Consider the following 104892-nt stretch of genomic DNA (forward strand, 5'->3'; position numbering starts at 1 on the left):
CCTTCCTCATGTATCTCAGGCTACATTCAAGGGCACCTTCCCCCAGTAGAAGTTCCAGACAAGGCCGGCCCTATCTATCTATCTGATAAAGCAGTCCTATTGCAATAGCTAAAACCAAACCAACCTACAAAGAGCTCAAGCCAGTTTGAAGAATTTAGTGGGTCAGTACAGAACAAAACAGATTGGGACTTAGCCCTAGGGTAATGGGTATTGCTCTAGCTGCAGTCCTACAGGCAGCAATCTTTGGCTAACAGGGTAAGCCACAAGCTCAAAAAGTACTACTATGGCCGCCCTCACGCGATCTTAGAGTAGGGAGGAAAGGTGCCCTATGAAATAGATATGCTTAGCAACAGTAAATACACCCTGTTTTTCACATTTTCCATCATCTTAAAGATTTTATTCTTAAGGACATCCTAAGCCCCCAAGAGTTGTATAACCCCTTTGGCAAATCATACAATGCGAACAAGCAGCTGCTGCTACTTCCATTAGCCATCTTGAACGACAAACAGCCAGTCCAATAAAATAGGTTGGTACAGCACACACTTGTGTGTGCAATGCATGGGATGGGAAGGTTTGCCTCCAGAAAAGGCCACTTAGAGGGATTTGTACCAGTAGTTCTCAAGAAAAAACAAAACCACCCCTACTCTCAATCTTATTGAGGATGAGGAAGAGGAAGGTTTTGTTTCTGAAGAAAGCCTTAACCCTATTGCATTGTGTCGTCATGCCAAACTTAGGCATATCATCATGCAGAGAACTGGGGCCGAATGCAGCAGCAGCCAGCCAGCTGAGCCAACAAACATTAATGTCCACTGCGAGGATTATGTCAGATTCAGATTCAGATAGGTTGCGGAGAAATGGCACCTGTTAGGGGGGGGACCTAAAAATAGTCCCTTTTTCATTCCTTACAACTGTGTTAGCTTGCTGGGAAAAATACAAAAATTTCAAGAATCCTTTCTATCTTCCACAATTCTCGTTTCTAAGCTGCTGATCACTAGTTCACATTCATTCACCCTAGTTGATCAATTGGCATAAAGAAGCAAAAAAAAAAAAAAAAAAAGACTTAGAGATGGAAAGTGTGTGCAACCTAGTATAATTGACGCAGCGTGTATGAAAAAAAACACATCATAATAAACTTTTGGAAAAACAAACTTTAATGGCCAAAACTTAGCTTTTAAGAAGACGCAAAAATAAGAATGTTTTACTAAAAGAACCCAAATAGGTTATCGAAATTTGTATTGAGAAAAACTTGATTACAAACTCTAAGTTCTAGACATATTTATAGTGTTTGGCTAATCCATCTAATACTTGTAAATAAAATCTAACTAGAATGCTAATAGAAATAAATTCTAATCAAATATGAAGTAGAATCCTAAAACTTATGAAACATTAAAATGATATTCCGACGTTATTATTCCGATATGGTCCGGTCGGCCTTGGGCCGGGTCTTGATTAATGACTGCATCATTTGCCTCTACTTGAGAAGAATTTGTTCTTGAATTATGATCTGAATATGACAACTTAACATTCGACAAATGCAAAGAAATATCAGTAATATTAAAGGTTTTGGAAATACTCATATGATTAGGCAAATCCACGACATAAGCATTATCATTGATTTTTTTTGTAATCTTGTAAGGACCATACTTCTTTGACTTGAGCTTGTTCTGCTTTCCTTATGGAATCCGTTCATTTTTCAAAAATATCATAACTTTATACCCAATCTCAAATACCTTGTACTTTCTATGCTTGTCAGCTGTCGCTTTATACTTCTTATTTGTGCAACTTTTGCTTAATATATTCCTGATTCGCTTGAACTTTTCTACTAAGCGAACATGAGCAAAGACATTCCTCCCCCTCTTAGCCCTATCTTCATTGGCATGGGTCCAACCATTGCTATGTTTGTTGCTCTCTGCCTCCACTGTATTATTACTGTTAGATTGAGGACGTTGAGCATTCCATCTTGAGCGCTTCTCTAATCTGGTAGATCTTGTCATAGGTCATTCTTCTCTCATAAGCTTTCTTGATTTTGACTCCTCAACAGTTTTTGAATTCATCCGTAGATTTTTCTTGCCTGAAGGGTTATTCTTTTGCAATTGTTTCAAATAGAGGTTGATTCCATGACTACCATCAGTCTCTCCATCCCTTAAAATATTGATGCTTGAATTCTCTTTTGGTCCAAACACTTGATCAGCTATAGCAGCAGTTGCTACATTATTTTTAGTTTTGGAATCTAATTTCAAATTAATATAGAAAGTAGTTGCACTACTCGAGTTAACTAGCTTGGGAGATCCAACACCCCTATCCACAAAGAGACCTCTATGACCATCTTATTTTTGCAATTGTAAAGATGAATATGTTCCTATTATCTTCGATTCAATCATGTCAGAGCCTAAATAAACTATAGAAGGATCTACTACCATAGCCTTCATCTCATTTAAAATTAGAAGCCGATCAGAAGAAACATCATTATCCTTGGATTGTGAAGCAATGCTTGAGCCCTCGGGGTTGAAAATACTCCAGTATGAGTCAACAATCTTGGAGTTTCTGTCATGTTAGCAGCATAAACCAGATATGAGTTTGCAAATGTTGAGGTTGTTGGGATAACATAATGTTTGAGATCAAGCTCCAAACTTACCGAAAAGTTATTCTTTAGTTTATACTCATCGTTTCCGCAATGGTTGTGTTGTTGCGCATTCCTCCTAACCCCTTTACTACTATGGTTGGCTATCATACGACCAAGATCATCCTCATCGTTGCTATCATCCATCATTGGTCTTCTAGAATTAACGAGGACAGGATTAATGGTTGGTCTTTCTGGTTTAACGTAACCGGTTTGATTCACGCCATTAGTCCGGTTCTGATTATCATTAACTCGTTGTAAAACACCCAATTGGTTGCGGATTCACTCCAATTGCTGCTACATTGTATGAGTTATTTCTCGTTGTTCTTCGATTGCTCTCCAAACTACGAGCAACCCCTGATCACCGTTACGAGGCTGGTTGCTATCATTACTTTCAAAATTGACCATCTGATTGGTTGGTTAATTGCTCTGATATCACTTGACGCAATGTGCAGTGCGCGTGTGAAAAAAACACACCAAAATAAACCTTCAAAAAAATAAATTTCAATGGTCGAAGCTTGCATTTCAAGAAAACGTAAAAATAACACTGTTTTGCTAAGAAAATCCAAATAAGTTGTCGAATTTTGTATTGCGAAAAACTTGATTACAAACTTTAGGTTCTAGACATATTTATAGTGTTTGGTTAATCCATCTAATATTTGTAAATAAAATCTAACTAGAATTTTAATATAAATAAATCTTAAATAAAATTCATATAAAATTCTAATAGAAATAAATTCTAAGTAAAATTTAATTAAAAATTTAATAGAAATAAATTCTAATCAAATATGAAATAAAATTTTAAATTAAGTAAAATTTTAAAATTTATAAAGTATTAAAATATTATTTTGGTGTTATTATTTCGACCTAGACGAGTCGGTCTTGGACTAAAACTTGATAGTCACGGCATCAATAATAGAAAGGCAAGTTTGTGATCCGAATCAAGATTTGGTCAATTTATGTGAGTAGCCTAGCTAGGCTAGGCTGGCATAATGAGAACCCGTGGATTGAAGAAGTCTTTGATTGATCAAAGCCATGGATTAGGTGCATGTGGATTCTTCTAATGACATCATTAGCGAAGCAGTACCTATGTTTAAGAGTCAAAAGAGCATCAAATTTGCCGAGTGCGCTCTGTATTCTAGTAGTACTCTTGGGTCTTGCTTGGTCCTCACGAGTGTGCCATCAAAAACGGCGTCATTTTGAGTATTGATTCCTCGACGACTGACTGATGTATAATACTCATGAATTCCTAATTAATTTCTACACCAAATGCATTTGAAAAATTAAGCTAAATGTGTGGGTCTGTAAAAATCTCAAAATAGGCCCTTTTCTTAAGTATGATATGATGAAGTTGTTGACAATGATGAGTTAGCCACACCCACCCCTGGACCTTTGACTCCACCCCCCTCCCCCATATATATATATATGTATATATATATATGATTGATTTTTATATTTAACTGAGATTATTGCGTTCGCTCGTATTCTCAATTTTATCAAAAAAGATAAATCATAGGTGAAGATTTTATTTTACTATACAAGATAAAAAATCGAACTTACGATCTACTGATGCGAATTTTAGTTTATCGTGACTCAACCACTTAATTTGTGATCGAAGATGATGTCTACATCCTATTCATATTGGTTATGATGGGAGATTTAAGACCTTCTTTTGAAGCATGCTTTTTGGCAACTGTAGGTGTTAGAAGCATATTTAAAAATAATGGCTTTCAGCTGAAAAGAAATGTCTCACCCACTTCTCAATTAATCCTCACTGGAAAACATTTCTTAAGTTTGATCATCTATTGCAGATTGCGATGTTTTTTTGTTTGTTAGTTCACATGGTGTACTTTGTGTAGAATAGGAAAAGGAATATATATATAACAACTGAGCTATCTTGTAGATAATGAATTTTTACAACACAATTTGTTATACAAAAAATGCCACTGTAATAGCTGATGATGACATTTTTGTAAATGTAAGTCATTGTGATTATTTTTTTTATACAAGTAGGGTAATTATGCTACCTATTAAGGAATCTGAATGTATTATGATCTTTTTTTATAAAACACTTTTTTGAAAAAAAAATTATTGCTAAAATATATATTACCCAAGGAAGAAAATGTTGCTTGATTATGTTTTTGGTTTGTTGGTGAAACCAAGTCAAGGCAGGGAGATGTATGCATTTTTGCTAATATGCTTAGAACTAGTATTTGTGAAAGAAAGATAAAAGAAAATAAATATTTTAAAGGGTAGGTGGTGATGGGCCCAGTGAGTGAGTAGATGATTTAGGACAATTTTTGCAGTAATAAGTGGAGTGGATGGGCTGGGGCTGGGAAGGGAGCAGCAATTATGGTTGAATATAATTGAGAAGTGGTGGCAGAACAGAACAAATTAAGCACATGCAATGGACTGCAAATACTTGGTAAAAAGCAGGATGCCACCACACCACCTCAAAGATAAAGGAGAACCCTTAATGAGTGAAGTCTTACTTGGTGCAATGTAGAAAAAACAACAATAATCTAGTGGGCAGGCAACACATTTTTAGTTGTAAAATGGAGACAAGGGTATGTACGTATGCATGGTCCAATTTAGGGGCAGATCTAGGAGAGCAGCACGGGCTGCAGCCCGTGCTCGCTCTATTTCTCTCCCAAATCTGTCATGGAATCTTGACCATTAGAGATTGAAATGACTTCTAAATTTGGGGGCTAGCCTTCCCCAGATTCATCAAAGGATTCGCCCCTGGTCCTATTTTTGCCACTTCAACTCTTTTCTCTAGAATCAATCTATGAATCATATTGTACATCTAACTTCATATATATATATATATATATCTAGTCTAACCTCACTGTATAGTTATGCTATACCAACCTCATTCAATATTGTATATATATATATATATCTAGTCTAACTAACTGTATAGTTATGCTATACCAACCTCATTCAATATTGTGTATATATATATATATATTTGCAGGGGGGATATACGTATTTGGAGATACTTCTGCTGCTGATCAGTTTTATGATATTAAACATTATTGTGCTAAAAATGGCTTAGAATGACGAAGAAAGAGGTGTGTGTCTATATATATATGTGTGTGTGTGTATGTGTGCAGCTTAAAGAAAGAAAGCTGCAAGATAGAGATAGAGGGAGGGACGGGACAGGGGAGGGTGGGTGTCAAAGTATGAACAGGAGGAGTAAAAAGAAGAAGAAAAAAAGAAAAGGGGAAGCCTTTTTGGATCTTTTTATCATTATGACTTTTATTGTAAACTAGCTCTTTTCCAGTTTGCTTTTTTCTCTGTTTGGATCAATCGTTCACCATCTCTCTAGATCTGTCTCTTCAACCCCTCTCCTCTCTTGACGAGTTCACCATTTCCCTCCTCTCCAGCTTCCAACCCCAATTAACCTCTAAGATTAACAATTCGAGGCACACAGCCAATCCAAACCAACCCACTTATAAGTCAAAACTAATCCAACCAACCAACCAACCAACAAACATGTTCTCACCCAACGTCGACACCGCCATCGCCATCATTATCTCATATGACTTTTATATATATATATATATATATGTATCTTTTTTTCTTGGAAACTAAGGATACACCCAACATACTCTCCATTTCAAGACATCATTTTTATTCTTTTCTTTTCTCCACTAAACGAAAGAGTTGGGGTTATAAATATAGCAATCTTAATTGTTGTTTTATAAATATGCTATATTTGAATTTTGTGACGTTTTATCCTTTAATATTGTTTTATGTATTTATTAACTCTTTTAGACACTTTAATAGTAAGTAACATTTATAATGAACTAGTGATAAATATTAAGGAAATTTTATTCGCAGTCCATAAAATTGCTCTTCATAGCCCGCACCTTGTCAAATTTTTCATTAATTTTAAAATTCATATTTTACCCCCTACAACCCACTATTTTCTTCGACCACCCCCGACCGTCGCCTCACTTCTCTCTTTTCCGCACCATATACACACATACACACACAAACACATACATACATATATATATATACACACACGGGTAGCTGTCATGGTTGTCAATCCATCGCCATTAGTCGACCCCCCCCCCCCACACACTCTCTCTGTGTAATGGCCGCGAGGTGGGTCGGCACCACTTGTTGACCCACCGGGGGACCCCCACATCGAGGGGTTCGGGGGTTTCTCGAACCCCCGAACCCAGCGATGTGAAGGTCCCCCTCGATGGGTCGGCCATTACTGACCCACCTTGGCAATGGTGGTGAGTCGCCGACCCACCTTGTGGCCGTTGCAGAGAGAAAGAATGTGGGTCGGTCGCCATGGTTGACCCCCCCAACATATATATATATATATATATACAGACACACAAACACACGATTCCATGGTTGCGACCATGAAAGTTGACCCACATGGCAGCCGTCGCAGATAGAGAGAGTGGTTCATTTCGTGTGTGTGTGTATATATATATCTACATGTGTTGGGTTCCATGGTCGTGATCATGTTGTGTGTGTATATATATATATATCTGCATGTGTTGGGTTCCATGGTCGCGATCATGTTGTGTGTGTATATATATATTTATATAAGTGTGTGAGTGTATATATATATATATATGTAGGGGGGGTCGGCCATGGCCGACCAGACAAACGTGTACATATATGTGTGTATGTGTCTTGCTGTATATATATATATATATGTGTGTGTGTGTGTATGTATTTATGTGTGTATATGGTGCGGGAGAAAAAGAGAAATGCGAGGCGACGACCGAAGATTAGGAGTGATTGGAGAAGAGAGTTGGCTGTGGGGGTAAAATATATATTTTAAAATTATTAAAAAAATTGGTAGGATAGGAGTTATAAAGAATAATTCTGCGGACTACGGATAGAATTTTCCTAAATATTATTAAGCAAGCAAATGCATAACAATTATTGGGTAAATCACACCAAAGATCATTAAACTTTAGTGTGTTTTTCATTTTGCTCTTTAAATTTTAATTCTTTTCAATGTGATTACAAAAGTTTAAAAAGTTTTGCAATGTGGTTATATATAAGATTTTTTGGCTAATGTGGAAAATAATAAAATTATTGTGTAATGACAACCAATCAGAATGTGTCACGTGTCAATATATAATAATATTATATTAAAATATTTTTATATAATATTTTTATTATTTGTCACATCAATGCCACGTCACCCACTCTAACTAGAAAGTGGTTGAAAAATTTTATATTTGATAACATTATAAAATTTTTTAAACTTCTGTAATCACATTAAAAAGAATTAAAATTTAGTGATCAAAATAAAAAATACACTAAAATTTAGTGATATAGTGTGATTTACCCATAATTATTATAAGTTTACGGTTGTATAGATTTTTTTACAAGTTTAGAAAGGGAGAATACATATAAAATAAAAGTCAGATTATACAACAGCCTTCATACTTGGATTCATATAAAATAACAATTATAGGGGATGCTGGGGTCCGCTGTGAAAGATGCCAGCCTTATTCCCTCTTTGGTACGGATGCAGTAGGCAAGGTATGGACATAAGAAAGAAGTTTAAGAGTCCGAAAAAATGATTGACGGGCTTATTAAATGAGATAAAAAGATGAATTTGTTCCTAAGTCATGCTGTCATGCTCTCTCCTCTCTTCTTCTATGGATTATCTTGCCCCTCTTCTCTCATCTCCCTTCCTAGGCCGCCCCCTCGTCACTACTCTCAGCTCATTTCCGTGTCTCGATACATTGACTATTAATGAGGTGAGGCGACGATGGTAGAGAGGCGATGAAAGTGAGACAAAGCGACGGTAAGGAAATGCGGCGGCAGATATGGAAAGGGAGAGAAGAGGGCAGGAGCGGTGGGAGTAGGCCATTTTACAAATTTACAAAGTGGACAGAAATAATTTTATTTTTTTTATCCAATCCATAAACCCCTTCGTGATTAGAGCCAATAAAATGGACGGGATAATTTTGTTTTTTTTACCCAATCTGTAAACCCCTCCGTGATTAGGGCCAGTAAACTGGACCGGGATAATTTTATTTTTTTTACCCAATCTATAAACCCCCTTGTGTTTTTCTCTGGTTCTGTAGAAGGACTCTGGACATAATGCTGCTCCCACAGTCCCACAATCAATCCAACCATCCGACTGATGACTAATCTCAACACAACAGCCTCTTCTCAACATCCGTCCATCCATCCATTCCTCTCTGGCTTTGGCAGCTTTGCAAATTCACTGTCATTCATATACATGCATTCAAATTTCAAACAGCCAGCAGCAGCTTAGTATCGAGGAGAAAGAAATCTCTCTCTCTCCCTCAAAAAGTCAAGTGTCAAGTCACCAATGACCGACTCCTCCATTTTCTCTACTTTCCACACAAAAAAAAAAAATACACAAACAGCGACAGAACCCTACAACATTAGCACCACGCCCCTCTCCATCTTTCCGTTGATTTCGCTCTTTTTTGTTCCCACCCATCCTCATTCATTCCGTTTCTGATATTATTCCACTCTCCACCATCCGCAATTTCCGCACACCTCCACAAAGAAAAGGTGGATCAGTCACTATGGGGAGACCAGAGTTTAGAGTTGCTTTCTTTTCTTGGAGGGTTTTGGCCCCCTGTGCTGTGGACATCATATAAAACCATTTTATTGGATCCTCAGGGTTTGAGCAGCCGATACTCAAAATTATGCTGCATTGGACCATTTCTTAAACCTGGTCGGTCTTCGTTTGCGTGGAAATTCGTCCAATGCTTCTGAGTCGGTGACGGGTGAAGGTACGTACGGTCTTCGTCTTCTTCTTCTCCTTCATGGGCTGTGTGACGTCGAAGCAGGCGGTGTCAGTGACGCCGGCTGTCGACCACTCCGGGGCGTTCCGTGACATTGGGGTGGGGAGCTCAGGGCGGAGCAGGGGGAGTGGGTTGCCGGAATTGGAGAAGAAGAAGAGGAGGACTGAGTCGGGCTTGAGCGAGAACGAGTTGGGCGGGTCGGGCAGGGTGAGTTCCAATGGAGGAGCTGAATCGTTGAGCTTCAGGCTGGGCAACCTACACAAGTACGTGGAAGGAGAACAGGTCGCTGCCGGTTGGCCAGCGTGGCTCAGTGCCGTCGCCGGCGAAGCCATTCACGGTTGGGTGCCTCTTAGTTCTGACTCATTTGAGAAGCTGGAAAAGGTTGATATTTAGATAAATAAATATATATATATATATATATCTGTTTTCATTCATGGCTTGCGAAACATTGAAAATTTTTAGGCTTTAGTATAAGTTTGAATTTAATTGCATGGTCAGTTTTCAATTTTAGTTTTTTTTTTTTGTGGGGGGTGGATGGGTTCTGTACATGGATGCAACTCCCCTTTTGGCTAATTTCAGCAGTGTTACCTATTTCCATACATTTTCCTTTTCCGACTTTAGTTCAGTCTCTGCAACTTTGAGAACCTCGGAACGTTCATGTCTTTGAAATTTTCAATAAAATTGAAAGGTATACGAGGTTACATTATAATCCTAAAGCCACCGTGTAATTACTTATTTGAAGATGATTATAACTTTTTTCATTAGAAGTGCTTCTCCTTCTATTTGACTAACTTCAGTTGGAGTTTTATTTTTTCTTATATCAAGGTCTCTGCTATTGCCTGTTGGTATAATAAAACACTTCATATTTGTTGGATTGGATTGTTCTTCTTAGCTCGTATATTTCTTTTATGTTTGTTTGCTGCTGAAAGAGTTTTAATCTGTTTTCTTTCGCTGAAATTTCAATTGTTCTGGCCGGCAGATAGGACAGGGCACTTATAGTAGCGTATTCCGAGCCCGAGATCTGGGGACTGGGAGGATAGTTGCTCTGAAGAAGGTTCGATTTGATAATTTTGAGCCTGAAAGTGTCCGGTTTATGGCACGGGAAATATTGATTTTACGCAGGCTTGACCATCCTAATATCATCAAACTCGAGGGTTTAATTACCTCGCGCTTATCATGTAGCATATACCTTGTATTCGAGTACATGGAACATGACATTTCTGGACTATCATCTTGCCCCGGCGTCAACTTCAGCCAAGCACAGGTTTGCTTATCTTGCATTTGCTTGCATAACCATGACATAAAAATTAATGAAATTAACAATAAGATCAAACAGCTAATTGCTATTCAAAATGCATACAAGGATATGCACTTATTTTGAGTATCTTTTCAATTCATAGCTCCATGCCCCTGTCTTGGAGGAGTTGCATTTTGGTTAGCCCACATGATAAAATTCGAGTGATTATGTTTTCTAGGTTAAGTGCTACATGAAGCAGCTGTTATCAGGACTTGAACACTGCCACTCTCGGGGTGTAATGCATAGGGACATTAAGGGTGCAAACCTTCTTGTGAACAATGAAGGAGTTTTGAAAATGGCTGACTTTGGATTGGCAAACTTCTGTATTTCTGGCCCCAGTGGGAACAAACAACCTCTGACAAGTCGAGTTGTCACTTTATGGTACCGACCTCCTGAACTTCTTTTGGGTTCCACAGATTATGGAGCCGCTGTGGATCTTTGGAGTGTTGGTTGTGTATTTGCGGAACTTCTTGTAGGAAGACCCGTACTTCAGGGCAGAACAGAGGTGATCACCTTTGATCTTCCTGCATGATTTTCTGATTCTCAAGTCTGATTCTTAATGAATTGTCTAAATGCCTTGGATGATCTAAAATTTATCTTTGCTTGTTTCAATCCTAGAACAGATCTTCTTGTTTTACTTGCAGGTTGAACAATTACATAAAATTTTCAAGCTTTGTGGTTCTCCACCTGACGATTACTGGAAGAAGTCTAAACTTCCTCATGCTACTCTTTTTAAACCCCAGCATCCTTATGAAAGTAATCTCTGGGAAACTTTCAAAGATTTACCAAAAACTGCTGTGAATCTGATAGAAACTTTACTCTCAGTGGAGCCATACAAGCGTGGAACTGCCTCTTCTGCTCTTGCATCTGAGGTATGCATACACAAACTATTTGCAACTTTTAAACTTCTTAGCTCAAGAGTTTTGAATACACAGAAGCAAATCTTTAGAAATTTATACTTTTTGTTGGATGGAATGGCTGGAAAACTGATATGCGTTTGCATAGAGTTGTTGATATTGGTAAACGAGTTCTTCCCTGGCTAGTTTCTGTATATATTCTTCGTAAACTCTTGCTTGTTTATGCTATCCTTCTTGTTTACCTGTGTCTTAGGCTCTAGGCTTCTAGCTTGAGTTCCATATGTTGGGATTTGATTCATGGTCATCTTTTACTTGCTATCTTCAGTATTTCAGAACCAAGCCCTATGCCTGCGAGCCATCAAGCTTGCCAAAATATCCCCCAAGTAAAGAGATTGATGCCAAACATCGCGAGGAGGTACAGAGGTAAAATTTCTTGCTTTCAGCAGCAATAATTTTTATTTGGATAGCCTTTCAACACCAAGTGCAAATTTGGACTTGGTAATTGTACAGATCCAGTCAAAATTTAGCTTCCATATTAGTGTTCTACTTTAAATTATCATAAGATAGGTGATTATTGAAATAGTCTTAAAAGTTTCTTTAGTAGCATTTTTCATGTGAAATTTGGCTGAGAAACAAGTGCCAAATTCACTCTAGCCTGGCATCTAAAAGAGAGGGAGTGTTTGGTTGCAGTTATCAGTTCTTGCAATCTAAAGATGCAAACTAACCAATATTAAAATTGACAACTTGGGGTTCATAACATGATCATCACCAGCTACTCTAGTGGAATTGAAAATTGTTAGTGCCCTTGTTTCCTATAAATACATGCCTATTGGACTTATTACAAACATGCAGCTAAGATAGTTCTAAGTTTGACTGCTTAGTCAAATTATGTCTTTTATTGTCACCAGTTGAGTGTATCCCGTTGTGCCATTTTTGTGAAACCATGCATTCTGTCTATCAAGAATCATAACTGACTTGAATTTGGTTTCAGGAAAAGGTCTGGTGGGAGAGTCCGAGGACCAGAAACAAGAACTAAGCTGACTAGAAAACTGAATGGAATCAATAAATTGGCACCAGCAGAGGTCTATTTCTCTCTCTCTCTTCCCCCCCCCCCCCCCCCCCCCCCCCAAAGGGTGATATAAATCAATACACTAAACCAAAATACAAGCTTCTTGTATGTGGGTGTGTGTTGTGTTTCAGTTTCAGATAAAAGCCTATTCTCAATAATGAATTGATTACATGCTTGCAGTCTTTGCCTGCGCAAATTAAAGGTGCCCATAAAGGCCACAGTAATAAAGTAAATAATCACAGGGAAGGAGATACCACAATGGAGCCACCTAACCCATCAATTGATGTAACAAAAGACAATTCTCATGTAAAGAATGCATCGCAAGGGGATGTGCCCTATCCAGGTCCATTACAGGTTTCAGGATCAAGTGGATTTGCATGGGCAAAAAGGCGAATAAATGACTCATCAGTGAGATCACGCAGCAGATCCAGTTCGAGAAGCCTCGTTTCTGAACCTTCAGGTCAATTGCACTTGACAAATAATTCTGAGTCAAAAAGGCATGAAAATGTTGAGGTTTTACTTGGCAGCCGCACTAACTCTAGAGGGGAAGATTCCTATGAGACTGTCAAGCATACAGTGCTAAAATACTGGAGCCAACTAGAACGTTCGGATTCTTTTTATGCTTCTGATGAGTACCACTCACAAGAATTGTCACTTGCACTTTATCAAAGAGAGGAGGAGATGGCAACTAAGAGAACCAGCTCGGTAAGTTAACAAATTTTGGAATATTTTTTAAGGTTATTTTGACACCAGTGTCAACTTTAAATTTGATTGTGATGTTGCACACTTGGAGAAGTTAGAAATTCCATTTTAAATCTTTGCAACTATTGAGTCAAAACAAAGAAAAAAAAGGGGAGAGACTTTCTGAGTTGTAGACAAATTCTCTAACCTTGTTCAGATTGGACTTGGGACATGCAGGTTTTTCAGGATCAAGGAGATAAAGTTGAATTCTCTGGGCCCTTATTATCTCAATCACGGAGAGTTGATGAGCTCCTAGAGAGGCATGAGCGCCACATCCGCCAAGCTGTGCGGAGATCTTGGTTCCAGAGAGGTAAAATGTCACAGCTTGCATCTCTTTTCTTCCTGATTCATGGATCTAGTAATTAAATTCCTAGCTAGGCTTCTAGATTCAGCAATAAAATTAAACTGGACTGAGCTGCCATATTAGAACTTCATCTAAAAATATACAAGTTATTTAACTAAGCTTCCTGCCTTTTATTAACGTTGAAAACTGAAAAGAAAACATGGAGAAGGGGAAAGTTGTGAATTGGCAACCAGTTATCTCTGAGTTCAGCTACCTTACCTATAGGGAAGAAAATGCAGAATGCTATGTCTACTTTCAAATACAGGTCAGGACTGGCAAGTATTTGGCAATGTCGATGATTGTTGTGTAATTTGTTTGCAGGTAAGAAACATGGGAATTGAGTAATCTTGGTGGTCTGCTAAGCTCAGGCAGCAGCACCCTTAATTGGCATAACCTTGAGGACGCAAAATAATCTGTCCGATCCCTTGGAAGGCTTACTCACAAATCGTGGATGGATGGGTTTCAATTAGACTTTTGGCTGAAGACTGAAGCGGAGAAACTAACTACAGTGAGTTTTTAGAGATCAGAGTCAGAGAGACTACCCGACTGCCTGCACATTAGGAGGGAACTGTGAAGGTCCGTCCGTCCTGCATCCACAGAGAGCATTCATTTTTCATTTCAACAGGCAAAGGCAGAGGCAAGCATCGATCGGTTGCCAAACATGCATGTGTTTTCCTATTCATTTTCTTAATTTTATTATTCTAATCATTTTAGGTGTCCCAAATAATAATTAACCTGCTGGCAACTAATTAATGTACAGAACGAAACAATGATATATACATACACATATATAGGTGGTCGGTCGTCAGGATGTCAGTTATTTATATATCTTCATCCATCATGCATGGTTGAGCATGAGGCTTCTAAGCAGCAGCTTCACTTCATCTGGCTGCTCTTCCACCCCACCCTTCCATGGGCCATGGCCATGGTGAAAATGAGGCCTTCGTTCCTTGCTTCCTCCCTTCGCACGATCCATTACAATTCCAATTCCAATTAGAGTTACTACTTTCGTTTGGTTGGCTCTAAACAATGTTCTTAAATCGAATAGGTAGCAGACGGTCATGCACTAAACGGTAGGCATTGAGAGCTACATATTAATTACTTGTATTTTTAACTGGATATAGATAGATAGCCAAGATGAAGGGCCCAATACAACAATACCCATTACCTAAACTATACATTTAGGATTGGCTCATTGGTAATGTTAACTGTCTTTATTTGCTCACCTACAAACTCATTTCACCCAATTTTTCTTAAAAGTTAACTTTTCACAGTTTGTTTAAAAATTTACAATATTACATAAGTGAATTAAGTGGTATGAATGCATTAATCAAATGGTGTGAAATATTAATTATTTATAATATAAATCTATGAATAATGGGGAGAGATTATGGGTGTGAATAAGTGAATTTTAATTTATAAATTTTAAAATGATGTTATTAAAAATTCTCTTATTAAATTATTTATGTTTTAAAGTAACTTTATTTTTTACATTGTAGAAAAATTCAATCCTAAATATATTTATTCAATTTTAAAATGGTATTGTTCTCCTATTTAAATATGTCAACTAAAATTTTAAATTATTTAATTTGAAAATATGACATTTAAAATTGATATATGTAGATATATATAAATGGGGAAAATGTTTTTTTTATAAGCAAATCTAAAATGTGAAAAATGTTTTTTAAGTATACAAATTACAATACTATTCTATTATTCTTTCAAGCTGTGAATAAATATTAAATACAAAAAGGAATAAAAAAAAAAACCCTCTAGTGGGGGTATTTTTAGTAAAGAAGTGAGAACAAATAAACTTCAAACATAAGCAGATAATTTTAAAAATATCTTTGACAATCTCACATAAGTAAAACTTATTTATAAGAGTGCTAATCTTAATTAATTTTAAAATATTATAATTTTAATCACAAATTCATAAACTCTTTTATAAATTAGAAGCTCTCAATCTAAAAAGAGCATGCTTTGAATACTGATTTTACATAGTTTTATGCAATTTTGTGTAATTGAGTTAAACATTGAAATTTTTAAATATAAAATCATGTAATTCATTAATATTTACAATAATTTATCATAAAAAAAGGAAATCAAAATGCAGAGAGCAAATGGGTGGGGGGGGGGGGGGGGGGGGGGGTTGAGATAATAAATTAAGAGCGATGCTATTATTACTCCTAACAAACAGATGATGACACCCTCTCTCTCTCTATCTCTCTCACAGATGCAGCAAGCAAGCAAGCAAATGCAGTGTTTCCTAAACAAACCACCCCAAGATGGCAGGATCCATCCATCAATCAAATCCCACATTGAATTGCTTAATGTGACAGGTACGTACCGTATATATATATATATATAGACTTTTTAGAATAATTGAAGAATTGCGGCCTATTAGACTAATCATGATATTAGATGGTACGTGGTATCCCCTGTCTGTCACCACCTGGTCCCCCCCCCCCCCCCCGGGCCCCTTCTTAATTAATATTTGGCCTCCCTGTCCAATGTCCAATGTCCAATATCCAATATCAATATCCCATTCACCTTTTGCTACGTCAAAAATCTAATCCTCCCATTCATTCATTAGATTAGACGACGACTAATTTCTTTACTTTTAGGTAAGAGCTCCACTCCACTGCATAGTGAAGGAGAGTCACCGGGAGACTTACAAAAAAAGAATAAAAATACAAAATTATCCCTATTTTTATTGCTCTCGTCTTTTTTTGTCATGGTCGCTACTTTAGCATCGTCGCTGCGCCTCCGTCACCTCGATGTCATCATTTTCGTCGCGAGAGTAATGCAGTGACAGAGGTGCAGCGGCGATGAGACTAGGGCAGCAGCCATGGTAAGAGGATAAGAGCAACAGGGGTGCGACAAATTTATGGGAAAAGAAGGAGATAGCAGGACGTGGGGACAAAATTATCTTTTTGCCCCATTTCAATAAGCCTGTCGAGTTTTCTAAGATTTTCCTTAAAATAATAGTATGAGAATATTATTGTAATTGTTATTATCTTCAATTAGAACAATTTTTTTTTAAAAAAATTAATAAAAAAATATGATAGACTATATATAATTCTTCATTCAATTATTAAATTGAACTTCCAATTTTGTTTTTGTTTCGACACTAATGTTGTTAGAAGATAGTGTCTATAGTACTACTTCTTAATCTCTTCTAAACTTTAAATTTTTACTTTTTGATATAAATTTTAACAGTTAAAATAGTATTTATTAATAAAAAGACAAATAATGAAATGTATATTTAATGTTACAAAATTAAGAGTTTTTATAATTAAAAATAAAAAAATTTAATTTATTTTTTATTAAAAAACTCATTTGAAACGTGACTCAAAAAATAAGTATTAAAAAATGATCTCATGAATTTGAGCCATGTTGGCTCAACCATATTCATTAATGGTGATGGCATAAAATCTTATCAGATGATGAGTTCAAGTATTTTTTAAATAATATTTAAATTAATTTATCAAAATCGGTTCAAGTGTTGTCTCATTCCACTTAGGCCACGTGACATTTTTGAATTTGATTTTTTATCAAATTTATTTGATGTAATATTTGTATAATAATAATAATAATTATTATTATTAAAATTTTAAAAAAGGGGCTGAAATTATGTTGACCCATTCATCAATCATGAAATCCATCATCATGTTTGAGGGAGCAGCTAGGTCATACATAGGTGAGGCAGACATCTAGTGGTAGGAGTGTTCAATTTCAATTTGGCATTCAGCATGTACTTATGCAATTGAATTTATCTTTCTTTCTTTTTCTTTTTTTTTTTTTTAAATTCAATCCATCAAAAAACAAAAAGAAAGAATTTTATAATAATAATAATAATAATAATAATAATAATAAAACTCTATTTATATAACCAATTCCATATAGTGACACAGACTTGACATATTGTTATTGTTATTTAATTAATAAAAAACTCTAATTTATTTTTCTGTTTATTATTTTTGGAATTAGTTTTTGACTTTTTCACTTAAAAATGTATAAGGACTAATTTGGACAAAATGAGAGGGGGTTGGATAAAAGAGACATTTTTCACATGTACTCTTTTTTTTTTTTTTTTTTTATCATTAAGAATCGTTTAAATAACTTAAAAAATAAAAATTGCTCGATAATTCCTTACCTCACCTTAGCATTAATTTAATATTTTTTGATTGAAGTTAGGAAAAACTAAAGAACGTAACAATATTTTAATGATGATGTTGTGTGTGTTTGCTCTAAAGTTTCGATTTATCTTTGCTTATAAGTCTGTAAATATAAATATATTATTATTATTATTATTATTATTACGATGGATGATGATAAAGACTGGACCGAGGGAGTTTGTTCTTGACACGGGGGGCGTGCCCTGTGCTGTGCGGTCCCGTCAGAAAGTAAATAATAATAATAATAATAATAATAATCATAGAAATTAGGAATAATAAAAATACAATTACTCTAATAGTAATAATAATATGTGTTGCTGTGTTGTTGTGTTTGCGTTCCTTCTTCTCGCTGTCTGTCTGTCTGGTCTTGACATGTGACGGGGTGCCACGTGTGCAACGAGATCAATCGAGCCAACCCAGAGTTGCAGAGCCAGGACGGGGGAGGAGAGAGAAAGAAAGAAAGAATAGAAGCGTCCTCTCCTCGTGGTCGTGAGGGAGGAAGGAAGAGGATTGAAGAAGGGCATACCATCGTCTTACTCTCTCTCTCTCTCTGCGTTCTCTTACCTTTTTCACTCTCTACTCTCCATGTCCATGTGATTCATTCATTGCAATTCTTCTTCTTCTTCGATTCATTTTTCCCTTCTTTCTTCCTTCTTCCCCTTCCACCACCCATATCCCTCTCCTCTCCCTTCATCAACCAAACCAAACCCAACCCCATCTTCGGACCCTACCACTCTCACACTTCTTTCCTTTTACTCACTATTATTGCTATCCTCATTTCTCAATAACACCCCCCCCCGCCCGCCTTCGTTATTACAGCCATATAAAGAGTTTTTGTCCCCTTTCTTCGATTGGTTCCTCAATTGGATCACCTCTGTGCAATTGGTTCTCCAGTTGGATTGGGGGCGTATTTCGAGATTCGCCCTCTGTCCGATCTTCCAAGCAACCTGCTTTCTCCTTCAATTTAATCGGATTTAACGTTTTGGATCCGATCGGCGGAGCAACAGCGCCATTAGATGGCGCTGTTCAGAAGGTTCTTCTATCGCAAGCCGCCCGATCGCCTTCTCGAGATCTCCGAGCGCGTCTACGGTTTGTCCTGTTCTTTCCTCATTTACCTCCATAACAATTTGTTCCAGGTTTTTATTTTTCAAAACCCATCTCTCAATTCTGTTCCAAAGCAGCTCTTCAATTGCTCAATGGTGCCGAGGTTTCCTGCAATTTTGGTTTTCTCTTCACTTTGCTTCCTATTTGAGCTTTTGATCTTCTCCTTCGGATTCTGCACTAGGGATTTTGTGAATAGGGAGATTAATCCGTGCTTCAATCTCCAATTTGGAGTTGCTTTTTGTGGTTTTCGTATTTCTTCTATCTTTTGCTCTTGTATTCTGAAATGTTGTTGATGCATGCATTCAAAAAGTGATTTTGAGTTCACCATAAAACATGCTTATGGCTCAAATTTGATGAATTTACTCTACTTTCGTCCAAGAAATTGACATTTTGGTGGGTGGGAGCATAGTTGAGACCCGTCTAAGTATTTATAATTTTATTAATACTTAAGTGCAGAAATTTGTCTGGTAAAAGTCTTTATGCTAAGCTGGATTTCGTGGCATTTTCTTCTGGAACTGTGTGTCTCTTTTCACCTTGCAAGTGTTTTATTTTTATTCTTTTCGAACAACTTACGTGCAAAGTTCCCTAGATTTCCGAATTGGGTTTTGATGATGATCGTTTCTTTTTCCTTGTTTACAGTGTTTGATTGTTGCTTCTCCACCGATATACTGGGAGAAGATGAATACAGGGTATACATGGGTGGCATTGTGGCTCAGCTACAGGACCACTATCCCGATGCTTCTTTCATGGTTTTTAACTTCAGAGAAGGGGAGAAGAGGAGCCAAATTTCGGATATACTTACTCAGTATGACATGACGGTCATGGATTATCCTCGGCAATATGAGGGGTGTCCTCTATTACCCTTGGAGATGATTCACCACTTCCTTCGGTCCAGTGAAAGCTGGTTGTCATTGGAGGGGCAACAAAATGTCCTGCTGATGCACTGTGAAAGGGGAGGATGGCCTATGCTTGCTTTCATGCTAGCTGGTCTTCTGTTATACCGAAAACAGTATAGTGGTGAGCTGAAGACTCTTGAAATGGTGTATAAGCAAGCTCCAAGGGAGCTTCTTCATCTTTTGTCTCCTTTAAATCCACAACCTTCCCAGCTGAGATATCTTCAATACATTTCCAGATGGAATTTGGGTTCAGACTGGCCACCTTCAGATACACCCTTAGTATTGGACTGTGTTATACTTAGAGTGCTTCCCTTTCTTGATGGGGAGAAAGGTTGCCGACCAGTTGTTCGCATTTATGGTCAGGGCCCTTCTTCTACTGCAACCAATAGAACTTCTAAACTTTTGTTTTCTACTTCAAAGGCAAAGAAACGTGCTCGTCTTTACCAACAGGTAATGCCAAAGTCACATAGTTCAAAGCTAAAGGATTACTTGATGAGAAATTGTAGTGTACTTATGTTTTCAAACTGCAGGAAGAGTGTGAACTGGTTAAAATAGATATTCGTTGCCGCGTTCAAGGGGATGTTGTTCTTGAGTGTGTCCACTTGGATGATGATTTAGTAAGGGAGGAAATGATGTTTAGAGTTATGTTCCACAGTGCATTTATTCGTTCAAATGTTCTAATATTTACTCGTGAAGAAGTTGATGTTTTGTGGGATGCAAAGGATCAGTTCCCCCGAGAGTTCAGAGCAGAGGTATGTTCCTCTTTTACTCAGGTCTAATTCCATTGTGTGAAAATGAATTAAAGAGGTTGAATGCATGTTCCTATTTGTATCAGGTACTTTTTTTGGACGCTGATGCAATTCCATCAATCATCACATCAGAAGTGGATAGTGAAGATGGGAGTGAAACAGAAGGTGCTTCGCCTGATGAATTTTTTGAAGTCGAGGAGATCTTCAGCAATGTAGTAGACGGGCATGATGGAAAGGCAGACTTGGTTTCCCATATAGTTCAAGAAAGTGTGAGAGATGATGGAAACAATAAAGTAGATTGGAAGGAAGCTTTGGAACCTCATGCATTTCAAGACTGTGCATCTGATGATGGAAACCACAAACAAGATGGGAGGCTTGATTCTAATTTTAATGCAGTTGAATTAGATGATAGGGATGAGTTAAGATCTCCAGTAGCAGTTGCTGACAGTAATTCAGAGACCAAGGTAGTAACTTTAGATGTCAGTAGGGAGTTAGAAGAGACGGATATTAGAGAAGACAAGGATGACTTTGCTATGCAGAAGAACTTAGAAATACAGGCGTTGCAGCAGAAGTTGAATGCTCATATTAGTAGACAAGAATTTAGTAAGTGCATCCCACCTGTACCAAACAAACTGTCATCTTCTAATGCAAAACAGACTGCTACAAAGCAAAAGATTAAACAAGAAATACCACAGGGAACTCTCACAAAACAGGCCAAGCTAAATATGTTATCTCGGTGGGTGCCTCCTAACAAAGACCTACAACATAATTCAAACCATGTGTCATATCCACCATCAAGGTATAATAGTGCTCCGCCTGTATTGGCTTTCTTAAATGATTCTCATGACGATGGTGACCTTTCAAAAGCTTCCACGGCTACTACTGCCTTTGAAGCTGCATTTCCAGCTGCTGATACTCATGATTCTGGAACTGGTGAAGTGGATTGTATGGAAAGTGCATCCTGCCCACCATCTTTAGACCCACCACTTGAAGCAACCTTGACTCTCTCTTCGGCTTCACCACCATTAGATTCAAACGCACTTCCAGTTGTTCCTCCCACTGCCCCTCCCTCTCCCCTTCCATCTATCAATGAGTCTGCAAATTTCTTTTCGCATTCTGATGCTTCAAAGGTCTGGCAACAGGTTTCTCTACCTACTGTGCCAACCTCTCACCAGCCTCCCCCTCCGCCTCCGCCTCCACCTCCATCTTTCAACAAGTCTTCAGTTATCTTTGCCGAACCAGATCCTGCAATAATTCTGCAAGTAACAAAGGCAGCACCTCCACCTTCTTCTGCAACTCCTCCCTCTATCTCCAACTCTCTTACCTTTCCATTTTATACTTCAGCCAAGCCTTCTTCAAATGCCTCCAGTTTGCAGGTACAAGCAAAAAGACTGTCCCCGTCCCCTCCACCTCCACCACCACCACCACCACCACCACCACCACCTCAACCATCTACGCGAAATGCAATTTTTGTGAGCTCTTCACCATTGCCTCCACCTCCACCTCCACCTCCACCCACAAACTTAAGGGCAGCTACCATGGGAATTCCTTCCTCACCTCTTCCACCTCCACCTTCAACTCTACCAAGCCTGCAGAATGTCCAGAAAGTTTTGCCCCCTCCACCACCTCCACCACCTTGGAAGGTTGGGTCTCTTGCAACTTCTACTGCTACTATGACGGAATCAAGTCCTCCACCTCCTCCTCCACTGCCTTTTACCACTTTAAGTGGCACTCCAACCCCACGTCCTCCTTTGCTTCCCTCCTTTCGTGGAGCCCCAAATTATCCTCTTCCACCACCCATACCTTCTAGTCAAGGAGCTCCTCCACCAGCTCCACCTCCACCTCCACCCCTGCCCCATCCATGTGGAGTTGCACCTCCTCCACCTCCACCCTGTCCATGTGGTGCTCGTGCTCCCCCTCCCCCTCCTCCTCCTCCTCCTCCTCCTCCTCAAGGTGCTTCATTGCCACCACCTCCACCTTCTTTCGATGGGGCATCACCTCCACCACCCCCTCCAATGCATGGAGCCCCTCCAACACAAACAACCCCACCTCCGCCCCTTCCTTTATCAATGCATAGAGCCCCACCTCCGCCACCGCCACCTCCACCTCCAAAGCATGGTGCACCACCTATACCACCTCCCCCTCCACCTCGAATGCATGGTGCACCACCTATACCACCTCCCCCTCCAATGTATGGAACCCCACCTCCACCTCCGCCTCCACCTCCGCCTCCAATGCATGGGACCTCACCTCCGCCACCTCCGCCACCTCCACCTCCGATGTGCAGAGCCTCACCTCTGCCACCTCTTCCAAGTTGTGGAGCCCCGCCCCCTCCTCCTCCTCCTCCTCTTGTTTGTGGAAGCTCAACGCCTCCTCGTCCAAGTTGTGTAGCCCCGCCTCCTCCACCACCTCCAACAGCTAGAGGACCACCTCCACCTCCTCCCCCATTGCATGGAGCACCACCTCCGCCTCCTCCCCCATTGCATGGAGCACCACCTCCACCTCCTCCTATTGGAGCTCGTGCACCATGCCCTCCTCCTCCACCTGGGGCTCCACCAGGACCCCCGCCTCCACCTGGTGCACCTAGACCTCCAGGTAGTGGGCCTCCTCCCCCTCCACCATTTGGTTCCAAAGGACCAGGAGTAGGGGGTGCTCCTCCTCCACCTCCCGGAAGAGGGCGTGGCCTTACACGTCCTGTAACACCTGCTTCAGCTCCTCGAAGGTCTACCATGAAGCCATTGCATTGGAGCAAGGTAACTAGAGCATTGCAAGGAAGCTTATGGGAAGAATTGCAAAGACATGGAGAACCTCAAATGTATGGTAACTTCTCCTATGAATGCATGTTACCTTGATATTTCCTTAGTGAAATAATTAGGCTTGGGGAATTGCATTCAAGGTGATTTACTATGATTTATCGCATTGGTATCTCTCTTCTGTTTTTTTCCCTTTTCTTGTCCTTCCCCGACATGCTTAAATACAGACTTGGATACCAATGCATTAGTCATGGCCTCATGTGGTTCTCTAACTATTTAATTATGCTATTACATCTTAAAAACTCACTGATATAGTACCCTCTGATCATTCTAGTGCGCCGGAATTTGATGTGTCAGAGCTGGAGACTCTTTTCTCTGCCATAGTTCCGAAGTCAGATTCAGGAAGTAAATCTGGAGGGCGGCGGAAATCTGTTGAAACTAAACCTGCCAAAGTCCAGCTGGTAATACAGAATGATTTTATAGTTTTTTTCGGAAAAGATTACTATTTTGGAGAACTTCATTATGTAAAAGTTGAAACTGTAGAAATTTGTGGAACCAATTTGTTATACCGCCATTATGGCTTCTCATGATCCATTCTCATTTTTGGGGGATATTTCCTGCAATTATTTAATCTGATCCTTGCGGTTGAATTAGAGGGGTTTTATTCTTTGTACTTCATTTTATAAACAATTATATCTGTTTATCTCACACTCTGGAGAGTAAGGCAGATTCACTTCTACTGCTTTTATGAAATAAGAACAATTGGTATAAATCATAGAATAGCTGAATATGAGCCAGACAATAAGGACTCCTTTAGCTGAATATGAGCCAGACATGTTCACTTTACATCTTTACAAACTTGCATTTGCTTACATGTGGCTAATGTTACAAGTGGCAACTTTAGCCAGTCCATTGAAAGATATGCCACATGGTGTCAATTGCAGTGCTTTAACAACTGGAGTGAGTTGAACTTCTAAATATTTAATTTAAAGCTAGTTTTCACTTTTCTGATGGGAACGTCTTGCTTGATATGCAATGCTTAGGTTATGTGTTGACAATAATAGAGATCTTGGTTATAAGTTGCAGTTGTGTGCTGAGAGTTGATTTCTCATTTTCATTCTGATTCCTATTTTCCGTTCAAGATCATCAGTATATAATTTGCCATGAAATATGGGATCCTGATAACACAAAGCTAGGAGATGCAAGTGATAATTGATATGTCTTGTGAAGCTTTTCATTTGGGTGATATTTAATTGATGTTAATTTGTCACATTAACATTAGCAAGAATGTTATCTCTTCAGTAGCATGCTTTATCTTTCTTTCTTCCTTCCTTCCTTCCTTTCTTTTGTTCATCAAGTGTCATAGTCAGAGCCTTGAAAGTTGAAATATAAACTGGCTAGGATTTATGTGGCTCCTAACTAAGGAAACACACCTATATTCATGATCACGACCTGATTGAACAGTGGTCATAAAAGTAACTCTAATGAGGATAGCATCAAGATGGTTACAACATTTTTACTGTTTTTGCATTTTTTCTTGCTTCTCATGTTCCCTATGAATACACTTATTTAGTAGTTGGCATTGACATTTTTCCACGAACAAGTTGAATTTAGAGGGCAAGCCTATACCAATACTAAGGTTGTTCCTTTGTGACCTAAAGCTCATCGGTTCGAGCTATAGAAACAGTTTCTTTTTGAAAAAAAAGGGCTAGGGATAGGCTGTGTACAAATATGATCCTCCTCAACCCTCACAAAGTGAGGAACCTTGTGTGCAGTAATACCCTTTTTAATGAGTTGCACTTAGTGATAGTGGAGAATTAGTCACAATTTGATCCATAAATCATTGCTAGCTTTGTAATTTGATTTTACAATTTGATGCTCATATTGCTCATTGCTTCTTTAGTTTGTTATTGATGAATGTTCTTCTTACTGCATTATAGATTGATCAGAGGAGGGCGTATAACACTGAAATTATGCTCACAAAAGTCAAGATGCCACTTCCTGACATGACGGTAAGCTTAACCCAAGTGAACCTTATGATCTATTGATTAGAATTTATTTGGCACTAACAAAGTTGGTTAGTGTGGCATTCTTTTGAAACCTTATATATTAGGTTTTTATGGGAACCCAAATTGAGAATGATTGTTATTAATGAAAACAATTTAATATTTTAGCCCTATACGGCAAGCAACAATACTAAGCCTTGGCACTTGAGCATAATCTAGAACTAGTTTATCAATTTTAGGCTAGTATATCCATGTTAATTCCACAATATAAAAATGTACATTAGGACCTATGCTCATAGACTATTGGGCAATAAAGACCAACATGTGCAAAATATGAGCATAACTGAGATGAGAATGCTAAGATGGATGTGAGGCCATACAAGAAAAGATAAAACTAGAAATGAGATTATTTGTAATAAGGTTAGAGTGGCTCTTTATTGAAGATAAGATTTGTGAGAGATGATTAAGATGGTTTGGTCATATGAGAATAAGATCATAGAGGATTTGACGAGGAGAGTGGATGGAATGGAACAAGTATTTAGCAAAAGAGGTAGAGGATGACCAAGAAAAATTTGGTTGGAGACACTTAGCCAAATTATCAATTATTTTGTGCATTGACTTATGTGTAGCATTGCGGATTGGATATTTTTAGAAATTAGAACATGACAAGGTATCTAGAGAGAATATTATTTGTAATTAGACCTCTGAAATTACCACTGTTATGTAGTGATGTTTGTACAACAACTGAGGCGGATTGGTGAGGCTAGAGCCCTGTCCTAGCGTAAGCTGAGGTAGATCACCGTTGTCCCAAGCTCACATTAGGCTTGATGTAATAGCCATATGACCAGTCTAGCTTAACTGGAAACTGTGTTATACTAATATTATGCAAAATCATTAGGCTGATCTTGGTTTGTTCTTGGTCACTCAATTAGTTACAATTTATAACCCGTGTGTGTAAATGAAATTTTGATTCCATGCATAAGATACAATGGTAGAGGAAAGTGTCAAAAAACCAGGAAAAACTTCCAATCAATTATCAACTTAGCCGAACACAACATATATACAGAGAGGTTGCCAAGTTTAGGATATCTCCTAAGTTGGATACCTTCCTAAGTTAGCCTAAATGAGTTAGGCAACTCTCTAACTTAGCAATCTTCCTTAAACAAATTAGGAAGCTGCTTACAAGAAATAGAAGAAAATAAAAGAAACAAATTAGGAAGCTGCTTACAAGAAATAGAAGAAAATAAAAGATTTTAATCTACAATTTACAAGCAATCAACCAAGAAAAGGAAATAATATCAGGACAAATCAACTCATTTGCTAACACTCCCCCTCAAGATGGAGAGTGTATGTCATACATTCCCATCTTGCTGAGGATCTTGTGAAAAACACCACCCGATAAGCTTTTGGTAAAGACATCAGCAAGCTGTCCACCAGTAGGAATGAAATGAGTACAAATTAAGCCATTGTCAAGCTTCTCTTTAATGAAGTGTCGATCCACCTCAACATGTTTAGTCCTATCATGTTGAACCGGGTTGTGAGCAATGTTAATGGCCGATTTGTTGTCACAATATAATCTCATAGGAGCTGTCCGTCGAATCCGTAAGTCATCTAAAATAGTCTTGAGCCATAATAACTCACAAATTCCCAATGCCATAGATCGAAACTCAGCTTCAGCACTAGACCTTGCCACCACATTTTGTTTCTTACTACGCCAAGTAACAAGATTGCCACCTAGAAATGTGCAATAACCGGAGGTGGACCGCCTATCAACAAGGGAACCAGCATAGTCGGCATCCGTGTAGGCTTCCAAAGACATAGGGCCACCCGTCTTAAATAAAATACCTTTACCAGGAGCACTCTTAAGGTAATGAAGAATACGATGCACAGCTTTAAGATGACCCTCCTTTGGACTATGCATAAATTGACTTGCTACTCCCACAGCATATGCAATATTCGGCCGAGTATGAGAGAGATAGATTAGCCTTCCTACTAACCGTTGGTAAGACTCTTTATCAACAGCACCTCCCTCCATGTCTTCACCAATTCGATGATTTTGCTCAATTGGAGTATCAAGAACCCTGCAGCCTAGCATACCGGTTTCTTGCAAGAGATCTAACACATATTTATGTTGAGAAATGAAAATACCTTTCTTAGACCTAGCCACTTCAATGCCCAAAAAATACTTTAGGTTCCCAAGCTCCTTTATTTCAAATTCCTGAGTCAAACACTCCTTCAATGCTACAATTCCATCTTGATCATCAACTGTCACAATTATATCATCCACATACACTAGCAAAGCAGTTAGTTTACCAGTTGGAGAGTGGTGAATAAACAATGTGTGATCCCCTTGACTTTGCTTATAGCTCAAACCAAACATTACTTTGGCAAATCTCCCAAACCAAGCTCTTGATGACTGTTTCAGTCCATAGAGAGCTTTGTTCAAGCGGCATGCTAAGTTTTTTCCTTGATTAGGAAACCCAAATCCAGGAGGAACCTACATATAAATCTCTTCCTCTAAGTCACCATGTAAAAACACATTTTTAACATCATATTGATACAAAGGCCAGTTTAAAGTGGCTGCCAATGATAATAGAACCCGAACAGTGTTCATTTTGGCCATCGGAGCAAATGTTTCAAGATAATCCACACCATATGTTTGGGTATAACCTTTGGCCACCAACCTAGCTTTGTACCTTTCTAAAGAGCCATCTGATTTGTATTTGACAGTGAAAACCCATCTACATCCCACTGGTTTCTTGCCTTTAGGAAGTTCTACCAGATTCCAAGTATGGTTCTTTTCAAGAGCATTCATCTCAACTCTCATGGCTTCCTTCCAATTCTCACTGCTTAAAGCTTCAGATAGGTTTTTTGGAATTGGTATGGAAGAGACATTGGTTAAGAAGGCCTTGTAAGCTGGGGACATATTAGAATAACTGAGAAACAAGTGTAATGGATGCTGGGTGCAGGCTCGGGTTCCCTTCCTTAGGGCAATTGGGACATCTAGATCATCTAAATTGAGTGTAGATGGTTGATGGTCAATTGGAAGAGATGCTGGTGAAGTAGGTTTAGCTTCAGGAGAAGATGGAATAGAATTCTGGTGGGAGTCAGATACTGGACTGCATTGATCAGGACTTAAGTTAGATAATTCAGCATGCTTAGATGGAAGTTCTGGGGCTCTCTTTCTTGTATACACTTTCAGAGGTTTAGAATGTGACTGAATAGTTTCTCTTACATCGGTATTAGCACAATCCTGAGGATTAGGACAAGCTGAAAGAGTGGAGGAACATCTAGGACAAGCTGAAGAGGAACATGGAAGGTAGGAAGATATAACTCCTTTGCATTTCCACCTAAGAAATCAGTCTCCCCATGAGTGTAGAAATTCTAGAAATATGACTGATCTTCCACAAATTTAACATCAGCTGAGACAAAGAATTTTTTGGATGGAGGATGGAAACATTTATAACCCTTTTGAGTAGGAGAATAGCCAACAAAGACACATTTGAGGGCCCTAGAATCCAATTTTCCCCTATGAGGAGAATGGTTATGAATAAAAACTAAGCTGCCAAACACTTTAGGACACAAATCTGTGGGAACAAAGTTTGGAAATCCTTGAGTAAGAGGCTGAATTGGACTTTTGAGACCAAGGTTTCTTGAAGGAAGCCTATTGATAAGATAAACTGCAGTTAGAACAGCCTCTCCCCAATAGTGTTTAGGCACATTATTATGAAACAACAATGCTCTTGTAACTGTTAATAAGTGACCATTCTTCCTCTCAGCTAGCCCATTTTGCTGGGGAGTATAAACACATGATGATTCATGGATCACACCTCTCTCTTGAAAGAAATGAGAGAGAGTTTGATTGAAAAAATCCTTGGCATTGTCGGTTCTCACTCTTTTAATTTCAACACCAAATTGGTTTTTAATCATGGTGTAGAAATTTTGAAAAATGGAACAAACATCTAATTTGTTTTTAAGAAGGTATAACCACATTACACGGGTACAATCATCAATAAATAACACAAACCACCTTGCACCCGAAATGTTAGGGATAGGAGAAGGACCCCATATGTCACTATGAATTAAATTGAAAGGAAGAACACTTCGAGTATTATTAAGAGGAAATGAAGCTCTTTTATGCTTAGCAAATTGACAAATATCACATTGAAATTCCCTACTATCTAATCCCTTGAACAAAGAGGGATACATAGATTGAAGAACCACAAATGATGGATGCCCTAAGCGAAAATGATGAAGCCATAGGGTATCCTTATTGGATTTAGCTAAAAAAGACATAGGAGGAACATATTTCAGTTTACTAAATTCTTTAAGATAGTATAGCCCCTCTTTCACCTTAGCATGCCCAATCATCTTCCTCGAGTCCCTTTCCTGAAATTCACAAGAGGTTGGAGAGAAGATAGCAAGGCAATTAGCATCTTGAGTCAGTTTTTTAATAGAGATGAGGTTGGTGTAAAGTTTAGGAACATGAAGAACATCTCTTAGGATCAAAAGATTGTTCACATTGATGTCCCCTATTCCAGCAACAGTAGTTAGGGATCCATCAGCTAGAACAATCTTTTTGGTGCTTGGACAAGGCTTGTAGGATAGGAATTTTTGGGAAGAATAGGTCATATGGTCGGTGGCACCAGTGTCAAGAACCCAATCTGGTTTAAAACCTAAATCTGAAACTTTTAAGCTGGAAGAATTGAGAGTAATACCTGTGAGAGCAAGATCTGAAGAACTTGCTCCTAGTTCCTTCTCAAGTGAGCCTAATAGGGTCCTCAACTTCTCAATTTCTTCTTGTTTCAGCCCCATAAACTCAGCTTGTTCAATGCCTTTGCCTTCCACTTGTTGTCGGCCATTGATCTCTCCTGATCCTAGCTGACTGTTAGCCATATATGACTGCCCATTAGGCTTAGATTGTGGATGTTGTCCTCCTCTAACTGGTTTTCCATGGAGCTTCCAGCATTTATCAACTGTGTGCCTCGGCTTTTTGCAAAAAGTGCACCACAAATTATCTCTATCTATGGTACTTCCATTTGAATCCACCTGTCTTCTATCTTCTTTAATCCACCTTCCACGACCAGCCCCCTTTATAGTGAGTAATGCTGATCCCTCTAACTGATGATTCTCTAACATCACTCCTCTCCTACCTTCTTCCCCTCGAATAATAGCAATAACTTCATTTAAAGAAGGTAGGTCAGATTTACCTAGGATTTGGATCCTAACAGCATCATACTCCAAGTTTAGCCCAGCTAAGAAGTCATAGATCCGTTCTTTCTCCACAAATCTCTCTTGAATGACTGCATCCTCGCTGCACTTCATCTGGATGCACTGATAGTGATCCAATTCTTGCCACAAAATCTGCAACAGATTAGAGTACTCAGTAACAGATCGGTTGCCTTGTTTTGTTGCTGCCACTTTTGTTCTGATTTCATAAATCTGTGCAGCATCATTGATTTTGGAGTAGGTAGTCCTCATAGCATCCCATATCTCCTTAGCCGTAGTTAAAAACATTACCGTATCGCTAATCTCTGGATTCGTAGCGCTCCAAAGCCATGACATGACTAATGAGTCTTCTTCATCCCATGCAGCGTACGTGGGATCCTCCTTTTGAGGCCTGGTTCCCTCCAAGTGGCTCAATTTCCCCTTGCCTTTCAAGAAGGTCTTGATTAATTGAGACCACTTGAGATAATTTTTTCCGCTCAACCTATAAGCTGCTTGAATAATCGGAAGCTCTCCTCTAGTACTTATCCCATGGCTGGAACCCCCCATAACAGCACTTGTGGCTGTGACTTCGGTCGTACCTTTCGATTCTCCAACGTCGCCCATACTATGGTTGGAAGGAAAAAATGGATCAAGGTATCTCGGCTACAAACAATCACCGAAACCCTATGGCTCTGATACCATGTCAAAAAACCAGGAAAAACTTCCAATCAATTATCAACTTAGCCGAACACAACATATATACAGAGAGGTTGCCAAGTTTAGGATATCTCCTAAGTTGGATACCTTCCTAAGTTAGCCTAAATGAGTTAGGCAACTCTCTAACTTAGCAACCTTCCTTAAACAAATTAGGAAGCTGCTTACAAGAAATAGAAGAAAATAAAAGAAACAAATTAGGAAGCTGCTTACAAGAAATAGAAGAAAATAAAAGATTCTAATCTACAATTTACAAGCAATCAACCAAGAAAAGGAAATAATATCAGGACAAATCAACTCATTTGCTAACAGAAAGCATAAGGGTTTACTTTTCTTGATCTAACTGGTTGATGTAAAACAACTCTTGTTGTATATATAAATGTCAAGAGAATGTTATCTTTTATTCATCTATCAAGCCAATATATATATATACATGGATCAAGATGCATTACAGGACTTGTACCACTAAGTATAACAATTAAATATACCAAATAAACTACAAATAGAATGAAACCCAATAAGCAACAAGAAATACAAATATATTCTAACACTCCCCCTTAAGCTGGGGAATATAGGTTAACCATCCCAAGCTTGCCAATAAGTTTTTGGAATATTTGACTAGACATCCCTTTAGTCAAGATATCTGCCAACTGTTCTGTAGAAGGAATATATGGTGTGCAGATCAACTCACTATCTAACTTTTCCCTGATAAAGTGTCAGTCAACCTCCACATGTTTGGTATGATCATGTTGAACCGGATTATGGGCAATACTAATAGTTGATTTGTTATCACAATATAACTTCATAGGGCCATCCCACCTAATCCTAAGATCATCAAGAATGATTTTTAGCCAAAGTAACTCACAAATTTCAAGTTCCATAGACCTAAATTCTGCATCAGCACTTAATCTAGCCACAACAAATTGCTTTTTACTTCTCCATGTAACCAAATTCTCTCCAACAAAAGTACAATAATCAGATGTTAATCATCTATCTGTAGCAGAACCAACATAATCAACATCAATGAACGCTTCTATAGTTATATTGGAGCTCCTTTTGAATAAAATTCCTTTTCCCATATGTGTTTTCAAATATCGAAGAACACGATACACTGCTCGAAGGTGAGTTTTCTTAGGATTTTGCATAAACTGGCTCACAACACTGACAACGTAAGCAATGTCAGGTCGGGTGTGTAACAAGTAGATCAATTTCCGAACAAGTCCCTAATACATTCCTCGATCAACAAGCTTATCACCAGTAGCATCACCAAGCTTGTGATCAACCTCAATTGGAGTGTTAACTTGTCACGACCCAAAATCCGATGGCTGTGACCAACACTACCCCCTAAGAAGCCGAAGACTCTAATAAGGGATAGCAAGCTTGCAATACACATATTCCTTTGACATATAAACGTTTCAAATAATTTACAGAAATATGGCCATCATTTTTATATAGAAATTGAAGTGCCCATCGGCCCAAAATTCATCATTTACTTACAATATTCACAATTTACCAATTTATATAAGAAAGAACTTAAACCTTCCCATGCACAAATCCCGTGAAATAAGGTTTATATGTTGTAACCAGAGCGTGGCTAGGGTATATGTAATAGAATCGTTTATAATGGGTGAAAGTATAAAATCAATGCTTCAAATATAATCATCATGCCATGTCATGCCCAATGGTAATCATAACAATATAAAAACCTCTCACGCCAACAAACTGAACTAAGCATGGATGGCAGAACCTCTCATGCCAACAAGGGTGGAACCTCTCACACCCTAAAGTATACGTGATGCACCAACAGCTAACATTTACTGTGGTTAGCTACATAGGATTCTAATAGTTACTCTATTTAAATACACATCTTATGCTATCATTTAGCTTTAACAAGTGCCACATGCAATATTTCACATATAAGTATCAACATTCACTGCCCACGATAACATGAATCATATTTTTCCCAAATGCAACATTAGAGGAAATGCAATCATCCATAATTGTCAGTATGCACAGATCAAACAAGATGGATTCTACTTTCCCAGATGCAATTAAGAAATGAAATCGTGAATAGAATATTGGATGCTTGGAAATATGAATGCAACAATTATCACCATAATACAATTCACCCACTCACAGTGTTATGGAAGATTCGGGATTCCCTCAAACGCCTCTTGGCTGGGGCATGTCAATGTCACTTAACAAGATCATCAAATTACATGAGAATTAAATAAATATAAAAATCAAGTCACCTAAGATTTGGATTGACCCAAGGGCTGCCACAGCTGGCCAGCTTCAGTCCCAAACACACTGGACTAACCCACGAACTAGCTGGGCCCCACCAACCTAGGCCAAACCCAAAAATAGCCTAACTAGTCACAACTGCCGCCACTAGCAGCCACCAGCAACCACCGCTGGCCGAAGATTCCCACGATCAAAACTTACCATTTGAAACGCCTAGCTAAGGGGGTTAATATACACAAAAATGGGACAGATTTAACGGCTAGATTTGCATAGATCTAATTTTTAAATTTTTCAGCCAAAATTGAAGAACACACTACCAATCGCCACCAGCCATTGTGGCTTGTGGTTTTTGGAAATCAAAGGCGACTACCCGACACCCTTATCCCCATTGACTAACATACCCAAAACCAACAAGATCCAACAGCCAAATCTCCCTAGATCTAAGCTTAAACTTTCGGCCGAACCCAATTGTGCGTATATACGTATATATATCATGGACCTATGCTGAAAATAAGGCTGATAACACTAAAAGACTTACCTTCTTGTAGATCGTGGTTGCTTTCACGCTGAAAACACAGTTAGATTCAAGATCTGACGGTCGGATTTCGCAAAATAAGTGATATACAACAATGCTCTTGGAAGAGAGAGAGAGATTGTAACGGGCAGAATAATAAGAAGAAGAGGGAGGAAGAGAGTTGGGAGCCCTAGTGGCTTTATTGTCACGTGGGCTTGGCTGTCTCTCCTTGGGCCTTCTCAAAAATAAGACCCAAAAGTTGGGCCTTACACAACTGGCTTGCACCCTATTAAACTAGTCTCAGTAAGAAGGTTAAGAATATATTTTTGTTGTGATACGAAGATTCCATACTTAGACCATGCTACTTCAATTCCTAAGAAGTATTTTTGTCTTCCCAAGTCCTTAATTTCAAATTCTTTTGCTAAGCACTCCTTCATGTTTTTCTCTTCCTTTTCATCATTACCAGTAACTATTATATCATCCACACAGACCAAAAGGACAGTCACACCCCCTGATCCTGTGTGTTTCACAAACAATGTATCCCTTGGCTCTGCTTGTATCCCATTGACAACATTGCTTTTGAGAATCTACCAAACTAGGCCTTAGGAGACTGCTTTAATCCATAGAGAGCCTTTTTAAGTCTACATACTTTCCCTTTTGCACAATGATCGTAACCCGGTGGACAAACCGTGTAGATTTCTTCTTCAAGGTCCCCATGTAAGAAAGTATTCTTTACGTCAAATTAGGACAAGTTTCCATCAAAGTTCACCGCCAATGATAATAAGACTTGTACAGTATTCAATTTGGCAACAGGACCAAATGTATCATGGTAGTCAACACCATATGTCTGTATATAGCCTTTTGCGACAAGTCGGGCCTTATACCTTTCCAATGATCCATCCACCTTATACTTAACAGAGAATACCCACTTGCAATCAACCGGTTTCTTTCCTTTAGGTAAATCAATCACCTCCCATGTCATGTTTTTCTCTAGGGATTCCATTTCCACATTCATGCCATGCAGCCATTTCTCACTTTCTAGTGCCTCAAATAGGGTTTGAGGAATCTTAATCGAGACAATATGGGAAAGGAAACTCTTGTGAGAAGGAGATATTCGATCAAATGACACAAAGTGGCAGATCTTGGCAATGACAACGTCGGATCTATAGATCGGTAGTCGCAAACAGTCGAAAGTAGCAGATCTGAGCTGTTTTGGGTCAGCCAATGATTGGAAGCGACGGAGGCAACGACTGGAGTGGCAGATCTTAGCGATGACGACGTCCGATCTATAAGCAAGCAGCAGCAGTGATTTCGCAAACGTTGCTGACACCGGAGCAACGACTGTTGAGAAGAAAGGCACTGCCAGAGGGATAACACAATGTGGAAGAGAAGAAAGGCATTGCTAGAGGGACAACATAGCGGGAAAGTATTTTCTTACAGAGGCTCTAATACCATGTTGAATTAGAGAACTTGATTGAGTTCTAGCCTCTTTATTTAGATTTTATGGTAGGAATGTACAATAATTTACTCCTAAAAATAAGGCCTAATTGACAACTCATTGACAACTATGAGAGCTAATTACATTTATTCCAACATACTACATTAATTATAGATTGCCAATCATTTCTATCTATGTCCTTATCTTCTTTAAGGTTCTTGCAACTCATGTTATACATAAGAGTCTTCTAGTAAGCTTTTTGTTAGTCTTCATCTACCTCTTTTGCTAAATACGTATTCCATTTCGTTTATTCTCCTCATATGAGCCTCTATTTATGTTCTTGTCACATGACCATATCATCTTAATTGTGACTCGGCCTAGGCGGACACTGGCCGCTGCGATTGTGGCCTAATCGGCCCCTTTAGGCGCCGACCCGGCTAATCAGTATCGGGCGCTGCCAAGGTGGCCACTTAGCTGCGTGAATCACTTGGCCGATTATGGCCTAATCGGCCGCCTATTCCATTTTATATAAATTGATTATTAGGGTTTTTGTTTCCCTTTATCCGTTACCCCTTATCTCTCTCGTCGATTTCCCCTTCTCTCTAGTGCGCACCGTTGTCGATTGTCAAGCTCCATCTCAGCCCAAGGCTGACGCTATCTCCGGCTCCATCGCGACCTCCTCACCGCCTCTATGCCGTCAAGCTCCATCCTCGTTGCGTCAACACCGCCGCTGTCAAGCTCCATCTCCACTTTCGACCCCTCTCTCTTTTTCTCGCGCGCGCACATTGTTGGGCGTTAGGTTTATTATGTTATTTAATTTTATTTTCTATTTATATGTTAGATATATAAATATTTTCTTTTCTATTTATATGTTAAATATATTAGATATATATTTTTTTTTATTTCTATTTGTATGTTAGATATATATATTTTTTTCTTTTCTATTTATATGTTAGATATATATCTAATATATATATGTTAGATATATATATTTTCATGCCTATTTCCATAGTTGTTAAAGGCACGCCTAGGCACAAGGCGCCAGTTCAGCGCCTCGCTTGGGCCGAGGCGAGGCGATTTCAGTAAGGTGAGCGCCTTGCACAATGAGGCGTCGAGGCGAGGGGCGCGCCTCATGAAACCTAGATTTTAATTAAAATCTAGGTAGCCCAATTCCTCCCCTCTTCTCAGTTCCAACATGTATACATTACACCATATTTACATTTCTTTAGTTTAAGTAAATGTCTACATTTTTTTTTATTTATATTTTACCTTCCATTTACTTTAATACATAAATGTAAATAAGAAAGTACTCCCCATTTGGATTCAATAAAAATATCTAAAAAATCAAAACCCATAAGAATAAGAAAATAGAATTTTGATTTTAGTACAAACTCAGCATTTAGCGATTTTACCACCCCCAAAATACATACCTACTATTTCTTGAAAAATTCATTAAAAATAATTTTAACAACAATGAATATTAGCTATCAAAATACTGGGAGATAGTTTTTCAAAATGAAAACATTTTCTTATATGTCTCCTTATAATGCGCTAATCTTCCAGACTTAGAAAAATAATATTTTTCAAAATGAAAAGCATTTTCTTGATTGAAGGGGATGATGTAGATATTGAGCTTGATGTTGATGATCTCCTTGATGATGATTGATTAAAACGTCTTTATTGATTGTGGATTTGCAGTGTTTATATGTTTGTTTAGAACTTTGCATGATGATTGGTACTTGTTTAAGTTTGAACTTTGATGATATTTCTAGTTTAAAATTTGCATGATGAATGAATCAATTTTGATGATGTTAGTTTAGAATTTGAAGATAATGAATCATTAATGATATGCATGTGTTATTATTGATAATTTGATAGTTTTTTATGATTTTACAAGATTTTGAGTTTTTTTTTTTTTTTAAAAGGTGCGCCTCGCTTCACAAAGGCGTGCCTCACCTCATGTGCCTCACGCCTCAGGCTTTAGGACCCTTTGTACCTCGCGCCTTTCAGAACTATGTCTATTTCAATTTTGATTTAATTGAAAATAACATCAAGTCACATCACAAAGTTAAAAAAAATTATAAAAAAACCAACAATTTTCCTAAGTCGCCTAGGCGCTAGGCCCCAGCTTGGCGCCCGACTAGCGCCTAGCGCGTTTTAGAACACTGGTCTTATACATCTTATCTTCACTAGAGCCACTCTAACCTTATTACAAATAACCTCATTTTTAATTTTATCTTGTATGCCAAACATTCATCTTAAGATGCTCATCTCCATTATGCTCATATTTTGTACATGTTAGTGCTTTATAGCCCTATATTATGTACTGCATACAAAGTTGGACTTATAAAATTTTCCTTTTACACTTTAAATGAATAGCACTAGCACTAAAACTCTAATGCTTTTTTCCATCTTAACCATTAATCTTCACTAATCTTCCCATCATTTTGGATATTTGATTCAAAATGTTTGAATTAATCTTTTTTTTTTTTTGTATGACTTGATCTTCTCGTTTTACCATATTCCATATCTCGAACTTAGTATTATTGCCTTTCTTTTTCTCATCCACTAACACAACCTCATCTGCAAATAACAGACTCCAAGGTACCTCTACCTAGATATAATTAATGAGTTCTTCCATTACTAGGGCAAAGGAGTAAGGGTTCAGTGTAGATCCTTGATGCAATTCAATTGTAAGTGGACAAATCTTAGTATCTCCTGCATGTGTTCTGCTCTATAAGCAATTCAAACTTGTTTCTTCTCTAAATCTTCTCTCAGTACTTTTGCATAATTTTTTTCTAAATCTATCAACATTATGTGTATTTCTATTTGTGTTTATCTTTGTACATTTCCATTAAGCACCTTGGCAAGTCTATAGCTTCCATTGTTAACCTATCAGGCATGAAAACCAATTTGGATCTTAGACACCCTAGTTTCTCTTCCTAATCTTTGCTCAATCACTCTTTCCCAAAATTTCATAGTGAGTGGCTTATTAACTTGATTCCTCTATAATTTTCACAACTTTGAATATATCTCCTTTATCCTTGTAAATAGGCACTGAAGTGCTCTTCTTCCATTCATGGGGCGTCAGTTTGCCTACATAATCATAAACAAATAATGAAGGAGGTTGGCTATTTTTAGTGACAATATCATGGTTGAGACCTTGTTTTTGACTTGTGAATCTGATTTCAATCCAGATGTATTCACGTCCTTTTATTCCAATAATCATTGCATGAGATAATTAACAAGTGACTTCCTTTTTAATCTTTTATTCATCTAATAATATTAAAAGTCTCATGAAAGGGTTTGGAGAAATTAAAGTTTTACCTTCATGACCCCTAGCATATTTGCTAGTCTCATTTATCTAGGTTTCCTTGGACAACCATTAGATTTTAGCTCAAATTTCTTGGAGTTAATCTCATCAGTTCCAATTTCTGAGCTTGTTTTTACTTGTCTTTTTCTTTAATATTGGCTATTAGAACAGTTATATCAGAAAGGTCTTGTTCTTAGGGATTAAGGATAAACAAGCTATGTTTACTGGGGTATGTATATGAAACGTAGAGCACTTAGCCCAAGTGCTTTGTTCATGTGAAACAACTGTCACAAGATATTATAATAATGAAGTTTATGTGCAATAGTATCGAGCTATATAACATGGGTTATTAGAATTCTTTATGAACCAGCATAGTCTGTCTGACATAATTAACTGACAATTGCAGGATAGTGTCAGTATTACTAATTGTTGTTGCTCAACTACAACAATGATTTTATAGGTGGAAAACCGTCGAAAGATGACTCACATGCAGCTTATCCAAGTGATGGGTGACTCTCTCGGGGTGGAACGTCAGCGATGGGTGACTCCTCCGGGGAATGGATGACTCTTTTGAGTGATGGATGACCTACTTGTAAAGATTTGTTAGGGGCGTGGGTGAGAATCCCCGCGTGGACTTTTCAATGCTTAAATCAGCCTCTCGTAGAAGTGAAATGCTTGAATGCAAGAAGTAAGTGTGAGTGTAAGAGTTTGCGTACCATATGGGGGAGGGGGGGAGGAACCCCCCTATTTATAGCAATGGAAGAGGCTACCAGGTGTTTGGTGACTCGATCTTCTCGACGAGAACCTTGGAGGAGGTTTTGACCGGGTCTTGTGGGGGTGGTTTTGATTGAGTCTCTTAGAGGCGTTTGTGTGCGGGCACATGGACACAATCTTGGCACTCTTGTGTGACCCTCACTCAGGGGCGTTGGTGGTATTGGTATGTGCGAGAGTGGGCATGGACGCGGGCACGGGTGAATGCTAGTGTGGGTGGACAAGGGTGCGAGCGTGCGGGGGGACGCACATGGGCACGTTGGTGCACGGGCGAGCGCGCGAGTGTGCAGGCTAAGGCACAACACCCCTAAGTGGACTTCACTCTGAGATGGTTCACTCTCGAGTGACCCGACTCGAGGGTGCGGCCATATGGCCATGTGGGTGGATGGCCCCCTACCTTGTCGACGTGTGGCTAGGCCAGGTGTTGGGGCCACGCGTAGCAGCGCGACCCCTGAGTGCGTGTCACTCGGGGGTGCGGCCTTCTACCACCCCCGAGTGACCCCCGAATATAAAGAACATTTAGTCTCAAGATAAGATAAGAAACAGAGTTGGTGTAGTATGTAACTATCACAATTCTGGTTTACTTTGTTGGGGGTAGATTTTTTTGTTTTTTGGCTTGTAAAGTAGGCTTTTCTTAGACTATTAGTAGTGCAGCATGAACAATATATGTGAGGACCTTCAATGGGATACTTCATTTTTCATGCTGTTTGGTCACATTAAAGAACTAATGTTTATCTTCAATTTCTACAGGCTGCAGCACTAGCAATGGATGATTCCATTTTAGATGCTGATCAAGTAGAAAATCTCATTAAATTCTGTCCTACTAAAGAAGAAATGGAGGTTCTTAAGGTGATGCTATAACATAAATCTCGCTTCAATATTCTGCAATTCCTTGTCTTAATTATTTTTGAAATGAGATGATTTTCTGCTAAGTGGTTTACATGGCTTTGTTTGTCCTTTTCCTTTTGAACTTCCCTTTCTCTTGTATTGACTCCCATATTTTAACTGTTCAGAATTACACTGGTGACAAGGAGAACCTGGGGAAATGTGAACAGGTCAGTAAACCAGATCATTTATTACATATGGAAGCCATGTTATATCTATGCCATCTCTCCATGCTGGTACTTCTTAGTATGGTTTTGCTGCCAGATGATAATCAAACTGGTTTCAAGTGCGTTGTGGCACGTTCCCCCAATAATATATTGTAGGCACTCCTATTGCTAACTTGCATTTGATTGTGTTGAAAATCTTGATATATACATTATATGCCCCTTTCTTAATAGTTTAAACTTTTGGGACAAGTGTTAACATGGTAGCTGAACTCCAGTTCTAGTAGGTTCTGGGTTTAAGTGTAATGTTATGTGTGTTTGCCTCCTTTGTATTTGTTATATACCATGTTGTGTATGTGTTGATCAGTCGGTATACCTGTGTCCGTGCACAAGTTGTACGTGGAGAGGGACTGTTGGAAAGCTTTATATGTGCATTGTTGGTGACTTCCCTAATAGCATAACTCTTAGAACAAGTGGTAATTTAACATGTTATCAGAGCAATGGTACCTAGAAATCTAGAAATCAAGTCTTTCTATGTCTTTGTCCCCTTTGTGTATATTGTGCACTAATTTTCTGTCTGTATTTGTGCATTTGTGTCCATGCGCAAGTGCACATGAGGGGTATTTTTGGGATGCTTGATATATACATTTTATAAGATCATAAGTTTTGTTTTCGTTATTTCATGTATAAGATTACTTGAGAGCCATTGAAACTTAAAACAAACACATAACACAAAACAAAATTTCTTCTTTCAGGAGCAATTTTGAATAGTTCTTTAACAAATCCGTAGTATCCTCTCTGCCCCAAATTTTTGGATATGAAATTGCTGGACTTCTGATACACTTGTAAATTCTTAGTACATGATTCCAGAAATATTTGGAGAAGGCATGCTTGGGCCAAACAAAATATGCTAATATAAAAGTAGCCTTTTAGTAGGGGTTCAGATTAAATCACAAGCATTAGGCTAGAAATTTGATTTTGGAGATTAAGACAAGAAAAAGTGAATAGGCCAAAATTATATGCTTTGGGCATATCAAAGGAATGGCTGGACAGTTGAATTGGTGTTGGCACAAGATGATATTCATAGGCACTTGATTGACTCTGCACATGCAAACCACATAACAAACTCAAAATATCTAATGTGTTAGCCTTGAAATGGGATGTGTAGGGTCATTATGGGATGAACAAGGGTTGAATTGGTATTCAAACTGATCGTGGGCACCTCCCCAAGGTCCATTACATTCGTTGGTTGAACAATTGAGCTAGGGATCAGGGTTGGGGATGAAAATGGGTTGGATATTGGGTGGTAGGATTTTCATAGACCCATGCCCTCATCTTGTTCTTTCTATGATCCATATAGCCCATACTTCTTTATTTATTTTTTTTTTTTTTTGGGGGGGGGGGGCGCATTATGTCCCACCTTGCTAACACTATTTAGGTTTGTGGTAGGTACAACCTAGGTACTAGGAAAATTTTAATTTTGTTTTTGTTTGTGTACTGTATAAAAATCTCCCTGCTTGATCTACATGTCACAAAAGAATGACCAGCCACAAAATAAACCATACAACTGAACAATTAATTTTAATCTTTACTTCTATTCTTTATTATGTGTACCATTCAAGGGGTGGACAAAAGATATACGTTGGTTATGAATAGCTCATTCACCAAAATGTATCACAAAAGATGCCACAAATCAATTACTAGCCACAAAATGGACCACACAATGGAATAGCTAATTTTAATTACTAAGACACTCTTCATCTCTTGCATGGTTTGGATCGTGTAAAGTGTACATGCATGGGAACATATCTTAGTAAGTCATGTCATGACACGTACACAATGCTCATCACACACAGTTCATGTAGGCAATTCCCAGGTTCTCGAAACAACATTTTGCTGGGTGCATGTGGTTTAAACCCCATACTTGACAGACAAACATCATCCCAATGGCTCAAGGGACTATAAGTACCCTGGAAACCATCACACCTGACCACAAAGGGGAGTCTCACACACATATTGCATTGAACTTACACACACTACAGCATACTTGCCTACACATTTATGCAACATGCTCACAATGTTCGCTCAATGCACATAAACAATGTTACAATGCACATCAAGTTTCCATTAGAACATTTCATGCACAATGTCAACATGTAAGAAACCATGACCATGCACTTACTAAATTCAAACTTCAGCTTTCTAAGCCTTTCAGCCAAGTCTCCTTACTTTCTCTGTTTTCTCTCTTCCTTCTTCCCTTTTCTTTGCTCGAGCACTTCCTCACTCTAGCTATTGGAGAGCTTCTCTCTCGAATTTCTTATGCTGAGAAATGGGGAATGGGAGCCTATTTATTGACAAATGCAAGCAACTAACAAGCTGTGGAGCAGCTGAAGCGGTGGCAACTTCCTTGGTTTCCACCTAGGCCTAGCTATGTGTTCCTTTCTCCCTTGGTAAGAGTGTAAACAAGCTGAGCTGAGCTTGTCTCTGTTCGGACTTGGCTCATTTATTCATAATTGTGTTCAGGAGCAGCTTGGCTCTATAAATGGTGTTCAAAGATTATTCGTTAACATCCTATCATGTTCAAGCTAAGCTCTTTTATGTTCATGAACAAAGTTATTTATGTTCAGGAACCAGTTTGTTTACCTTTCATTTAAAGCTAGTTTGTTGTTCATTTATATAATATAATATAATATATTATATATTATACATTATATATTGTAGTTATTTATTATACTATAATTTATAATTTGTGTTATATTATACAATATATAATATAAATTTATATTACATATCTCAACCAAACAATATATGAGCTTTGAACGAAATGTAAACGAGTTGATTCATTAATATAAATGATCTTGTTCATGAACATAAACGAGCAAACTGACTTATGCTCAAGCTTAGCTTGTTTATTAAATGAGTTTCAAAATTTTGTTTGTTTTCATTCAATTAATCAATAAATGAACGTATACAAAGCCAAAACTGAGCTCATGCATGAGCTGTTCATTGAGCATATTGGTCCATTTACACTCCTATCTCTAGGCCATCTCACCACCTGCCTTCAACCCTCCTTGACAGCTGATGCCCCTTCTACAAGTCTCTACAACTTGCTGGAGAATCCCACTATCTACTAGAACATTTCGAGACCTCCTAATCTGATTACTTTAGCCCTTCATTGCTTGATTAGCCACTAATCCCAACTTTCACAAACCTTGACCACAATTAATAATTCTATACCATTGAATCCTCTCATTGTTCCTAACATCATATCCAAAAGGTGCTCGAAAATCTATTTATTTAATCCCCCAAAATCAAGCTCAAAGTCAGCTGCTTCCCTGGACTAATTTACCTTCTTCAGTAATCAATCAAGAGTTGGTTCTCTCCTTGACTGTCAGTGTAAATTTTCAATTCGTTCTCACAGTTGACCCCTATACACAGATAGCCAATGCCAAAGTTGACTTCAGGTTTGCTGTCACCTCCTCCTCCCACCCTTATTCTGCCCTCAGTACCTCAAGCAAATCCATGGGGTGTCACATTTTCTCCCTCCATATATTGTTATTTCTTCATGTAAAGTTGCTTAAGAAGTGAGGCCACGTCAGAAGATGGATACTCAAAGCTGGAAACTATTTATTCCCCCCCAACAAAAATAATAATAATAATGAGGGCCTCATGCAAAAAAGCATACAGCTACATATTTAATGTATCGAGGGCCTATAAAAATCTAGTGAACCCAAGATATTATAAAAGAGAAGATTTAGTATTGAAGACTTTATGAGTTATGAGAGGGTGGAACATGTCTAAATTTGATGCAAAATGGAAAGGGCCATTTATTATTCAAGAATAATTCCTGTGTTTATTGTTCTTTAAATAGAGAAGGAAGTGGAGAAACTCTTAGTTCTCCAGTGAATTTAAAGTGGCTAAAATTATACGATGCACTAACAGAGAACAAATATACAAGCATGATCCATCATCTCTAAGTAATTTGAATACATGTTGCTTGTCAGCGATTATAGTTCTTAAATTTCTGATGCTTTTGTTTTATAATGTATTTTGGAACCATGGTTTTTATTTATTTTAATTTCATGGCTGTATTATGGTGCAGTTGCCTATTCTAATTCTTGTACCTTTTCCCTTTCAGTTCTTTATGGAGCTAATGAAGGTGCCAAGGGTGGAGTCCAAACTACGGGTTTTTCTATTCAAGATTCAGTTTAATTCTCAGGTCTGTTGCATGAAAAAAATTATTGATACTTCTGGAGATTATCTTATATGAGTAACTCCAGTTATCTAACTTTTTACCTGAGTTGCAGATTTCAGATTTTAAGAAGAGTTTAAACACTGTAAATGATGCATGCCAAGAGGTATCCCACCGAAAATGAAGCTTTAATACTGTTGCTTCATCTTTTTCTTATCTAATATAGTTTTTACTGATTTATTAGGTTCGAAATTCCCTCAAATTGAAGGAGATTATGAAGAAAATCTTATATCTGGGGAATACATTGAATCAAGGAACTGCAAGAGGTAAGAGGGCCTTTATATTATTGAGAAGCTCTCTCGAATTTCTTATGTCCTCCAAAAATTGACTGGATATTTCTTTCATGCTTTAACTACTTGGGCTGATATAACTCTCTATAGTATGCATCCAACTTAAGAAGAAGAAGTTGATCTGAAATTGTTGCAATCAGGATTTTAAAGACATTGCAGTTTATATTCTTAGCCGAAAAAAGAAAATGAAAAAATCAACATTAATGATCAACAGGCGAAGCAGACAACAAGATCTGAAATTACATGATTTTGATTATGTCCTTTACCTAGATACTGTTTGATTAATTTTCTGCAATGCTGGTTAAGAGGCTCTTTAAGTGACTTTGTGTTAGAAGCTGTGACTTGAAAATCATCTCTGTTTTTACAATTTTGGTGTTGAATTGTTGATGTTATGTTTACATCCATGCAAGTGGCACATGTTTTGAATTAGGTACTATGGATAATTGTATGTCATACTTAATGACCAGAATGAGAATTTTATATTCACTTACAGGTACAGATATAAATGCATTAATAATTGGTGACATCCTGTGTAGGTCTTTTTGGTGACTTGTATAGAGACTCCTATGACATGTGAAATGCAAAGTGAAATAACTTTTCTCCCTTGCTGTTACTTGGTGTATAGTAGGTTTATTGAATGCTTAAGGAACTATGAGATTTATTTTTTGGATGACTGCCTTTCATACTTGATGATTGATTAATTGCCTTTCAGGAGAGCATTTATAAAAATGTTGATCTGGAGACAATATATTTTCTGTTTAATTACTAAATGTGCTGAAGTGACTCAACTACTTTTACCTTTGATTCTATTAAAACATATTTGGTTTGTGAAGTATATCATGCTATTATTTTTCCTTCTTAAACATCTAGCATTAATTTAGCTCTGGGCGTCTTAATTTGTTCAGGACTCTGACACCTGCTTGAAGGAATTTCTGTATTTGTAAAAGCATATGCAATTATTAATCCAGGACTCACAGACCTGCTTTAAAGGAATTTTGTAGTCATAAAAGTGGCATGCAATACCTTTTCTTTTCCATGACTTGAAATTAAGAAGTTTATTGTTCGCAGGTTCTGCAGTTGGATTCAAGTTGGACAGTCTTTTAAAACTCACTGATACTCGTGCTTCCAACAGCAAGATGACACTGATGCATTATCTTTGCAAGGTGTGCTCTATTCCAGATTTCAGAACTCAATTGGTTTTGCGGGTTCTGTACACTTGCCTATATTTATTTATTGGGCTTGGGCAACATTTAAAGAGGTTGAGGAAACCTTGGTTGGTGGTGCCTGTCTGTTTGATGCAGGCTGTAAGGACCAGGAATTGGAGAGTTTTGAGGGCCTAGATATCTAGTGAGGTTACAGTTGTCACTGTTTTATGCTTTTTTTTAGGATTACAAGAGGGGCACCTCCACCTCCCCTCCCCACAGTAAATTTGATAAGACAGATTACTTTTTTGATGGTCCTTTATTTTCTCTATATATTCCTTCCTTGGAAGCTATTGCCCTTTGGCAATTTTCGGTAGTGCTTTACATATAAAGACAAGTAAATCAATCAATGAATAAAGATATTTTGTCTAGTTTTATAACAAACTTAACTTGTTCCTCAGGTCCTGGCCTCCAAGTCACCAGCTCTTTTAGACTTCCATGAGGATTTCATTAGCTTGGAAGCAGCAACAAAGGTTTAGCATGAGCTCTCTTTTTCTTATGGTTGATTTGAAGTATGTGATGCAATATGTCTAAGTGGTTTCTCATGGAGTTTACTTCCTTGCAGATACAATTGAAGTTCTTAGCAGAAGAAATGCAAGCTATTATCAAAGGATTGGAAAAGGTAAAGCAGGAGTTGAGTGCATCTGAAAATGATGGTCCTGTATCTGAAGTCTTCCGAAAGGTATCCAACATCCTGTGTGAGTTTTCCTTTCTGGAACTTTATATTCTTATTTTGTTCAGTGATACAGCTTTTATTGCATTTTTAATTCTTTCTTCAAATCATTGAAGAAAGTACAAAGTGGTTATACTCGAAAGTTCTTTCCATTGTAAGCATTTGACCTTCTATCTGAAAGTATTTTTTACGAGTATAATCATGTGATTTCAATCTGATTAAGGTAATTCTTATATAGAAAGTCTTTAAATATTTTGTTATTGAAGACCTTGGTTTTCCTTCTAGTGCTATATCATTACTGGCCTACTGAGTTATTCCCATTATTTGTTGTTCAGACATTGAAGGAATTCATTAGCATTGCTGAGACAGAAGTGGCATCTGTAACGAGTTTGTATTCTGTAGTGGTAATTTTTCTCTACACCCCAACCATTAATTAAGTAATAATTTACATCATCATCGCTCTCTCTCTCTCTCCTCCCTCCCCCTCTTAAACATTCTAGCATTTCATTTATTGGTGGACAGGGTAGAAATGCTGATGCCCTAGCTCTGTATTTTGGTGAGGACCCTGCACGTTGCCCATTTGAGCAAGGTAATGTAAGAGTAACATGATCATCAATTCTGCTTGACAACCTATTTAAGATTGCCTTAATGAGTTTTGAACTTTTTTGTCATTTTCTCTTAGATAGCAAATGGTTTGAGTGTTCGTGTTATAGTCTGGTATCTAAGTTTCTAGTATAAAGATTCATATTGGGTTTCCACTTTCCCTATCACACATTGATGTCAATGATTTGAAACTCAGACCAATCTGTGGTTAGACCAATCTGAAGTTTTATTTAACATTTATCACTCTCTAGTCTCTATGGGGGGGGGGGGGGGGGGGGGGTGTTGTGGGGGCTTCATAACCATTAACATTTTAAACACTTGTAAAATTAGCCATGGTGAATTGAGCAGCTATATATAGCAAAACTGGCCATGAACATGGGAGTAGGCTCATGGCCAAGAATGATGAGTCATAATGCAACTTGGTCAAATAGTTGGTTGGTTAGGTGGCCCCCTACTCTCTCTCCCCACATGTATATGTGGGTTGTTTAGGTTGGAAGGAATATTAAAGCCAAGAGTTCAATTGATGTTGTGGTAGGATATAGGTTGTTGAGGTAGGGAGAGAACATACATGAACAAACCCTAATCAACCCTGGACTACAGCTTCTAGAAGAACCGAGTTGGAAGAAACAACCAAACTCAATTAAATTGTATTCATGCGAGACTGCCTATTTATATAGATTTACTTTATGTTGCTAACCCTATTGTACAAGAGATAGAATCCTAACTAAACTTAATTATTGTACAGATATACAACTACGTAAAGATAGGTTAACTAGAGTACATTATCTTTATTATTTGTTGCATATTATATCTTATAATATCAGCTCCTATAATTTCTTCTATTATCTAGGAGCTCTTCTTTAATCTCTCGGGACTTCAATCTTCTTTATTCTTATCTTCAGCTAACTCCATGTGGCCGAGTCTCTTCCATAAGCTATCTTTATCATAAGATAGCTTGTTATCTCATCATCTCGGATTTTCAACACCCCCCCGCCCTCAAGCTAGTGAATAGATATCTCTCATTCCCAGCTTGCTAATCACTATCTCAAACCTTGGTCTTGACATTGCCTTTGTAAGGATATCTGCTTCTTAAGTTTTTGTAGGAATGTAGGTCAATTTAATTCTCCTTCTTCAATTTCCCTCTATATGAAGCTCCTATCGATCCAAACATGTTTTATCCTGTCATGCTATATAGGATTATTGATGATACTTATGGCTGATTTGTTATCACTGTAAAGGTATGTTGGAAATTTTAGGGGCATTCTCATGTCTTCCATCAGTCTCACCAGCCAAATAAGCTCACAAATACCTTGGGCAATTGTTCTAAACTCTGCCTGCACTGCTTCTTGCCACCACTGTCTATTTCTTACTCCTCCACGTTACTAGATTTCCCCATAGCTTGGTGCAAAAACTTGAGGTTGATCGGCTATCAATCACAAACCCTGTCCAATTTGCATCGGCAAAGCATTTAACCCCTCGTTCATTACTCTTCTTGAACAATAACCCTTTTCCTGTTTATAGCAATGGAAGAGGCTACCAGGTGTTTGGTGACCCGATCTTCTCGACAAGAACCTCGGAGGAGGTTTTGACCGAGTCTCACGGGGGTAGTTTTGATTGAGTCTCTCGGAGGCGTTCATGCGCGGGCACATGGACACAATCTTGGCACTCTTGGGTGACCCTTTGGTGGTATTGGTATGCGCGAGAGTGGGCATGGACGCGGGCACGGGCGAATGCTAGTGTGGGCGAACAAGGGTGCGAGCATGCAGGGGGACACGCATGGGCACACTGGTGCACGAGCGAGCGTGCGAGTGTGCAGGGGTGCACGCTAAGGCACAACATCCCTAAGTGGCCTTCACTCCGGCATGGCTCACTCTCGAGTGACCCCACTCGGGGGTGCGGCCGTATGGCCATGTGGGTGGATGACCCCCTGCCTTGTAGATGCGTGGCTAGGCCAGGCGTTGGGGCCACGCCTGTCAGCGCGAATCTCAAGTGCGTGTCACTTGGGGGTGCGGCCTTCTGCCACCCCCGAATATAAAGAACATTTAGTCTCAGGATTGGATTAGATAAGAAACAGAGTTGGTGTAGTATTTCTTTAGGTATCTCAAAATATGATATGCTACCTCTAAATGTTGTTGAGTTGGTGAGTGCATAAATTGGCTCATGATGCTCACTACACAGGCAATATCAGGATGAGTGAGAGAGAGATAAATCAGTCTTCGAACTATCCTTTGATACCTTTCTTTATCAATTGCAGGATTATCATCTTTTACAAGATACTTCCAATTTCATTCTAGAGGTGTGTACCTTGGTTTGCAACCTAGCATGCCTGTATCCTTAAGGAGATCCAAGGTGTACTTTCTTTGTGAAATCAGGATACCTTCCTTGCTTCTGGCCACTTCCATTCCCAAGAAATATTTCATAGTTCCAAGATCTTTAACTTCAAATTCCTCCTTTAACCTCCGTTTGAGTGTTGTAATTTCCTGAGTGTTGTCACCTGTGATGATGATATCATCTACATACACAATGAGGATGCACCTCTTTCCATTTGAACACTTAGTAAAGAGAGTATGATCTGCTTCTCCCTGTGTATACCCAAACTTAGTGAGTGTAGTGCTGAATTTCTTGAACCATGCCCTTAGAGATTGCTTTAGCCCATAGAGAGATTTCTATAACTTACATACCTTGCCAACTTTCCCTTCTTCAAACCCAGGTGGAATCCTCATATATACCTCTTCTTCTAATTCCCCATTGAGAAAAACATTTTTTATATCAAGCTAAAACAATTTCCAATCAAGATTTACACCAATAGATAGTAATACTCTTATGGAATTTAATTTAGTTATAGGGGCAAATGTTTCTTTGTAGTCTATCCCATAGATTTGAGAGTATCCTTGGGCCACTAACCTTGTCTTATACCTGTCTATGTTTCCATCTGATCTGTATTTAATAGTGAACACCCATTTGCAGCCTACAACCTTTTTATCTTTGGGAATTTCAACCATATCCCATGTGTGATTTTCAACCAGGGCTTTCATTTCTTCTTTAACAGCTTCCTTTCACTTTGGGTCTTTCAGGGCCTCATAAATATTTCGAGGTATCGTCACCTCATCAACAGTCGTGGTGAATGCCTTGAATTGTGAGATTAATTTGGAGTATGACATGTAATTTGAGATGGGATACTTTACGCATGACCTTACCCCTTTCCAGATAGCAATGGGGATATATAGATCATTATGACTTGTGGCATTCCCCTCAATTGTTGGACCTTCCTCTAGTTCTAATGATTGGCCGAGTTGAGGATCAAGATTTTTTGGGTCTTCTTGAATAAACTTTTATGCCTTTTTCTTCTATGGTCTTTTCTAGGCAGACTTCCCCTCCTGAATCAGTCACCATTGACTCAGCTTGTTGATGGGCAGGCATACTAGAAGATTCAATGTTGGCTGATTCAATAGGAACAGATTGTGGGTGATGAGCAGCATCAAGGTTAGGATTTTGACAGGATTTTGACACAAAGGAGGGAAGAGATGTGAGATTGTGGGATCCCAATGAGTTTCCTCTCTTTGTACCAAGTCACTGGAATAGTAGAACTCATTCTCAACAAATGTCACATCACAAGAAACAAAGAATTTTTGTGATAGGGGACAATAACATTTGTAACCTTTTTGGGTAGGGGAATAGCCAACAAATATGCATTTAAGGGCTTTTGGGTCAAGTTTGTGATGGTGAGGAGTGTTTTGATAGACATACACAATGCAACCAAAGACTTTGGGTGGAAGAGAGTTTATGATGCAGACATGAGGGTAGAAGGATACTAGATGATTCAAGGGGGTTTGGTAGTTTAGGACCTTGGATGGCAGCCTATTGATCAAATAAGAGGCTGTGAGGACCGCCTCTCCCCAATACCTATTTGGAGTAGAACTAGTAAGCATTAGAGATCTAGTCACTTCAAGTAAATGGCGATTTTTCCTTTCAGTTACCCCATTTTGTTGAGGAGTATAGGGGCAAGTGCTTTAATGAAAAATCCCATGAGTGATAAGGTATTGGGTTAAGAGGTGAGAAAAATATTCCCGGCCATTATCAGTTCTAAGAATGCAAATGGAGGATTGAAACATGTTTTGAATCAATTTATGGAAACTTTGAAAAATGGTATTGACTTCAGATTTTTCTTTCATAAGATACACCCAGCACACCCTTTAATAATTGTCAATGAAAGTGACAAACCATCGGGCACTAGTTAAGTTTGAAATTCTTGCTGGTCCCTAAATATCACTATAAATTAGGTAAAATGGTTTAGAAGGAGTATATAGATGAGATTGATAAGTGCTGTGTGTTTGCTTGGCAAGGATGCATTTATCACATTGAAGAACTAAACTCTCTTTATTGAAAAATAAATTTGGGTACAAACGTTTTAGATATGAAAAACTGGGGTGGCCAAGCCTTCTATGCCATAACAAGATATCAGAATTAGAAGTAACCAAAAGAGAGAGACTATGAGTGAACTAATCAAGGGAAGCCTTATTTTTTGAAAGCCAATAGAGCCCATCCTTTTTTCTCAGCACTGTCAATCATCTTCCCCGAGGACCGATCCTAAAAAATACAATGAGAGGGTAGAAAGGTTACATTGCAATCCATATCTTGAGTAAGCCTGCTACCAGATAACAAGTTGCACTTCAAATTTGGAACATATAAAACTGTTTTCAGTTTTAAACCACCAATACTTATATCTCCTTCCCCTATAACAACAGAGGTGTTACCATCAGCCAACAACACTGTTAACTCCTTGTCCCTTAGCTGCCAATGAGACTGAAATTGCTGAAAAATTTCGGTTGTTCCTGTTATATGGTTAGAGGCACCCGTATCTATAATCCAACACTTTCTACTAGGTTTTCTAGAGGTTAGGGAGTATATTAGGTTACCTTTTTGGACCAGGAATGTTGTAGCAATAGTGGCTGTATTGTCGGTTTCTTTCCCAAGGTGAGTATCCTGCAATAATTTTTGCAGGAACAACACCTGTTCTGTAGATAGGTTCAGCTGCATACCTTTCTCGAGTGGAGGTGTTGCTGCAATTGAAGTTGTGTAGGCTGGCCTCTCTTTTTCTCTCTTACCCCTTGGCTTCCAATTTGTTGGTTTTCCATGTAGCTTCCCAACAGGTATCTTTGGTGTGAAAGAGCTTGTTGCAATGCTCACACCATGGTTTATCCCTTGAAAATTCTTCCTTTTTTGTTGCTACGAGTGCTGAACTTGTATGAGAATTGGTGGTTGTGAGCATTACCCTTTTTCTGTTTTCTTCTCTTCTTACTTTCGCAAAGACCTCTCGGAGTGAAGGAAGGGGTTTGGTGCCAAGAAGCCGACCACAAACTTCATCAAGGTCTGAATTGAGGCTATGAAGAAAGTCGAAAACCCTTTCTTTTTCCAACATTTTACTGTATTTCAAGCTGTCTGCTTTGCACTCCCAATTTGGATCATAAAATAGATCCATCTCTTGCCATAGTTCAAGCAATGTATTATAGTATTCAGTCACACTAGAATTACATTGTTTAGTGTTTCAAATAGTTGATCTAATCTCAAAACACTGAGCTGTGTTTTCGAGATCCGAATATATTTCTTGGACTGCATCCCACACTTCCTTAGTAGTCTTTTTAGAAAAGGTACGTTCGGCCAATCTTTTGCTCCATTGAATTGATTAGCCACGCCATGATGATGGAGTCCTCAGCCTCCCATCTTTGATAATCCGCAAAATCTTTGGATGGTGCAGTAAACAGATGTCCATACTTACCTTTTCCCTTGATTACCAAAGCAACCGATTGGAACCACTCCCAGAAGTTCCTGCCATTTAGCCGGTGCTGTGTAATTTGCAAGGTGTGGCTCTCGGTGGATAAGGAAGCGCCTAGAAGAATTGTTGTTCGTGGGTTGGAAGACTCAGTAGTTGTGTGGACTGCACTGTCATTGTTCGACTCATTCATGATTGCGGAAGTTTCAGGCTTGGATCAATCAAGCTCTGATACCATGAACAAACCCTAATCAACCCTGGACTGCAGCTTCTAGAAGAATCGAGTTGGAAGAAACAACCAAACTCAATTAAATTGTATTCATGCGAGACTGTCTATTTATATAGATTTACTCTATGTTGCTAACCCTATTGTACAAGGGATATAATCATAACTAAACTTAATTATTGTATAGATATACAACTACTTAAAGATAGGCTAACTAGAGTGCATTATCTTTATTATTTGTTGCATATTATCTCTTATAATATCAGCTCCTATAATTTCTCCTATTATCTAGGAGCTCTTCCTTAATCTCTTGGGACTTCAATCTTCGTTATCCTAATCTTCAATTAGCTCCATGTGGCCGAGTCTATTCCATAAGCTATCTTTATCATAAGATAGCTTGTTATCTCATCATCTCGAATTTCCAACAAAGAGCAGTTCATTTGCATCTCTAGATGTATGAGGTTCCTTCTATCGAGCGAACTCATGATGTTCAACAATTCTTATCAAGCTAATCTGCGTATATTAATAATGGCAATAACAACTGATGTTAAAGCAGAGAAAACAAATAAGCGGCCTATCTTTTTAATAATCAAGTAAAAAAGTTGTGGATAGTGCTAGTGCTAAATCATTGAAGTTGTTACTATTGGTCCCTTAAGGTATGGCCACTTAAGAGGGGGGTGAATTGAGTGTTTAAAATTTTTCTTCCTTTTAATAAATATTATCGATTAATTATTTTCTCTAAGAATATATATAAATTATTTTCTTTTAATTAAATTCTTGTTATTTAATTTTAAACAAATTAAGATTTTATAATTATGTATATGTAAGTTTGAGATTAATAAATTACAAGCCATAAGATATAGCAAGAATAAATAAATGAAACACAAGACAATTTATAGTGGTTCAGTGTCTCTACACACACCTACTCAATTCTCCCAAGGTCTCAACCACCCTTAGGATTCCACTAATCTCACCAAGGTTTTCACACTAGCTCACCTTGGAAACTAGATACACTTCTAGATTATAATGGGTTCTAGGAAAACCACCAACACCAAGGTTTTCTCTCTAACTTACCTTGAAAACTAGATTCACTTAGATTTTAACGGTTCTAAGAAACCTATACAATCCACAATAGTAATTTAAATGTTACAAATAATTTGTTCACACTTGGACACAAATAAGCAATTAAGAACAAATTATACAAGGCAATAATATTTAAATAAATAAATAAATTTGTAACCTCAAATGGAAAAGTTTGGATTTGTCGTAGAAGACTTAAAGAACTTTTCTTCTCTTGCCTTGTGGCTCTTCGGTGGATGTGTAATAATATTTTGAGAGTCTCAGATTGCTTGGATGTTTTGCTTAAGAGCGTTTGAGAGCTTTCGGGTACTTTGGATATACAATAGAAGTACTTGGATACTCAAAAAATGAATTTGGGGGGTATTTATAAGCATTTTAGCCACTAAAGAAAGGGTTAGTATGAAGTTTGAAATTCAAAAAATGTTTAGACTTTCTCAAACAATAAGAAAATATGTCTCACCTTTAATTCAAAATAAATTTACTTTTTGTATGAGAAATTAAGATTTGAAAATTCAAATATAAACTTTTGAGATATAAATGATTAAAACAAGAAAACATGTCTAAAAGTAATCTCTTTTAATTCAAAATAAATTTACTTTTTGTATGAGTAAGAGAAAACATGTATAAAAATAATTCTCCTTTAATTCAAAATTTGAAAATTCAAATATAAGCTTTTGAGACATAAATGATTAAAACAAGAAAACATGTCTAAAAGTAATTCTTTTTTAATTCAAAATAAATTTACTTTTTGCATGAGTTAGAGAAAACATTTATATCATAAAAATATTTTTGTTAATTATCAAAACTTAATTAAAATGAGCAAGTTGGCTCAACAGTTACGAAATTAGATTGACAACAAACCACAATCAAACCAATCAACCACATACAAACACAAAATTTATGTGGAAAATCCAAATTGAGAAAAATTACGGGTAGAAAGAATAAAATATCACTAATTAAATATTGGTAATACAAAAGTGATATAGTTGCAATTAATTCCAGACCATTGGACACTTATTTATAAACCTAAAATCATCTATAGATGAATACAGAAAATCGTATCCTGATCAGAAGATGATGCATGAGGATATTTCTCCATATGAGATAAATTTCGCGTAAAATCGAATTTAACATCATAATCACAGTTAAATTTGAAATCATAATCACGATCAAATTAAGAGTCCTAATTTCAGTCAAATTTGAATTTCGGGTCACAATTGTAACAGAAGTAGAGCATGGTATTTGGTACAATTTTATACAGTCTGACAAACTTTACACTAGTTGTCCATTACCTAATGCAACCCTCTTTTATCTGGTCTTGAGGTTGAATGTGAATAGGAGGAATACCTTCAACACTGGTGGTGAGGTGTTAGAGGGGATTTATGTATATTGAGGTACAATAATCCAGAAATTTGAGAAAAGCTTCAAACAAAAATACGGAACAATGATCATTATTAGTTATGGTGAATATGTGTATCTCGTGTGCTAAACTGGCATGCAATATCTTCTTGTTATAGTATGTCTTGATTTCCAGAATGAAACCCATTATTTGACCCAGCCTGGATAATTTGGGACAAGACCCAAATGTGGATTTTTCTCTTGGATTTTGGAATTGAATTCTTGAGAAATGGCATTGCTTTTAAATATTTAGATTAATATGGTGGTCTTTATATTGCTATATGTAAACACGTAGTGAATGATAAATTGTCCCGTTCAACTTCATGTGGTGTTGCAGCACCATTTTTTTGCTTTTTTATTTTTTTCTTTGCTCTGGACACCATTTTTGTCCTTATAAATGAAATTAGTCCTGCACATCTGAATTCTACGAGTTGTGCTTCCTAAATGGCTTATTTGTTCGTGCAGTCACTGCCACCCTCTTAAACTTTGTGAGGTTGTTTCGGAAAGCACATGAAGAGAACTGTAAACAGGCTGAGTTGGAGAAGAAGAAAGCAGAGAAGGAGGTTGAAATGGAGAAGGCAAAGGGGATTAATCTAACAAACAAGAGTGGGAAATAGCTAATATTGTTTGCTTGACTCCCCCTGTTTGGGAGATGTAGTTCTTCCATCGAGGTCTGCCCAGTTGGTTTTGCTGAATGTTGTCCATGGACACTTGTTCAAAACCAGCAAAGAGCATCCCCTGTACAGTATTGTTGTAATGGTGCACTTTGGAGGGGATTCGTGAAATGAAGGGAAGAGTCCCTCTTGCGCTCGCGGAGCTCTATTTTTGCTGCTGAACAGGTCAGTTACTGAAATGGATGCGGTTCCATCAGTCAGATATTTTCAGCTGACTGATCCACCATACAAGATATTACACTGATACACCGGACTTTCACAAATGATCTGTGATTATTGTCATTGTCCATATGATTTATCAGAGGAATGGATCTGCCCCTTCTTCAGTCATAACTAGAAGAAGATTTTGGTGATACTGGGTCAGTCCAATACACCAGGTGCAGTTTTGGCTTCACTCGTTTGGCATTTCAGCACCAGAGCGACTGCCCTCGGGACTGTAAAAGCCCAACCCCAGAATGTACCATGAAAACATGTACAGATCTCTAACCTTGTAGTTGCATTCAAATTTAATTCTTTCCTTGTAACATAGTGCTAGGATCCCTTTCTCTTGTTCTCTTATGTTGAGATTTTGACAGGAATTTATCAAGAAATTGTTGTATAGAAGGTTAGGATAGGAAGAGAAATTAGTAGGAGACAGGCTCTCTAATTGTTCAACTGTAATATAACTGTAGTGTAGTCTTTTGGCCTAGAAGAGTTGCTTGTGTTTTTCTCAACAAAATTCTTCTTTAGTCGAATTATTCACATTTTGTTTGACCTCAGAAGTCAGAGAAGTTCTCTTCCTTGTTTGTTTACTTTTGTTTGTGTACTTGTGAATTGTGATCCTTGTCACAGTTCACTCTGGCTTGTAACTTGGAATAGTTAATTTGCTCCGTTCGTTATTGTTTGACTAACATATCAGCATCCAGCATGCTATGCTAGCGTTGATATAAATTCTCATCAAAGGTATAATAATAACTTCAGTTACATCATCTCTTATATTATTAAACAGTAGTCAATCCTCAACTATATTGAGGAGTTTATATATGACAATTTTAATGAGATTGAGAGTATGTTTGGTATTGGTTTATTTTACATATGCCTTTATATAATGAATTTCAGCATTAATTGAAATTAAAAGCATTGGGTTGCTAGCATGATTGTGATGAGAGAATGGTTATAAAATTAGTTGTATAACAGACAATGACTTTACTATCTCAACTCAAAAGTCAAATTGGGTTTACCTCACAGACTCCATATTAAATATCAAGTTCGAATTTGATGAATTATCTAACATGATTAAATCCAAATATTCCTTTATTGGCTGGCTATAGTTTGATGTGAGTCAAGTTTAGGCTGGGGTAGGGCATTAATTAGGGATCACTGGATCTGGAAGTGCGTGCGAATTCCAAATTTGGTGATGATATTTATTGTTATTGTTCCATGCTGATGATCTTAATTAATGTTAAGAAAAATGTCAGTGGAGAGGCAACTGCCCTGAAGAGTGAGTGACTTGTGTGTAGTAGTAGTGTGATCAATATTGTCTTGGGAAGAAGAGAAGTTGCAGGATATCACAAATTAAAGGGTTTATATCCAAGGGAATGAGGAGTTGATCTGGATTAGACAGAACAGAATTAGAGACCATTTGTTGCTTAACATTGGAGACGGGAGGAAGGCGATCCTGTTTGTTCGGAAGTTATTGGATTGTGTGTGGGGGGTTTTATTTTTAATTTTATTTTTATTTCTTGCTTGGTCCCCAAGATGTACTAGAACAACTTAGCCCCCAAGTTCTTCTAGAAATACTTGGTCTCCAAGCACTTCTTGATTGACTTGGTCTCCAAGTTTGGTGGGTGCCTATATATATTGGAGTGAAGTTTTCCATTCTTCATAAGCTCTCACAAGCTCTCACATTGTTATCTCTTCTCAAGTTTTATCTCTCATATCGAGTTCTTTTCTTTGAGCTTTAGAAGAGTTTGGTATTCTCAAGTTTTTCATCACTGAGAGTGAGCCCGTCTTGAGTTCTGCTAGCTCCGGTTGTTCGTGGCTGCCGTTCACCGGAGAGGTCGTTTCATCTTGCTGAGACAGTCGCCGTAGTCTGCTTGTCGCCGGTGCAGGGCGCTAACTGTCTTTAGGACAGCGCAAAGCGCGACTCGACCTACTTCTGTTCCTGCCTCTTCCACTACCCAGAAGTTTGTTCCTAATTCCTTGTCGTTCCAGCTGGGAGCAATACTGTTCAACCATCTTCTCTGATTTGCTGTTTTAGTCTGGTAACCTCTGTTGTTGTTCATTTAATTATAAGCTCTTGTTACTGTGAATATCAGCTGTTAGTATATGTTTCTTGTACCGTAGCCGATTAGAACTGTTTTTTTGTATCAAGCAAGTTATTTCTATATACCGTACGTATCTATACTCTCTGTATCCCTAACAATCAGAAGACAGTTAGTAAGAGAGTCTAGAAAATATGGATGCCCCTATTCCTGCTGATGGTTCCGGTGCTACTGTTGTTGGTGTTGCCTCGGGTTCAAACCCGCCCCTGTTGTTGCCTCAGGTCTTCGCCCACCCATTGCCGCTGTTTCTGCAACAACTTCTATGTAAGGGCTCGGTTCAGCCGTGGCCAAGCCAACCCCACATGTTGAGAAGCCACCACCATTTAATGGTGAAGATTTTAAAAGGTGGCAACAGAAGATGTTATTCTATCTAACCACGCTGAATCTAGTCCATATCCTCAAAGAGGATTGCCCCGTTGTCTCGGAAGAGAATATGACCACAGAGACTGTGGCTGCGAGGGAGGCGTGGATGCACTCAGATTTTCTCTGTAAAAATTATATTTTGAGTGGCTTGGCCGACTCGCTGTATAATGTGTACTGCACCGCATATGCTACTTCCAAGCAATTGTGGGAGACCTTGGAGAAGAAATATAAGCTTGAGGATGCTGGCACTAAGAAATTTCTAGTGGGCAAGTTCTTGGATTACAAGATGGTTGATACAAAATTAGTAGTCAACCAGATGGAGGAACTGCAAATCATCATTAGTGATTTGCATAGCGAGGGATTGGTCATCAATGAACCATTCCAAGTTGTCGCTGTGATTGAGAAACTGCCGCCTTCATGGAAGGATTTCAAAAACTATCTCAAGCACAAACGCAAGGAGCTGTCTATGGAAGATCTGGCTCTTCGTCTTCGAATTGAAGAAGACAACCGCAAAGGAGATAAAGTTTCAGATAGATATGAAGCTAAGGCTCACTTAGCTGAGGCTCTCAAATCTCAGCCTAAGAAGCAGCAAGGCAAGAAAGTAACCTAGTCATTGGGCCCGAAGAAGTCTACTACCAACAAACACATTCAAGGCACCTGTTGGGTGTGCGGTAAGACAGGCCATAGGGCTATGGATTGCAGACACAAGAAAGGTCAGAGCTCTGGTAGCAACCAGCGCAAGCTTAAGCCTTCTTATGCCAATATGGTGGAAAATGATGAGCTCTTTGCAGTCATCACTAAAGTTTGCATGGTTGATAACGCCAAAGGCTGGTGGATCGATACAAGTGCTTCAAGGCACATTTGCAAGGATAGATCCTTGTTCTCAACTTATGAGAAGATGGATGGCATCGAAAAGGTGTACATGGGAAATGCCGTAGCCTCGACTGTGGAAGGCAAGGACAAGGTACTGCTAAAGTGGACATTTGGGAAGATCCTGACCCTCACAGATGTATGGCATGTGCCTGAGATTCGCAAGAATCTGGTATCTGGAACCTTGTTGAACAAAAATGGGTTTAAAATTGTTTTTGAATCTGATAAATTTACTCTTACCAAGGGGGGAATGTATGTGGGTCGAGGATATCTAGATGATGGCATGTTCAAGTTGAATGTACAGGCCCAAGTGCCTAAGAAGATTAATAAGAATGACTCTTCTACTTATATTGTTGAGTCGTGTGATGTTTGACATTCAAGATTAGGACATGTCAATTATCGTTCCCTCCAAAGAATGGTTAATCTAGGGTTATTACCTAGTTTTAACATTGATAAGGGACATAAATGTGAAGTTTGTGTTGAATCAAAGTTTACAAGAAAGCCGTTTCCATCTGTGGAAAGGAATAGTGAATTACTCGACCTAATTCACAGTGATGTTTGTGACATGAAAAGTACTCCCACTAGAGGTGGAAAGAATTATTTTGTCACATTTATTGACGACTGCAGTAAAGATGAGACCTTTGATGTTTTTAAAACATTTAAGGCAGAAGTTGAAAATCAACTGGGAAAGAAAATTAAGGTGTTCAGATCAGATAGGGGTGGTGAGTATGAATCATCGGCTCTATTTGAGTTTTGTGAATCTCATGGTATAATCCATCAGACGACAACACCTTATACACCACAACAAAATGGTGTAGCTGAAAGGAAGAACCGAACTTTGAAGGACATGATAAATTGCATGTTAAATAGTTCGGGTTTACCCCATAATTTGTGGGGGGAAGCGTTGCTTACTGCAAACTTTATATTAAATAGAATTCTATATAAGAAGTCTGGCAAGTCACCTTATGAAGTGTGGAATAGTAGACAACCCTCCTACAAAATCCTAAAAGTGTGGGGGTGTTTGGCCAAGGTGCAGGTTCCTTTACCTAAGAGAACTAAACTTGGTCCAAAAACTATTGATTGTGTCTTTATAGGCTATGCCTCGCATAGTGCTGCCTATAGGTTCCTGGTAACTAAGTCAGAAATTCCTAACATTAATACTGTTCTGGAATCTATAGAAGTGGAGTTCTTTGAGAACATCTTCCCTTTTAAGGGAGATAAACCCTGTGCAAGTGGTTCCAAGAGAACTCATGAAGTAAGTTCTTCAAAAGGCCAAGATGGGCAGGAAATTGACATCGAGCCTCGAAGAAGCAAAAGGGCAAGGAAGGCCTCTTCTTTTGGCCCAGATTTCCTAACCTTTGTGTTAGAAGATGAGCCGCAAACCTATGGTGATGCAATGTCATCTCCTGATGCTCCTTATTGGAAAGATGCTATTAATAGTGAAATGAATTCCATCTTGTAAAACAATACCTGGATATTGGTCAATTTGCCACCTAGGTGTAAACCAGTTGGGTGCAGATGGATTTTCAGGAAGAAATTAAAGGCCGATGGTACTATTGATAAGTACAAAGCTCGGCTGGTAGCTAAAGGCTATCGTCAAAAAGAAGGACAAGACTTCTTTGACACGTATTCTCCGGTGACAAGAATCATGTCTATCAGGATGCTGATTGCTATTGCAGCATTATACAATTTGGAGATACATCAAATGGATGTAAAAACAACATTCCTGAATGGAGATTTAGAAGAAGAAGTCTACATGGAACAACTTGAAGGGTTTGTTGTAAAGGGACATGAAATGAAAGTTTGTAAACTAGTAAAGTCTCTTTACGGGTTGAAACAGGCGCCTAAACAATGGCATGAGAAGTTTGATCACACAATGCTGTCAAATGGATTTAAGATAAACGAGTGTGATAAATGTGTTTATGTGAAAATCATAAACCAAGAATGTGTCATTGTGTGCCTGTATGTGGATGACATGTTGATAATGGGCACAAATCGAAGTGTCATACAGTCCACAAAACAAATGTTGAACTCGTACTTTGACATGAAAGATTTTGGTCTTGCAGATGTCATTCTTGGAATTCGAATAATAAGGAATTTCGAAGGGTATGCTCTTTCTCAGTCGTATTACATAGAGAAAGTGTTGAGAAGATTTGGTCACTTCGAGAGTAAGCCAGCAATTACTCTGTTTGATCCAAATTCAAAGTTGAAGAAAAATCATGATGAAGGTGTATCTTCTCTGGAATATGCCAGAATTATTGGGAGTCTGATGTACATCATGAATTGTACTAGACCTGACATCGCCTACTCCATAGGCAAGCTAGCGAGATACACGAGCAATCCTGGGCATGACCATTGGGGTGCATTTATAGGTGTCAAAAGGGCCGGCCCGGCCCGGCCCGGTCCGGCCCGAGTCGGCCCACGGGCTTTTTAAACGGGCCGGGCCGGCCCTTTTACTAAAAGGGCCGGGCCGGGCCCGAGCCCTTTTATCATTGATAGGGCCCGGCCCGGCCCACGGCCCCCCTACAAAGGGGCTGGGCCGGGCCGGGCCGGGCCAGCCCGTGGGCTAGAGGGCCGGGCCGGGCCCTTAGCCCACGGGCCTAACGGGCCGGGCCCGGTGGGCCAGGCCCTTTTTTTTCTTTTTTTTTAAATAATTTTTTTAAAAATAATACACATAATATATACATATATAAAAATTAATTTGTTTCTTTTTAAAATATTTTCTATCTTAATTCTTAAGTTTTAAATATTATTTCATTAATTTATATTCCTTATAATTTTTTTTGTGAATTGATATGAAAAATAATGTACATATCAAAAGGAGAATGTTTATTTATAATTTAAATATATAAAAAATTTAACTTAAAAATTTTAAATAAATTAATTGATGGTTATTATTTATATATATTGCGAAATTAAATTTTTTAATATCCAATATCAATAATTACTAAATAATAACAAAATTAAAAAAAAAATGAGTAAGGGCCTTACTGGCCCATAAGGGCCTCATGGGCCCGGCCCATAAGGGCCCAACGGGCCACGGGCCGGGCCGGGCCGGGCCGTGGGCCCAATTTCTTTGGCCCAGCCCGGCCCCCCAATGGGGGCCGGGCCAGGCCCGGCCCGTATGAACAGTAACGGGCCGGGCCAAAGCCCGGCCCGTCACGGGCTGGGCCGGGCGGCCCGCGGGCCGCCCGGCCCTTTTGACACCTCTAGGTGCATTGGTCAGGGTACTTAGGTACTTGAAGTACACTCTGGACTATGGATTGCAATATACAAAATATCCACATGTACTGGAAGGATTTAGTGATGCTAATTGGATCTCCGATAGTTTAGAGACTAAATCAACCAGTGGGTATGTGTTCACCCTAGGTGGTGCTGCTGTGTCGTGGAAGTCTTCAAAGCAAACGTGTATAGCACGGTTAACCATGGAGTCAGAGTTTATAGCTCTGGACAAAGCAGGCGAAGAAGCTGAGTGGCTTCGCCATTTCCTCGAAGACGTTCCATTATGGCCAAAGCCTGTTAATGCCATTTGCATATATTGTGACAACTTAGCTGCCTCAATGAGGGCTAAGAACAGTGTCTACAATGGAAAGTCAAGACACATTAGGCGCAGGCATAACACTGTCAGAGAGTTACTCACAAATGGAATAATTTCCATTGATTATGTAAAATCGAAAGAAAATCTAGTTGATCGTTTGACGAAAGGAGTGACTCGTGAGCAAGTCAAATTTACATCGAAGGGAATGGGGTTAAAGCCTTTTAAATGACTTTTTCGGTGGTAACCAAACCTAGTTGACTGGAGATCCCAAGATCTAGATTAAATTGGCCAACTGGCTGGAATAAGTCATAGTTGACACACTATGAAACTTTTAGTTTCTCCCCATGTCTCAGAAATTGAAGAGTGTGTCCTGTCGATGTTAAAGGGAAGGTTGATATCTTGATATAAGAAGAGTAGTGACAGGGTACTCTTAGTCAATGCTTCCCTGTATGAGAGTAGAAGTGGGGTCGCTTCTATGAGAACTGTTCAATGGCTTGGGTTCTCTAGAGCTCTCATGAAATCCAGGATGCTGTCCAGGACCAAAATGCACACAATCGTATAGAACTCAATGGGTTAAGACATGTTGTGTGTGATGTCTATTGTCTCGATTTACCTTCAAAAGGATAGTTCAAGAGCTAGTCTCACTATTTCTTCGGTAAATTCGATAGACATTCACTAAGGAAGGTTCAAGTCCAAAGGACACCTTGTTGATGCATAACTTGTCTATTTGCTCTCAGTGAATCCATGTCGTTTTGTATGATTTTAGTGCACACACACTCATGTGGGGGATTGTTGGATTGTGTGTGTGTGATTTTATTTTTAATTTTATTTTTATTTCTTGCTTGGTCCCCAAGATGTTCTAGAACAACTTGGCCCCCAAGTTCTTCTAGAAATACTTGGTCTCCAAGCATTTCTTGATTGGCTTGGTCTCCAAGTTTGGTGGGTGCCTATATATATTGGTGTGAAGTTTTTCATTCTTCATAAGCTCTCACAAGCTCTCACATTGTTATCTCTTCTCAAGTTTTATTTCTCATATCGAGTTCTTTTCTTTGAGCTTTGGAAGAGTTTGGTATTCTCAAGTTTTTCATCACTGAGAGTGAGCCCGTCTTGAGTTCTGCTAGCTCCGGTTGTTCGTGGCTGCCGTTCATCGGATAGGTCGTTTCATCTTGCTGAGACAGTCGCCGTAGTCTGCTTGCGCTCGGTGCAGGGCGCTAACTGTCTTCAGGACAGAGCAAAGCGCGACTCGACCTACTTCTATTCCTGCCTCTTCCACGATCCAGAAGTTTGTTCCTGATTCCTTATCGTTCCAGCTGGGAGCGATGTTGTTCAACCATCTTCTCTGATTTGCTGTTTTAGTCTAGTAACCTCTGTTGTTGTTCATTTAATTATAAGCTCTTGTTACCGTGAATATCAGTTGTTATAATAGTGGTCAAGTATATAGTATATGTTTCTTGTACCGTAACCGGTTAGAACTGTTTTTTTGTATCAAGCAAGTTATTTTTATATATCTATACTCTATGTATCTCTACCAAGCTTGAGTTGTTAATTAATGGTGGTGGTTGTGCTTGAATGTGCTAGAAAATCTCTCGCGTCATTGATTTGGTTTTAGTGCCAATATTTCATCTCATTCTTTATGTTGTGATTAACAATTTGTAAACGATAAGGTATAATTGATCGTCTGTGTTCATTCCTTGCAGTTATGCCTTATCATCATGAAAAACATTAGTAAAATTCATACTACTTGTCATGACTTTGACATGACAGAATGATGCACTAGCCACTAGACGAAAGGGACCAAACTAAGTGATATATTCCTCACGCTTAATGATGTTGGCTAGCTAGACTGGGGAAAGAATTAAGAAGAAAATTGGAACAATTAATCAAGCTACCTAAGTACGTACTTACTCGAGGACCTACCAACCCACCCACAAATCACAGTCAAAAGGAAGGAGGTCTAGCTATAAATCATATAAAGCAAAGTTTACAAAGCCTTTGCAATTGCCAATACAGCTAGCTAGCAAGCAAATTGAAAGGCCGGGGTGCACAAAAATAATCAAATGAAGAATGGAAGCAAATTAGCTTACAATATATATCCATATTATTTTGCCTATTTGTCACGACTATATATATATATATGCATTAACTTAATAATTAATATGAATCCCATGTCCTGGTGCTGGTGCGGCCTAGGTTTCTGGCTCGATCGCAAGCAATGGACCACTGCAGTTTGGTACTTCCCTGCGCTTCTTAGTTCTTATTTTCTGGCAAATCAGGATTTGCCCTTTTCATGCAAGCTCTGCCAAAATGTTCAAAGTTGCACGAGTACTGGTGTAATCTTCTTCTTCTTCTTTAATATTGCCAACCGACCAGTTAGAATTATTTCTTCTCTCCTGATCTATCTGATGAGCTCTTTTACAGCTCTTGAACAACACACAGCCCACGATTGTATCGATGACAATTATGATGGAGTACAGGTAAGCAATGAGTATCCCTTCTAACACGACGCAAAAAAGGGAACCTTGGGCGCGATAATAAGCTCTCACCACGCGGTACTGGAACAAGGCTTCGGCTGCACCCAGAGCCATGTTGACAGGCACTGCCAGTGCCAATGCGGTTGCACTTCTTCCCCTGATCAGAACACAGGCCTTGAGAATGGCAAGATAGCCGCCGCATTTATCCATCCCTGATGAAACCAACGCTAAGCTGCATACTATGAGGGCATTGGCGAGAATGATGGAGTAGACAAAAGCTGCTGTGGCAGAGAGGAGGAGGAGGACGAGCAGGGAGGTGGGGGAAATAGTAGTGAAGGCCAAGAACAGGAGAAAAAAGCAAGTTGCATTTGCAGAGAGGATGACAAGTGAATTGCAGACTTGGGTGAGGAGGATGGAACTGTAAACTGATAGGAAAGAAGAATCAGAGGCCTGCCGCCAAGAAGGATTTGGAGGTGGTTTATAATCGTGATGATTTAGGATGAGGGCCTGAATTATGAAGGCCTTGGACAAGAGGAGGAAGGAGAGGGTGAATGGAAGAACCAGAATGGAAGAGGTGATGGTTTGAGAGAGCTTGAGGCTGAGAATGGCGAAGAATTCAGACGAGGGGGGGAAGCCTGCAGCATCGAAGAGAGATCTCAGATGGCTGTGAACTGTTGGGAGGAGGGGAGAGACGGGGAGAATTAGAGCTTGCGACAGGAGGATGGCAGCTGAGAAGGGGAAGCAGAGGAGGGCGGCGGCGGTGCCATAGTGGTAGTTCTGAAGGAAAGTGTGGATTGATCTTCTCATGATCAGTACCGTCCCGGCTGTTGTCTCCATTGGGATTGATGGGTATTGAGTTTTGGGGGCTGGGCTGATGAGCATGAGGTAGCTAGCTGTATATGAATTAACGGGTGGTATTGGAAGGCATAGATGTTTCCTCCTCTTATTTCCATTTCCCCATAATGGTTTAGTTTGTTCTCTCTCTCTCTCTCTCTCTGTTGGGTACGTAGTTCGAAGAGTGACTTGAGGAAATTAAGTTGGTGTGTTGTTTTGGAGGAATGGAATGGATTGGCCAACTACAACAGTCTAACAAACAAATGCCAAAGACAGAGAGGTGGAGTTGCTCTTAGCTTTGTTTTCGCCAATGAATTTAATTATTCGATCGGACTCGTCAGTGAATGATTAGGCGTCATGTGAATGATTTTTTTTAATCAAAATATGAAATACATGGATTAGCCTTTTCTTTTTAGGTGGCTTGCTTGCTAAAGAAAAAAAGAGGGTGTTCTAGGTGGATTGACATTTACCCTTGGAACAATCACAACCAATCATATACACTTTCTTAGCTAATTACACTCTCTCTCTCTCTCTCTCTCTCTCTCTCTCTGTATATAAATATCTTTGATACGTGTAATAGGTGCAACAAATTATAAGGTAAATTGAACTGAAGTTTCATAGTATTTATATGCTTTGACTTAAAATGTAAGTAAAGTTTAAAAATAAGGATTAATAGTTACGACGTATGAGACACCCAATTAATTGCATTGCAACATGACTTACAATAGAGTCTACTTGAACTTTACTTCTTCATCTCAAAATCATATAAAGGATGCAGCTACTGAAATTGTCAAAAATTAAAAGAATTGTTCTCTTCTATTTTTGCTCGCTCGCGCACACACACATATATGGCCCACACTAAAATGGATAAGTCTTTGCTTGCAAGAAATATTACATGTTCATACCATTCAATTCGTCACCTCTCTCCCTGTCAATTGCCATTTTCTTATTTGAGAGCCCCTCAAGTTATAACTCAATTTCTATTAAAAATTATTTTTAATTTTTTAACCTGAATTCTACAATAAAAAATATTCTAATATTTTATGTGTTTCAAAAGGCCATAGCATTCATATTCAATTTTTTTTTATATAAAAAAAAAAGATGTTTTTTTAGTTCATAGTATAAAGATGAAAAATTAAAAAATATATATATATTTTTTATTTTTTATTAGGGCATTCAAATATTCAATGGAAAATTGAAGTTAAAAAACAAAAGATGTTCTTTACAACTGAGTTTTTTTCATAAAGGCTGCTATACCCACCTCTTTATTTAACATTAATCACTCTCTAGTCTCTACTGTGGGGGGGGGCGCCTTCATAGCCATTAACATTTTAAACACTTGTAAAATTAGCCATGGTGAATTTAGCAGCTATAAATAGCAAAACTGGCCATGCCCATGGGAGTAGGCTCATGGCCAAGAATGATGAGTCATAATGCAACTTGGTCAAATAGTTGGTTGGTTAGGTGGCCCCATTCTCTCTCTCCCCGCATGTATACGTGGGTTGTTTAGGTTGGAAGGAATATTAAAGCCAAGAGTTCAATTGATGTTGTGGTAGGATATAGGTTGTTGGGGTAGGGAGAGAACAAACATAAGAGCAGTTCAATTGCATCTCTAGATGTATGAGGTTCCTTCTATCGGGCGAACTCATGATGTTCAACAATGCTTATCAAGCTAATCTGCGTATATTAATAATGGCAACAACAACTGATGTTAAAGCAAAAGTAGAGAAAACAAATAAGTGGCCTATCTTATTAATAATTAAGTAAAAAAGTAGTGGATAGTGGTAATGCTAAATCATTAAAGTTGTTACGAAATTAGATCAACAACAAACTACAATCAAACCAATCAACTACACACGAACACATAATTTATGTGGAAAACTCAGATCGAGAAAAATCACGAACTGAAAGAATAAAATATCACTAACCAAATATTGGTAATATAAAAGTGATATAATTACAACTAATTTCAGACCATTGAACACCTATTTATAGACCTAAAATCATCTATAGATGAACATAGAAAATCATATTTTGATCAGAAGATAATGCATAAGTATATTCTTTTAGATGAGAAAAATCTCACATAAAATCGAATTTGACAACATTATAATCACAGTTAAATTCGAAATCATAATCACGATCAAATTAAGAGTCTCAATTTCAGTCAAATTTAAATTTCGGATGACAATTATAACATAAGTATAGCATAGTATTTGATACAAATTTCATACGATCCAACAAACTTTACACTAGTTGTCCATTACCTAATGCAACCCTCTTTTATCTGCTCTTGAGGTTGAATGTGAATAGGAGAAATACCTTCAACACTGGTGGTGAGGTGTTGAGGGGATTTATGTGCATTGAGGTACAATAATCCAGAAATTTGACAAAAGCTTCGAACAAAAATATGGAACAATGATCATTATTAGTTATAGTGAATATGTGTATCTCGTGTGCAAAAGTGGCATGCAATATCTTCTTGTTAAAATATGTCTTGATTATCCGAATGAAACTCATTATGTGATCAGATTTAGATAATTTGAAACAAGAGCCAATGTGAATTTTTCTCTTGAATTTTAGAATTGAATTCTTGAAAAATTGCATTGCTTTTAAATATTTAGATTAATATGGTGGTCTTTATATTGCTATATGTAAACACGTAGTGAATAATAAATTGTCCTGTTCAACTTCATATGGTGTTGCAGCACCATTTTTTTGCTTTTTTTTCTTTGCTCAGAACACCATTTTTGTCCTTATAAATGAAATTAGTCCCGCACATCTGACTTCTACAAGTTGTGCTTCCTAAATGGCTTATTTGGTCGTGCAGTCACTGCCACCCTCTTAAACTTTGTGAGGTTGTTTCGGAAAGCACATGAAAAGAACTGTAAACAGGCTGAGTTGGAGAAGAAGAAAGCAGAGAAGGAGGTTGAAATGGAGAAGGCAAAGGGGATTAATCTAACAAACAAGAGTGGGAAATAGCTACTATTGTTTGCTTGACTCCCCCTGCTTGGGAGATGTAGTTCTTCCATCGAGGTCTGCCCAGTTGGTTTTGCTGAATGTTGTCCATGGACACTTGTTCAAAACCAGCAAAGAGCATCCCCTGTACAGTATTGTTGTAATGGTGCACTTTGGAGGGGATTCGTGAAATGAAGGAAAGAGTCCCACTTGAGCTCGCGGACCTCTATTTTTGCTGCTGAATAGGTCAGTTACTGGAATGGATGCGATTCCATCAGTCAGATATTTTCAGCTGACTGATCCACCATACAAGATATTACACTGATACACCGGACTTTCACAAATGATCTGTGATTATTGTCATTGTCCATATGATTTATCAGAGGAATGGATCTGCCCCTTCTTCAGTCATAACTAGAAAAAGATTTTGGTGAAACTGGGTCAGCCCAATACACCAGGTGCAGTTTTGGCTTCACTCGTTTGGCATTTCAGCACCAGAGCGACTGCCCTCGGGACTGTAAAGACCAACCCCAGAATGTACCATGAAAACATGTACAGATCTTTAACATTGTAGTTGCATTCAAATTTAATTCTTTTCTTGTAACATATAGTGCTAGGATCCCTTTCTCTTGTTCTCTTAAGTTGAGATTTTGACAAGGAATTTATCAAGAAATTGTTGTATAGAAGGTTAGGATAGGAAGAGAAATTAGTAGGAGACAGGCTCTCTTATTGTTCAACTGTAATATAACTGTAGTGTAGGCTTTTGGCCCAGAAGAGTTGCTTGTGTTTTTCTCAACAAAATTCTCATTCATGTAATTTGTGTGTGAGAAGAAAAGGGATTAAGGGTGTAATTAGGGGTTTTGGGTTTAAGAGAAATTAAGAGATTGTATTGCTTCATTTTCTTTATAGTGGAATTGTTTGTGTTTTCCCACGGACGTAGATCACACATTGTGATCGAACCATGTAAATCTTGTGTTTGTTTATCTTTTATCTATTTATTCGCTTCTCGTTTTTATACATTGTCACGACACTTCTATATTTGTAACCCATATATTCATAATCTCTATACAAGAATAAGTCTTCATGTGAATCTTCAAACCCCAACCTGTTGAGACAGAACGCGAACCTAACAATGTCAGCCGTGCGAATCTCTAATCACTTGCAAGGTGACACATGAACCTTATAATATCTTTCTCCAATGATCAAGTCTCCCTAATCTGATCAAATACGATTAGAATACAGAAAATAAGAATAAAACAGTAGATGAGTTTCAAGTTAGGGGCATGAATTACCAATTAAGTATGAGATGCATTTTTCTTCTTTGTGTTCTTTTTGCTCTTATTTTCCTTTCTGATAGCCTTTGCCGTTTCTGGTCGACTTTCTTGTGCACAGTGATGGAGGTTTACTTCTTCCTTCACTTTTCTCTGTGGTTTAAAAACCTTGGTGATTGAGGGGTCTAACTCATCTCTTGAGCAGCGGAGAAGGATGCCCAAAGCTGTTGCCTCATCCCAGAGCTCTCTGCCTTTTTCAAACTCTCCTCCTCTACAAAGCTTTGGTATAAGCAAATCATAAACAGGCCCATAGCCACCTAATGAGCTTTTCTTCATTTGTTCAAACAGCTCAAGAGCATAATTTACTCTCTCAACTCCACAGAGAATACCAATCAACCCATAATAGAACGTTCTTTCCGGCACCAACCCCTTCTCTATCATCTTACCAACTATCTGCTTACCTTTCCCAAACCTCCCTGTCAAATACAGAATTCTTGCAACAAGATAATAGCTAACCCAATCAGGAGAACAACCGGAACTTGTCATTCTTTCGAGAATTTGCAGAGATTCTTTGATTCTTCTAGCCCTAGACAAGCAAGAGAGCAATATATTGTAGCTGATTGAGGTAGGAATAATCCCATAGGACCTCATTTCCATCATCACGTTCAAAGCTTCAGGAACAAGACCTGATGGATTTGATTTCAAATTTCTTTCACAAAGGCACCTGAGGAATGTATTGTAACAAAAAAGGTCAGGCATAACACCATGAGCTTTCATTTCTTTGATAATTCTCCGTGCTTCCTTTACATCTTTCTGCTCAGACCACCCATAAAGTATACTCCGGTAGATGCAAGACTCTATACCTGAAATCTTATCCTTGTGGTGCCAAACAACCCCTTCTGCTCTCTTAGCATGTCCTTTGGCACAAAGAGCACTAACAATAGCCATTACTGTAACCCTATTACGCGGGCACTTGAACTTGTCCAAGTTCTTGAAGATCCCCAAAGCCGCCTCTTCCCTCCCTAATTTGACCAATGTCTCAGCTACAAGACTGAAAGTCGAAGTCTCCATTTCTCGGCCTTCCTTGCAAAGATCTGATATCAGTATATCCATGGCCCTGAAGTCCTTCTTTTCAGCAAACACCCGAATTGCATGATTGTAAACCTTATCCTCCAATTTATCATCTAAATTATTACTAGACCACGAGAAGAACCTAAGCAATCTCCTAGTGGGTGCTTCATTTTTACAAGAATCAAGGACCTCGGTCACAACGGAAGCTGTGAAAGGAAAACTAAGTTTACTGAGAGTCGCTTCCAGCTCATCTAAACCACCAATGCTGCTAGAGACAACAGTACACAGCTCCTGTATGTCCTTAGAGGTTGCTGACATTGTGCAGTACAGAGAGGAAATATGTTTCTTGGGCTTCTGGGCAATGAGAGTTTGCAGCAACGAACTTAGCCATTTTTGTTTCATTTCTATACTAACAGCATGCCTACCAACGCAGTTTAATGAACCAGTCATGCAAACCAGCGACTGGGGCTTGAATTTTTCAACTCATGTATGCACGGTCATCAATTTTTATGGACACCGTAAGAAGAAAAAAGGTCAGATTTTGCAAATTATGTGTCCATAGAATGATCGCACTCTCTAAGAAAATTTATCAAACAGATGGTGTGACCCTTGATGCGGAATCGAACAAATTCCCACATTAAAAGTCTGCAAACATACAACAAGAGCCCCAATCAATTAACGTTGAAAACATAACGTACTAACATTTTCTGCAGAAACAAACGGATGTCAGACTTGAACTTCTTGGAATGCGAAGATCACTACAATGAATAATGGTTGGATCAGTGAGAGCAGCATGGAGAAACACAAGCAGGGCAAGAGGAAATGTACGAGTGGAAGGGCATGCGCGGAAAATAATGCATAGACCCGACCCGTTTTAACAGCCTGCCATTTATGACCCGCATTAAACCCGAATCTTACCCGTTTATTATAGATCAAATTCAAACTACTAATTCCATATCAACATTTCTATAGAAAATAAATCTAAACTACCTTTATTTTATTTCAATCTAATTTTTTCCTTATTTTATTTTATTTATTAAATTTCAAAAATGATTAAATAATTAAAATTTTTAATTTAATTCTTCATCTCGTAATCTGCACTCACATAAATAAATAAAATCTCATTTAATTTAATTTATTTAACCTCATTATCCTATATAAACCAAAATCCTTCAATATAATACATAAATAAAATTTTTCATTTTATTTACTTACTTTACCTATTTTGCTCCTCATTATTTATTTTCAAATATCCTTAATTTTGTAAGATTTCACAGAAGGGGTAAGGAGGGGAGGGGAAAGTAGAGGAGATGTGGCGTTGGACATGGCAGAGGGAGAAGAAGGAGATGGCATGACAGACACGTGTACATCTTGTTTCCCAATTTAATATGCCAACTCAACAATTAACGGTGAAAAATAATAATAACTAATGGTAAATTGAAAAGTTAAGTAATCTCAGTTGAAAAAATTAGAATCCTAATCTAAAATTAAGATAAGGGTGAAAGTCAGGTAATTTTCTTCATAATTTACCCATACAAAAAAAGAGTTAATTACATAAAAAATATCAACCCTTGTTTTCAATTCTAGAATCATTTTTTTAATTTTTTTTAATTGCCAGTATTATTTTTATTATTAGTAGTATTGCTGGTTTAGTAAAGAGTTAATTACATAAAAAATTAACACATCTTGAGATGCATTGCTGGTTTAGACCAAACATTCAGTGTAGATACTGTAAGTGGATGGGGCATGTAGAGAGGGTTTGTAAGGCCAAGAATCCAAAGCCTCGGCAAAACCAAAAGCTCAAGTTGCAGAAGAAGAACATGAGTGGAATCAAGAGGAGCGGAGCGAATGTTGCTATCTTTCTGAGAGTAGCTGTGAAATGTGGTTAGTGGATAGTGGCTGAACACATCACATGACCGACAATCTGAGGCTATTTATTGATTTTGATAAGAGTTTTTTCTCTAAAGTCAAAATTGGCAATGGAGATTGCATAGTTGCTGGAGGAAAAAGAGCTATGTTAGTCAACATTTTAACAGTTATAAAAACTATTTCTGATGTTCTTTATGTCCCGAATATACATCAGAACTTGTTTAGTGTTGGACAATTGCTAGAGAAGGATTACTCTATTGTTTTTAAACACAATGCATGTGAAATTACTGATGTTGATGGTTGTAAGCTTCTGCCTGTTGAAATGAAGAACAAAAGCTTCCTTGCAGAATTGAGTAAGGCAGGACTTAATGCCTTTTCAAGTATTCTAGATGAATATGTGCTATGGCATAACAGGTTAGGGCATGTGAATTATGTTATTCTAAAGAACTTATATAAGAATGAATTGGTGGAGAATTTACCTATTGTAGGTGTCAGTTCTGGTGTTTGTCAGGCATGTCCATAAGGAAAGCAAAACAGGCTACCATTTCCTTCAAATCAGGCCTCGAGAGCGTCTTAAAAACTTCACTTGATCCATGCTAATGTCTGTGGACCAATGAAGACTCTCTCACTCAATGACAACAAGTATTTTATTTTGTTTATAGATGGATCTATAAGATTTTGTTGGGTTTACTTCTTAAAGCAAAAAACTGAAATAGATCTAGTTTTCTGGAAATTCAACTTCAAAGGCAATGGTTGAGACTCAAAAGTGATTGCAAAATGAAGATCTTGAGGTCAGACAATGGGACTGAATACACATTAGACAGATTTAATCAATTTTGTGAAGAAGCTGGGATTGAGCATCAATTGACAGTGACCTACACCTATGTTGCACGGAAACGAAACGGAAAACGTTGGAAACGGAACAGATGTTTTTCTAAAAAATAGGCATAAATAGGGTCCGAAATGAAATAAGAAACGTTTTTGAAACGTTTCGAAACAGGGAAACGTCACCTATAAAGTGTTTCCGTGCAACATAGACCTATACTCCATAGCAGAATGGTGTTAGCGAGAGGAAGAACATGACTGTCATGGAAATGGCAAGATTTTTACTATTTGAGAAGAGCATAGAAATTCTAAGCTGAAGCTATTAACATAGCCCTGTACTTGCTCAACAAATGCCTTAAAAACAACTCCATTTGAAGCATAGAGGGAAATCAAACCTTCAGTGAAGCACTTGAGAGTCTTTGATAGTGTTCACTCTGTATTGGTGCCAGAAGTGAAGAGGAACAAGCTGGATCAGAGGTCTACTGTTGGGATATTGGTAGGCTACAGCCTTGTTACAAAAAGGTATAGAATTTATGATGTTAATGGTAGGAAGATAATTGTTAGTAAAGATGTGAAGTTTGATGAGAGTTTAGTGTGGATTGAAAAGAATCCATTGTGAACTCAACTCCACAACTGATTGACTCAAAACTAATAGGGTAAGGAGGAACTTGAGATTGATGATGATGAAATGATAGATTGCACTCATGTAAGAGGAACAAGATCACTTGCTGACATCTATCAAAGATGCAACCTAGCTGTGCTGGAACTACAAGCTATGATGAAGCTGCAAAGCATAGTAAATGGAGAAAAGCTATGTAAGAAGAAATGAAAATCATTAAAAAGAGCAACACTTGGGTGCCAGTTGACAGACCTAAGCACAAGAAGGTAATTGGTGTGAAATGGGTATGTATAACAAATCTCAATTCTGATGGTTCAGTGAACAAACAGAAGGCAAGGCTTGTGAAAGGGCATGGTCAATTGTATGGGATAGACTAGTCTGAGACCTTTGCACCTGTGACAAGGTTAGACACCATTAGACTATCGCTTGCTATTACAGCTCAAAAGGGTTAGAAGGTTCATCAGTTGGATGTCAATTATGCCTTTCTCAATGGTGTGGTCGAGGTAGAGATTTTTGTTGAACAACCAAATGGTTTTGTGAAGCAAAGTGAAGAGGATAAGATGTATTTGCCGAAGAAAGCTCTGTACGGTCTCAAATAGGCTCCCAAATCTTGGTATAGCAGAATGGATGATTGTTTGCTTCAGCAAGGCCTCAGTAAAAGTTTGAATGAGCCTACTCTTTATGTTCTGTCAACCAATGACAATCTGGTGTATGTTTCTTTATACGTGGATGATGTTTTGGTGATTGGCATTGATGTTGAGCTGATAAAAGACTTCAAAAAAGAAGATGATGATGCAATTTGAGATGACTGATCTTGGTGAAATGAATTTCTTTCTTGGGTTGGAGATTTTGCAGAAATGAAGGGGGTATTTTTATTTGTCAGCAAAAATATGCAAAAGAAATCTTGAAGAAGTTTGGGATGGACAAGTGCAAACCTGTCTCAACTCTACTCGTGTTGAATGAAAAGCTTTGTAAAGATGACGTGTTTTAAAAAATAGAAGCTGGAAATTACAGGAGCTTGGTTGGTTGCAAGCTCTAAGTGCAAGTAGACCTGATATAATGTATGCAGTCAGTCTCTTGTCAAGATTCGTTCTTTGTCCCAATGAGAATCATCTCAAGGCTGCCAAGAGAATTCTATGATATGTGAAAGGTACTTTAGATGCCAGCATTTGCATTGAAAAATCTGATAAGCTTCTGTTGAAGGATATACAAATAGTGATTGGGGTGGCTCTTGTGATGATATATACGAAGAACACTTCAGGTTTTCTGTTTTAGTTGGAAGTGGAATGTTTGCTTGGAATTCTAAGAAACAAACCATTGTGGCTCAATCCACAACAGAGGCTTGAACAAGAGAAGCATACTGCGATTCTTGTTGACAACTAATCTGCAATTGCAATCTCTAAGAATCTACTTTTCCATGATAAGACTAAGCACTTCAAGATTAAGTACCACTTTGTTAGAGAGGCACAAGAAAACAGAAATGGAATTGATGCATTATAGCACGATAGAATAGTTGGCTAATATTTTAACAAAAGCTTTGCCAAAGTCTAGATTTGATGAGCTTAATTTGTCATTGGAATCGGCAACAAAGAAGTCAAGGAGAGTGTTGACAACCATGATTTCTCTACAACTGGAATTCAGTGGAATAGTGTTGAAGTATGACTCCTCAAAAACTTTTCAGATTTTCTCCAAGTGTTTCTTATATAATTATATGGTTTTGTGCAAAAAATCATATCAAAATAATAAATAGTATTTTAAAGAACTTGATTGTTATTCAATAAAAATATTTTTTAGATTTTTTCCTAATATTTCATGTATTATTATTATTATATGGGATTAAGTAAAAAATAAAAATCTCATTAAAATTATCAGCTCATAATATCGTTATGATTCCTAAAATTTTTTTAGATTTTTTCTTAGTGTATATTATATTATTATATGAAAAATTTATATCAAAATAATAAGTAAAATACATTACGACTCTTCAAAATTTTTTGAATATTTTCTCTTTGTGGTTTGTATTAGTATATAATTTTCTGCAAAAAGCAAATATTAAAATAACAAGATGTTTTTAGAAAACCCACAAATAAAAATAAGAATTAAAGCCACCTTCAATAGTCAGTCCATTCACATCAGTCCGTGGTGGTCGCCGGCGTTTATGTTTATCTATCTATTATTTTCTCTAATTTCAGACCCGCCCCCAAATTGTTGGTGTCTTTCTATTCGTGCCCCTGAATTCTAGGGCCAATCAATCTTTTACCTTCCACCACCAACTAACTACCTCCTCCCTCCTCCACTCCACGCGATCACAATTTTCATTAACTTTCTTTCCCACTGCCCAAAAGTAGGGTTCTCGCTTTGGTAGGTAGCACATGGAAGATGGAGGGTACGGATACGGATACGGATACGGAAGGACAAAAATCCAAGTCTGTCGTTACATTCCCAGAATGATCGCCGGTGCTCTCTCTGGAGCTCTCACAGGCCTCTTTGCTCTCGGTAATTTCGTCTTAAATACATATATTATTTACATATGTGCGGCCGGGCGCTCGCTTGTGTGGTTTGATGATGAGTTTCGCGTGGTTATGTTAGACAAATTTACTTTTTTTCCTAACTGTTTTTGTTTGAGCTTGTCAAGTTGATTCAATGGGTGTTTGGATGGCTTAGAATTGGTGTTTCCGTTGCTATGATTAGCGTTGTAATTAAAAAATAGCAAGCATCACATTTAGGTTGGGGTTCAAAGAAAGGTACTTTCAATTGAGGGCTTTAAAACTTACAGTAGGGAATCACAGGTTCCGAGTTTATCCTATGAAACTTTTCTTCGTTTAAGAATTTAGCTACTTTAGTCATGCCCTCCCCCTCCTTTATTATCAATTTTGCTAGTTTGGTGAAGGTCTTGAAAGAAGAAATTAGATGGTTGATCAAATGGGGGCTTAAGCATATGCTTGGGTTAAACATACCACGACACAAATAATCTGGAAGGCTGACCTGAGTAAGAGATTAGTCATCAAATAATCATGAATGTGAAGGGTCTTAATGCCCTGATTAAGAGATTAGTCATCAAAAGCTCTTACAAAATCTTGGAAGGCTGAGCTAGTGCATTTATAAGAATGATAAAAATGCTTTATTAGATCTATTAAGAATATTTGAGGGTTCTGTAGGGCAGATTGGTCTTTGTTCCAGCTAGAGGTATTGTCGGGGCCTTGCTGTGGAACGAGTGAGTTTTTGAGGGGGGGAAAAAAATGGAGGGAGAGATTGACTTTTCTCTACTTCTTGTAAGTTTAAACTAGTTCAGGATGGATTTTTTTTAGTTGAATGGGCTAGATTGTGGGAAGAGCTTCTAGGGATGAGGCTCATGTGGAGTGAGCCTTGATGTATAGAAGACACTTCAATGTTATTAATTTCCATTTGGTGTTTTGGGGTGGTGGTTGCTTTGATTCTGGGGATAATCCATGTCTTGGTTAGTGGTGATTGAGAGGACCACTTTCATGGCATCCATCAATTGACCTTGCAAAGGTTCCTTCAAATTGTGTATCACTTTTGAAAGTGGTGTTCTTATATTGGATCCCACTCCTTTTTGGTTCAATAAAATGTGGTTGAAAAAGAGTGGATTTATAGATTTAGTTTGATATGATGGAATAGCTACTTAGGCTGGGTCTCCCTTAGTGTTTACTCTCTCTCTCTCTCTCTCTCTCTTATGTCCCCTTATGAACAATCTTAATCTGTTAAAAAAGATCTTAAGAGGTCTTTCGCCAAGTAAGGGTTAGACTAAATAGATTGATTAAGGATATAAAGGCTTTGGGTGATAAAGAAGGGAGTGGTACCCTTATTAGTGGAGAGTTGTCTCTTTTGGCTGATTTGAAAGAAGTCTATGGTTTGAAAGGGTAATAGACGTCTATTGTAGAGGGTATTTGTTGGAGGTAGAAGTCTAGGTCCTTGTTTGTGAAAGAGGGAGATAAAAACATAAAATTCATTCACAACTTGGCCAATATTCACAGAAGGCACAGCTCTAGGGGGAGTCTTAAGTTGGATAGGATTGTGGTCCATAATGACCAAGCTATTGCTAATAGCATTATTTATTTCTATAGTAATTTGTTCAATAATGGGGAGAATTTGAATCCTACCCTCCCAGGGATTGAGTTTAATTCTATTTCAAATAAATAGAGAGACTGAGTTGAAAGACCTGACCCTCTCTTAAAAGAAGAGGTTGTCCTAGCTTTTAATGAGGACTTGTTTGGTATTGCTGTGGCTGCTGTGAGTGTTTTGTTGTGCTGTGTTGTGAAAGCAATGTTGATGAAAGTAGTGTTTGATAACTGAGTGATGTGACATGCTTATTAATGTTAAAAGCAAGTAACAAGTATTTGGTTAAAAAGCAGGAGGTCCCTTACTTTTGCTTAAAAGCAGCTTAAGCTGCCTTTTAAGAAATAGCAGCTGTGCTTTAAAAGCAAAGTTGTACTTATAACATTGCATTTCTAAAAATTTTATTAAAAGCTGCTGTTCTTTTAAAGCACAGCAATATCAAACAGGTTCTAACTGCAACAGAGACAAAGCGCTTGGCCTAATGATTTCACCTTAGGTTTTTCCAAACATTGTTGGTCAATGATGAGGATGAATCCTTTGGATTTTTTTGGAAAATTCTTTCATGCTTTGAGGTCTGAGAAAAGCTTAAACAGATTGTTTACTGCTCTCATCCGAAGAAGACTGCATAAGAGCTTTAAAGACTTAAGATCCATTAACCTTGTGGAAGCCTGTACAAAATTTTGGCCCGAGCATTAGCCTCTAGATTAAAAGAGTCGTAGTTTCTTAGATTTATAGTTCCTTTCTGATTTATTTTATGGGGGAGGATGGGATTAGGAAATAAGTGGAGTGATTGGATCCTTTTTGTCCCTCCACTGTTATGTTTTCCATCCTGATTACTGGGATCTACAAAATGTTTTATAGGTTCTCCTAGAGGTTTTGGCAGGGAAATCCCATTACCCTTATTTGTTTATCCTGGTTATGGAAGTCCTCATTCTTATGCTTACGAAAACCTAGAGATTAGGGTTGGCCAGGGTTTTTGCAGTGGGAAAAGAGAGGGCTCAATTTCAGTGTTTCATCTTTTTTCCAGGAACACTAATCTCTTAGTGTATATGAGATTAGGGGATTACGTTTTTTGAAGCGTGTTTGCCTCTGTTTGAGGATGTATCTGGGATGGATATTCAATTTAGCTAAGAGTGAACTATCCTGGTGGCATTGTATGTTCTGGAGTCTAAAGTAATATCACTCCCAACCACCTTTCTTGGTCTTCCCTTACACTCCATGTTCAAGTCCACAGCTGTATGGACAGCATCTTTGAAAATATTTTTTGCAGTTGATATATGTGCTTAGCAAGTTAATAGTTTATCTTTTATCCCTCACCTTTACATATATGCTTTACTTGCAGCTGGGGCTTTTACAGGAGCTGTTACTGGTGCTTTAGCTGGTCGGGCATCTGATAGTGGTGTTTTTCGTGGAGCTGGACTTGGTGCCATTGCTGGGGCTGTTCTCTCTGTAGAAGTTTTGGAGGCTTCACGTGCTTACTGGTGTTCTGAGCGGTCAGGCTCACGAAGTTCATCATCTATGGTTAGCTTACTTTTATTCATTTTTTATTTTATTAACATTTGACATCATCATTTCTTTGTCTTGGTTCTTTGCAATTTTTTTTGGGGGGGGTTCCTTGCCTAAGTATTCTACGAGCTATAGATGTTCGAACTGTAACATCATTTCAGTAAACAATTAAATTACTTTCCTAAGAAAATCCACTAACGTAACTTCCTATTGCCAGGCTGATTTCATAGAGGAGCTTTTCCATGGTAGATTTGTAGAGGAACAATTTCCACCAGCAATTCTGACAGCTTACCATTGGCAGGTTTGTCTTTGTCTATTCATGTTCTTAGTTCTAACTTGTCATTGAGATATCTCTTGGAAAAAAAAAAAAAAAAGAAATCCAACCCAGTCTGTTATAATCTGTTCTTATCGTTTTTCTCCTGTTTCTAAATCAGCATCATGAAATATATCATTCTTTCACTTAATGTCTCTCTCTTTCCAAGTATATGGGCTTCCTTGATAATGAATGTCTCGCATGCCTCCCATGTTTGGAACTTTATGTCTCTTACTAGTTGCAGTTTGAAATGTCTGTTCTCTTAAGTTCTGTTTGGGATGATGAAAGGATTTGATGGTTTTTGAATTCAGAATGGAAATTTCCAATTTTCTATAAAGTTTATAGTTTTCATTTTCCATATAAAATTTGGAAAACACGTTCAAATGTTAGTACATAAAATTAATTTCTAATCTAGCAAATTGGTAGATATGAAAAGAGGGAGACATGTTTCTTTTTTGTGTAACTTGTGTTAGAGAAGGAGATATAGGTGACTTGGGAAAAATTTTGTGGAGAACTATATTTTCCAGATCTCTAAATTAGTCAGGGAAATTTGGAAAACTCATTTAAGGAGTTTTCATAGTTCAGTTTAATTTTGGAGAAAAACTAGGGCTGTCACAACTAAACATGCCCATAGTTCAGTTGTGACAGCCCTAGTTTTGGTAATGAATGGAATTTGAATGGGAATTGATTTGGTATGAATTGCTTGGGAAATAAGGTCCTTCTGGTATCGCATGAACAATGGTTAGATTTCATGGGAATTGGATTTTATAGAATCTAATTATTTATGTTTTCTCATATTACCCTTTGTTTATTTTTCTCATATTGCTGTTATACTTTTCTCTTGTTTAACAACTTTTGTATCTTTGCCGTATTAAAAAAATTCATCAGACTTGTTCTTTACAATTCATCAAACTTCTCTATCCAACTTTTATCAAATTGTTGAAGAATCATAGGTTGAAAGCAAAGTTGGTATCTATCTTATTTTTGTGTTTAAAATTTTACTTTTGATTATTGAATATTACTTCTTTGATTTATTATTTTTTTTTTTTTGACAAATCATGAGTAGCATGGATTTCAAAGTCATGAAAAGTATTTTATTACTTTTCTTTTCCACTTGAATATTGATCTGTCTTCATAATTTTGAACTATGGACATATTTAGAGAAGTACATTCATTTGTATAATCAGTGTTTCCAAAAGTGCTAGGCTCACTTAAGTGTAGAAAGCCTACAAAGCTTAAGTGCAAAGTGAAGTGAAGTGCACATAAATGAAATAAAGAGTATAAAACTTTTATAAGCAGAAAAAAAAATATAAATTATTAAAAATGCAATCATTAAAAAAAACTAAATAAGAATGAGGGCTGCAAATTTAACAAATGATGAGATACTATTTTTTATTTATATTTTATACCTGCTTACAAATTCATATAATCATAAAAAAAAGCATAAGGAAAAAAAATCATTCCTAATTTACACTTATCCCTAATCAATCAACCCCTAATTTACAGCAATCACTAAACAATCAATTTCTAATTAACAATCAATCAACAATCTGTAATTCACAGCAATCAGGAATCAATCATCAATCCCTAATTTACAACAATCAAGAATGTGTTAGCAACCCTAATTTACATCTAATTACATATTTCCATCAATATTTTTTGCCTGGTAAATAATTTGAAGTCTTCTTTTTTTTTTTTTGGTTTAAATGTATATACAATTTTATCAGATCTTAACCAGTTTTCCTTGGGTAAGGTTTCCATTCAAGCAGCCACATGACTGTAAAAATTTAAACAAATCCAACAATTCATAGTGTCTGATCCCAAAAAAAAAGCAGCATATTTTTTAAGCGTGCTTTTTTGTGCTTCAAAGCTCAAGTAAAAGCGTGCTTTAATCATGCTCAGCTAAAGTCGCTGAACTTCTCACACAAAAAGCCCTAAGCATTCTGCACTTTGCACTTGTTGCACGCCTTTTCAAACACTATATAATTGATATAGTTTTCTAGTAGGGGTAGTAATGTAATGACGATTTCTTTTCTAGTTCCTTATTGAATCAAACATAAAAAAAAATGAATTACTTTTCACAAACTCTAATTAGTTTCAAGTGTGTCAAGCTCGGAATCTGTAGAAGGGCTTCCTTCTGTAATTCCGGAAGGAATGGTTTAGGCGGGAAGAATTGATAAGGAGAATTGAGAGAGAGAGATGGAGAGGGGCGAGAGAAACGTGAATGAGAATGAGAGGGAAAGGAATCTGTGGAATAATCCTCACATGAATTCTCCATCCTCAGCTTATCTTCATTTATAAGAGAGCTACACAGCTAGGCGCGGCAGTTAGGAACAGCCATGCGCGCGCCCTTTGAATTAGCAGATAGCAGCTAAGGTTATTACAATACTGCCATTACTCTTCTAATTACAATTATACCCTTGGTCTATGACAATGTGCAAAAAGGGAATGCTTAAAAAAATCCCTTTTTATCTTTTCCTCTTTTAAAATTGAATTCTCAAGTGAATTGGTTATGAACAATGTGTGAGGTGCTTGGGAGATTGACCTTTAAGTTTTTGTCATTGATTCAGATTATGGGAAGGCATCCCAAAAGGGTAGCAGGAGTATGTAAAGCATTATTCATTTCATTATTGAGGAAATGAATCAGTCTGAAATATTGATGATTTTTGGTGTTCGGAGTTTTACCGTGAATGTGTCTTTTCCTTGTGAAGACATGGAGTGGCAGTCCAGAGATTGTAGTGATCATATGAATAAATGGAGACATAAGTTATTCTTAAATGGAAAATAGAGCAGAGGGGATGGGCAAGGCTACCATTAGATGGTTTCCCCATTGTCTGCTGGTCTGAATTTGGGTCTAAATATAAAGGGATTTATGTCCAGGATGTCTCTTTTCCTTGTGAACATAAGGAGTAGCAATAAAACATATTACTAGTAATCTTGTAATCATACGAATAAATGGAGGCATGACCTCACTAATCTTTGGCTTAAAGGCATGCTTCGCTGTGAATACAAAAATTTTCGAAGATGGGTTAGATAATTGCTTGGGGAAATAAACTTGACTAGCAACTACCTTGGAATAAACATTCCTGTTCAGCATGCTTCTACCACTAGATTGTTCCTATTTCTATTTATTTATTTTTGGTTGTTGTGGGGGGGGGGGGGGGGGGGGGGGGGGGGTTGTTTGTATATATTAAGTGCGGCTTAAGGGGAATTCCTCTTTCCTATTGTGTCATGTTTGCTTGAAATGTCAGTTGTCAGTGTCATGCACATTCCATAGATTATAATATGGTCTTCTTATGCGTTTTTGGTTCCACTTAATCACCTTCAAGTGAATCATTCTGTCTTGCGTTGCCATCATTCTATGAGCTCACTTGTTGAGACTTAACTTAATCATGTTCTACATCTGTCCTTGATATACTCTACGCTTAGCAGTGTCCTGGCTACTACTGGAAAATAAGTGGATAGTTAATATCATAAGGTCTCTGTTATTCTTTATACAAGTAACTAATTTGAGCAAAATAATGGACATAATTGTGCTGCCCCTGGTGTCTGCTTCTGAGTCCAAGGATTGTGTGTGTGTGAGATAGAGAGGAGAGAGAGTTGGCCTATATACACACAAGTAAACAAATGGGAAGAAGTGGCAAACAGGTCAATGGAGCTATTATGGTACATGAAAGGAAATACAAGAAATATATAGGGGTAGAAATTGAAATACATTAACGGTTAATAGGAGACAGAGAGAGGTGGCCTATGCGCACAAATAAACAAATGGCAAGAAGTGGCAATTGGGTCACTGGAGCTATTATGGTACACGGAAGGAAATACGAGAAACATGTAGGGGTAGAAATGGAAATACATATTGGCCAATAGGAGAAGCCACTGGACTGTTTTTTTCTTTGATGCAACTTCTTACAATTTTTACTTATATTGATATCTAACCTCAAGTTACCTGGGGATGAGCAGGTGACTGTTGCCAACATAAGGTATGATGATGTTTATGATACCTACGGTGAAGTGCCGTCCAGAGGATTGTCAGAGGAGTCATTAGAAAAGCTACCATGTCATGTTATACTGGATGAAGTCAGGACAGCACAAAGCATTCATTGCACAATATGTTTACAGGTTTTAATTTACTTGCAAAAGTTTGGTTTTATATCTATTATACATGATCTAGGCGATGAATGCCCGACTCAGTCATGCAAGTACATGGAATAACTATTTTCTGTTTGGCAGGATAGTGAAGTTGGGGATATCGTTAGGTGCTTACCCAGATGTCACCACACATTTCACTTGACTTGTGTAGACAAGTGGCTCACTAGACATGGTTCGTGTCCTGTCTGCAGACAGGAGGTGTAGATACATATAGGCTACGACTGTACAGACAAGGACCAGGTCCATCTTCGTGTGTGTATATATGTTGTATGTATATTTGCTTTGTAACTAATTTAGTGCTGCTAAAATAAAAACAAAGTAGCCGTCTTGTGTACTTAATGCATGCCCTTGTAAACAATCAGAAAGCGGAGCAGGTCTGTGCATCCCTCTTCCAAGTGCCCAAAATGTATATTGCGCTGCTTCCTTGTGCTGTTCAATGCAATTTTTTACTTCTCTAGCGCAATTCCTATTTCTTGTAATGTTTTTGTTTCCCATTCTTTTATGGACATTTTTATTCTGGGAGCCAGTGGATCTCGGAAAACAGAGCGAGATAATGCGGTGGAGATGCCATCTGTATTGATTTAAGCCTTTTGATATCTCTGTTGCTACTGAGTGCTGAGTGCTGCCTTGCAAATGCGAAGCTCTGTACCGGTTAGTTTATGGCCAAAAAGACTGAATGTGAGCGAACTAAATGTAAGTGTCGTACTTGTAGTTGGCAATCTTCAATCAGAAGCTTTGCATTTACAGATTTTTTGGCCAAACCAACATAAGTGTCATCTGGCCCAGCAGCAATCAGTGTAGCCCAAGTTGTTTCCAAAGAAAAAGAAAATTGAAAACATGTGCAAGAGCACCCATAAAACCTAGCTAGAGTTGGGTTAATGATAAAATCGACAATACAACATGAAAATGCCTTCTATAATGACATGATATAAATGAATATTACAGGGTGGGATGGAAGCGCAGTAAAAATATTGAAACATTATCATCCTTCCCATGCCACATATGGTGCTACAGATTGTGTCTCAACAGCACTTCCCCTTGGACAGCCGAGAAACCAACCAACTTGTATCTCACAACGCAAGTTGTTAAGCAAAGATATAAAACGGCACTTCAACTGTGTTTTTTATTTTATAATTATAGTAGCATTGTCCGCTGAACATACGGCCATCTCTTTCAAAACATTTTAGTTCCAGTTTGCAAATATTACTCACTCGAAAGATCAAAATGTCCCGTTTGTTATGCTTGACATTTGGATACATATAAGTTAGAAAATTTACTGCTGCATCTAGCCAAGAAAAGAAAATGGACTTCTGATGACATTTGTAACCATTTTAGTTTACCAAGGAATAAGATCAACATAAAACTGCATTAAATAGAAAATACATGCCAACCACCCAGAGAGGATTTTGGTAAATTTTGATATTTAATAACTAATAGTTAATATTTAATATTCTTTACACAATCAAAAGATGACACCTGTCACCTAAATTTAATGAGTTCACCAATCAATGTCCTCGCTCTTAATGTAATGGTTAAGATATAATAAATATATCTTATTTTTAAAAAAAGAGCCTTAGAACACTTATTTACTGTAATCATGTGTGTGTGTGTGTGTGTGTGTGTATTAACTACAGTCCACTAACTATAAGGGGCATGCTCCAAGAAGCTTAAAACAGCCAAATACAACCCAAATTTCTGATGTACACAGTTGGGAGAATTTACAAGCTGGTTTATTTTCTCAGTTTGACCAGTAGGCCGTAGCAAGGCAACACGAAGCTAACATCACTTGGGACATGAAGCACGCTGAAGTTCACTTGAACAGGAAGAAAACTACTGCCCTTTCTTCTCTCTCTTGTCCTGCCAATTTTTTATTTCAGCTGCTATCTTTGCTTTCACGCTTGCATGAAACCCCGTATAGGGTTCATAACCAAAAAATGATTGAAGAGCCTGCAGAGAACCAACATCAACCAATTATACAACTTAATTGTTCGGTTTTCTAGACTAAATTTTTCTTTTAGCCGAATCTTTTTTTCCCTCCATTTTCCAAGAGAACTGCAGAAACTTACTTCCAGCAACACGAAGAAAGGAGCCATTATAAGGGCTTGAACAAGGTTGTCCAGTAGAGCTGGGGCTCGTTTCTATCCCAAAAGAAACAGAAAAGAAGCTAAGTTCGTCATATGACAGGAACATGAAGCCACTTAGTAATGATGCTAAGTATATATGGAACAAGTTACCTCAAATACACCATGGCCTATGAACTGGCCCGTCCAACAGAACAACTGAACTGCCAGAGCAACCTGAATCAAGTAAGAATAGAGGACATATTTAATTTGATAATCATTGAACTCAGCTCATATACCCTGGGCATTAACAAAGACGGCTGAATCTGAATGGTAAATTGCCAATAAATCACCTATAAAGAAGACGGCTGAATCTGAATAGTAAATTGCCAATAAATCATACTATCTTCAACGTTGAAGGAATGGACATTTAGCATTCTAGAGTGATCAAACAGCTAATGGAAAAACATATAAAAGCTCCCTGCCGGGCTCTTTTTTCATAATGTTCTGGAGAACTAGGCGGTTCTAACTCAATCTAGGACTTCTTGCATTGGGGAAGAAGACACATTGGGCCCAAATTCCACATCATTAACTCGAAAGGATTTGGAGCTGAGACTTATACAGTCTTTTAGCATGCCTGCTTCATAGTATTTGATTTTAGATATAAAGGGTGTCTGTTGATCTACAACAATGACAAAAGTTGTCTCCTGACACTTTATAATAGATTGGAAGAAATTGTCAAGAACAGATCATAATCTTGCTTTTGAACCTTAGTTTAGGCTAAGAAGTCTTACTCCATGCACTCTCTCTCTGACAAGGCTTTTTACAGTCCAAACTGTAAAATGTACCTGTGCATGGGAATTTTGCAATGATGTAGACTGAAATATACTAAACCAACCATGAGAGCCACAGATAGAACAAATTAATGCAATGTGAGGCAGCCTCGGCTGAGAAAATGTCCAGGAGGAGTTGAGAATTTTACCAGATCTATTTTGTGCAGCCTTTTCAGGAGTTAAAAATGAATTCCCAAACCAAATATATAATATTGTATCGAGTCCCATGATTGAACATGCTATGCTCTGAACCCCAAAAAAAGCCTAACTTATTCGGAAGCAGAATTTTCTCATACCATAACATTCAAGGTCATTATCGTGCTGTTAGTCTTGGGATCATTCTGATGCCACATATTAGGATCCTAACAAAATGGTATCAGCGCCCGGGTTTGTAGAGATCGTGATTTTATCAAAGCCATGGCGAATTAGTGATCCCAACAAAGTGCTCTCATCCTCTGGTTGCTTGATTCCAACCAGATTGGCTGAATAAGGGTCTTAACACCAGCAGGCAACACTGCAGAGAGGCAACCACACACCAATCAGGGCTGTCAAAGAAGATCTGATTGCTGCCAATGATAAGTAGAAAAGAGAGTTAAAGAAGATTCGTGGGGTATTGAAGCTTTCAGTCATTATCTCATTCACAGCCATCGGTTGAGGAAGGCAAGATGAGTGGAAAAGGAAGGCTACAACATGTGAGCCTCAACTCTGAAACCAGGAAGAAATATCAGAGGAAACCCAAGTTTGTCACCCGGGAAACTCTCTTCATGAGAGAGGAGATGAGCACTGCTGCACACCGCCTGAGAAGGCCATATCTGCAGCAGTATTTGTCCATGACCCACCATTGTCACTGCAAGAGACAGAGAGAGGACGGAGAAGAGATCGCGCGCACATGGGTGGGGGGGGGGGGGGGGGGGGAGAGGGGAGAGACAAGCAGAGAGACCCATGAGAAATCGGTGTCGTGGCTGGTTCAAGTAGCTCCGTCTGCCATTGATGCTGCTGAGAAGAAGGTCGGCGACCAAAAGAAGCTGGAGAGGCCGCAGTTGCAGAGTTTTGCCGCCATTATGGAAAGCCTTGGATGACTGAGCTGCTGTCACACACTGCCCACCGCTGTTTTATTGACGGGAGTTGAAGCAGTCTCCAGAAAAGAGGAGAGTTGCTGTTCTGGGGCAAGTTCAACACTGTTGAAGAAAATCCAGCTACTGCGAAGCTTGAAGAACTCACTGCTGAGCCCATTGGCATGAAGTCATTGCTGATCAGAGGGAGGCGAGAAGATGCATGTGCTGCCAGTGCCACACAACCGTGAGGAAGGAGGAGATCTACCACCACTGATGCCACAATAAGAGGTTGCAGATCTGTGCCGTCATATGTGCTGGTTATGCCATGAAGAAGATGACATCTGTTAAAGCCCACTGCCGCAGTTGATTGACGGTGGACTAAAGAGTGCAGTGGAGTAATCTAGAAAGCTTCTCGACAATGAATGCTGCTGCACTGCATCGAAGAAGAAGAGGCTTGCTGCTAGTTGAGTCACTATTGCATAGCAGAGGAGAAGCCATTGCTGCTTTCTGGTTTGAAGAACAGGATCATCACCCAACCCGTTTGTTGTTGGCCTTATCCATGGAGACCTTGACCAGATAGGTCAGTGATTGAAGAGTCGGATGTCAGATCTGATTTAGTGAAGTCTCTGGTGATTTAGGAGCTATTGTAGCATCATGGACGTAGGTAGTCTACTGAACCACGTTAAATTTTCTGTGTCTTATTTTGTCTTGATTTTTGTATGTTTGTGTGTGATCCAGATTCGGCATCAAAGCGATCCTAACACGTGCCTCATTAACCAATAAAAATCAACACAGTTTTTAGGAAACAGCATGCACTACATGTGGACACTAGCTAGTTTTAACCAATTCTAGGATAGTAAGACTTTTGCCCTTTTTATGTTCAATTCCCGACTAACATGAACAAGCCATATTATCCATCTGTTACAAGATCATTGAGGAGTAGAAGACTATCAATGATAGCCCAACGTCAAGTAGGATTAAGTCTTGGGGCCTGGTTATATAGGAAAAGGGGAAAAAGAGTGTATAAATCTTATCTATAATCCATTGGTGAAAAGATACAGACAGTATAACAAGTTTTAGTAAAAGAGGAATGAAAAACGTCTCGAGATTTGCCAATGTTGAATAGCATTACCAGACAAAGAAAGTAGCACCTCGCTTACTTTAAAACCTACTCTTTATATTAACTCTTATGAAAACAGCAACTATTGATGGATATAGATTTTCGTGAATAAAATCCATATGAAGGATGAGAAGTGATAAAAGAAAATTTGTGAGTCCTGAAGCACTAAAGAAACAGATGAGTTTTTTCTTTATATTTATTTGCTATTGCTAATGGTGTGAGAAAAGAGGTTATTTTTGCAAGAGTGTGGTCATGATCATGATCAACTTTTGGAACATCTGCAATTTGAAACAGTCCCATCCAGTTGAAGTTCTAGAGGGTATTTCAAGGCCAGAATTTGACAGTGCACAACATAGAATCCCAAGGACATGCTACCTATTAAAAGATCCACGATACAGCACAGAACTTCTCGATCACATCCTAAAGGCAAGTTAATGGTTCGTTGGTCACAAATGAACCCAAGACGACAAAGTCTTAAAATTTCTAACACGTATGATCTGCTTTTGGAATAAAGCACAGAGGAAAAATGAATGAGATGGGGTGGGATGCATAGAGGCAGACCTATTCAACCACGCCTCTAGTATAATAGTCCCTTTTCACTTCAGCAAATTTAATCTTCATTTGAAAATGGACATTTAAAAATTAGTCATATTAAACAAAATGGATACTGCGGTACAAGGACACCCATACCAAAAAAAAAAAAAAAAAAAACAAAACTCACAAGTCACAAGCATTGGCAAGATCAAGATCAACACTCGAATTCGTCAACGTATTTCACAACCTTAGAGATAGGTACCCTAAAATTAAAATAGCACAAACCGCAATGAAAGGGTCTATTTGAAAATGTTGCCGTTATCAAAATTTCCATTCCATTAGGTAAGTAATTTTCCCAATATTAAGAACCAAGCCTATGTCGAAGTCATGAACAGACATAGCTTTCTTCAAAGTAAATGAATCCGCAATAAATTTACGACGACTCAAAAGTTATTGTTAAAGTGAATAGAAAATCTATGTTTATCACAAGAGAAACAAAAAGGAAATATCAGAGAAGGGGAAAAACCAAGTGAAATCCATAAAAATAGAGGACAAGAGAAAAACGAAAAGGAAGATTCGAGAGTAAATATATAGAAGAAAATTAAACACAAAATCATAAAAAACCAAGACAGAACTTTACCTTCCAAGCAAGAGAGAACCCAAGGTTCTTCGCAAGAAGACTGGCAGAGACCCAACATATCAAACATAGAAAAGCAGCCAAAGAACCAGCTTTCTTATCCAAAGAGACATAGAACAAAGCATAGAGTAGAGTGAAAATAAGCCCAAAATTGGGGACCAGGCCAAGGCGGCACTTGAACGGGCAATCAAAGAGAGCAGGTGTGAAGTAGAAAAGAACAAGAGCACTGAAGAAGATTGGCCAAACAAACATCATATGTATGAAGACATTCACGGGGTTGCTATGGTATGAGCCGTAGAAGGCAAAGTGCCTCTCGAGATCTAACAATCCGATCTTCCCCATTGGGATTTTCTTTTCTTTTTTCCTTGGGGAGAAAGTTTCGAGATTTTCCGGTGGCGGCGGGTGTTTTGAGGAATTGAAGGGTGAAGATTGCTGCTGCTGGGTATTTGTAAGGAGGAATCGACAACAGAGTAATCAAAACCAGGGCCTAGTTTCCCATTGTATTCTTCGACAGCGGGCGGCGACGGGCACTGTATTGGTCAAGCTGGCGACGCCTAACTACCCTCGCCTCTCCTCGCCGATTTATTTATACTTTTGCTTTAAAATAGAGCCATACGTTATTATTTAAATAAAAAATATTTTTTAAATATGATGATCTATTTGCATAATTTACCATTTTTCATCTCATATACAGCTTCCGCATTTAAAAATAAAAAAATACTACACATAATATCTTTTATATTTAAAATAATTATAAAGATTATTATTCTTAATGTTTCAAAAAATACTGTTAATATTATTGAAATTTAATATTATGATATAATTTTTTTTGTTGTTAGTTAATTCTAATTAAATATTTTAAAATCATCAAAATATCTTTATTTTTAAGAATTTTATCCTCATTTCTCTCTTTTTTTAAACTCTCTCTCTCTCTCTCTCTCTCTCTATTTACAAGTCAAATCAAAAGGTTTGTGACTTTTGGAGACTTCTAAAACCTAAATTTGAATTCCTAAAAAGAAAAAATACGTTCCAAATGTATCTAAAAATAATTCATCCCATGTGTGCAAATTTTAATTCAATGAGCATGGAGTTATTAATAGGCCAACTGTTTCTTTTTTTTTTTTAAGCTAAAAAAAAAAGGTGATTCAAAGGTGCCCTGCCCTGGCTTGGCTTGATTCATATTGGATGGACACGATCAACCTTGAGGATAACTAGGTGATTTCAGAACAAAAAAGTTAAAAAGTGATTTGGTTAGGCTTAGGCACCCACGAAGGGAGGGGTGGACACAAATAAGCTCCTTATCTTCATTTCTTCCCCTCTGGCTCTGGCTCTGGCTCTGATCTACAAGCAGTACAGACTCTCTATTTGCATTTTGAATTGGAACAACCACAAATACAGGGGCTGCCTTCAGGCAACAGCTATACCTAGCTTAGCTACCCTCTCTCTCTCTCGCTCTCTCTCAGAGAAAGAAAGCTTAATGGCTGAAGCTCTCATGAGTTTCACAGTTATCCACCACTGCCCTCTCCAACCAGCCGCTGCAGCAGCGAAACTAGTGGACTTCAACCCCACAATATTCAAATCATCAGTAATCAATCATTCATTCATTCATTCATTCATTTTTACCTGCTTAATTAATTATTGCTTGCGCTAGCTGGCTTCCATACATACCTATATTTATTCATCATCCGATTTTCTCACTTTCTTTAATTTGCATTCTTCCACAGCTTAGGCCTTGCTCGAGTTCCAGGCCAGCAAATAGCAGCTGGAATCAGGTGACTCTCTCTCTCTCTCACACACACACACGCACACACACGCGCACTAAATTCATGCCTAGCTAGCTAGGTACTTCTATCCATCTCTTGAACTGAAATATTGAAGAATCCATGTATTAAATAGGCCATTTCGTCTTTATAATTTACGTATTTCTGTTTCCTTAATAAAACCAATGCTTGTATGTTTGTAATGCCAGTAATTTTAGAAAATTAAACCACCAAAAAAGAAAAAAAAAACCTGTTATTAATTAAACACTGTTGTTTTTAAAATAGATTGAAGGCAACAGTAGCAGGAGGGCTAGAAGAGGGTCGCTTTTGAGCAAAGCGAAAGCTTTACCGGCAGCTGCAGACTGGATGCCACTAATGGCAGTTCTTGTGGAGCATATGGAAGGCCAAAGAGACCTCATAACACACAAATCTGTTTGGCACCTCAACGATGAAACCATAAAGAACGTTTGTAAGTCCGGATCCATCCATCGGATCTCACTCACTCACTCACTCTAAATTATATGTATAATAATTAATTTTCCTTAATATATATATGTCTTCTCATCAAATTGGTAGCTAGGCTTGAACATTTTCAGTGAAATGCATCTTAACTTCGACTTGGCCTGTAGTTTAGTTAAACAAAAAGAGATTCATTTTCCTCTCCTTTTTTCCTTATAGATACTTTTTACATCATGTTCACATGTTGGGGATGTTGCTTCTTTGGTTCCACAAAAGTAAGCATTTCCAAGTTATCAGTCTTTCCATAAATTAATTACTGAATTATTCCTTCAATTTTTTTAATTCATTTTTAATGTCAATATTAGTTTTCACCAGAAATAACAAACAATTCTGATATATAATAGATAATTGTATTATATATATTTGCTCAATTAATTTAACTTTGAATCAAATAAATGTAAATGTAATAGAAATAGTTTTTCTTACCTGTCAATGAGTTAGATGGATTACGATTTAGGAGGTTGCAGAGAGCTTCAAATGAGAAATACAACTTCAATAATGAAATTGAAAAATGAAGTAAAGTTGGAGGAATAATTTACTCTTATATATATATTTTTTGAATTGGCTAATGTCTTATTGACAAACAACATGAATGATCTAGGATCCATACTATGATTCAGAACAATATAGGAAGGATGGAGGAGATGGCACTGGTCATTGGGTCTACGAAAAGGTACAATTCGTATTACTTGATTCATTTTGAATTTTGCATGCAAAATTGTTTGTCCATCACAGAATTAACATAACTACCTTACAGATGCCACATATATATATATATACATATATATTTATAGCTGATTTCTATCGTCACTTTTCTTAAATTTTTTATTGACATTGGGAATTGTTCGAGCATTATTTTTTTATATATAAAATTTGTTAGGAACACGCTTAATTTGATACTATATATTGCCTAAAGGGATAAAGTATGGGTGGTATTCTCCTACGTACCATATTTTGCAATTGTGTTACCAATTTAAGACGCCAAATTAATATAACCACAAAAATATGCTCATTCATCGGCATTAAGTAGCATATGTAATACAATGTATATTATGGTGATATAATATAACTAATGATTGCAGCAAGAAGATATAGAGGAATCTGCAAGAGCAGAACTGTGGCGGGAGGAGCTAATAGAGGAGATAGAGCAGAAAGTTGGAGGGCTACGAGAGCTGGAGGAGGCAGCTAAGAAAGAGGAGGAACTTGTCTAGTTACTTTTCTTCTTCTTCTTCTTCTTCTTCCACAGAGTGATCTTCCCCTTCCTATCTACTTCTATTCCAAAAGTTAGTTGTTTATATTGCAATCAACGCCTTCCACTCATTTCTACTTATTTATGGTCCACATTTCACATACTAACATCGAATCTTTTTTTTAAGATTAATTACACTCACGCTCCTTGAGATTAGATAAAATTTAGAGACTCATGTCAGTATCTTAAAAAATTATAATGAGCTCCTCTCTTGTTAAGAAAATGTGAAATGACCATTTTTTCCATGGCACAGAGTCTCTCTCTCTCTCTCTCTTTGCCTCCCTAGAAAAATAAAAAGTAGAAATAAAAACTAATGGTTGGTTTCCATCAGCCAGCCGTTTAACCACATTGATGCTAGGGTTTAAAAATGAATCACAATGATATTGGTGTCCCAATATGTAGCTAGAAATCTATCACAAATAATTATTTTTTTTTTTCTAAATGCAGAAAGGGATAAGATTGTTAGCGAGTTTAGATAGATCCAAGAATTGGATCAAACCTGTTGTGTTACTTGAATACAATAATAAATTTATTTGCAGAGAAATTCGTATTCAAATTGCTAGGACTCTACAAGAAAGAAAACGATTAGAGGTGCAATGCATTTCTTATGCAAACACTCTAATATTTAAAACATATTCTTGGAGATCTCAAAAGTAAGTGTAAAGCTCTTGAACTAGTGAAAAGTGGCCTACCTAAAGAATTGATCATCCTCTATTTATAAATAAAACTGTTGGGAAGTGATAACTTATAACAATCCTTGATACATCAGGATGATGATTGTTACAAATAATCCTTATCCATTGAAGATTTTTAAAAGAAGGTTTTGGAGATAATTGTTTGCATGTTGGTTTTGGGAATACCCTACGAGAGGGGTCTCAAGTAGTCTCTCGAAGGGTAGAGCTTGCAAAATTTACCTAATAAGTCTCCCAAACCCTTTGTGGCTCTTTCCTTTATCTTTATCCATTATTGCTTTCTTAGGCTTGTCTTTGATAGGCTTTTGGCAATAGGCCTTGGTCAATTACTCATCAATTGCTCTTCACTATTTCTTCTAAGTCTCTTAGAGGGAAGAGTTTTTGTGTTTGTTAGTCCATCCACTTGGAGACTCTTTTAGAGGGGTTTTTTTTTTTTTTTTTTCCTTTTTAGAGTTAAACTTGTCTCATTTGATCTTTTACTTTTTCATTCAACGACTATGGTCTTTTGTTGCCTTTTTACCGCCTAGCCTAGATTCCCACAACCTCTGCCATTTCGTTTCCAAGGGTTTTCCCATAAAATGGGGGATCTCAGTTATTTCTTCATTCTTTACTTTTTACCCAAGCTATTCTTCTTAGGTTTTTTCAAAAGAGCTTTTCTGTTTTTTTGCATATCTTCCAGAGACTTTCTCGCATATCTCCCAAAGACTTTCTCACAAATCTCCCATAGACCTTCTATGTCACTCATGGTCTCGCTTTGTCATTCTTTCAAGCCTTTCGACTTTTCCAATTTTGGTTAATCCTTTGAGTAAGTGATGGCTAGAACAAAATAGACAACCATGGTTGCCTCTTCTCCAAAGATAAGGGTGTTATTAGGGAAAGGTTCTAGGTTTTTAAAGGTGAGGGTGTGTTTTCCTTTCCTTGAAGATTATGAGGTAAGGCTACCTGGGTGGGGGGACATCTATGCTGCTTGTGTTAATGAGGATTGTATAGGTGTTCATGAAGCTTCCTTAATAACTAGTCTTAGTTCCTTATCTTTGAGTTTGGCATCAATTTTTTGTGGATAAGTTTTTTGGTCCCATCTCAACTTCACCCAAATGATGGCCCCAACTGTGGTTTTTTTCAGTTTTATGCCACCAGAGGGGAGTGATGTCGTCCCCTAAGTTATTTAGTTGCTTCTATAAGATTAGAAGGGTGGATTAGAGGGTTAACATTTTTACACTTCAAAGAATATAGAGGGTTGTTGATCTCCTGAATGAGAAAGATGATTTTGAGACTGATTGGTTTATAGTAAAGCCCCTGGTTGATTGGAGTGCTCCTCTATAATGATGTTGCGATGATAAGCATGTGACTTTAGTAGTTTGATTTCCTCCTCCCAAGAGTGTTCATTCAGTCTATAACACAATTATAAGAAAGTTAGTATCTCCAAGCCCTACTCGTTTTCATGACATTTTTACCCATGAGAACATTGTCATTTTGGGATAAGGACTTCTGGTCATGTAGTTAGCAGGTCCCTTTAGGACTTTAAATGACGGTGAGATGTCCCCTGTTGACCTTTATATTAGGAAGACTGATTCTAAACTTGTTGGGGATTTTTCGAGTAGTGGTGTTCAACCAACATCATCCTTTTCTAATGTGGAATAGAGGGAGATAAGGACCAAGATGAGAGAGGAGTCTTACTTACATAGCTCCACATCCCCACAAGAGTGTGTTTCTCTTCAGTGTATTTCTTTTTTTTGCCTTTTTGTGTTAATGTAGTCTTATTTTCGATTATTTCCTTGAGGTAGCTTACAATTTGTCTTTGGTTTTACAAAAATGGGGCATTGTAGTAGTGCAATACTTAGGAGGATTAATGTTGATGAGGCCTATAAGCTCGAGGTGATGCAGGTTGCGAGGGCAAATAAGCAACCTTGCATTGCTTAAGATGTTGTTGGTTTGTTTGTTCGTGCCGAGGGGACCACACCTCTTTCTTTTCAACTTTGCATACCTCTATCTCCATTGATGACATCTCGCATTCCTTCCCAATAACTTCCAACGACCTGTATTCCATTGTCAAGGGCAACAATTGCTAAAAGCTCTTACTAGGCTCCTTCTCCTCTTCATGTTCCTAGCTAAGACGAGGGTCAGGAGGTCATGTTTGTTCTTGACTTGGATCAACATCATTGTCAGGGTCGAGTAGAGTCAATTGCCCTTGATCCCTTTATTACAAAAACTGGAGGACTTTGGTGGAAAAGGGTTGTCTTCTTACTTTTTTTATCTTTCCTAAAGGTAATCCTCCAAGGTTCAGCCAGGTCCAACTTTTTAATGGGTAGAGATTAAGGGGAGATGATTTCCAAGTCTATCTTAGTGGATAGGTGCTTGTAATTTTTGGATGATATAATTTTGGTTCAACAGATGATAGTATATGTAAGGAATTTTCTACTATATATAATGTAAGCTGAATTTGAAATAAACATGGTAGGAGAACTAAACTATTTTTTAGGATTACAAATAAAACAATTAAAAGATGAAATATTTATTTGTCAATCTAAGTATATCAGGTATATTCTAAAGAAATTCAATATGAATGAGACAAAAATCATGGATACTCCAATGAGTACCTTTATCAAAATGGACAAGGATGAAAGTGAAAAATCAATAGATTAAAAGAAGTATAAAGGCATGATAGGATCCTGGGTTATTACATTAATAGAATATTTGGTCTTGATTTTTGGATTTGGTCATATGACGAGATTAAGAGATTTGACTTGCTTATCATGATTTCGTATTTTGTCGGGATATAAAATGATAGAAAGACCGTATTGCATGGTATCGTAGTAAAATGTTCACAATATCTATTTCATAATAAATTAGATAATCATGACATATTACTAGATGTCACTCATAATTTACGAGAATAAATAGTTGATTATTCTCGTTGGCAATTTAATTATTGTAAGCAACCCCGCCCGGATATCCCAACCGCCCGGTCTATCCGAACGAGAACGCCTACATAAGAGAAGAGAAACAAACACAAGACAAAAATACCCTGGCATGCATACATATGAAAAATACAACAACGGAAGCAAAACAATAGACATGCACGCCTACAAGTACCCTGCTGGAACAGCAGTCAAGGAGTATATAAAAATATACAGACACCTGTGCCAACGATAAATGATACAAGGAACAACCGGGCACAGTCAAAAATGAGAGTCAGAACTCCTAACAAAACATCAGAGAAAACGGGGGCAGCTAACTGTATACCCTACCGACACGGCTGGCTGCTAGGTGGCACGGTCCTCGCCCTCGACTTTAGCCTTACCCTTACCTGGAATGATGGAAAGCAAGGTGAGTCGCAAGACTCAGCAAGTTTATATGAAAAGGAAGGCTGTAAACGAAACAGAAGAAAAGATCACCCCAAATATAAACCCACATGTACACACAAGTCATGTGACGCAACAACGCAACAGTGCCGCATAATAAAACATATACCGGTCCTTGGGGCCCACATAAAACACCTGGCACCCAAGTCCCATACCAACCTGCCGCTGCCCTGAAAGGCAACATAAATCACCACAAACCTGTGCGCACTGTCCCGGGTCGGTACTCCCGTCACCCGTATCCTTGCCGGTATTCCCGACAGCCGAGCCAAAGGCTCCCTCGGAACAGTACTCCCGTCCGAGAACTAATAACTACCAGTAACCATGCAATGCATATAACATGCAAGGCGTAATGAGCACCAACGTGATACAAGGCGCCCATACATCCAGGCATCAAGCCATGCTCCGCCCACGTAGTAAATCACACGCGATGCATATGCCCGTGCTGGATGCAACCTGACCAATCTAAAATGTCCGTGATCAAGCATAACCAAATCATGATGATCTCATCATGCAGCCCAAACCCATGTGCATACCAAACCATGCAACAAAAATGAAATAATCAGGCATGCTATAATCACATAACGGTAGAGTAGGTTAGCAGTGCCTGACACCGGTCAGCGGTTAGTGACTAGGAGAGACCATCTGACGGCCTAAAATAGACCATACAACAGTTTCACCGTCACCGAACGGCTAACCCTTGCCCCCACTGCCCAACCACTCTAGCCAATAAATAACCGAAAATCTAATAATAATACCCGACAGCTAAGAACCTAGCCCCGGGTGAGTACGACATCATTCCGATAGACTTGGGGGTGATACAAACCCCCGTAGGCAACCAATGATTAATACCCTCGAAACCAGGTTAATAAATTAAATTATTAAACACACCGTTTAAATTCCATAATTTATTAACAGCCAAATCTAACGAAGGGAGGCCAAATAAATTGACATCGAAAGAATCGACAATGAGGGTATATAGAACTTGCCTTTCCGGAGATAGCCTTAAGCTCAATTTGACAAAACACGGTCAACGTTATACAAACTGCAATATTCCATTTATTGACAAAATTAATAAAATTGGGCTCCAAATAAAATTTCAACCGCAGAGAATATTAATTACTAGTTTAATTACATACCTGGATAATTAAATCAGGGATTAAACGGAGTTTAATCCAATTTTTGAAGCCCCAAAATTCTCAGATTTTCCTCGCGAGCTGCTGGTTTTTCTCCCAAACTTTTACTGCTGTTTACTCACTGTTTTGGTGCAAAAAGAAGCCCGAAATCGGGCTTTAATTGCGGCCAAAATCGGCCAAAAGAAGTGGCCAGCGCGCGGCCACGTGGCAGCGCTGGGGCGGCCACCGCCTTCACCCCGAAACGACGTCGTTTTGGGGTGCTTGACTGATTAAAAATCAGCACCCCACAACTTCCATTAATTACACTCTCGCCCCTTATATTAATTACAGAAATGCCCGAAACTTCTAAAAATCACACAAATTAATTTATTTTAATTTTTTTCTCTTTCCAGAAATTCCCAAATAACAAAATTAATTATCTTAATTTCTTATTTCCATAAAATCATATAATTAAATTTTTATTTAACCACCACAAATTATTTTGATATTTCTCTTAAACCCAATTACCCCCAAAATTAAATTAATAGCTATTTACGGGCGTTACAATTATGAATCCAGAAAATTCCCCCAATAAAAAATCACTTTTTAAGAGAAAAATGATAAATTAGTAATTTTGAAAATACTAATTATAGTGCATTTATTTATTGAATAAATAAGAATAACTATTAATAATTGAATTGGACTTTTTGTTAGCACATTAAGCTTGGTTCAATGGCATTAATTGAATTGGGTTTGTTAAACCCAATAGCACTTAGGGTTTTTAATGGTGTTCTATAAATAGTAGTATAGACCATTTCTCTCAAGACTCTTGGAACACTTGAAATTCTTGGAGAGTTGAGAAGATTGAGAGTTGTGTGTGCGTGTGTGCACGAATCCCCTTGAATTAGAAATTTTGAAAAAAAATTTACTTTTTATCTTGAGATTCTTGGATTTAAATAGTTTTGGATGGACCGACTCGGTATTCTATACCTGAAATATTATACAAAAGATAATCTAACGGTGAAATCAAATTTCATCAACAAGTATATTTTTGTCTAGCCTTCAATTTTTGTAAACCATATTTTCTAAAAAACATGATAACTGTGAAATTTGATTTTTATTCCACTGGCTTCAAAGAAATGCTCTTGCGAGAAAGACTTTCGCAGGGTTTCAGGGAAATTTTCAAATAATGGTTCATTATGTCCACCTTTTACATAATTTTCTAAAGGAGGTGGCAGAAGGGCTTGAGATATGAAGTTCTGTAGAAAAATTGTCATTTCTCAAAGAGCCTTGGTACTTTCTTTATGTTGTTGTCTCAACACTTTGTAGTCACTCAAGGGGACAGTTGAACGTGTTATGTCGAAGGCTCTGGGAGCCCCTATTGGAGGAGTCTCCCACTACCTATTAAGAGGGTTGTTGACATTGTGGGCTTCTTACTTTATCTACATCCAGTTACTTGGGATCTAGCACAAGAATCATCCTTGAATATATTGTTGTTTTAGTTTTTTGATTGAATTCCCTTACACGATACTAATTGTTGTTGTCTGAATACAATAATAAATTTATTTGTAAAAAAATTCATCTTCAATCCATCAAGATTTTGCAAAAAAGAAAAAATAAGATAAGAGGGCATAGGATATTTTCCAAGTAAATACTCTAATGCTTAAATTAGATTCTTGGAGATTGTAGAAGTAAGTGTAGTAGAGCTTTTATTGAACTGGTAAAAAGTGACCTACTTGAGAAGAAGATCCTCTTCTATTTATGGATAAAAATGTTGAAAATTGATAATAATGCACGATATATTGTGATTAGGATTATTGTAAATAATTTTTATTTATTACAAATTTTTAGAAGAAGATTTCAAATATAACTATTTGTACATTGATTCTAGGAATACCTCGCGAGAGGAGACAATCTCCCAAAGCATAAGAGCTTGCAGAATTTGCCTAATAGGTCCTTTGGAGACCCTTTTTCTGAGAGGATCTCTCAAGGGCTTTGTGACTCTTTCTTTTGTTTTTATTTAATACTACTTTCTTGAATTTGTCTTTGATGGGCCTTGGTCCATTACTCATCAAAACCAATATGATTATTTTAATTTTTTTTTTTTCAGTTTTGTTAGATCTTGATTCCTATTTTATGTACCCAATTAAAATCAATAAGGTTTTGGGTCTATAAATTCAACGTAAATAGATGTATATTAGAAAATTAATAAAATATTATTTATGAAATAACAAAAAGATAACTGACAAAAAAGAAATAATAAAATATAGTAAAAGTGCACTAAGTCGAGACTAAGAACATTTGCGGATGCATTTAATAAAGTTCTCGAACATCCACATTAATCTATCGTACATACAAAAATTTATATATAAACTTAATTCTTTAAATAAACAAAAAAAAAAAGAAGCATGGTAAGCTTTTGCAGTCGCACACAGGATTATGATTGGGGCAAACAGCCTGCGCAACGCCCTGAAATCTGTGGGCAGGCATCACGTACTTTGCAGGAGATCATTTGGATGGGTTGGGTAATGGGTATGGGCAAACCAGAGCGAGTTCAATACGACGGGTTGTCTCCAACCCGACCATGTGCTATATATTATATTATTATATGAATAATAATAACACTTTATCTATCCAAGTCCAACCAACCAACAATCCAATAATCCACGGAAATTGAAACGATTGAACTAATTATATAGAAAAAAAATAAATTTTAAGCAATTCAATTACCTAAAATTTATTTATATAAAAATTATGAATTAGAAGAGTTTGATTAAATTTTATTTTTTATATAATTTTCTTTCTAAACTCACCCCTGTCTCTTCCTTGTCTTCTCCTATCTCTCTCTCTCCCTCCCTCTTGCCTTCCAAACCCAATCCTTCACCTTGTCATTCTCCATCATCGCCATCATTGGAGAATGGAGAGATCCAGCAGCACGAGATCATGCTGCCCTACCTTCTCCCATTATCGCCATCGTTGGAGAAAACATCACTACCTTCTCCCATCAGGACATTGAGAATAAGAAGGTGCCAGAGAAAGGAGATGAGGTTGATGAGGCGTCCGTCGACCTAATTTTCGACTACAAGGAGGTGTCGTAATGGAAGGAGCAACTCATTTTCAAAGCCTTCATGGTAAGCTACCCATCTTTAATTCTCTCCCAAACCCAGATCTTCTCCCTACCTCCCCCATCGCCACCAGCGTCGGTTGCAGCTGCCATCGTCGCCGCTGCCATCTTCGTTGCCCATCATCGATGGCCGCTGCAATTGTTGATGGCCGATCTTCACTGGCCGTGGCTGCCATCACCGACCGCTCTTCGTGCTTCTCCTTGTTCCTCTCTTTTTCACTGGGCGTGGTTGTCATCGTTGCTGTCATATTCGTTCCACTCTTCTTCTCTTTCATGCTTCCCCTTTTCTTCATCTTTTTCTCTAAAATTTCTTTTTCAAGCCCCCTAAAAATTGATTTTCCAGCAAAAATAAAAATTAGGCATCACATGAACAAAAATGAGAATTAGAATTACTTAAAAAATATAGTTAATCAAATAACACCAAAACTAAAATTTATATAAAAAATAATTATTTTTCAAAAAAAATATGATCAATCAAATTTGCCCTAATAAAAAATAATGACTAAATCACATGGATTCCAATTTCCGAGTGGATGGAGAAGCTCTCACCTGTGCTGCTACACCATTAATTCATGCTCATGCTGTCACTATCATCATATATCCACCTCAGCCGAATCTCTGGATGGGATGGATGCATTCTGGATGAGGTGGATGGATAAGAGTATCCATCCAATGACGTTTAGACGCGGGGAACCAGAACAGAAACTAGAGTCGCTGACTGCCGAATAGCAGCCGACAGTATAGCTCGTTTAATTATCCATAACATCGGCCAACTCAAAATCCGTATAACCAATTCCCATCCATCTCAGAAACACATCAGCAACTGCTCATGTACGTATATAGTGTATATATATATATATCGCGCTAGATGTATATACTGACATGATATACAAACTTAATAATCGAATCCAACTTCATCCAATCAAACTTGATATCGATTATCAGATTTTAACAATCATAAATTCTGATCAGATTTCATTATAAAGC

General features: G+C 37.9%; 9 protein-coding genes across 17 annotated transcripts; 6 read left to right on the forward strand and 3 right to left on the reverse strand.

Moving 5' to 3' along the window:
- The first annotated feature begins 8739 nt into the window (after positions 1-8739).
- Positions 8740-14785, forward strand: LOC127791156 (protein IMPAIRED IN BABA-INDUCED STERILITY 1). Its single transcript, XM_052320973.1, has 9 exons — positions 8740-9777; positions 10376-10660; positions 10872-11198; positions 11338-11565; positions 11876-11973; positions 12542-12632; positions 12800-13324; positions 13538-13670; positions 14025-14785. The coding sequence occupies exons 1-9, from the start codon at positions 9418-9420 to the stop codon at positions 14042-14044; spliced, it is 2067 nt and encodes a 688-aa protein (XP_052176933.1). The 5' UTR covers positions 8740-9417; the 3' UTR covers positions 14045-14785.
- A 3465-nt stretch (positions 14786-18250) lies between these two features.
- Positions 18251-57599, forward strand: LOC127791159 (formin-like protein 20). Of its 6 annotated transcripts, XM_052320982.1 has the most exons (17): positions 18258-18970; positions 19625-20331; positions 20412-20633; positions 20717-23445; positions 23718-23844; positions 25324-25395; positions 40342-40440; positions 40605-40646; positions 44779-44859; positions 44948-44998; positions 45077-45158; positions 46251-46345; positions 46786-46857; positions 46950-47066; positions 47393-47461; positions 47580-47646; positions 56600-57599. In XM_052320982.1, exons 1-17 carry the CDS (start codon positions 18898-18900, stop codon positions 56749-56751), a joined length of 4857 nt encoding a protein of 1618 aa, XP_052176942.1. In that variant the 5' UTR covers positions 18258-18897; the 3' UTR covers positions 56752-57599. The 6 variants fall into 6 exon arrangements, 4 of the variants coding, with proteins under 4 accessions (XP_052176944.1, XP_052176945.1, XP_052176943.1 ...); XM_052320983.1 differs by lacking the exon at positions 40342-40440 and having other exon boundaries at positions 18257-18970; XR_008020878.1 differs by lacking the exons at positions 44948-44998; positions 45077-45158; positions 46251-46345; ... (3 more) ...; positions 47580-47646; positions 56600-57599 and adding an exon at positions 42930-43090 and having other exon boundaries at positions 18252-18970.
- Positions 57600-59245: 1646 nt separating this feature from the next.
- Positions 59246-60084, forward strand: LOC127791035 (uncharacterized). Its single transcript, XM_052320764.1, has 2 exons — positions 59246-59375; positions 59501-60084. Exons 1-2 carry the CDS (start codon positions 59246-59248, stop codon positions 60082-60084), a joined length of 714 nt encoding a protein of 237 aa, XP_052176724.1.
- Positions 60085-65804: 5720 nt separating this feature from the next.
- LOC127791161 (uncharacterized) lies at positions 65805-67473 on the reverse strand. Its single transcript, XM_052320990.1, has one exon. The coding sequence runs from the start codon at positions 67233-67235 to the stop codon at positions 66168-66170; it is 1068 nt and encodes a 355-aa protein (XP_052176950.1). The 5' UTR covers positions 67236-67473; the 3' UTR covers positions 65805-66167.
- A 3114-nt stretch (positions 67474-70587) lies between these two features.
- Positions 70588-73312, reverse strand: LOC127791160 (pentatricopeptide repeat-containing protein At5g61370, mitochondrial). 3 transcript variants are annotated; one of them, XM_052320988.1, is made up of 2 exons: positions 71438-73312; positions 70588-71250 (listed from the first exon to the last, which is right to left on the reverse strand). In XM_052320988.1, the coding sequence occupies exon 1, from the start codon at positions 72935-72937 to the stop codon at positions 71441-71443; it is 1497 nt and encodes a 498-aa protein (XP_052176948.1). In that variant the 5' UTR covers positions 72938-73312; the 3' UTR covers positions 70588-71250; positions 71438-71440. The 3 variants fall into 3 exon arrangements, with proteins under 3 accessions (XP_052176948.1, XP_052176947.1, XP_052176946.1); XM_052320987.1 differs by having other exon boundaries at positions 70589-71357; XM_052320986.1 differs by having other exon boundaries at positions 70589-71362.
- A 914-nt stretch (positions 73313-74226) lies between these two features.
- Positions 74227-76603, forward strand: LOC127791036 (uncharacterized). Its single transcript, XM_052320765.1, has 5 exons — positions 74227-74371; positions 74455-74770; positions 75631-75703; positions 75837-75977; positions 76445-76603. Exons 1-5 carry the CDS (start codon positions 74227-74229, stop codon positions 76601-76603), a joined length of 834 nt encoding a protein of 277 aa, XP_052176725.1.
- A 1379-nt stretch (positions 76604-77982) lies between these two features.
- On the forward strand, positions 77983-86310 carry LOC127789610 (NEP1-interacting protein-like 2). Its single transcript, XM_052318545.1, has 5 exons — positions 77983-78296; positions 81220-81398; positions 81601-81684; positions 85660-85818; positions 85930-86310. Exons 1-5 carry the CDS (start codon positions 78173-78175, stop codon positions 86050-86052), a joined length of 669 nt encoding a protein of 222 aa, XP_052174505.1. The 5' UTR covers positions 77983-78172; the 3' UTR covers positions 86053-86310.
- Positions 86311-87374: 1064 nt separating this feature from the next.
- On the reverse strand, positions 87375-92654 carry LOC127790691 (2-hydroxy-palmitic acid dioxygenase mpo1-like). Of its 2 annotated transcripts, none has more exons than XM_052320303.1 (4): positions 92091-92654; positions 88083-88127; positions 87915-87986; positions 87375-87795 (listed from the first exon to the last, which is right to left on the reverse strand). In XM_052320303.1, the coding sequence occupies exons 1-4, from the start codon at positions 92427-92429 to the stop codon at positions 87679-87681; spliced, it is 573 nt and encodes a 190-aa protein (XP_052176263.1). In that variant the 5' UTR covers positions 92430-92654; the 3' UTR covers positions 87375-87678. The 2 variants fall into 2 exon arrangements, with proteins under 2 accessions (XP_052176263.1, XP_052176262.1); XM_052320302.1 differs by having other exon boundaries at positions 88083-88145; positions 92091-92652.
- Positions 92655-93339: 685 nt separating this feature from the next.
- On the forward strand, positions 93340-95858 carry LOC127789778 (photosynthetic NDH subunit of subcomplex B 4, chloroplastic). Its single transcript, XM_052318763.1, has 6 exons — positions 93340-93672; positions 93812-93859; positions 94133-94316; positions 94526-94581; positions 94968-95039; positions 95449-95858. Exons 1-6 carry the CDS (start codon positions 93565-93567, stop codon positions 95575-95577), a joined length of 597 nt encoding a protein of 198 aa, XP_052174723.1. The 5' UTR covers positions 93340-93564; the 3' UTR covers positions 95578-95858.
- The last annotated feature ends 9034 nt before the right edge of the window (positions 95859-104892 follow it).

Source organism: Diospyros lotus, chromosome 14 (assembly GCF_014633365.1).
Source record: "Diospyros lotus cultivar Yz01 chromosome 14, ASM1463336v1, whole genome shotgun sequence".
NCBI lineage: Eukaryota > Viridiplantae > Streptophyta > Magnoliopsida > Ericales > Ebenaceae > Diospyros > Diospyros lotus.

Bases quoted from the DNA above. Each gene is read 5' to 3' on its own strand.
- LOC127791156 (XM_052320973.1), top strand. From the start codon at position 9,418: ATGGGCTGTGTGACGTCGAAGCAGGCGGTGTCAGTGACGCCGGCTGTC. The intron at 11,974-12,541 runs GTAAAATTTCTT...ATTTGGTTTCAG, and splicing joins CATCGCGAGGAGGTACAGAG to GAAAAGGTCTGGTGGGAGAG. The intron at 12,633-12,799 runs GTCTATTTCTCT...ACATGCTTGCAG, and splicing joins ATAAATTGGCACCAGCAGAG to TCTTTGCCTGCGCAAATTAA.
- LOC127791159 (XM_052320982.1), top strand. From the start codon at position 18,898: ATGGCGCTGTTCAGAAGGTTCTTCTATCGCAAGCCGCCCGATCGCCTT. The intron at 20,332-20,411 runs GTAATGCCAAAG...TTCAAACTGCAG, and splicing joins GTGCTCGTCTTTACCAACAG to GAAGAGTGTGAACTGGTTAA. The intron at 47,067-47,392 runs GTATCCAACATC...TTTGTTGTTCAG, and splicing joins TATCTGAAGTCTTCCGAAAG to ACATTGAAGGAATTCATTAG.
- LOC127791035 (XM_052320764.1), top strand. From the start codon at position 59,246: ATGGATGCCCCTATTCCTGCTGATGGTTCCGGTGCTACTGTTGTTGGT. The intron at 59,376-59,500 runs GTAAGGGCTCGG...CGCTGAATCTAG, and splicing joins GTTTCTGCAACAACTTCTAT to TCCATATCCTCAAAGAGGAT.
- LOC127791161 (XM_052320990.1), bottom strand. From the start codon at position 67,235: ATGCTCATCAGCCCAGCCCCCAAAACTCAATACCCATCAATCCCAATG.
- LOC127791160 (XM_052320988.1), bottom strand. From the start codon at position 72,937: ATGACTGGTTCATTAAACTGCGTTGGTAGGCATGCTGTTAGTATAGAA.
- LOC127791036 (XM_052320765.1), top strand. From the start codon at position 74,227: ATGGGGCATGTAGAGAGGGTTTGTAAGGCCAAGAATCCAAAGCCTCGG. The intron at 75,704-75,836 runs GTATAGAATTTA...CAAAACTAATAG, and splicing joins TACAGCCTTGTTACAAAAAG to GGTAAGGAGGAACTTGAGAT. The intron at 75,978-76,444 runs GTAAATGGAGAA...TGTTTGCTTCAG, and splicing joins TGATGAAGCTGCAAAGCATA to CAAGGCCTCAGTAAAAGTTT.
- LOC127789610 (XM_052318545.1), top strand. From the start codon at position 78,173: ATGGAAGATGGAGGGTACGGATACGGATACGGATACGGAAGGACAAAA. The intron at 81,399-81,600 runs GTTAGCTTACTT...TCCTATTGCCAG, and splicing joins CACGAAGTTCATCATCTATG to GCTGATTTCATAGAGGAGCT. The intron at 81,685-85,659 runs GTTTGTCTTTGT...GGGGATGAGCAG, and splicing joins TGACAGCTTACCATTGGCAG to GTGACTGTTGCCAACATAAG.
- LOC127790691 (XM_052320302.1), bottom strand. From the start codon at position 92,429: ATGGGGAAGATCGGATTGTTAGATCTCGAGAGGCACTTTGCCTTCTAC. The intron at 87,987-88,082 runs GTAACTTGTTCC...CTTTTGGGATAG, and splicing joins TAGGCCATGGTGTATTTGAG to AAACGAGCCCCAGCTCTACT. The intron at 87,796-87,914 runs GTAAGTTTCTGC...GGTTCTCTGCAG, and splicing joins CTTTCTTCGTGTTGCTGGAA to GCTCTTCAATCATTTTTTGG.
- LOC127789778 (XM_052318763.1), top strand. From the start codon at position 93,565: ATGGCTGAAGCTCTCATGAGTTTCACAGTTATCCACCACTGCCCTCTC. The intron at 94,317-94,525 runs GTAAGTCCGGAT...TTTTCCTTATAG, and splicing joins TGAAACCATAAAGAACGTTT to ATACTTTTTACATCATGTTC. The intron at 94,582-94,967 runs GTAAGCATTTCC...TGAATGATCTAG, and splicing joins GCTTCTTTGGTTCCACAAAA to GATCCATACTATGATTCAGA.